Raw genomic sequence first — 144,179 nt, forward strand, 5'->3', positions numbered from 1 at the left:
GGTTGGAGAAATTATAAGCCGTAAAGAGCCTTTTTGTAACCCCTTCACACACTGTTTTCAAAGTTGAATAGCAAGATATTAGAAAGAAAGAAAGAAAAGAAAGAAAGAAAGAAAGAAAGAAAGAAAGAAAACACTACTGCAAAATAAGAGTCTTTTAAATGTGAGAAATTTGCATCTATACTCCTTTCTAGTCAAATTTCCCTTTGAATGATTTTTAAACTCATAACAAACAGGTCATTCTGCCTCTGGTGTCATCACTCCCTCCCGGTACAGGGTACAGCGTCGGCGCCGCGCGCTGGTCTCTCTCCTCCGACGGCGCTTCCAGCGCGGAGATGCTGCCATCAGTCCCGGCAAAGAGGGGGGTCTACCCATCGGAATATCTCCCTAGTTTGAGAAGGTTGTGAGATTTTTCCTAGGTAAAATATGGCAGGGAAAGAGGAGAGAGGGAGAGAGGGAGCGAGGGGGGAAGGGGGGGAGAGAGAGAGAAGAGAAGGGAGAGAGAGAGAGACTGGTGCATTCCGCCCGCTCCAGTAGTAACCTGCGTGGCTGTTCCCTGCTGGGCTGGATGCCCCCTCCCCTCTTTCGGTGCCCGAATCCTCTGGGCCCCTCTTCGGGAGCCCGCAGTTAGCTCTCCGGGGAAGGGGTGCCAGGCCCCGGGCGGCACTTTTATTTTGGCTAAGAGGAGGGAACGCTGCTCCCAGGCCCGAGGGAGGCGAACTGAGCCCTTCTGTTTGGATTTCCCTTCTCGCTATAGCAACCAGCAGCATCCGGACAAAAATGCGCCCTCCCTGGACAATGGCCCGGCCTCCCGCTTCTCGCCCTCTCCTTCCTCCCCCGGATCGCAGCCAGAACCTGCCTAGGAGCTCAGTGGCTCGGTGGCAGGGAACGCCCCCTCCCAGCCCGCCGCGTTCCCTAGCAGTCCCCCCTGGAGGTCAGGCCGGGGCGCCCGGACGCCGCCGCCCGTTCTCCCCACCCGGGCTGATGCCCCACGCAGGCCCGGGCCGGGAAACGCAGCCTCCCGGCGGAGCACGCGGGCTCCCACCGCGGACTTCTCCGAGGGATTGTGTGGGTGGTTGGCGGGCCCTGAGTAGCACAAACTCCAGCTTTTTTCAGGGTTAAAAAAAAAAAAAAGGAAAAAAAAAGGTTAGTATAATGCACGAAGGAGACTACTCCCCCATCCCCTGCACATTCACATAAATGTAAGTAAGCCTCCTAAACCACGGTCCGAGGCTTGGTCTCTGACTTTCTTTCACTCTCACAAGGTTCATTACGTTCCCTTCCGCGCCTATTCATTATTCTCTCCCTCTGACCTAGGGCGTTAATATGATCAGGCCTGTGACTGCCGTGTCCTGTTTTCCTATTTTTGCTTTTAATGCTGGGACCCGGCTGCCCTAGATTACCATCGAAACCTCGCAGGAAAGACTTAGAGGGGTTAGCTGGTCTCGCTGCGCCAACCTGACTAAGGCTCCCTTTTTCTGAGTCTTCTTCCAGACAGTGCCAGCCTCTACTCTCCCAGGACCCACATTGTGGAAACCTGTCTTTTAAAAAATAGCCCTCTCTAACTTCATTAAGTCCAAAAGTGCCTAGAATGACAGCTCTGAATCTCAGAGACCTAGAAGAAGGTCCCGGCCCACAGCTATTACCGCTGTGGTCAACTGTACACAAGAAAAACTTCGCTCCGTGCACCCGGACACTAGCAAGAGACTATTAAGTGCACTCTTAACACTTATTAGGGATTTGCATTCGTGCTCTGTTGAACCAGAATAAGAAAAATGAAGTCCGACCTCAACTAAATGCATCTTTGTTTCCCCCAGTGATGGAAACCCAGCCCTAGACCTTGGACAGAGTACTCGGGAAATACGCCCTCCCCCACCAACCCCGCGCCTGTGCGCAAGTTGTGTGTGAGTCCTCTTGCCCCTTGCCTTCCGATTCTCAGATTGTCCCAGAGGATAAGAAAGGGAAGGGATAGTGGCAAGAACTTCATCTCGGTACATCTCCAAAAGCTTTAGAGCTGAGGAGGTTTCTGCTGAAATCACTTTTATTTATCAAAGAGTTGTCATTTCCTCCTGGTGGCCATCCATCTGCTTTAGGGCAAGGGATGGGGGTGGGAAACACCTTCTTCGGGCTCCACTGTTAGGAAGTCATTTAACTGACAGTCCTTTGAAAACGAAATTTCCGAAAGGGAACTAGGAGCCACCAATCCCCTCGTGTTCTGTTCCTGATATTTCAACATAAACAAGCTGCATTAACTCCAAATAGAATTTGTCTTGCACACTGAAGGAATGTGTCCTTTATGCTTTCTCCCCCGTAAGGCCTCAAATTCACCACTCAGAATTTAGCAGGCTTCCTTTGGTAAATTACCCAAAGTAACCCCTGAAACAGCTAGACTGCCAGGGTAATGTGGTTTTAGAAGTCTTTAAGCCATGCCTGTCTATAAAATATTCACTTGTGGACTACCGAGGGGGTATCATTTTTAATGATGAGATTCAGAACTGGAAGAAAAGGAGAAAGAGGTTAATATCCATGAATTCAAGTAATTTCATTTCAAAACACTGAACTTAGAACATTACATCTCACTGGTTTACACAGTAGTGAAGATAAAATAGAATCATCCGTATGTGAGGCATGGACAAACACGGAGTTGCCAAGAATATGAAGAATGGGAGTTTCAACTTTCAGAAAACTTTTCCTTCTTCAAGACCGTTTATGACATGGAGACAGATGCACATTTAGAAACTTGTAAAATGTATGTATAGATAGTAACATATAAATCTATGTGAGATTTTTTTAATTGAGGAGACATTGTGCTCCTACATAATTAAAGATATTAATTTCTGTCCTTTTTTTAAGGTAAATGTTTACTGCTTCTCTCACGAGAACTGGCACCTTGGAAATGCGTTTTCCTCGCTCCTTATAAATGCATCCCCAAGCCTGCAATTCTTTGAGCTTTAAGGAGGTTTTCATTAAAGGAGCTAGCTGCCTCTTTGTGTGGACTGTATAAAGCTGCAGCTCTGACGTGGGAACCTCAGTTTTGACATTCTGTAGGCCCTTAGCAAAGAAGTTCCATTACGTGCGAAGCTCAAACAGCTCCTGGGGACTAGCAGAAGAGCAGAAAGCACAGGAATGAATGACTGAGACAAGGGAGGAAGAAGAGGAGAGGAAAAGGAAGAGAAAGAGAATGGATTCACAGAATCCTCCTCCAAGGTGGATACGTTAAAAAGGAAGTCCCAGTAGGCAATTTTACCCAAGTTTAAACCAGCTGCCACCTCCTAAGAAAATGTCCTTCGTTTCCTGATTTCTGTTATCATAAAACTACATCAATAAGAAATAAATTAAGATCAAACGAATACCATCTCACCTCTATTTTAATAACTGTGTCCTTTCAGCTCCATGTATGGGAGTGATTATGGTGGTTTTTCTGCCAAGTCCTGGTATAGAGAAACACAATAAATGATATTTTACATACGGTGTGAGTGTTTACCAGATGAACCAAGTTAATAGAGTTCAGGTTACGGTGCATAGGGTGATACCATTACTGTTACTCAGGTGAAGACTTTGGGGGCCTCAGGTCAAGGTGCTGGGCACTACCAAGACGCAGGCCCGGCTCACTCTTTCGAGAGGTGTGACAATGTGGGGATAAATATCGGTCTTTGGGGTTTAGCTCGGATTCGCTGAGTCGTTTCTCTCCAGGCAGTACAGGAGGGAGTCCGCACCAATTCCTTAGACTCGTCCAGGTCAGGGTACCGACTCAGTAGAGCACTTGCTGGGACATAGGGCAAGGGGATGGGCTGGCGCACTTGCCAGGATCTCCTCTCAGGGCGCCTGGAGCTTGTTCTCGAGGAGGGGGCCCAGGGGACCCCGCAGTCGGCCCCGGAGGCTGCGAGGCCCGCGTGAACCGCCTGCTCAGCCTTTGTCCTAGCCAATGATCTCGGGGAGCTGTACTGGAGTGAGGTAGATATCAAGACACCTTGTCAGTTCAAAGCATTTTTAGGGTTGTTTGAAATCCTCTGCTCGTCAACGTAAGCAGCCTCTGTATTTGAACAGTTGCTTTGAACAGTGAAAGGGAATGAGCTGAATCGAAACCTGGAGGTGTCTCCCCGAGACACCTTCAACATGCTTTTATGAGGGTGGAGAAAGGCAGGCAGACGTGCGGACTCTGCTCCAGCGGGGTCAGCTGCAAAGAAAGGCGCCCACGATGGGGGGAGAAAGGTAAGGGAGGACCGAGAAGCCCCCATCTGGGGCTGAAACCTCAAAGAGCCCAGGTTCTCGGAGCCCCGGGGAGGGGCACCGCCGGAAGGCAGACTGGAAGCCGAGGCTACTCAGGACCCGGCGTTCGCGCCAACCGGGCCTCCGGCGACAGCCGGGGAGGCGGGAGTGGCGCGGGGGGGGCTGGGTACCCAGAGCTACTGTGAGCGCCCAGCCCAGCCCAGCCGGCCCGGCGATTGGCCCGGCTCCGGGGGTGGGGGTGAGATGCAGAGGCTGAGGCCCAGGAGTAGGGCATTGCTTTGTGTACTCCCCGGGATTTACTGGGTGTATTAATCCGGTAGAACCACCCGGCTTACCCTGTTGGGAACGTTTCGGCTCCGTCGCCTGCCAGCGAAATGAGGCGGGGGTGGGGGTGGAGTGGAGACCCGGGACGTCAGCGTGGCATGGATCTCCGAGCAGTAATCGCCAGTGAAGTCCCATTGCAGACAGGAAGTTGGGATGTACACGTGCAGCCTATTCTTGCTCCCCTACCCAACACCCCAGCGCCCAAAGCCCGAGACTGGGGAAAGGGAGGCAGAAGGAGAGGAGGGAGGGGGACTTTTAAACTGTCTCTGAGTCAGGCCGCCTCGGTTCCCTCGGAGATTGGAAACCTTTTTCTTCCCTCGAGTGTTTCACCCCACCGGCTGCAAAGGGCCTTGTCCCTTGAGAAATGAGAAATCAAATCCAGAGAAAAGCAGACACCTGCCCCGGAAGGGGGAGGGTGGCGAGCTGTTCAGCGCCCGGACGCGGCCCTTCCCGGCGGCTGGATCCTTCCATCTGTGGGAGCTCTGAGTTCTCCCAGCCGGGAGGCGGGGAAGGAGGGCCGCCGGGGGCAGGGGGTGAGAAGAGGCGCGGCGGGCCGGGCGGGACGCGGCTGGCGAGCGGCCTGTGCGCTCCCAAAGCCCCGGGAGAGCCAAGCGCCCAGCGCTGGGGACTCGGAACTGCTGCGGAGGGAGGCGGTCCTGCCCTCCGCCCATCCCCTTCACTCTCAGCCGGAAAGCCGCGGGCGCCAGCCGCCGAGTCTGCGCGCTCCGAGGCTTGGACTTTTTCATTTTTTCGTAGCCCTGCAAAGTTACGGGATTCCTAGCAGCCCCCAGGCGAGCGGCCGGAGTGGCTCCGCGCTTGCGCGGGAACCCAGCGCCACAAGGTGTGTGTCCTCGCCTCGCCGCGCGGGTGCGCGCGTGGGGGGATGCAGGTCCGTTCCGTTGGCCGCCTGTGGGCTCGCCCCTCCCCTAACGATTTCTCTCTCTTCCACACACACGCTCGTAAACAGAGGGCACGTGGAAATTCTCAGCCAAAGCGCCTTGCCCGGGCGGGTGCTCAACGTGGTGATTTATAAACAGCTCAGCCACTCCCCAAAGACCTCCGCTCCTCGTTAGTCATGATGAATTCTCTGGCCCGTTCCACTTTGCTGTCTAGATTAAGATGCTCGGAGGCCCCAAACTGCTCCCCTTGAGCGTTGATTTGGCTTCCCTCACAAACTCACGACCACCGGCAGCGCCAGCGCTAGGGCTACAACGCGCGAGGCCGAGGGTGAGAGGTGGGGACGCAACTCACTTTCCCTGTGGTTTTTTGTTTGTTTCCCTTCCCGGCAGCAACTTCTGATTCGTTTTGCAGTATCCGTCCGGTACACTCGGGCCTGCGTGGTGGTTCCGCTGCTCCAGCATGGGTCCGCGCCCGGGTCTCTGCTACCCGGCTAGCAGGCTCCGAAACCCGCGGCAGGCACCTGCTCCCGGCGGCTACGGCACTGACGGCGCGACGCGCTCGCGCTGGGAAGAGCTGGGCAGCCAGGGCAGGGTCCCGCAATCTCGCTCTGGAGTTCACGGCTGAAGGCTAAGCACGGAGCTTCGCCAGTGAGCGCCTGGGAGCTGAGTTAGACCAACCCACCAGCTGGCGTCCGCCGAAGTTTAGGATCAGGAAGTTTCCCCTAGTACTGCCCATTTTTCTTCACACGCTCTTCCTCCCTTTCGAAGCAGCTAACGGAAAAGTTGCATCCAAAAGCTCCAGGAGCACGAGGAAGCGCTCACGCAGTCCCCGCGGTTCCGCTTCCTGGAGCCGCCCTTGGTGCCTCCCCCGCACCCGGAGGCCGAACACCCCCTTGCCAGGCACTCCTGTAGCCTGGCACAGGGCGAAGGTCTACCGGCTCAGGGTCCTAGTTTCCTAAACCAAAAACTGTGCGCGCGCCCCAGTGTTTGAATGTGTCAGAGACTTTCAGAGTTTTGTTTTCAGTCCAGACCGCTGCGCTGTCAGAGCAGGCAACTCCTCTCCTGGACAGGAGTCTCTTACAAGCCGAGGCACGGGCTGAGCCTGCCTCTCGTGGGGTACTCATCCCGAGGGGCTGGAAGACATTTGGGCCTGGAACCTAAAAGGAAGACATCCTACGCTAGCGGCGGGGTGGAGGGGAAGAAGAGGACCTTTATTGGGGCAAAAGTGTCCGCACACCCTGGAGCAAGAAGCTCATGGGCACTGAAATTCTAACTGTGGGGGAAAGGAGACTTCAACAGTGGGTCTAGTCTGACTTCTGGCTCTAGATATGAGACGTTGGCATGTGTGTGTGTGTGTGTGTGTGTGTGTGTGTGTGTGTCCCAAGGTGAAAAAAAATCGGACTCCCCATGGCTTGTTGGGACTCAGCCTTTCTCTTCCTCCTTCTTCACCCCCCTCTCCCGCCCTATTGGGAGGAGAAGGTGGACAGACACCCCCCTCCCCTTCGCCACCCAAGTCTTGCAAGTGTCTGTGGTCGATAGATGGCTGGGGCGCCCCCCTCCTCCACCGGGACCGCCCGGCGCGTCTGCTTGGGAGACAGATGGGGGGCGGGCCCATCCGAGGGGCGGAGGAGGCCGGGGGTGGGGGAGAAGGGGAGGTGAGAACTCTGAGATTCTGAATTGGGTGGAGAGGGGGGACCAGAGGAGGGCTAAGAGGACTCCGCGCCCGAGGGGGAGGAGGAGGGGACAGCTCTGCGCCAATCAGTGGCGCCGGCCTGGGAGGTTGCTAGCGGTATCCACGTAAATCAAAGGGCGCGGAGCCAATGGGAGGGGGCGGAGGGGGCGGGGCCCAGGCGCGTGCCGCTGCGAGCTGGCGCTGCCAAGAGAGCGGGAGAGAGCTGGAGAGAGCAGGGAGAGGGGGGGAGCGCGGAGCTAGTCAGAGAGTGAGAGAGAGCAAGGAGGGAGAGGAGGAGAAAGAGAGCGAGGGCGGGCGGGAGGCGGCGGCGGCGGCGGCGGCGGCGGCAGCAGTAATAGCAGGAGCAGCAACAGAAGGCGTCGGAGCGGGCGTCGGAGCTGCCCGCTGGGGAGAGAGGAGAGAGACAGAGAGCTAGCGAGGAGAGGAGCCCGAGGCGAAAAAGTAACTGTCAAATGCGCGGCTCCTTTAACCAGAGCGCTCAGTCCGGCTCTGAGAGTCATGGCGACCGCAGCGTCTAACCACTACAGCCTGCTCACCTCCAGCGCCTCCATCGTGCACGCCGAGCCGCCGGGCGGCATGCAGCAGGGCGCGGGGGGCTACCGCGAGGCGCAGAGCCTGGTGCAGGGCGACTACGGCGCGCTGCAGAGCAACGGGCACCCGCTCAGCCACGCTCACCAGTGGATCACCGCGCTGTCCCACGGCGGCGGCGGCGGGGGCGGTGGCGGCGGCGGCGGGGGCGGGGGTGGCGGCGGGGGCGGCGGCGACGGCTCCCCGTGGTCCACCAGCCCCTTGGGCCAGCCGGACATCAAGCCCTCGGTGGTGGTACAGCAGGGCGGCCGCGGCGACGAGCTGCACGGGCCGGGCGCCCTGCAGCAGCAGCAACAGCAGCAGCAGCAGCAGCAGCAGCAACAGCAGCAGCAGCAGCAGCGGCCGCCGCATCTGGTGCACCACGCTGCCAACCACCACCCGGGGCCCGGGGCATGGCGGAGCGCGGCGGCTGCGGCGCACCTCCCGCCCTCCATGGGAGCGTCCAACGGCGGCTTGCTCTACTCGCAGCCCAGCTTCACGGTGAACGGTATGCTGGGCGCCGGCGGGCAGCCGGCCGGGCTGCACCACCACGGCCTGCGGGACGCGCACGACGAGCCGCACCACGCTGATCACCACCCGCACCCGCACTCGCACCCGCACCAGCAGCCGCCGCCCCCGCCGCCCCCGCAGGGCCCTCCGGGCCACCCCGGCGCGCACCATGACCCGCACTCGGATGAGGACACGCCGACCTCGGACGACCTGGAGCAGTTCGCCAAGCAGTTCAAGCAGCGGCGGATCAAACTGGGATTTACCCAAGCGGACGTGGGGCTGGCGCTGGGCACCCTGTACGGCAACGTGTTCTCGCAGACCACCATCTGCAGGTTTGAGGCCCTGCAGCTGAGCTTCAAGAACATGTGCAAGCTGAAGCCTTTGTTGAACAAGTGGTTGGAGGAGGCGGACTCGTCCTCGGGCAGCCCCACGAGCATAGACAAGATCGCAGCGCAGGGGCGCAAGAGGAAAAAGCGGACCTCCATCGAGGTGAGCGTCAAGGGGGCTCTGGAGAGCCATTTCCTCAAATGCCCCAAGCCCTCGGCCCAGGAGATCACCTCCCTCGCGGACAGCTTACAGCTGGAGAAGGAGGTGGTGAGAGTTTGGTTTTGTAACAGGAGACAGAAAGAGAAAAGGATGACCCCTCCCGGAGGGACTCTGCCGGGCGCCGAGGATGTGTACGGGGGGAGTAGGGACACGCCACCACACCACGGGGTACAAACACCCGTCCAGTGAACTCGAGCGGGGGGGAGGGGCAGAGCGCGGGGCTCCCCTCCCCTTCGGTCCGCGACCCTTTCCCGGCCCCCTTGTTCCCTCTCTAACTTCTGATTGTTCTTTTCTTTTTAATTATTATTTCCCCGTACCTTAAAAAAAAAAATAAGGAAAACAACTAAGGCACTGGACTATCCTTTAAACGGTAGCAGGTGTAATGATATGTTTTGACCTTTACAGGCTAGTACCCAGTCAATGGAGTGGAGTGTCTCATAGAGAGAGTGAGAAGAGAATGTGTGTGTGTGTGTGTGTGTGTGTGTGTGTGTGTGTGTGTGAGAGAGAGAGAGAGAGAGAGAGAGAGAGAGAGAGAGAGAGAGATGGCTAGCACTGAGTTAAATACCTGGCAAAACTAAATAAATTACCAAAAAGACAAAAAAATCTACCAAACCGTGATAAACACAAAACACAGCTCCTGACGCTTGGAGTTGGCACATGCTGCAGTGTTTATTTAATGTGGATCCCCATCAGGAAAGAGGGAAAAATACACACGTCCTTTGATGTAGGCAAAACTTAACCACATAAATTTGCACTGCAAGAAAATTGAAGTTTACATGAACAAATTCACAAACATGTTTTTCTTTCTCCCAGCGTTAATTTTGAAGTTGCCGGGTTTGGTTTGGTTGTTTGGTTTGGTTTGGTTTGGTTTGGTTTTTATTCCTCGGAGAGAGTTGAAGCCAGCTTTTGGCCACGCTCCATCTCTAATGTTCTTGTGTTGCCCCTCTCGTTATTCTTACTGTTTGTGAACTTTGATTACCTTCAGATTCCCCCCTCCTTACATTGGTATAACGTTTATTTGCTCCTTTTACCAAAGCAAACCGATTGACTTCATACAAAATAAATAATTCTCTGCTTTCAGGAAATGTGCATGGTCTACCCGCTTTATCCAAGGCAAGAATTCTGTTTGGAATACAAAAATGAAAGTGAAGCATTGGTTTTTTTTACCAGCCACAAAGTAAACTTCATTTTCAGGCAGTGTTTCTGGGGCAGGTTGAGGAGGGAAGAAAAAGAAAAATCGATAGTGAGTGACTGATTGCTTCATTTTATCAGGCGGGCCCATTGTGAAAGAGCTCAGAGGAGATGTGGAGGTTAAATATATTTCCAGAGTTGTCCAACAGAAGGACAGTGGCACTTCGAAGAGAACTAGGGAAATATATATCGTCAGACACCCCTGTACAGTTCTCTGCCTTCGGTTTTAATAACTTAATTATGAGGAATTATTTGTGCTGACAGCAGCAGTTAAACTTTGTTCCTCTAATAGCTTTTGTTTTTTAACATAAAGAAAATAATCTGGGAACTTAATGGTGTATCCATAGACTGTGATTCTTAGCACACAGATACCCATATGCATACAGAGAATATCTCCACTCTAGGCTGACTTTGTCTTCACTAGCTCATTTGTTTATCAAATCATATATAAGGTCCCACACCCTCTTCTTCTGTAATTTATGACAGAAAAATACCAGTTTGACTTGGAGAGTTTTCCCACCTCTTTTACTAAAGCCACATGAAGTAGAAAAAAATGTTATTTTCAATCCTTCCTTTTCTCCCTTTGTTAACAGTTTTAAGTGCGTTTTTTGACCTTATCTTGATGGAAAACGATTAACTCTCATAACAAAAGACTCTACCGGGAAGAGAAGGTGGGAAAAAAAAACTTGTAACTTTATTGAAAATAAATACCATTAAACTGTGATCAGTTAAAATATTAAATAATAATCAGCACAAAAGGGCGCTAAAAGGGAAAACACTTTTTATTCATCTTAAAAGTTTGGGGCTTTTTTTTCTGGTTAGTTATTAGACACATTTTTATTTTAAGAAATTAAATTCTCACTACCAGAAAATTATTGTTTGGCATCAGATTAGCACTGCAATCAGTAGTTAATGTTTTAGGAACTATGCTTTATATTGTCTTTTCAAACACCTGTGATTGTTTCATTTTCAATGTTTTTGCAAGATAAATGATGGCTTATAATGGGCATATTTATTTGCCTGTATTTCATTTCCCCCAATGACTGTCACAAGGAGATGGGCATGGAGCTGCTTCGGGGAGTGCATCCTGCCGCCTGTTCCTAAGGTGTGGGAACTGGCCTTTAGTGAAGCAATCCAGAGCAGGGCATAGAGCCAATGGTAAAGCGAGGAAATGAATTTTCACATTCTTATTACCAAGTGGATAAGGTCAGAAGCTGGAGTTCAGGGGACGTGTCTATAGCTCCTCTAACTCTCATAGGTTTACTAAGATGAAAGTTACCACTGAACCTTACCACTATGTATATATGTTTAATATCTGTCTTTTGAAATGCAGAAATAGTTTAAACGTTTCTTTGTCTATTTTCTTTTTTTTTAATGCTACCCAGGGAAATATTTTCATATCATTTTTAAGTGGCCTGCCTCAATGTATATTTATTTCTTTTAAAGCAAAAAGGTTCTGGAAACTGTTTTTCTGTAGCTTTAAATGAGTAGGTGAGCAAAATCTATATGGGATGTAATTTTTTTTGTTCAGTCTCTTTAAAAATACTTTGTTTTGGTACATTTGGTTGTGCTTGTGGGGAAAATAAAAACGCAGAGATCCTTATATATTTATGTTAAAGTAATATTTTATTATCTACATAAAACAGAAATGCACAATACCTTCATAGTTTGTTCTAATTATTGAAATATCTTTATTTTATTTTAAAAATAGTGCCAAGTTTTAAGGGGGGAAAACCCTAGACCTTATACTGACTGAGTTGATTTGTGTGTAAAACACTTCCCTTCCTTTATACTTCGTAAAGTTTTGGAATAAATTTTTTACATAGACTGCCAGGTTTCATGTTTATAACTTTCAGGAACTTTTTTTTTTTTAAGAGAGAATACTCTTCTGATTCACTTTTCTTTGCAAAAACTATCAGTCCCAAACCTTGCAGTCACTAAGCCTGTAGTATTCCATTGAAATGGTCATTGGGTTTGAACTTCAGTTTGTTTGCCATTTCATGGTCTGACAAAGAGGTGTTTGTCCCCTGAAATATCTGCAGTGCCCCTGCATCATCTTTCCAGGTTAGCTTTACCTTATCTGATTGTGCTTTTTTGGAGAGCATCCCTGGAACTAGGTGGACTTTGATCTTCACCCACATGTCCTCACATAATTTGGGACCTACAGAAGAGCAAGGCTCAGTAAAGAGGATTATTCCTTTTCATAATTAACAAATATCTTTCAACAAAGAATGATTCTGACAATACGCACTATGTGTGTTTACAAAGTGATTAGAGGTAGGTCCTCTATATTGTTCCTGTTAGGCTTACAGAAAAAGATGGAATTTGCAATGGTTTATACCAGAGTGTCTATTTCTCATCAGGCAAGCAAACAGGATCTGAAACAAGAAGTGAAAAAAAGAAAATAACATAGGGGAAAGACTCAAGACCGGGATGCTAATAACAAATTGTTTCAGATAGTCTTAGGTGGAACATCACAAGGTTCAAGGTTAGTGAGACATCCAAGCAGTGTTGCATTAGTTTACAAGTTTGCTGATCTATTTAAAGTCCTGCCTGGAACAGTGGTTTAAGTATATATATGCCCATTCTGAAAGGTAGTTTCTGGGCTTATTACATCTGATCATCTTTTCTAACTCCTAGTCAATATTACACAGGTCCCAAACAGATTCAGCCAAATGATCTTATCAATAGTCTGAACAAGAAGTGACAGAAAGAAGAAGTGTTTTGTGACTGCAGTCATGCTGATGGGTAAAATGTTTAAGCTGGCTATAGATTTGAGTTCTGCGTCAATATCCCCCTCCGTTGTAAGCAGAAAACAAGCAGCATATGCCCTCTGCAGGGCATTTGAGTGGACCTTGAGAAGGCTTTTTTTGTTCTTAGCCACAGGGGCTACTGACTGGAAACCATCACGTGTTAAACGGACACGCCACGGTTTTGACCCATGCTTGCCGTTCAGACTCTAGAGCTACTTGGGCAGTTTTGATGCCCGTTTGGGGAGTGTATGGCATGCCAAGGTGAAAAACTCCATGGCTGCCAGTGGGAGAAATTTGTGGGGCAGTCTTCCCTAAAATGTTGACTAGCCACAACGACAAACCCTTCCGTTTCCCTAAAGACAATAATGCAGAACACGGCCATCCTGAAAGAGCTCCTGTGTTTCCTCAAGACAGGTCACTTTTAAATTTTATGGGTAAGATGGGGAAGAAATGATCGTGTGGGAGAGTTATGCGAAGGTCAGATGGAGGGAGTGACCATAAATAATATTACGCTTGGCACTTCTAAACATTCTCAGTTCCCATGAAGTTACCTCCCTTATATTTCAGATTCAACAACAAAAGCACTCTTCTCCTTCCCCTCCCGCTTCTGCCAGTGGGAACCACACACTGGTGGGCAAAATTTTCTGGTGAAATAAAGGCGTTAATCTTTCTATCTTCTTATGTCTTCAAAAGCAACTAATAAAGAGATGCAACAGCAACAATGGGGAAAAAATGTCATGTGAGCACATTGGTACCTGCCCTTGTGTGTCTATATGCTGCATTCATTTGCCTTTCATTTGCCTTACTGTGGAAGCAGCTTGCATAGTGCTGGGTTGCAGGGTGAGAGAAATGATCTTTTTATCACTGGTCTCTGTGATTTGTCTTTGTTGATTTTTCAATCAGTTTATAGAACTCTGTTCTAGATTCTATTGAATTCCTAGACAAGTTAAAGAATGAGGTAAAGAACGGAGCTTGTACAGAAAAAGGAAGAAGGATGGTGAAGTGAGGGTCAAAGGTAAAAGTGTTTCTTCGGGTCTGTTTGTGTATTTCAGTGAGGCAAAAGGGACAGTGTTTATTTAAAATGAAAGAAAAAGATGCATCTTTGAAGTTACTATGAATGAATCTTGACAATATGACTAAATGGGATGTACAGCTAAATTTATACAAACGTTTCCCTGTTCAGGAAAGTTTACTTTTTCAGTGGTGCATAGTCTCTTAACAGGGGGCAGATGGTGTTAGGAGAGAACCAGGGCTCCTGGTACATATTGCCCCTACTTGATTCAGGATGGGAAATAATGCAAAAGTGGCAGGGGCTTGCCACTCAGCTAGCAAATCATGGAATAAACTTGCTCACCTTTGTAGAACTTGGGCCAGAGTTATTTCAATGACCCTTATGTAGATGTGGGTACAGAAGGGCCAGAAAATGGCTTTTTAGTTTTCTTTAAGGCTTTGCTTGGTTGTGGAGATAAAGAAAAATCAGAATATTTTCACATTGTTCTTGTGTTTGGTGGGAAGCTAGGAAATTTGTTTCCTCCTTTTTTTTTTTAAGAAAAAAAGTTAATTAACTTTATCATGTAGTACTTTCCCTTTACCATACCAACAACTCTGCTTGGCCTAGCTATTAGAGGTTTTAGACGCAATATCATATCCCATCAAAACAACCCTGGCCTCTCTTATTGTTCCTAGAATTCTGGTTGTTGATAACATTAAGATGTATTTCTTTTTTTTTTAATGTCTGAAATGTTATTTAATACACCAGTAAAAGTGCATCTATATCTTAAAGTTCATTTCTTCCACGTCTTTCTGAGTTTTTATAGCTCTTTGTCTGGGATTTGGAGGCGGGGGGTCGGGGGGACTTCCTTACGCGGATCGCAGATGAAGAGCCTGGGCTCTGGAGTGGCCTGTGGCTGGCGGCAAACAGCTCTCTGCTCTCAGAATGGGGAGCTGTCATCTAGAAAAAAGAAGAAAATAAATGCCCCACAAAGACTCACTTGTCACTGATTTTAGAAAGACAGGGGAGCACTTGGACCCCATCTGAGCAATATGGAGGGGATTTTGATTGTTATAAATTGTATACGATTAACTCTCGGTGTGCAGAACGACGGCGATAGGAAACCTCGCTGTGGAGTAAATTTGAATCTGCGTCCATTTTGATTTGGAGCATATATTTTTCCTCCCACCAGTGTTTCCTCTGGGTTTGTTGTTTAAAAAGAAGGAAAGAAGAAAGCCACACACAACTAAATATGGCCAAAGTTTGGCAGCAGAGTGGGAAAAAGAAAAAGTTTCTTGCGGGTTTGTAACACAAATTAGCCATTGTGAATCACTGGGCTTTACGGTTCCGGCAAAAAATCCTCGTGGAAAGTGTTGGGAGTTCTTTCCCTCCTCCTATTAAGAAATCTCATCCCGTCCGAGGATTTTTATGTTCCACAGCACAGAATTCTGAAGAGAATGATTTGACTTTAACAACTTTGGGTCGTTTGTTTGCTACCCTAACAATATTCCTTCCAAGTTGTGACAGCGCCTGGGCCAGGCAGGCTAGTGTGCTGCGCGCGGGCGTCGGCCCGGCACACGGCGCACGGGAGACGCCCCAGCCCCGCTGCGCGCCCCCCACCTCGGGGAGCCCGGCCGCCGAGAGAAAGGCCCAGGCACCTCGGCCAGCCGGCACGGTGGGGGGGGGGGGGGGACCGAAGGAAGACGAGCCCGGCTCTTCCCTGACTCCAGCCCCGGCCCTCGCTCCGGGACGCTGAACTGCCCCTGAGTGTGGGCCAGAGATGGAGATTCTCTGCGGCTCCCGCTGCTCGGGCGCCCCGACCCCTAGGGGGAGGGTGGACAGCCCGGACCTCCTGGGCTGTTCCAGAACTCTCCCTTTCCAGGCAGACCCTGGGAGGCGGAGGGGGGTCGGCGATTGGTGGGTTCGCCCACCCCAGGCTGAGGGTAGAGCTGGTGGTCAGAAGAAGGAGGGCAGATGCCCTGGGTGCGGCCACCGCCCCCGGGGAAGTTGTTCCTAGTCGCGGTGAGTTGGCGGTGCCTCTCTGGGGGCGCGCGTGGCCGGGGCAGAGATGCAATGGGGCACAGAGGCAACTAAGTGTCGAGGGTCCAGGGGCGAGTGACTCTCCTAGCTTTCTGCCTGCGCGGCTTTTCCGCTTGACTCTGCAAAGTTGGGCCCAGGACATGGCTTTGTGCTTGAGAGAGGCAATTGTGGGAGAAGGAGCCACAAGAGAAGAGGGCAGAGGAGGCGACTGCAGGAAAACTGGGGAGGAAAAACGCTGCCTGCGAAGTAGATAATTTGGCCTTGTCCCGTTTGTCTATTTTGGGGGGAGAGGGGGTGGGGAGATGGGGAGGGTCAAGGAATGGAGCAAGGGAGCCGAGAGCTGGTGAGCGAAGTTCTGAGCGTGTTCGCTTCAGCCCACACCCATCAGACTTGTGGCTGCCCCCGACCTCAGCTGCCTGCCTCCAGTGGAGCGGAACCGAGTCTCCCAGCGCTGAAACTGGGAGGAAAACGAACCTCTAAACCCTCGGACACCGATCTCTCCCTGCTGGGCCTAAAGTCGCTCTTACGTCTACACAGGAGGAAAGTCAGTTCCCCAGCGAAGGGAACCTGGGAGCCCCTCTGGGCACCCCATCGTCCCAAGTCAGAGCTGAGGACAGCGAGCAGGGAGGGGCCGCGCCGCACCACGCGAGGCCTGGGGTTCTCCTCTGGGGTCTGGGTACCCGAAGCCCAGGCGGATGCCCGCCTTGGTCCCCCCAAGGCCCCTGGGAAGGGTCGCTTGGTGGGAGGAAATCACTCAATTCTTAAAACCCTTGTCGACGGGCGCTGGGAGTTCTAGCAAGGCCTTCCGCCTCCGGAGGAGGGCAGGCCCAGCGGGGCACTGGGGCTCTTACGGCCTGGGGTGCGCGGCGGGGCCACTGAGGTGGGAAGCTGGCCGAGGAGGGGTGGGAAGGCGGCCAGGGCAGAAGCAGGGATTCCGGCGCGGCGCAGGTCTGGGCTGGCGCCCGGCCCGGCCTCCGCCCCGCGCGCCGGGCCTCCTGCTCTCTCCCGCCGCGCCCGCCCGCGGCCACTCACCGGGCCCCAGAGCCAGCCCGGGCGGGGACGCACGCAAACAAGGATGCTTCTATTTACTCGCCTCTGCCTGTGGATTTCTAAGACATTCAGCAGGCACAATCATTAAACTAATTTGTATTTGATTGTTTGGGCGGACGGAGGGTAGTTTTATTGCGCTGAGCATTCAAGCAGGCACGCATCGCTGATTACCAGTATACATTAAATAAAGTTGTTTGTACACATTGTCTTACCACATATAGGCAGAGGCTTATTATTCTAATTACTCTAATTAGTGCATTGAAATGTTTTCTACTTGATTTGAGGAGACAGTGATTAGTTCTATTACTTCTTTTAACTCGTATTTTATGGAAAACTGTTGGTGCATGTTCAAATTACTTTATTTGCCCCTGGAATATAACGCTGACCCAAACGCAGTGAACTGCACGGCCCTTGCGGGGCCCCAACTTTGATGTGGGCCTCGGCTTGGAAGAGGCGTCTGTTATTTATTATTTCCCTCCCACCCGCGCGGCCGCGTCTCCCAGAGCTGGGCCCGCCGCCCCCGCCCCATCCTGCGTCCCAGATGCGCGCCCCGCACTGGCCGACGGACCCGCGTCCCTGGCCCGCTGCCCCGCTAGTTCCCCGGTTGCGATTACTTTTAAGAGACGCCCTTAAGCATATTTCCCGTGAATCTGTTTCTTGAGCTTTAATGTTACTATTAATTGATAAGATCAGCTCATCAAACATACTATTTCGGTAGGGAATTGTAATTAAAACCTTAATCCTGTTTGAGACTTTTTTTCCTTTAAATTCCTTTTTTCTTATGGAAGGGGTGCAAAGTTCACTATAAAAAGTATTATAACAGGGAGATTAATTCGTTATCTAAATAACAATCTTTGCTATTGATCCAACGTACTTTCGCCACCTTTTGTTGGTCGGGGAGGCCCTTAGAAAGGAGAATATGACAAAGCAGAAGATTTGGAGCGAGCCCCACACACTGCGATCCACTTGGCAAAGCCAGGGGGTCTGCGGCCCTCCCCGCTTAACCACAATCCGAGGAAGCTCCCGAGGTGGGTCTTGGGCGGCTTCGGCGAAGCCACGGGGAAGCGCCGGGTCAGAGCCGCAGGCCTGGGAGCGGGGCCTCCTCGGTGATCCTCTCCCCTGGCAGAAGGAGATGTGCTCAGTTTCTAGGTAAATATTCCACCGGTTCTGCTTTTACTGTTAATATTTAAACTCGGATTATCCCATCTCTAAATGCGCGTTCCTAACCTTTGCCGGTGGCGGGGATGTAATAAACCCTGGCGGGGCCGGGGCGTTCAGTCTAGCCCGGTCTCTGCCGCCGCCTCCCGCCTCCCGCCCCCACCCCCGCCCCGTCGGCCCCCCCCGCCCCCCCGGCCCCCGCCCTCCGCCCCCCGCCGCCCTCAGCGAAAGCCGCGCGGGAATGAAATCAGCGCCTCCCGGCAGCTGACGGCTGAGCATCCTGGGCGCTCGCAGGCTGGGGGAGGCCGCCCTTTATCCCGGCCGAGGAGTCCTCCCGGGCTGCAGATGGACTGGGGCAACCCCGCGGCGTCCCGGAGGAGAAAGCGCTCGGCTTCCCGGATGCGGCAGCCCCCAAATGGCGGGTGGGAGGCGGGGAGGTTGGGCGGGGTAGCTGGTGTGATGGTGGGGATCGGAGCCTCTCCAAATCTCTCTCCCCTCCTCGCTCGCCCTCTTTAAAAGAGGTCGTGGCCCCAGTTTGAGAAGAAACCCAAGAATTTCTGAAGCGAAGAGGAGCGTCTGTGCTCCTTGGTCAGCTCAGTGGTCCGAGAGTTTCTTCTTTTCTAAGAGCTTCCCCCCACTCACACCCTCCTTCTTTCCTTCTAACAAAGTCCTCTTCCCGCACTCACAGACTTGTTATGTAACAGTCTCCCAGGCGGGTTTAACGAGAATAAAGGACACCCCAGCCCCACCCCTCTTTCCTTCCCCTTCCCTCCTTCCTCCCCCCTCTCTTCCCCCGGTGCATCTGTTCTCCAGGACTTTCTGTCCTCGCACCCAAGACGGCCGCAGGCCTTAGCCGAGTAGAACTTTGGCGCCCCACAGTGGCATCGGCTCAGAATTACTCTGGGTTTTACAGCCTCCTAATCTGTTCAAATGTTTTGTTGAAGATCCAGTTCTCCTTCCCTATCCTCCTCCTCTGCCTCCTCACTCTGCGTTCTTTCCCTCAACTACTAACCAAACGCTTGTGAAGGTGACTCTATGCATCTGACTCATACAAAGGTTTCTAAACATCCAGTTCTAGAAACTAAGTAGTTTCTAAACCCTTCGGTTCCCAAAACTGCGTCTGCGAAGACCATACCTGCAACACCAGAAAAGTTCCCAAACAAAGTTAAGAGGAAAGCGTGCCCCCCCCCCCCAGTCCTTGATTCCTGCACGTTTGGACTGTGGTGGGCAAGTCTTCAGTCTCTCAGAGAAGCCCCAGCTTTTCAGGGCCATCAAGACCAGAATACCAGGCTAGAAGCAATGGTTAATATCAGGAAAAAGGGTGTCCAGTAAACGCTATTTTAACTCAACCTAGGTTTCACCTGTGATTTTTTCCTATCTAGTAGGTTTGTTCAGTTTTAGGGTTCAAAAGAGAGTTTCCATCTGTAACTTGAATAGAGACCCATGCATGAAAGAACTTTCCAAAATAGGGAAAACATCTCCCCCACTCCCTCAACACCTACCAGGGGTGTCAATTCAGCATGCAGAGCTGAGCTTTGCTTTCTTCAGAGCCCAGTGAATTAGTCCCTCTTTCACTCTATAGGCCATTTTCACCATGGATGGCGATTTTCCCCTCTGCCTTCTCCCAAGTAACATGACAAGGAGGGAGAAGAGGAGAACAAGGGTCTGGAGGTACTGGAACTGGGCCTGCAGTCAGAACACCTGCATTTGTGCACCAGCTCTGCACTTCTCTGTGAGCAACCTGAGGGAGTCAGTTGATCTCTGAATCTCAGTTTCTTGCTGTGCAGAATGTGGTTAATACCACTTCTTTCTTTCCAACAGGATTTAAGTAAGGCTCAAATGAAATAATGTCCAGGAATGCATATAAAATGTGAGTCTAATGAAAAGGGCTCTTGTTGCCAACTCCAGTGGAGGCTTCTGCTGTGACTGTCCAGCAAGAAAGGTTTTTAACTTAAAAACAGTGGTGCAGTCTTATGTCTACCAGAGTGGGGAAAGAGAAATGCAGGGACGGCCATCTCAATTGCATTATCCAGGAAAGGCATCACCAATTCTGATTAGCTTTAAAACCGGGCTGCCGCTGCATGAGATTTTTTGTATTTAGGATGTTCAGGCCCTGGCTTGTAGCTAAAACCGTCATGAGGGCCTCCAGCGCCACATCCCAGGACTCCTGCAAACCACTCCATGTCTTTGACATCTTACAACCTCTTGACGTTTATTGCATCCTTCTCCGGGAGTCATTTATAGCTGCCCGCCTTAGCCAGGAAGGGAATACTGGGATCATACACTTAAAAACCAATCACACACGCACGTAAATTAGCAGCAGCAACAAGAGCACTAACCACCGGCAGCTCATCGTGAATAGAAACAGGCCTCCCACCTGTGGAAAGCTCCAGCGCTCCAGGGCCACGTCCAGCCACTGGGCTTGCAAATAAAGGCAGTTTGGATCCAACAGGCGCTCTGCGACACTCTGGAGTCGCCCGGAGAGGCGCTGTGGCGGAAGTCTGTCCCCCACTCCGGGTTACCCTTCGCCGCTCAAGGGCCCCATCCCACTCAGAGAGTCCTTCCACCACCGTAAGTTCCCTTCCACCACCCTAAGGAGTGGCCCGGCCAGTGCCTCCTTTCGCTGGCCCCGGGAGGCCCCCCTTGGGGCGCACAGCCGGGAGGGGCCGCGCCGGAGCTGGGGTCCCACGTGCGCGTCGGGTGCGGGCGAGGCGGAGTCTGCGCTCTAGTCCCGCGGGAGCCCCGAAGGTGCGGGCAGGCCCGGGGCGCCCAATGTGCAGGCGGAGCGAGGCTCGCCCAGGGCCGCTCAGAGCTGCACTCCCTCTTCCTGTTGGTAACGTGGGGCGGCCGGGGCTGGGCCAGGGCCAAGTTTTACAAACACTGTCTCCCCAGGAGTTCAAGTGGGGAGGCGAGAGGCGATCGGTCGGGGCTCGGAGCCGCCACGCCGAGCGGAGTATCGGGGGCCCCAGCATCCCGCATCCCCGGGACCCGGAGAAGCCGCCCCGCGCAGACGAGGAGGTGGCCCGGCCGGGAGATGACCTGAGGTCCCGCGATCCGCTCCCCGGCGGCCCCAGCCGCGATCCAAAGGCTCTCCCCTAGCTGTTTTCCTTCTGAACGCCTGGAGGCCCCTGAAGCTTCCCTGGTCCCGCCGCGCCACGATGGGGGCAGAGGGGCTGCGGAGGCTGCCGAAGGCCCCGAGGGCAGCGCGCCTTGTGCGCGGGGAAGGGAAGCGAGAGGGCACCCGGACGGCCTCTGGGCGGGAGCCAAGGACTGCACACTAGATGCACTGTCACCTGTTTGCAGGAAAAGCCAAAACACTAGCCCCAGGACCGCAGGACTTCTACCAAGTGCATGGAGTCCTGAACCAAGATGTGTGGGCGCTGCTTCCCGCAACAAGGCGTTGCTAATGCCTGGACGTGAACCCACACGCGTTTCCCAAAGGACACACCCAAGTTCCATTGATTAGGATCCTTAGGTGGAATAATCAAATTTGGAAGGGAAAGGTAATTTAGCACTCTTTTTGTTAAAAAGAGAGAGAGTGTTTTGACAGAAAAAAGAAACTGGAGTGGGCCCTCTAGTAGGAGGCGACTGGCACAAGGGGAGGCGGGGAAGCAGGAAAAACAGGTGATCTGGTTTGGTCCCTGGGCCAGAGCAATGGAGCCGTCACCTGGCTTGAGAAGGCTGCTAAGGGAGCCTCCTATGGAGTTAATTAGTAGAGGGTGTTGAAGAAGTTTTAATTAGATTCGAAAGGCAATTAAGAGCCATTGTAGAGGAGTGATCCGATGAATATCAGGCTTCAGGAAGGAAGACAGTCGGCGCAGTGCATTGGGTAGGTCTGGGAGGCCAGAAGGCAAGAAGGTTAGCTGGGGACCTGCGGGAGGGCCTGGACTCCACAGTGGTTGGAGAAGTCTGAAAGAGACAGCGGCTGATGGAAAGGAGGAAGAGAATGGTGAGGCCATGATTACACCTGGGGGGAATCAGTTGGCCCAGGATAGAGAATGGGAAGCAAGGAGAACTCCCCCCCACCCCCGCCTCTCTCTGTCTCTCTGTCTCTCTGTCTCTCTGTCTCTCTGTCTCTCTGTCTCTCTGTCTCTCTCTGTCTCTCTGTCTCTCTCTCTCTCTCTCTCTGTCTCTCTCTCATACACACACACACACACACACACACACACACGAGTCTCACAAAGCCATCAGGATAGCAGCTTTCTCAGCAAGATTTGTCTGTTTATTGAACCTACCTCTAAGGCAGACCTTAGTAAAATCAACTTAATTTCAATTCAAGAAATTTTTATTAAGCACCTACCTACCATATGCGAGGCTCTTTCTTAAATGGTGTTTCTGTAACTGAGCTGGAGAGAACAGGAAGGAAGAGAAAATGAACATAAATCAGAGGCCACACATTTTTCATAGGAGGCGGGATCCACGGGCTGCGAAACCTTTACAGAAGGACCACAGCCAGGCTTCCTGTGACTTCCCAGAAGGAGGCCTGCTTGAGCCATATCACTTCTTTTTTTCATGTATCTTCTACCATATATTTTCATCCAAATCTTTGCTTCCAAGGAAGTTAAAGAAAGGAGCCTATTTTTAAGAAATTTAGACATCCGTTAAATTTCCTTCCTTAACGCGTCAAGTCATCTAAAACTGGGAGGGGTTAGATTTGGGGATATTTGTTCACATTTAATACTACTTCCCAGTTAAAGTGCAGAAACCCCTTTCTAAGATTTCCTAGCCTTCAAAAGATAGGAATGGTATACTGGATTACTTTTTGTTAGGAGGAAAGGCAGGCAATTTGAATAGAGGCCAATGGAATACAAATATGTCAATATTCTCTTGAATATAGTATAAAGGAACTGAGACTGCCTGACTTAAACGACAGAGCACAAACTGTTCCACATCATATCTTTTCCTCTTTTGTGTGCCACTGATAGTCAACCTTACAGTGGTTCTTTTTTTTTTTTTTTGGCCCTGACCAGGGATTGAACCTGGGGTCACGACCACTGGACCACCAGGGAATTCCCTGGTGGTTCTATTTGCTATTTCCCATTTAAAACCAAGCTAAGCAGAGGATCTTGATTTTTTTTTTTCTTAGAAGCTTCCTAAGTAGTATTCAGAAAAGAACTTTTCACCTGAAAAATTTGTTAGAAATTAATATTTGGGGGCTCTTGGGAGAAAAATGAGAAACTATTTTCTGCAATATTTGTCAGAATAAGATGTAGTCCTAATATGTTAAGAGAAGGTTTTCTGGAGTACTTTCACAAGCACTTTTTTTAGATGTAGACATACTACTCCAAGACCACCCCACCCCCTGCAATGTTTTACAAATACGCCATATAAAAAAACCTCTCAGGTGCAAATAAGTGGATGGGACAGGCTTTTGGCTCTGAGTTGGAAGATGTACGTGTACAGTGGAGCCTCTCTTCTTGTCATTACCATAATTAATTTGGAAAGAAGAGAAAAGGGTATTGTGAAATGATAGTGCATGGGGGCTGCATCATCAGAATAATCTGTATAGTGAGGCAACATTTTAGAAACCAATTTAAAAGATATTTCTGAAAGAATTTCAGGTAGCACAGATTTGAATGCTATCTTAATCAGATGATAACTCTAATGGATACCATTCTCTTTATAATTTTGCAGTATTTCATACAGAAAGATCAAAAGAAAAATATAACAAATACCTGCACACCTACCACACCATTTAAGAAATAAAACATTGCCAATGTTATTCACCCCTCAGTTATGGCTCCGTGATGGCCTTCTCCTCTCTTCCCCACCAGAGGTGACTGCTATCCTGAATACAGTTTTGCCATCCATGAATTTTAAAATATTTTTCTACATATTTTTTACACATGCATTTCTATTTTTTTATGTTTTAAAACTTCATATAAATGATATAAAACTTTTGAATAAACCACACTTCATAGAAACAATATTAAATATCTCAGATGCAAAAGGCACCTTGGGTACACTGCTATACTTTTCAGACTTACATAATGCAACATATTGGTTCAAAGGCCTGTATGGTTCTTCCAAACCAGTTATGTTTTCAAAAATTGAAGCTCTGCAGAGCAGAGTAAAAGGCAGAATTAGTAATTACAATGTGTTTTTGCATTTTTCAATAGGAGCAAAATCTCTATATTTTACGAATTACCAGCTTGGTTGTGTATATAAGACAAAGAAAATAGACTGGAATGTATGTGTACTTATAAATAACTGTATATACTAATACTTGGCCCTTCAGAAATATGTACTTTCAAATAGAAAGCATTATTTTTCATTTGGAGTACTTTTATAAGTATTACATGGTTCAGGAATGATGCTACTATATATATCAAGACAATTTGGAAATTAAAAGTGTACTCGTTTCTTTCTCCATTATAAATAAAAACAAGAGGGAGGTAGATTGTTCCCAAAGCTCGTCACACAGTAGCTCCCATCCGACACCCTTTCCGCAATGTGATTTTGCCATTCCTCCCATCAGGTGGTAGAGTTATTCCCCCACCACCATTCCTACCTAAGCTGGGTTGGTCCCTGCTGTTACCAAGAAAACGCGGCCATAGACATGACTCTACATGGCTTACAAGGTAAGTTTTAAAAGACCTTGTCACTTCTATTTTTGCACTTGGAACCTCTGAGGGGAGAGGAGAGATGAGATGTCTCAGCCAACAACCTGGCTGAGCCCAAGCCCGGCCAGCTAGCCGAATGCAGCCACACCGGCGCTCACACAAGATCAGAACTGCCCAGACCATCCACAGAATCAAGAGGAATAATAAGTCATCACTGTTTTAAGCCAGACATTGTGACGTGGTTACAACGCAGGAATAACTAACTGAAACAAGGTAATATGAGAATGGGCTTGTGTTACAGCTCAGGCACATTTGCGCGGTAAGGTGAAGTCGTAGGAAAATGTCCACAGAGGGAAGTCTTACCAGTTCTGCATCATAGTAAAACCAAATATTTTTTAAGTTCTTGGGGTGCCATTCCTGCCCAACTCACAGTCCTCCAAGGTATGTCTAATATGAACAGAGACTTTACACTAGATGAAATTTTTCACACAACCAGTCCAAATGACGCAACCAGTCCAAGTGACTCCCTAAGCGTGTGGGGAGCCCTGAACTCCTCTGATATCAGTATTATTTATATTTGCCGTGAGGAGTTTATAATCCAAGTACACAAACACATACCAATTTCCAGAACAACAGAAACAGATAGGTATTATGTGTCAGCTGACTCAATTAGAATCCTTAGTTGGAGGAGAATTCAAAGCTGGGAAGAGTAGGGTAAGAAAATGATTTAGCAGTGTTTAATAAAATGAGGAAACAGGGGCCTTCCCTGGTGCTGCAGTGGTAGAGAGTCCGCCTGCCGATGCAGGGGACACGGGTTCGTGCCCCGATCCGGGAAGATCCCACATGCCGCGGAGCGGCTGGGCCCGTGAGCCATGGCCGCTGAGCCTGCGCGTCCGGAGCCTGTGCTCCGCAACGGGAGAGGCCACAACATTGAGAGGCCCGCGTACCGCAAAAAAAAAAAAAAAAAAAGTGAGAAGACGGGATCTGGCAGGAAGTGAGATTGTACTCTACCGAGGGGATGAATGGAAAAGACAAAGAGGACTTGCCGTTTATAGGAAATGGCTGGGAGGAGGAGTTGCTTATTTCTTCAAAATAGTAGGATCTGACTATTAGGGTGCTCCCATTTGCAGCTACTGAAATTCAATCAAACAGGCTTCTAAACCCTCAAAATCAAACAAAACCCAAAAGTAAGCAAAAATGGGAATTTATTGGATCAGACAGCATAACCCTTCTGAAATGACTCAATCCCGGGGGACAAAAAGCATCAGCAGGACTGAGTCTGGCTCACTTCATCTCCTGGCGGCTGAATGCACTCTGGTGACTGGAACTGCTGGCTTGAATGTGTAAGTCTGTATTCTGTACAGTGAGGAGCCCTAGCTTGAAGAGTTCCACCTGAGGCCCAGAACTAGTGCCCATCACTAGTGCCCATCACACACACTTACTGTTTAAAATGCCCATCATTTTAAACAGTAAGTGTGTGTGTGTGTGTGTGTGTGTGTGTACAGGAGGGTTGCAATGCTCTAGTCAGTCGTGAGTTCACATGCCAACTTCTAAAACCAAGGAATCAGCTGCATCCAAACCATATGTCCTGAGAGTCTGAGAGTTGAGTGTTCCTAAAGAAAATCAGGGTGGTGGGTCAGGAAGCGGTAATACGTGGCTTGAATAGACAAAATAAATGGAATAAAATAAAGTGTCTACTATAATCAATGTACTTTTAACACAGTAATACTTGTATTTTAATCATCTGTTGGCTATGACTTAAAGTAAGGATACTTGGAGAGCTCTTTCTCTCTTCTATCTTGACTTAGCAACTTAAAGAAATAGGTTGTATCAATATTTGAGTTACAAAAGAGAAGGTTATTTGTCTCTTACCCTACTGTTTCCTTATTTCTTACTATAGAGGTAATAGACCTTTCTAGGAAACTACCCTTAGAAGATTAAAAGATTTCATCTAAAAAATGTACTTATTTGAAATTCCACAACATTCTTAACGAAAAAATATTATCTGCATAATTACATTAAATGGCTTCTGGAATACATTACCACTAATGATGCTAATAGAGTTAGTCCAGATGCAAACTATAAAAACATCCATTATCTTTTGTCCTTGAAGGAACTTCAAAAATTGCTTTTTTTCTTGTAGGAAGCTTACAAATGTTATACTCTAATTTCTTGTATGTTGTTTTGTAAACTGTTCTACAGAGCCCCGATAACTCACAGAAGTTTCTGAAATGATTCTGAAAATATATCCCATAATTTTGTACTTTTTTCTGTGGTCCAATTTCATGTGTAATTGATTTAATGTCTGTAGTCACCAACATATTTAAATATGATTTTTATTTTCCTTCCTAGCTTGTATTCAGCCTACAGATATTAGCACTATATACAACAGAAACATTTTCTACTATTTTGTAAGAAATAAATTGTTACCATTATTGGTAATACGCAAAGTTGAAAATGGGTTTCATTGTGCATCAGTGTTATGTTAACTTATAGAATTGACAAAAAATGTCTGTAGTGATAAAGTAACTTGAATATTCTGGGTCTCAAGTTCATAAAAAAGCAAATGTCCAACAAAAATGATGTTTATTAAAAAGTAAAGTAGATGTTTGTAAGGTAGGCAAGAGCATGGCGATAGAAGAGTATATGTAATGTAAACTTCTGCTAGCCTTGAGTGATTGTATGATGTCATTATTACCTACACAATATTCTGAATCTAGTTAATAAAATGTTTTTATTTTCTTGTATATAATATGTAGGTCATAAGCTTTTTTGGATTAGGCAGTGTTCTCCAGAGAAAGGATATATATGTATGTATGAATTGGCTCATGGGATTATGGAGGCTGGGAAGTCCAAAATCTGTAGGGTGGGCTGACAGGCTGGAGACCCAGGAGGACCAGTGTTGAAGCCCAAAGGTAGTCTGCAGTAGGAAGAGGAAGAGCCAGTGTTGCAAAAGAAATCTGAAGGCAGTATGCTGGAGAAATTCTCTCTTGCTTGGGAGAAACCAAGCTTTTTGTTTGATTCAGACATTCGACTGATTGGGTAAGGCCCACCTACCTTAGGGAGGGCATTATGCTTTACTTGAAGTCCATCAATTTAAATGTTAATCTCACCCAAACACAAAGAATACACCCGGAATAATGTTTGACCCAAAAGCTGGGCACTCCATAGTGTCAAGTTGACATGTACAATTAACCATTCCAAATGCACTCCTTGTCAACTTGGCATCCATACATATCTCCTGAAACCATACTTATCTCCAAATAAAGACAATAAGAAGGTCACAATTCCACCTAACATGACACAATTATTCTGCATACAACCAAAAGTGCACTAACCCTTTCCTGAGGAGAGGATGCAAAGTCCTTAGAGACATTTACTCTTCTTGATATCCTTAACTTAAATACTACAATGGAAAGTTAACAATACTTAAATATTATGATATAAAGAGAGTACCTCATATTACCTGATAAGGAGATAGGAGAAGGAAGAAACAAAGATATTTGCTATACAAACACACACACAAACATATTCATAGTAAAATAAGGAAGAAATATGACAATTTCTATAACTGGTCACATGGTCCTGGCTGGTGTTCCTGACTACTTCCTTCCACTACCCATTCCGTATTCCCTTTGCCTTTAGCAAGCACCTCTGCTGGTCCTGGTTCTTTACCTTGTGAGGTGACCCAAACCTTCATACCTGACAGTGTACTGTCATATAGGGAATACTGAGGCACCAGGCCAGGCAGTAAGTGACAAGTAGGGAAGTCTAGTCTTGGGTGGGGAAAATGTCCAAATAAGTGGACTGTTTTAATGTGTTTTAATCTTATTTTACTAAAAATGTTGTAAACTTTTCAACAGCTACTTGTTTCCTTCAGTTTTCCTAGTGCTTTGGACCTGTTGTCTGAATAACCTCAGTTCTGTTCCAGGCGGCTTATTTTTATGGCAGAAAAGCCTCTACCAGTATATGTGTTGGTTTTAGTGGGCATGTATCAGAGGATGCTGAGGAATAAATTATCCTCTTAGTTTGTTTTTTAATCAAGAAGGTTTCTAGTTTTCAGAGGAAATCCTGAATGCTATTACCCGTTCATATACTATCCTGTATGTGCTTCACATGAAGATAAGTGCTCATTTTATGGGAATGTAAATCTCGTGCCTTTCACCAACACTGAATTCATAGTTGGAGTTTCATATTCAATTAAGTAATTAAAACTTGTTGAAATGAAATATCCACTTTAAATTGCCACCATTTAAAATAAAGTATCACACATAATTAAAAAATAGACAAGAAAAAGATGGAAAGAAGAGAGTTTGCAAAAGAGATGATAAATCTGAAAGTAATAAATTAAAATGACTTTCAAAATAGATGGGAAATTAAGAAAAAGTAAAACTGCCTTTTAAAATATTGCCTATTTTATAAAACTTGGATCTTAATAGTCTTGCCTTATACTAGAGACAAGGCCAAGCTGTGGATAATCTCCAAAATGTTTTTCAATAAATATTTATTGAGTACCTACTATGTATCAGGTACTATTCTAAGCCCTGGAGACTTAGCAATGAACAAAGCAGTCTTTGTGCTTATAGAGCTAAAAATGAAAGAGGGGTGGATATAAATCCATCCATAGTTTGTCGAATAGTCATAAGTACCATAGTCATAATAGTCCTTTTATGAACAAAAATATAGCAATGTATGGAGCCCAGAGAAGAGACTATGCTACTTTATTTTGGATGGTCAATAAGGGCCTCTCTGTGTAGACAATATCTGAGCAGAGATCTAAGGAAAGTGAGAGCTGGCGTGGTGAAGATACATGGGGCAGAGCATTTCATTAGGGAGCGAGATGCTGAGGGTGAGGGGACTGTTGAGGAACTAAGATCTCATAGGATAAGGGCTCTGGTTTTTGTTTGTTTGTTTTTTTGTTTTTTGCGGTACGCGGGTCTCTCACTGCTGTGGCCTCTCTCGTTGCGGAGCACAGGCTCTGGACGCGCAGGTTCAGCGGCCATGGCTCACGGGCCCAGCCGCTCCACGGCATGTAGGATCTTCCTGGACCGGGGCACAAACCCGTGTCCCCTGCATCAGCAAGCCCCTCTGGGTTTTATTCTGGATGATTTTAAGCAGAGAAATGACATGATGTGAGTACATGTTAAAAGGAGTATATGGATATGGAAATTAGATTGAAAGGAAACAAGGGAAGAAGCAGGAGACTGGATGTAATAATCCAACAGTAGTTGTAAGTTTGTAGTATTTCATTTTCATTTCATTCTGAGATGGATCTGCCCTGTATGCATTTGGAGAAGGCTAACACTAATCAAAGCACTTTTACTTCAAAGGAATATTAAGATATTTTAGTTTCCACATTTCTAAAATTTATATATGAAATAATTCCATCACTTACAGAGGTCCCATGCACTAAATGTGGTGATGAAAGAACTAAATTCACAAAGACAAAATACAAACACCAAATAACGAATGTATAGCTGAGAAGCACGGTATTAATAACTAATTTTAAATTATTATGCTAAGTGTATAGTATCCCAGTATGTGGGTTTTTAAAAAAATTATTATTACCAAAATAATTTATAGGATTTGTACTGCTTAGACTAGTTTGGACAACTGGGGTGCTTGTTAAAAAATGTAGTTTTCTGGGTTCTATCTAGTCTCAGAATCTCCATGGGTTTGGGGACAGGAAATTTACATTTTAAACAAGCTTCCAGATGATTCTTATATATAATGATGTTTAAACCAGTAAATCTCAGAGTAATAGAAGAATAGTAGTTTAAATATAAAGATAAAAACAAGTAGGATTGCGTTCTATTACCTGGTCTCAAATCTATTTTTTAATCGGGCACAATATGAATAAAAGAAAATTAAAATTCTATCGCTCTGCCATAATTTAAAAAAAAACAGTGAGTTAAACTATAATAAAAATTGCAGAAGGATATGCTTTGTTAATTAGATGATGATAAGAAAGCATTAGAATGAGAGCTTTACAGTAAGAATGACCTTAGGAAACTTGTGGAACAACTTTCTTATTTCACAGATGAGAAAATTGAGACTCAGAAAAGTTGAATTAACAGCCAAAAAGAAGCACAGTACAGACTGTGGTCTCATGACTCTCGTTTCCCCTCTGTTATTTCCATGACTACACCATCACTTATCTAGGAATATTTCTGTGAGTTTATCTTGTGGAACGCGGGCCTCTCACTGCTGTGGCCTCTCCCATTGCGGAGCGCAGGCTCAGTGGCCCCGGCTCATGGGCCTAGCCGCTCCGCGGCATGTGGGATCCTCCCGGACCGGGGCACGAACCCGTGTCCCCTGCATCAGCAGGCGGACTCTCAACCACTGTGCCACCAGGGAAGCCCCGAGTTTATCATATTTTTAATTTCCTACAAAATTAAGTGACAGTGATATTTGGGGAAAATTTATTTTATTTTCCAAAACATGAAATACAAAGAGTGAGGATCCTTCTAAAAATCCTGAACCTAAGCCAATGTAATCAGTAATAGATTTTTTTTAAACATTAAGATGTTATTTCCTTTCATATTATTTTGACGTCCTCTGGCTACTCATAGTGAGTACAAATAATATGTGGTACATTGTGGTATCACTGTTCAGAATCATCTGTTCCCCACACTGTGGGCTATGACTTAACCATAGCTCCAACAGGATGAGTAGCCTTGTTGTCTAGTGACTGGGCTTGGTCACATGACTTGCTCTGTCCAACAGAATATGAACAGACTTGATGAACAGTATATCCACTGAGACGCTTTCATTTTTTATTTTTATTTTTAACTTTTTATTTTATGTTGGGGTATAGCCAATTAACAATGTTGTGATAGTTTCAGGTGCACAGCAAAGGCACTCAGCCATACATATACGTGTATCCATTCTCCCCCAGACTCCTGTCCCATCCAGGCTGCCACATCACACTGAGCAGGGTTCCCTGTAACCAACAGGGACCTACTGTAGAGCACTTAAGACACTTTTAGATGCATTTCCCGTTGCTGCCAGTTCTCCCGCATCCGCGCCCTCTGCCACCACAGGGCGTACCCCAGGTAAGGCCTTCTCTGTCAGCCTGGGTCCTGGTGGGGCAGACCTGAACCTGAACCACATCTTGAAGGACAGCCACAGCCAACAGCCCACAGAGGCCAACTTACCACATGACTGAGAAATAAACGTTATTGAAAGCCACTGACATTTTTGAGGTTGTTATTCATTGCAACCTGATAAAGCTAGCACACAAATGCTCCCATATCCAGGACAAAAATCTGGTACCTGAGGCAGAAAAATATCAAAAGTGAAAATGTTGAGGGTCCCAAGCCAAGAGTCTTTGTTATAACAAAACTGTGTAAATATCTTATCAATGCGCCTGCATATATGTTAGTGATGTTTTTTATGTAGTTTAGAGGTTGATATACGATAGGTGCATATTTGAGTTACAGTCATTTGTGTCTGGAAAATAGGTGTAATGAATCTACATGACAATTTCATAATGTAAAATTGCACCAACATGCGGAAAGGAAGTGTCACAATTTATCTGGGGATATAATGTTCAGTCCATGGAAATATAGGGAAATGGTTTTTAAAATTATAATCCCACAAACACACAATGCTCTCTATCAGCGTACATGACCAGTGTCGGTTTTACATTAGTGAAAACAACTTGCTTCTCCTTGTGAGTTTTTTCAAAATTTTTCTTCTTAGTATTCTTAATTCTCCTACTGATTACTGAATATTAATTTAGAAAAAAATGCTTTTGAATTTTCTTCTTTCAACGTATTCAATGGCAAGGAAGAATTTCATAGATTTTGAAGGACCACCTGATTACACCTCTGGGGGAAAACTAGCAATAGCTTATTACGCCTATTTCTCAGAAATTATGAGATCAACGTTTAATAACGTCATCCGGCAGTGGTGAACTACAGCCAGTTCATAACAACACAAAAGAGCAAACTGTGCATCTCATCCCAACTCAGGCTTGAGGGACTTCACATTGATAGCTTGAAATCAGTCACAGTGGGAGAATTTATAAGACAAAAATTGGAAAGCACTACAAATCAGGGCACTACAAATTTTCCCCCTCTGCCAGAGAGTTGGTTTTTAAACACTTATCAGTGTACCACTGGGCTTAAAAATTCACCTTCTTTAACATTTGGTATTTTAATGTTCAAAATATTAAAAAATAGATGGCCTAATTTGATTTGTGAGGGAGGATGTAAGGCTACAGTTACAATGGAAGCTAGTGGCTTGTTACAGAGGTTTCAGAAGGACAGAAGGCACTGAGGCATGAGACTAGATGATGCGCCAGGAGCCCTGTGCCACTCAGACTTGAGACTGGTAAAACTGATGCACCCAGCTTAAGAAATGAGACCCTTGATTTTGGCAAGGAGTGCCCATAGATGGGAAATCAGAAGATATTTTAAAAGACAGAAGCTGAACAGTCATCTAATAGTCTAATAGTGTTTCTCTTTTCTGGGTAGATACACATGGTCAGACGCTGCTGACAAACCGTAAGGATGAAGTATGCTAAAAACACACATTTAAAGGTCTTTCAACTTTACAAATACTTCTGATTATAAAAATGTATAAATATTTATTTTAGGTTTTACTGGGTGCAATTATTTTTAAGACTTTTAAACAAGTTAGCAGGGCTTCAACACTATCAGTTCTTTATTTGGGGTGTCTGTCAGCAAAAACATCTCAAGTAAGAAGAATGGTATGCCAGAATGTGTGTCAGTATTAACAGTTCTCTAGCTTGTGTTGTTGTAATCTTAGCAGCAATTCATAAATATTCTATAGAACACATTGCTGAAATATAACTTCCCACTTAAAAAAAAGTTTAACAAAATAAACACATATTTTTTTTGTGAGACAAATAAACGCATGTATATATATGTAACTAACATCTAATAGAGTTCATATAAAAGTATCTATTAGGGAAGAAACAATTCTCATAATAAATTACCACATTCCTTTATTAAAAGACTTTAGCAACAGATGATAGTAGTGAATTGTTATTACTATACCTTTAAAAAATATATTACATATTAAATATTTTTAAAATAGTCACTGATCAGAAGTTAATCTAACATTTCTACTTTTTTCTATTACTACACAATTGATGATTAGTATATGGGCTAGCACAAATATTAAATAAAGCAACTTGACAGTGAAATTCTACTGCCATTCAGTGTTATTAATACTGAATTAAATATAAAAAATATTAAAAATAATCAGATGGTACAGCAGTTCCTTTAGGCATTTCCAGTGACTAGATCATGATTCATATTTCACAGGATTTTAGGAAACCAATAGTAAACACATTCTAAAAACCTAATATATGAATAAAAATTGAGTGAGAAATTTTGGGCCAAAATATAAGGTAATCATGCTCAGAAATATTATTTTAAAATTCATATTATCAAAGTATTTAGTCAACTTCCTAATCTTCTTAAAAATTAAAAATATTTTTATTAGAAACAAATTATAATGTATCATCTTAAGCAAATATATTAAAAATTATTGTAGTGAATACTTTTGATAATACACCATATAATGCTGCTTAGCAGCATTTTCCAAACTGTGCTCTGAGAAACTAAAGTTTCCAAGAAATGTTTACAGGTATTCTGCAGAAAATTAGCAAACACTACAAATCTTCACTCTATCCCCACCTTCACAGTGTCCATTAGATATTAAAGGTTCTGAAGTTCAGTAGTGAAGAAACCTAACTTTGTTGAATCCATCGTATCCTATGCTTATTCACCATAAAATTTACTTTGCACAAACCATTTTTGAAAATTGCTCCCTGGTTGTTTATATACATTCTGTAACCACCCGCCGCATCTTTGCCTAGCACACAGATGTCAGTACATTTTTGTTGTCAGTATATACTGCTGACTAAATGAATAGATGAATGTGTTTTATCTTGTGTCATTTATTCCATTCTAGCTCACTAAAAGTAGTTTGGGTGTGACCAAGAACTGTGGAACAACTTAGGAGTTTATTGGTAATGAAGGAATTGGCTTCTACAAAAAACAAATAAGGTACATGACACCTTATAAGTAAAAGTAGGAAAATACTGTACCAAACTTCGTTTTGTTTTATTTTATTATTATTACTATTTTGGCCGTACTGCATGGCAGGTGGGACCTTAGTTCCCTGACCCGGGCCCTCAGCGGTGAAAGTGTGGAGTCCTAACCACTGGACCTCCAGGGAATTCCGTGGTTTGTTTTAAATAACAAACTAAACAAACTTTAAGTAAATAAATCTTATTTGGGGTAACTACTGAGAAAGTATAAAGGAAAAGTAAATAACAGAATGCAGTTTACAGTTTAATTGCAGACGCAAGCAATTTTAGAGTTTACAACGGACCCGAGCGGATGTCATTTCATAGCATGAGGATGGATTGTTAGCGTTCAACACATAGATGATAGCTTATCTTCCAGGCTTATTTTCATCTAATTTCATAGAGGCTGTGACACAAACCTATTTACCCAAACCTTCCATTATATTCAGCAGTGTCCTGAAATGATCAGTTTTGAAAGTGAACTAATGTGAACTAATTAGTGAACTAATCAGTTTTGAAAGTGAACTCAAGCTTATCTTATTACTCTAAAGTACAGGATAATATGAACAATAAAAATCATTAGACACTGAACAGCATTTTTTTTTTTTTTTTTTTTTTTTGCGGTACGCGGCCCTCTTACTGTTGTGGCCTCTCCCATTGCGGAGCACAGGCTACGGACGCGCAGGCTCAGCGGCCATGGCTTATGGGCCCAGCCACTCCGCGGCATGTGGGATCTTCCCGGACCGGGGCACGAACCCGTGTCCCCTGCATCGGCAGGTGGACTCTCAACCACTGCCCCGCCAGGGAAGCCCCATGAACAGCATTTTTATACAAATAAAATTTAAAAACATCTCAGTCAGTTGTCTGCACAGATTCTCATTTGTAACGGAGCTGTTTTATCTTTGGCATAATTTACTCAATTTATCTGATCATATGACTGCTTTGCTTTAAAATTTTTCCTTAAAAATTTTACAGCTAAGACTGCACTAATTTACTTTACCAAATACATTGATAAAAAATCTTCCTTCCTCTGAAAAATGTCGATTTTGACGTAACAGCCTTTTTCCTTTCAAAATCGAATAGACAATTAAATGGTATTCATATGCACAAAAATTTAAGCCAAAAATTCAGACTCATAGGCAAAAACATTAAATACACTCTGCTCTGCCAAAGGAAAAATCTTGGCCTCTATCCACATTTATAAAGCAACATATAAAATATATATACTAAATCATCTCTGATTAATTTCTCTCTTCCCTTTTGACTTGTAGCTATAGCTGCCAATCATCACCTCATTTGCTTATTGACATTAATGTACTGCTAGAGAACTAGGCTGCAAGTATAAAACCATAGCTGCAAGAAGTAGTGTTTTGGCAACAGCTAACATTTTGTTAAGGGTCATTGACAAAATTTTTGGAGTGGCTAAAAAAAGTTCTGAAGTAGCAATATTAAATGTGCTAAATGGGGGGAAACTAACATGCAACACTAATAAACGTGTGATAAATGGCTTTGAAAATGAAAATTACTCTGTTAGTAATAGACATCCTTTTATACCTTAAAGTAAAAAATGAAAAGCCAAACATTCATTAATAATATATATGGTAACCAAATGTATTTTTTATTGACTCTCCTTGGTTAGTATTATTACACTAGCAAATATGAGTTTTCAGTCTCTAATTCCTAGGAAACACCAAAAAATAGAAATATTTCTGAAAAGAAGTGTTTTTCTTTGCTACATGTTGGTTCAAAATTAATCACTCCGAAGGAGAGGAAGAATATTAACTGTCTAAACGTTTTGCTACATGTTGTCTATTTTTAGGGTCTTATTTCAGAGCCATTTAAATTGAGAGGATCCTTTAATTATGCTCCCAGAGTCAGGAACATACCTTTTATCTATTATGAGCCACTGGGAAGATAATTTGTCTTACCAAAATTCTAAGATAATTATAAAAAATTTAAAAGTCAGTTGACAATGCTAGTAACAATGGGTCATCTGGCTTCAAATTTTAATGGATAGTCTATATAGTCTCTCTTATTAAGGGAACCCTTGTACACTGTTGGTAGAAATATAAATTGGTATGGCCTTTATGAAAAGCAGTATGGAAGTTCCTCAAAAAATTAAACATAGAACTTACCATACGATGCAGCAGTCCCATTTCTGGGTATACATCCAAAGGAAGTGAAACCAGGATCTGTAGGGTGCACCCCTACATTCATTTCAGCATTATTCACAGATTCACAATAGCCAAGTTGGAAACAACCTAGATGTCTGTCAATAGATGAATGGATGAAGGAAATATGGTGTTTGTGTGTTGGTGGGGGGGGATATGTATAAAATGGAATATTGTTCATCCTTAAAAAAAAAAAAAAGGAAATCCTGCAATTTGCAGACCACATGGATGAACCTGGAGGACATTGTGCTAAGTGAAATAAACCAGACAGAAAGAAAAATACTACATGATGCCTGTCCAAACACCTAGGGCTTGTCTCTGATTGGTTCCCCCCCATCCCCTTCATCCTCCAGACAAATTGCAAACTGTTCGAAACAGGATGTTGAAGGTGCGGATTCCCCAAGGGAGGAGATTGTTAGGAAAGAGGCCGGTGGGGAGAACCCGAGCACCAGGAGATGAGGGGATGAAGGGCGTTTTCCAAACTCTTCCCGATCAGACGATGTACCATCCTCTTTGTGTCCCATGCATGTTTCAGCTGTAGGAAGGTTCCCCTGCACCTGGAGTTTTGGGATCCATGGAATTGGGGGCCAGGAAGTATTACTCTAAAGGGGCTGCATTTGCTGACCCATCCTCACCAATTCTCTCAGCCCCACGAGTGTCCAGTCTTAGGTCTCATGCAGCTGTGGGTCTAGTGCGGTCAGTCCACATTGCATTACAGCCCCTGAACGTAATTTGTAAGTGTTTTCACTGTCTCACTGTCTTTGTATTTCTTTTTTATAATTTACTTTATAATGGTGTATAGCTGATTTTCAATGCTGTGTTTCTTGCTGCTGTACATCCACTTGATTCATTTCCAGAGATACATCAATACATGTTTTTTCAGATTAAAAAAAAAATACTACATGATTTCACTTACATGTGGAATCTAAAATTGTCAAATTCATAGAAGCAGAGAGTATAATGGTGGTTACCAGGGACTTGGGAGGGAGAAATGGGGAGAGGCTGGTCAAAAGGTACCAAGTTTCAGTTATGCTGATGAATAAGTTCTGGTGATCTATTGTACAACAATGTGACTAGAGTTAACAATACTTTTTACTTGAAATGTGCTAAGAGGGTAGATCTTAATGTCACCACCCAAAAAATGTGTTAACTATCTGAATAGACAGATAGGTTAATTAGCTTGGATGTGATTTTTTTTTCACAATGTATATGTATATCGAATTATCAATTGAATAATTGTATACCTTAAATATATACAATTCTAAATTGTCAAATATACCTCAATAAAAAAGAAAAAATCCAAAATTCTTGTTATGGTAAAACAGTTTTGTTTTCTCTGAGTCAGTAAAATACTGTCCTTAATTTTAAAATCCAAATGGTAAAATGAGAAAGATTATAAGCTGAGGACAGGTTTGAATGTGGTTTATAAAATTAGGAATGGGCAAACCTGGGTTAACTAACTGATTTGAGAATCTCCTCAGAGGTCGCACATTCGGTCCACAAGCCAAATCCAGACTGCAACTTAAAAATGGTTTTTACATTTTCTAATGGCTAATAATAAATAACTCAAAAGAATATTTTGTGACACATGAAAATTACATGAAATTCAACTTTCAGTGTCCAGAAATAAGAGTTTTATGGGAACGTGGCTACACGTATTCACTTATTTGTCTATGGTGCCTTCCACATTACAATGGCAGAGTTGAGCTGTAGCAGCAGCAGAGACCTATGCAGTGCTCTCATAATTTTGCACTACTGCTCAGCGCGTTACAAACTGTAGTGATAGTTATTACTACCAACATTTTGAATGCCACACATACTGTCATTCCACAGTATTTCAAATTTTTTTATTACCAGTGCATACCGATAATGTCGGAACAACAAAAAAGTAGACTTCAAGTGTCATGTGTTTAAGGCACGGAGGAGTATGGATTATTTTGTTATCGAATTAGATGGCAAAGCATGGTGTCTAAAATGCAAAGACCCTGTAGCTGCTCTGAAAGAATATTATACGCGGTGGAATTACCACACTAAGCACTCACCACAATATTTTCAATTCATAGGAATGTAGTGGCCAGAAAAGTTAGAAAATTTAAAACAAGGTATCTCATCACAGCAGAATTTCTTTACAAAAATTAAAAAATGAAAATAAAGCTACAGCCAAGGTAAGTTTCTGAGTGGCTCATTTGTTAGCCAAGCAAGGAAAGCCACTTACCAATGGTGAGTTAATTAAATTGTTTTTGATTCATCAGCTAAAGAAATGTGTCCAAAGTAAACTTGCTTAAGACTATTAAATTAGCCTTTTGGCAAGAACAGTTGCTCAAAGAATTGAGAACATTGAGAACAACATCATTAGTCAATAAAAAACCAAGGCAAATGATTCTGAGTTGTTCTCCTTGGCTCTTGATGTGTCAAAAGGTGTTATTGATACTGCTTAGTCATTATGATTTATTTGATGAGTCAATGCCAAGGTTGAAGGGACTGAAGAGTTGGTTTCTATGAGTCGTCTGCATAGGACAATTATGGACAAGAATATTTTCTAAGAAGTTAAGAAAACATGAGCTCAGTATAACCTGAAGTAGAATCTGCTAAGATGTGTTACAATTTGTGGTGGTAAAAATATGTGTGGGGTAAACAAGGGCTTAGTTGGTCAAATTTACAAAGTTTGTGAAAATGCAATGTTTAAAACCTACGGTTATGTACTGTATTATTCATCTGCAGGTACTCTGTGGAATATGTATGACTCGATCTTATGTTACTGAACTAGCAGTGTCAATGGTGAACTTCATCTTACCGTCATCAGCTGTTATTTTTCATCAGATGTAGAAGCTGAATATCCTCCCACACAACAGTCTGTTGGCTGAGCAGTGGTAGTTTCATTGTTGAGTTTTTGAGATCAGAGCTGATAACTGAGATTTTTCGGAACCAGAAGAAATGCACTCAACCAATATTACAGAATACTGAACGGCTTTGTAATTTAGCTTCTGTTGCAGCCTTGATAATGTTTTGTAATGAATGCAACCAAAAACGGAAACAGTGCGCAACAGTGAGAATAGCTACTCGCACTGTAGGTGGGATTCACTGGGATTCAGAGAAAAGCTTCCAACTCAAGGAGAACTGTAGAGTGGTGCTTCTCAAAGGGTGGCCCTCAGACCAGCAGCATGAGCATCACCTGACTATCATTAGAAACGCAAATTCTACTGAATCAGAAGCTCTGGAGGTGAAGCCAGCAAAACAGTGCTTAGATGTGAAACGGACTACCGTAAAGTAATTTTGACGACAACTAACAGTGTTTGAATCATGAAGTCATGTCAAGCTGCTTTATATACTTCCTGTGCTATCAAAGGTAAGATAAGCGGCAGGAGCTCTATTCTCACATGAACTGGCAGCAGATATACTTTCTGAGCTCAAAGGATATGTCCGGGACCTCAATGCAAGTGTAAAGGAAATACCCATTTGTCAAAATCCATTCAATTATGCAATTGAGGAGCTTCCACCTAACCTTCAACCAGGAAGTGAGTCGGGGAGTGAGTAATCTGCAATGTAATAACATTCTAAAAGAAAAATATCAAGAGAAGAAAGAACCTAATGGAATTCTTTCAATGCCTTCCAAGTGATAATTATGCTCCATGAAAATCATCTTCTCGTGGATTAATGTAAGTATCTGGCAATACTTATCTGTATGAAAAGATATTTTCAAAAACAAAATATGTAAAATCTTACTATCGATCAACATTAACAGATGAATATGTACAATCAATTTTGATGACAAGAAATATTAACATTGAATCCCAATTAAGTGAAATGTCCTCCCCCAAAGTATTTCTTTCTTCTTCTTAGTAGAACTGTAATACAAAAAACTGTTCTCAATTATTCTTATGTTTTGAATTCTGTCAATAAAAATGTTGTGGAAATTCATTTTCTCTTTAGTTACATAAGTACTTACATAGTGATTTCCATTTTGCCTCTTAGCCCACAAAGCCTAAAATATTTACTATCTGGTCCTTTACAGAAAATTTTTTGCTGACCTCTGCTCTAGAGCCAGATACTACCTGGACACTTTTAGAAGCATGGACTGAATGAACTGTCTCTACAGCTGGATGGCTTGAGTCTGTATGCTGCTGGCTCTGCCATTAGCAGCTATGGAATCATGAGTAAGTTCTTCAATCTTTCTCTGCCTCACCTGTAAATGGGAGTACGCAATGGTATCTATTTTACAGGGTTGTTAAGAGGACTGAGTTAGTAAATGCAAAACACAGGAAAGAGTGCCCGGCACAAAGTAAGTATTAACTCAACGGCAGCTGTTAGCTTAAGACAAAAGCACTGCTTCACCCAGTTGGTAGTCCAATTATAAATCTCATCCTCCTAAAACGTCCACTGAATAAAATATTCATTCCTGGGTGAAAAGAAAATCCAAATGCATGAAGCTAATAATAGAGGATAACCAAGCCCTTTTCCAACTGCCCTTTGCTTCTGCCATCAAATAGAAGACATCGTGGGGCATACCAACAAGACAGCAGCTCTCATACAATGGTTTCTTACGTGGAGGAGACTGGATTACTATTTTAATATTTTAAATGTCACGTATTACATTCTTTATATTCTATAAAAGAATAAACACAGTACTACTAGTAATTTATAACACTTATAATTTTAAAATTTGACATATGGCTTAATTCAATAATATATTCTTATTCATTATTTACTGAATGCCTACTATTTTCCATATGTATAAATCCACTAGCTTTACTTTGGGGGTAAAATGCTTTCAGATATGTACTATTGAGAGTATCCTCAAAAATTTCCTAGAGATATATATTAACTGTGCTAATTTTTAAACTAAATATGCTTTTTCTTAAATGACTACACCTTATAGCAAGAAATTCTAGACTAGTGCTGTCCAATATGATAACCACTAGCTTCAGGTAACTACCGAGTACTTGAAATGTGGCTAGTACAACTGAGGGATGGAATTTTTAATTAAATTTAACTAAAATTAAATAAAATAGCCACATGTGGCTAGTGGCTGCTGTATTGGACAGCAGAGTTCTACGGGATCACTCTAGGATGTGTGGATATTGGAAATTAACATTTTGCCCTGTGTGGGAAAACAAATTTTGTTACACTATATATTTAGTATTAGTTTGCTATTCAAAACAGCCCTGCCTTTTCATTCCAGAAAATATTTTCTGTCTACTTTCTTAGCAGCAGAACTAAATCAATTTACTATTTGACAAAACAATGTTTGTTTGCTTTGTTTTCTCCACTGTCCCTGATTTCTAATTATTTAAGGTGCTGGGGCAGAGAAAATAAAATAAAATAAAATCCACATATAATTCAGAAGTCTTAAACCTTTCCCTCTGGCAAATTTTTAAGGCATCTGCTGAACAGCTGGAAAACTATTTCATTTAATAGTTTACCTCGTGTTCTTGATTATGCCCATATTTTACTACTGTTATTATCCAGTAGTAAAATAGATAAATATATCAGAAGAAAACTGGAAAAACTGAAAACTTTCAAGTTGAAGAATTAGTGTATCAACGTAAAATATAATCTTAACAGATAAAAAGTAAGATTCTTTCTCCAACCAACTCTGACAATTTTGTACATACCAAAAGAAATACTGGCCAGGTCATAAGGCTTATAATTAATAAGGCATCTTTACATGGAAGTGTGAAAAATTAACTTTATTCTTGCATAAATATCATGATATTTTATTGTTCAAAGTGCTCCTTTCAAAATAAGTTAAAATATTTCCATATTACTCTTTTATTAAACATCTAGTTATTGACTAAAGCACAATATCACTGATTAACATAAGACAAAAATAATATGAGCCACTCACATATTCTTGAAGGAAAGTGCTTACAATATTTTGTGAAAACATTTGTTTACATCACTGATTTAATGATTTAATGGACATTTCCATATTTTTCTTTAAAATCCACAAATGTCTTAAGATATTCCCACCATTATAAAAACTAAACAAAACCAACCCCAAAACAAAACCCTACAAAAGCACATTAATTTTATTATAAGACATATATGAAGTCACTGAGTAAAGCTCTTTTTTATAAACACTTTTGGAAAGCTCACATTGAGTTCTAGCACAGCTCTATTATCAATCTGTGAACAGAAGGACACATCAAGTAAGGAAAGATCTTTACAAGATTCCAGGAGTTTTCTTAAAGATGCTGGACTTACCATTCTTGTTCCTGTTTAAAAAAAAACAAACAAAATATTATATAACACATATAATATCCTGATAAAAGTCCCTTTTTATTATTTAAAATACACTTAAAATAGACTTTTACAAATTAAAAACATTTCTTAAAACAAGACTTCATATTGAAATAGTCCTGTTAAAAAAAATAAATAAATTTCCCAGCCAAATTGGTATCTAGGACCTGAATTTTGTCAATCTCTACCCATTCTTATCTTCATTCCTACCTCCTACCCTTTCCAATCAGCTCCTCCAGACTTTCCTATTTCTGTTCACCCCAGTTCAAAACTGTTCGCACATCTCATTTTCCTGAACCCATGGGTCAAATCAGACAGCAATACTTAATGATTCAACCTCTAATTCCATGCAGTGCAATTACTGAGCAACTACCCTGTAGAAACTTGTTTCAGGCACTGGAGATACAAAGATGAGTAAGACACGTGTCTGCCTTAAGGAACTCATTGACTAGAGTTGAAAGCAAATAACTACAACACAATTTGATAAGTTCTACAGTAAGTGGTAGGTATAAAATGTCATTACTGGAAGACAAATGATGGAAGATGAGTACTATTTAGCCCATGTTAAATCTGAAGTGATTATGAGATATTCGGATGGGTTATAAATCATATAAATTATGTAAAGCACCTGATGCACGGCAGGCACTCAATAAGTACCAAATATCACTAGGCTCTAAGATGTCATCTGTTGTAACTATAGCTTTTCTAAGGAGAAAAAAAAATCATCACAATCGTATTACACATATATACCTGGGATGGGGATTAAATGTTCTGAAACACTAGTCTATGCCTTTTTCTCTGAGAAATCCTTTCTTCGCCCCTCCCGCCATGAGAAGGGAGAAGTAACTATACTTCTACCAGAAGCTGTAACTATACTGCTACCCTGGCTGCGATTGGCCCCATGATAAACCAATGCAGATTCTCCTGGGAATTTAGAATTGGGATTCAGTAAAGCCTCCAGTGCCCATTTGATCTCTTGAACTAAAGACATGGAAAACTGGGTCAGGGCTGCTATATTTAGCCATGTGTACCCAGAGGAACAGAGATGGCCAGCATGACAAGAAAAGAACAAAGCAAAACCAAAGGGAGAAGCAGACACAAACGTCTCTGTAAGTGTACAGCGGCAGAGGGTGTGGCTTAGGGACAGGGGCCTGAGTATGCAGGATAGGAGAAGGAACGAAAAAGAGAAAAAAGCTTCCTCGCCTTTTGATGGTTTTCCAGTCTCTCCTGAGGTCTGACCATACCCAGTTTCTACCCATGGGATCTGAGATGGACACCTGTATCTTCATAATAATCGCCTTTTTCGTATGCTTAAGTTATCTTGAGGGGGTTTCTGTTATATAAGATCAGAGAACCTCACCTAGGCCATTTGGCTCTGTGGAGATTTTCACCTAGGGCTGTGACTTTTTTCTATTTGCCAGTCTTGGTCATTAGAATCTGAGTTTCCTGATAAATTAGGAGTTCCTAAAGCCTAAGAGAATGCCAGGGAAGGAAGTCAGAGATTGAACATTTAACTGGGCTAGGGTCACCTGTCCTACGTTTCCAGGGTACTTTGTGCTGTTGTTTTGTTATCCACTTAGGACACAATTTTGTTTTCAGTCAGCTTGCTCCTTCAGGGCACTGAATATCTCCAGTGTTTAAAATAATGCCAAACATAGTATATGCTCAATAAGTGTGTAATGAATGAAAAAATGAAGGAATGGTGGTTAACTGTCCGATGCCATCACCCTGGTATAGACCCTCGTGAGATGGATTATTGAAGCTAATCTCTTTGATTTTGATTTCTTCCTTCTCCAATTCACCTACTACTCATTTCCAGATAAGTATTCCTAAAACACAGCTCTAAATAATATCACTCATATCCCTAATTAAAACCCAGTAAAACCTCTTCCTTGTTTAATTTTGTGCATACTTCTCATCCTGGTGCTCAAAACTCTCCAGGATACCCTCCATTATACCAACATTCTAGATCAAATTAGACTGCCTATTCTCTCAAGATATTCTGTACTTTTAACACCTTTGCTTTCGTTTCATGCTATTCATGCTGCCTAAAATGCCCTTCTCCCCCAATTTCCTGCTCACTTTTTAAGGATACCTTTCAAATATCTATTAATTAGCCTTTTAAATTAGGCTTTTCCTTATTTCTCTGATCATATATATACTCTCTTTTCTTTGAGCCCCATCAAAGTGGACTTGCTTCTGGCTTGCATTACAGTTACTTATATGCTTGTTTTATTCCTTCTTGCTAGGTTTTCAACTCCTGAAGAGAGGGACTGTGTCTTATTCGGCTTTGTACTGATCGATAAGTACGTTTAGTATGACGAAGATTTGCCACTTAACATTCATATGTGCTAATCACAAAATGACAAATAAAATAATGAATATCAGCATGGTTTAACTAAGAATCCTTTTTTTAAAAAAAAAATAAGGATTCTAACACTAAACGATGAAAGGAGACCAAAAACAACAATAAAAGTAAAGAAAATATAGCACAGTGGTTAGAAGCATAGACTCTGGTTCAAGTCCAGATTCCTTACTAGTTATGAGCCCTGGGCAAATCCCTTAACCTATTTCCACCCGTTTCCTCCTCTGTGGCTAATAATAATATCTACCTCATAAGGTTGTTGTGATGATTAAATCAGTTAATATATGCTCAGAACAGTATAAAGCACGCAGTCATGTTGTTGTTAACAATATTAATTATTGACTACTAGTGATATTACTTTTTATTGTGCTCTTTATATTTGAAATAAGATGTTCCAATATATTCGCATGACAGTCATCTTGCATCGGTAATTAGATTTGACATAATAAATAATGATACTGCCTTGCTCTTACGCTCATGAAAGTCACAAATGTCTTCAAAAAGAAGTCTTTATACTTCGTACCTGCTTTTCTTTTATGTCTCTGTCAAGTAATTCATACATTTATAGACCAAACTTAGGCCACCTGACAACGGAACCCACTGCTCATCACAACTGTGCTTTTGTTTTGGGATCAGTGTTACCGACTTCTCTGGTAGCATCTCTTTCAGATACTGGCTACTCTCCATCTCAAGTGTATGTTTTTGGGTTTATTTGAGGGTTTTTGGAGGGAGAATTGTAAACTAGATTTTAAACAACAATGGCACCATCCTCTGAAGTGAAGCCTGATGCAATTAGTGATCATTTTAAAAGGCCCTTGACTGCCTTTCCTCATTGTCCCTGTGAATTCATGACTTTTTCTTGAATGTTTCAAAATAATTACCTTATTAAAAAAAAGTCTAGGCTAATTCAAGCGGGAAGGTAGATAGGCAGGCAAAGAAACAAGCAAGGTAAGTGGTGTGGTGTTTTGAAAAGACAGTACTGACTGTGGAGACAAAACCCTTGTATGTGAACCCTTGCTCTGCCACATATTAATTGCTGGCTCCAGTATCCTCATCTATGAAAAGACAATGATACCCAGCTTCCTGAGCGATGAAGATTAAGGAGAATATAACACAGATGAAGTATCTAGCCTAAAGTGTACATATAATAGGCAAGAATTTCTCCCTAAGTTTTTTCAGTCAACTGTTTTTATTGATTTTTAAAATGTTATTTGTTTTTATTGAAGTACAGTTGACTTACAATATTGTGTTAGTTTCAGGTGTACAGCACAGTGATTCAGTAATTTTTGCAGATTATATTCCATTATAGGTTATTATAAGACACTTGATATAATTCCAGTGTATATATCCTTGTTGCTTATCTATTTTATATACAGTAGTTTGTATCTGTTAATCCCATATGCCTAGTTTCCCCTTCCTAAATTTCTAAGCAAGAATTTCTGCCTACAAGGAACTTGAATAAGTAACATGCAACTATATAAGCAACATCTACAAATGTACCATAAGCCTGGACTGTGGAGAGATTTTAACTGAAACTACAAACATAAGTGTTGAAAATCTTCAGGTTTCCCTTTGGTTGAATGTTGAATAAACAGTAAAGGATATAATTAGCACTTCAAGGACTAATCTGCTAGTATTAATAGATTACTAGCAACACAGCGCGAGTGCTATTCGGGTTCGCCACCGTGTGGGCAATTACAACCGTGGCGTTGCTAGCACTTCCGGCCAGTGTCAGAAGTAACAAAATATCACAGGGTTTCTGGCTGTAAATTGCAAAAAAGACACAAGGAATCCCAGCACTGGGAAGGATTTTCAATAGCTCTGCCTTAGGGCAGAACTATTCCTAAAAACTAGAATCATCAGGGATGGAAATTTCACAAGATTCCTTAATCAAGAATTTAACATCAAGAAGCCATATGTGTGTGTGTGTGTCCTGAATTCATTAAACAAACGGATTAACTTCTTATCTGTCAATAATAATAATAGAGAACACAGCTCACACAAATTCTCACTCTTCTTACTAGACCAAGAATTATGGTTATTTAGAGCTTTCTCATAGGTTCAACTATAAAATTCTGTTACTGCCCTCACTCTTTTACTTAAGTACAGTTATAATTATCAGGACAACATTTTTATTGTATCCAAGAACTTCTTTTCTCCCTATAAAAAGTCTGAGGTTAGTTTTTATGTCAAGGCTTTAAAAGAAATTTATAGATTGTATCCTTACCTAGTATGTCCAGTTGGCGTAATCTGGTACAATTACATGCTAGTTCTTCAATGTCTGTGTCACACACAGACCTGTTAGCTGTTAGAAAGAGTTTCTGCAAGTTTGGAAGCTGGCGTGCCAGTTTGGCAAAGCAGCCGGTGCTGCTCTGCAGAGTAGGGCACCATCCGAGGTCAAGTTCCTCCAGAAGTGGACACCCAGAAGCCAGCTCTGCTATCCCGTTCTCAGTAATGTTCTTACATCTCCACAGATCCAGAGTCCGGAGTTTTTTACACTTGGCTCCTATCATGCTAGCTATCACGTCATAGTCTTCAATCTGGAAATCAAATAATTTCAATCTTTCCCATATTATGCTCAGAAACACAAACTGTTTTGAGCACGTTAAAGCATTCTTAATCATCTCCTGTTGTTTGCTTCTGTGCAAACATACCCACACTGTCATTAACACAGATGTGCCCACTCATCTCACAGACCTGCCACCGTTTCGTAAAACAGCGAGAGTAATCACTTACTTAAAAATCCATTTAACAGAATTCCAGACAGAGGACGTTAATGAATGAAATCCCAAAGCAGTCTGAAATCCTCAGTCCCTCTTAAAGAATTTGAGGATTATGTATTGTCCTTGTATGCCTCCCATTTTGACGGTAGCTGTTGCTACGTTGATATGTAAGATCTCCCTGATAAAGGTATGCACTTAGCTAGGCTCTAAAATAGTAAGTGAATATGCTGATGGTACTAATAAGGATACTCGTTTTGGGTTAAAGGAGGCATTTGGGGACTGAAAATGCAACCTGAAAAATAATTTAGATTGTGATAAGTTAGCTGCTGTCAGTTATTGGAGGTGTCCAATGATTTACCTCATGATCGTGGGATAAGCTTCTACTATTCAAGAATTAAACATTTCAGTTCATGGGCTTTGAATGTTTTAATAATGTTTCTTTAAACAGATTCTTTTAGGAGTTTCATTTGATTTTGTTATAATCAGGTATCAGCATTATCATCAGAAGTCAAAAGGAAACGAAACAGCAAACATTTCCAATGATTACTTCCTTTTGTCCATTTGTTTATTCATATTTTCATCTCCGATGTGCTGGGAGCAACAGTGAATCAAAAAAAAAAAAAAGACTGTGTTCACATTTCTTGGAAAGACATACAGACAAATAAATGAGCAAAATAAATTCAAAGAGTGATAAGTAAAACAATAAAACAGGGTGACATGAGAGTGATCAGAGTGGCAGAGGTTGAGGGAGGGAGTGGTGGCTGCCGGGATCTCCGGGAATGAGCGTGGCTCATTCAAGGAACAGAAATATGATGGGTACACGGCCCAAGGGGAGTGAGAGAGAGGGCAGGCTGTGAAGCCAGAGAGCTACGCAGGGGCCAGGCCATCAGGCCGTGAAGGACTTTGAATTTTTATTTTAACTATAAGGAGATCAATGGAGGGTTTGAAACAAATATGATTCACATTAAAACAAAAACCCCTCGGGACTCTGGAGGATGGTCTAAGGTGGGTATGAATGGAGGAGGAAGCCCAGTGAAGAGGCCTGCACTAGCGCAGAGGAGAGGTGCTGGGTCTTGGATCAAGGTGAAGCAGTGGCATTGGAGAAGTGGACAGGTTGGGGGCTATATTTTGAGTCAGAACCAAAGAGCTGATAGATTAGATACAGTGGTGATGATTTCTAAGGTTCTGCAGGAACAATCATGCAGAAGACCACGAGAAATCGATTTGGGTAAATACAACTATCTTCTTAAGTGAGTGCACCCAAACAACACAAAACTGTAGCTTTGATCATTAGTGCAGCCAATTAGCTTCTTTAGGAAGAAGCAAATTAAAAACTTTCCAAAACCCATGATTCTGATTGCTATTATTTTGATAGTCAAAAATAAAATATCAAATGAATCATCCTGCCTTTTGGTCAGCTGACAGGAAAGAAACTGAAATAAACATGGTACTAAAGTATCAACCAAGAGCTGTCCGTGTTACTGTCCTGGTGAACCCAGACCTGCTGTGAAGAACAGTACCTCTGTGACAGTATGAAATGTTTCAATCATCACGTTAGTAGCAGTATCAGCAATATTAGCAGTATTTCTGAACTTCGAATGTCAAGTCCTTAAAACTTCATTTCCTGGCAAATAAATATCAATTGTAACAATACTGGTAACTACATACTTTAATTTAAAAATGGCCTATTTATCTGAAGTAGCATTTCCCATACCATATTACATAATAATAGATGTAACATGAAAAAATGGGCTCATTGGTCAGGTAAAGTTGGAAAACACTGGTTTAAGCAAAGGCAAACTGTTTCTTTATTGTAGGACATACCATTGAAAACTCCAGGGGGAGGATATAGGAGCATCGTTTCCTAATTTAGACCCAGAATTCCTATTCCCCCTTCTTTCCCCCTACAATACACAACTTTTTAACTTGAATATCTTTTAGGACTAATGTTCCATAGGTCAACTTAGGAAAATGCTGACTTCAACTACACCTAACTCCAACTATAAACATACATAATTCCAACTCGAAAGTGTCTGTGATTAGAGGCCTGCTTTTCTAGAGAATGCTGCTCTAGGTTATGCGGACGTAATTAACAGGCAGAATAAGATACCTCTGGCCAAAGTCAAAGCAGGGTCCTTACCAATCTAAAGAAGGCAGGCTAACAATAAGCAAAGTCCAAGTGACAGTAACTGGTTCGTATGTTGTCACAGAAAGTGCCATGGAGTGTCACTGAGCCCATCTAGAAGAGCCACTAGAAGGACCCAACAGAAGCCCATGAAATGCCTTACTAACGTAAAAAGTTGACCAGAAGGGAAACCTAATGCTGAGTTAGTGGGCTCTCAGATTGTTTCCAGAGACCGGGATGGGCCTGAGCCCATACATGGGGTTTAATAAGGCCTAAAAACTTCTCCGATATTGCAACCATCCTGCTTATTCAGGTCTTCCTAATAAGTGGATGCAAAACTGGAATGGTTTAGGATCTCCTGAATCTGCTTTGGGTATGGGGGGGCAGGTAAGAAAATAAAGAGGAATGGATCGCTCCACAGTCAGTTATATTGGGAGATGCATTTCCTGTGAGTGTGCATGCATGCACACACGCACACAGGCTCACACGTATGCACACACGCGCACACACAGAGTTCTCCTGTCCCTTGAGTGCCAGTCTTATTTATTAACCATGTAATTTAGTTGAAAAACATTTAATTCATCCCATGAACTCTTCCAATGACATATAAATTATAATTTTATATCTGAAAGGAGTTTCAAGATTATTTATTCCAACAGTCCCTACGTTTTTGGATTTCACAGACCAGTAACGTTTTAAAGAAATTAGTTCCAACATAGGTTGGTGTCCATCTTTTCATCTTACTCAGTAAGGACAGTGAAACAAACAAAATAAACCTATCTACTATCATCAGCATTTCCAGAAAATAATCTCTGAACTCAAAAACTAAAATTAGCTTTGTGAAAAACTTACCAGACTACTGGCATTTGGGTATGATTGATATATTATTTTGTAAAGAAGCCCAGAGAGCTAAATAGCTTGTCTGAGATAACATCTGGCTTGAGGCAGAACCACACTCTTTGCACCACACTATACTCCTTTCCTTGTTCTCACAGATAAATACTGTCAAAGACAAATTCTCCCATTTAAGAAAAATGTTTTAAAGCGGGTTGCACATAGTTATCCATAAATCTGAAAAGCTGTGGGTGGGTGTGGGGAGGGTCAGGATAAAAGTCACCCATGGGAAGAAAAAGAGAAGCAGCAATTGAGAATAAAGAATTTTCCAATACTTACCATGACACAACTACCCAAACTGAGGTGCTGAAGCTCTGAACAGAAGTTCAAAACGCTGAGCAGGGCTGTTTGCTGCCATCAGGAACCACATCAGAGGCAAATAAGGAAAGGACAAGAAAGTGAAACAAAGAGAAGAGGTCAATTAGACATTAAAGGCTGTCACTGCTTTTCCTGAAATAGAGCTCAAAACCTTGGTTACAAACACCACAAATGCCATTTAATGAGTCCCCAGGTGTTCACACCATTGATTGGCTTGGAGTCAAGGTAATCATTACTTGTCTCCACGTAGTAAGTCCTCACTCTGTATATGATTTTGCGTGCCCTAAAGACACCTATATTCCCTATGACCTCTCAGTGCATTTTCCAAACGTAAGCAATTTGAAAGCCTGGTGAAGACTGAACAAGACAAGCTAAACCAACCCTCCCTCGCTCCAAAAAAAAAAAAAAAGCACCAAGGGTTGGTGACAACTGTAGAACAGCGGCAGCTCTGACATTCACTGATCAGCTGCAGGCTGATGGAACTGCCAATAGCCACCCCAAATCAGGACTGAGCCCGTGACTTTAATGTCAAAGAATTCTCTTTGTTGACAAGGATCCCAACAGCCATCGAGCACCTGTCACTAGCACCATGCTAACTGAAACGTGCACTTTCTAGTCGTGTTCCTGCCATTTCAGCCCATCCATCCTGTGCAATGGAAACGGTCTCACCACTAAAGAAACCCAAAGGTGTCCGAGACTGCTACATAATCATGGTTCCTGAAATATCTCTGAACAGTCAAAATTTCACTTGATGACATGCCTGCCATGAAAAATTTAAAAACGAGCAATGCAAAGCATTCAGATTTTTAGTTTTTCCTTTTATAAATTAAAAAAAAATACTACACAAACATGTGGCAAACTTTCTAAACATCTGAACTAAATAAATCATATCTAACAAAATTAAGATGATATTATACAGCCTCTGTTTAATCTATTCCCAGTGTTCAGAAGTGAAAAAATTATCAGTTGGGGAGGGATTGAAGAATGTGCCAATGACAACACAAAACATTTATTCAGATTCTTATTGAGAAAATAAAGTAACAAAGTACTTCATTTAAAATAAACTTAGGGCAAAAATAAAATAATAGTAGTTATAATAGGCCCTAGATTGGTACCAAACTTAAGACTAATTGTTTCACTGTTGTGCATTTTTTAAAATTTAAGCAAAAAAAAAAAGTTTATATTGATTTTATGCTTAAGTTTCAACACAACTTATAACATTTATAAGACAATGCCATGTAGCTCTCAGAATGTTGACATCAGAAGAGGTATATGAAGATAAGTTTCAGATTCTCCATAATACTTAGCTATTTTAACATACTGATGGGAAAATGACATTAGGTTTGTTTTTATTAAAGTACCAGATCTTATCACAAAGTTGTTTTATAAGATTTTCCCAGAGCAAGATCCAGAACATAGTAGAGAATTTTTAGAGAGGATTCCACATACTCTTGTGGATAAGAAATTTTAAATTAAAAAAATACATATACATATACCTCATTCATGATTCATGGAAATTGTTTGGTCATTTATATTTAAATTCCTTACAATGAAGAACCTCAAATATGTGACAAGTACAAAAGTCCAAGACAACAAACACCCATGTAGTCACAACTCAGATTTATCAAATCTTAACATTTTGCCTTCTTTGCTTATCTACTCTATTTGTGTATCCCTCCATCCATTCACATACTTTCTCAGAAGTGACCTTTATCATGACTCAGGGTTTAAAAACATGCTTGAAAATTACATAACTTTACTATACATTATGATCACTTTTGAATTAATATTCTCATAATTATGTATCTAAAAAACACCTATGTAAGGGTAGATGCATTTCAAGTCGTAGAAGAGGAATTAATGGCCTATTATACTTATTCAGGCAAATATTTTACAATAACTTATACAGTCTGCATATTAAATTGAGAATTAAAAATACATTTAGGGCTTCACCGGTGGTGCAGTGGTTGGGAGTCCGCCTGCCAATGCAGGAGACACGGGTTCGAGCCCTGGTCCGGGAGGATCCCACATGCCACAGAGCGGCAGGGCCCGTGCACCACAACTACTGAGCCTGCACGCCACAACTGCTGAGACTGCATGCCACAACTGCTGAGCCTGCATGCCTGGAGCCCATGCTCCGCAGCAGGAGAGGCCACCGCAATGAGAAGCCCATGCACTGCAACGAAGAGTAGCCCCCGCTCACTGAAACTAAGGAAGGCCCGAGCGCAGCAACGAAGACCAAACGCAGCCAAAAAGAGAAAAACAAATACCGCATGCAGCCAAAAATAAAATTTAAAAAATAAACAAATTTATTAAAAAAAAATTCATTTAGTAGTAGAATTATCATTTTTCATTCCTACCTTAAAAAAGGAATTAACATAGAACGTAAGAGATTCATATTGAATATCACACATCTTTGCTAAATAAGAGATGTGAGATCAAATGCTGAGACCAAGCTATAAGGGGATAAGGATGACCTTGGAAGGGATGCTGTGAGGAATGTAACAAGAAGTCAAATAGAGATAAATAAAAGGGTTGACTGGTAGCAATGAGGTGAGAAAGCACAAGTTAACGGTTTCCTGACTTTCTCCAGCAGAGCTCAAGATAAGCCAGAGACGGTGGGAGTACCCAGGTATAGAGCACACATCTATAGATCAGCTTGCAATCTCTCCAAATCCAGCTAACCGATTTCCTCCTAGAATATCTTTAGTATCTTCTTTCTCTATTCTATTACTATTCAGAATTAAAGTACTACTATTGATGCTAAAGCAAAAAGGAGAAACTACCTCTTCACTTCCAGACATAAAATGACCTGATTTTAGAGAGACCACAGTCTCAGTGATTTAAAGCAGTTGAGAAAATACTGCTCATGGGCCAAATTCAGCCCATTGGTTGTTTTTGTAAATAAAGTTTTATTGGAACATGGCACACCCATTCATTTATGTATTGTTTATAGCTGTTTTCACACTACAACAGCAGGGCTGAATAGTTATGACAGAGACCATATGGCCTGCAAGGCCCAAAATATTTGCTATCCAGCCCTTTGCAGAAAGAATTCGCCCACCCCCAATTTAAGAAAACAATTCTACCTTAACGAGTACTTGCATCACTTTTACCCTTTTAGAACACACAAATAGATGGATTAAACCTATATTAAGCATACTACAAAAAAAGGTATTCAGAAATAAAAACTGAACAATTTTATGAACCTTTTACTTAAGACTTAAGATATCTTTTAGCTTCCCAAATTGACAAATTCTGCTGGTTAGACCTGTAAAATTCAATATAAGCACAAGAGTAGCTCTATAAAATTAAAACACAATTTAAATAGTTAGCAGCTTTAATAATGCAATGCAGCAGATTCATTTTCAAATGAGTTTGCAATTTTTAAACAAAGGCCAACCTTATTTAAATCACTGTGGAACCGGAGTCACTAAGAAGTGACTGGCTCCATGTTAATTTCTTTTACAAAATTTTCAAAACATACTCTAGGTGAAGCTGGCACCTGGTAGTAGGATTTATGTTCATAAAGAAAGAATCCTTTGGGGACTTCCCTGGTGGTCCAGTGATTAAAAATCCATCTTGCAATACAGGGGATGCTGGTTTGATCCCTGGTTGGGGAACTAAGGTCCCACATGCTGCCGGGCAACTGAGCCTGTGAGCCACAACTAGAGAGCCTGCGTGCCACAACTACTGAGCCCGCACACCACAACTAGAGAGAAGCCTGCGCATCAAAATGAAGAGCCTGTGTGCTGTAACTAAGACCTGACACAGCCAAAATATAAATAAATATTTTTTAAAAAAAGAAATAAAGAACCCTTTTATATTCAACCTAAAATTTACCTTACTAACTCTGTTCAGCAGCCTCAAAATCCAATGGATAACTATTAAGTTATAGAGAATTATTATTGCCTCTACTTGTTACAAGGAAATTTATTAAGAGGTAAAAGAAGGCAGGAATTCAAATTTTCATTGACAGCTTTTTAAGAGATGCTACCCATAAAGTTCAAAATCTCCTATGCTCTACACTACTAAAGTGCTAAGCAAAAATACTTAATAAAGTGATAACTGATACTTATTATACTCACATAAATGGTTTAGATATTCCAGATTTGTAACTTAGTAGAGTTATAATTATGCATACCATAAACATTTTATAATGAGACCTTACATAAACCACATATGCAATGCTGTGTTCATATTTTATATTAATGCAGGTTTATAATTATTATAACTAATTAATAATTTTTGCAATTAAAAATTTTTGCAGTTAAAAATTAACTGTTGCTTATCTTTAATAAAGAATACAACCCTTACTTGTAACACTCAGTATAGGAAGATAGGATCCCAAGTCTGTATTTCTCTAAGTCCTGATTCCTAAGGACTTCCCTGGCAGTCCAGTGGTTAAGACTCCGTGTCCCTGGTGGCTGAGTGGTTAAGAATCCGCTTGCCAATGCAGGGGACACCGGTTCGAGCCCTGGTCTGGGAAGATCCCACATGGGGCGGAGCAACTACGCCCATGCGCCACAAATACTGAAGCCCTCACCCCTAGAGCCCGTGCTCCACAACGAAAGAAGCCACTGCAATAAGCCCGCACACGGCAACAAAGAGTAGCCCCCTCTCCCCGCAACTAGAGAAAGCCCGCACGCAGCAACGAAGACCCAACACAGCCAAAAATAAATAAATAAATAAATAAATAAATTTATTAAAAAAGACTCCGTGCTCCCAATGCAGGGGGCACAGGTTCCATCCCTGGTCGGGGACTAGGATCCCGTATGTTGCATGGCACGGCAAAAAACAAACAAATAAACAAACCATGATTCCTAGAAAGCATCTTAAAGAAACAGATGTTTATATATCACAGACATGCACCAGCTAAAACAGAGAGACTAGTGACATCACCTGATCACAAGTATACTTTCACTGATGATATATTTCAAACATATCACAGCAATAACTACAAGTAATGAGATAGGATTTTATAAAAGTATGCTGATTAAATGAAAATTTATAAATTTACAGAAGAAATACCACCAAAGAAATCCTAAGAACACAATCACTCAATTATTGTAATTGAAGATCCAGCTACATATATGTATGAATTTCTCTTTCTCTAATTTAATTTTTTTTTGCCCCCGTGTTCCAATCTCTAAATTTGGGGAAGGGAAATATAGAGTAAAAGTTGAAGTATTTTAAGACCTATTTAAAGTAGTTGAAACTAACTATATTTAGAATATTTCAATTCAATTACCTTATAGATATTTGCTATAAACCAAATTGTCCTTTTATACAGTTTAAATATATAATACAGTATAGTTTATATACTGATACATAATCACAACTTGAAAATAATATTGTCTTTTATAGGTTAAACCTGAAGATCAGCATTGTGGTAGAAAAGTAAGACTTCTGATTGTTCTCTAAAAAGAGAATGTTCAAGATCATAAATGACATAAATTAATAAACTCTTACACATGCCTTTGAGGAAAAAAAAAGGGAAGTTCTCTAAACCTAACTGTAGACCTACCCTAAAGCACAGTCTCAGAAATTTTAGTATAAGGTTCAAATAATGTGTTAAATTCCAAAAAGCCGTATGTGTGAAAGAACAAAACCTAAGACTAAATCACACACATTTGCCTTGCCCTGTAGTCTCCTTTCAGAGCCTATTTTTACCACTGTAGTGGATCTCTCCTATAATAATACAGTTGAAGACATCTTTGCTCACAGATGACTAAACTGATCAATTTCCATATCAACCCATGATGGATGATGGCAGAGATGTGCAGTCAAAAAGTCATGGCAGTTTGCACACCGGCTGGACTTGACTGTAACCTTACTGCCTATATAAAAGAAAGAATATTTTGATCAGAGGGGTAAGGGTTGGACCACCAAGGGAGCATAGGAATCTGAAGCACACATTGGTTGATTGACACTGTTCATCTAAACGATGCTCAGCTGAAGAGGGTGCACTGGTCCAAAGACTTTATCTATTTTCTTCCAAAAGCATGTCTTTCCTTCCTGTTAAGAGGATGGTATCAATCTGTTTTGTGTTGATGCCTTTAAGCATTTAAGTCACATAACTAATGCTCACTGTTCTCATTCTGAACTCACCAGACAGGTCTTATAACTGTAATTTGGTTTCCCCTGTGACATGCCAACAGTGAGAGAATGTGTTAATCAGCTATCTCTAATGAATGTGTCCTTACCAGGTAGATTTCTTATACCCGGTATACTGGTTACTGTCATGAATGTGGATGATAATGAATCTGACCCCCAAGAAGCTTCTCAACTGTGACTGAATCATAGCCCATCATGCAGGTCACACACACTCAATCCCACCAAAAGGCCTGGTACTTCCCACTGGCACTTCTATAAAGCAATCCAGGATAGAAAAGAAGTAGAGACATATTCTTGCCTGGAGACATAAAGACTTTTAAAAGTTTGTTAGTTTTAGAATATAATATAGTAAAAGTTATTAAAATCTTAATTCTTGATTCTGTTTAAGAACAAAGTAATTATTAATATCTTTTGTTTTATATGTTGTCTAGCTAAACAAATCTGTCTGAAATGGACTGCCTTTCAGGTGACAGCTAATGACAGCCTGCATTAGTCAATTTAGGTGACCAAAGTAGGATCTTCCTGCTTCAATTGTTCCATCTTAGTTAATAATAAGCAGTGGCTCTGGTGAGAGGCCACTCCTTTCCTTAAGTCTGTTAAATGCACTTGCTCTACTAAAAGAAAGACCATCCCTGCTTCTACTTACCAATATACAGGAATGTGTTCTCTAAATCAAATAAGAACGCAGTCAGGAGAATACCATTATCTATGTGTCAGAAAGCAAATTCGTGGCACTAAATCAAATCATGCTGTTTGCAAAAGACAGTTTATGTATCTTTTGTGGGAAAGCTCAGGTGCTTTCATTAACAGACAGGGTGGTATGCATTTTTACTTATATATTCACTCTGCTGGATAAACTGGCACAGAAAAAAGAAACTAGGAGGAGAGTGTTGATATCCAACAGAAGTAGAGATCAGCTACTTTTGTTTGTCTTCTAGCTCCTGAAGATGAAGGCAGTGGGGTCCTTGAAACTGTCATCCCTGCCTAGCAGGTCAAGTAAACAGTTGCTGAACCACATTTATGGATTACTGTCATATACTAGTCCCCTACAATACCTATAATCAGTTTTTGCACTACTTCAGATCCTTTCAATTTATGCTCTATCATTCTTGAAGTGAGGCAATCAAAATTGGATGCAGGTGTTCCATTTATAACTCCAAATTTTAAAAAAACACTCTTGGTTTTCTTGTCTGCTGCTAAGCAACAGAATGACATTCTTACTGAGCTACCTATCATGCCCCATCTCACCCCCAACTTCAGACGTTTTTTCTAAGCAACAGAATGACATTCTTGCTGAGCTACCTATCATGCCCCATCTCACCCCCAACTTCAGATATTTTTTCCCAAACAAAGAAAAGGTAAATAAGCTCAAATTCCTAACACTAATCCAGATTGTTTTAGACAATGCAAAGGACTTCTCTTGAAGTCACTTTTTATGCAATATGTTAAAAAGTTATCCTTATGCTATCCTTTGTAAGTTGTATTAGTTTGCTAGAACTGCCATGACAAAGTACCATAGACTGGGTGGCTTAAACAACAGAAATTAATTTTTACAATTCTGGAGGCTAGAAGTCTGAGATCAAGGTGTCAGCAGGGTTAGTTTCTTCTAAGGCTTCTCCTCTTGGCTTGAAACTGGCCATCTCCTTCCGGTGTTTTCATATGGTCTTCCCTCTGTGTGTGTCTGTGTCCTAATCTCCTCTTCTTATAAGGACACCGCTCATATTGGATTTGGCCCCATCCTAATGACCTCATTTAACTTAATTACCTCTTTAAAGGCCCTATCTCCAAATACAGTCACATTATGTGGTACTGGGGGTTATGACTTCAACATATGAATTTTGGGGAGACACAGTTCAGCCCATGGCACAAGTGTTTACGAATAGGTTGCAGGTATATGTCCCTTCAGGGGTAAAAGAGAATTATATCTTCTACCTTATTTTCAAATGGTTCAGGAAAAATATATGCATATAGTAGGCAAACCTACTTTTTATGCCACTTTTTGTAAGTCTAAAATTATTTCAAAATAAAAGCTTTTTCCTTTTAAGTATTTAAAAGTCTATTTAATGAGTTAAATTTCTATAGCCCTCCTCTCATGAGCATACATCATCATGTATGGCTAAAGAAGTACTTGCAGTTAATGTTTATCATAAATAATAAGAATCTTGTGAATAGAGATGAAAAGGACTAAAGGTACTTAAAGTCTTTCCAATCATTATATACCTCACTGTAGTATAATTACTTCTTTGTCACGAATGGCAGAAGAAACTAAGTACAACTAAAGTTCTCCTTCCTGTTTGTTCTAAGTTCCCATCTTTTGCCTAAAAGTCTTGCCTACACAATTCTAAAAGATCTACCAAATTCAGTAAAAAGAAAATTACTGCATTTAACCACTCATTTCACTAGTTATGCTGGGATCACGCAATAAACAGGGTCTAAATCTCAGCTTGAGGGTCATTTCTGTCTCTCCATCACCTAGTACTATCTTGTTTTTCACCAGGCATACATTTACTGCTCCGCAACTGCTGAAATCCAACAAATGTATACCCCTAACTCTGAAAAGAGGTTATTTAATGATTTTCTTTTTTTGGTTGATGTTATAAGAAGACATTTGCTATTTCTCTGATGAAGCGATTTTTCATCACAATCCTAAACATACCTAAAGAAAGAAAAAGATCTCATGAAATAAACTAACCAAACAAATAGAACTATATTTCACTATTTTTTAGAGCTAAAAATTCTGGACAAATACAGTTCAAATATTTTCTTACAAGTTTTCCAAGTTGTAGATCCACCCACCCCTCTGCTTAGTTGATGTGGTTATTCTGTAGAAAGACAAACTTACGCTTACTAACTTAGCAAATAAAGAAAAAATGAATTGACAAGCGAGAGTTATCACTCATTCATTCAACACAAGTTTACTGAATATCTACTAGACATATTCACTATAGTGAATACCAGACACTGTTCTACGTACTGGTTGTAAAAAGTAAACAGTCAAACATGGTCCCTCCCATTAGGGAGTTTATAAGTTAGGAATGAACATCCCTTTTACCAGAAACAGATCATAAGTGTGAAAGCAGTAATTCGGCCTAAATCTCTCTTAGCACATGATGGAAAAGATATTCCTATTTAGGAAGACCTAAAAGAATACTTCACAAAGTTGGGAATGATTGTGTAGGACTATGCTGAGTAAACCTACACTATCATTTTCACATTTACACAAGTCCATCTAATTTATAAAGTGTGTTGTTGTTAACATGTACGACCTAATTTGGTCTTCTCAATAGCCTATGTGATAGGCTAAGTTTTTTTTTAACAGATAAACTTTTAGCTTAGTATAAGTGACTTACCCAAGCACGTAAATCTTTCAAGTGGGAAAGTCAAGAGAAGGACTGAGTTTTTTCATTCTGTCCCATCTGCCACAGATTGGTCGCTTCACCCTCCTCTGATAGCCTCAAATGCTTCCCTCTGTCCCAACCGATTTCCCCATCAGTGAGGGGGCTTCCCTGGATGTGGGAATCTCTCCCCTGCTTCAGCTTCCCACCCCTCCACCCCCCGGCGTGCAGGTCCCATCCCGCTTCCTCTCCTCCTCCTTCTCCCTTCTTTCTTTCATCACACCCAGTTATACGGGGATCTTTACAGTCTTTCCCAGTGTCCAAGGTCTTCTGCTAGTGTGTAGCTGGTGTTCTGTGAGAACTGTTGCATCTGTAGATGTACTCCTGATGCATCCGTAGACAGAGATGAACTCCACGCCCTCTTACTCCTCCATCACCTTGGAACTCTCTAGGACTGAGGTTTTTGACACTGATCTCTGATACAGACGAAATAACAAATATCTTCCCAGCTTTTAAATTATCAAATAATGTCTGAATCAACACCCAGACCTACTGCTAAGCAGTTTTAACCATACCTAAAGTCTGAACAAGATCCTACTGCTGCTTCCTCTCACTGTAGGGTACTAGCTATGGTATTAGCCAAAGCAGTGGAGCTGGGGAGAAAAATCTTAATGAGCTAGGCCAGGTCATAAAAGGCTGTGCTCAAAAATTGGTGACAATGACACTTGGGGCTTGTTTTAAGGTTGCTCTCACACAGTTGACTACCAAAGCAGCAATTAAGCAGTACAAATGAAATGCACTGGGATAGAGCCCCAGTGTCTGACAAGGTTACACATGAGGCTCAGTGGTCAATGCAGCAGGCCTTGTTGGTAAAATGTCAGGTACAGAGAAGACCAGTGCTCTGGGCCCACTGCCTGTTTCACCATTGGCTCAGGGAGGTGCTACATCAGCACACCAGGATCCACCTACCTGCATACGAGGCAATTCTGACCCTACTACAGTTTTGTTCTCCTGCATTCTCATTCTTATTGAGTAACCAGACCTGCAATAGGTCTGGCTCTACCTAACCACTTAAGAACACACTACCTGGACATCAACAATGCACTCCTTTACATGCTAAAATATTTGGGGAAATTATATGTTCCAATGCTGCTCCCCACTATAGTGTAATATTGAGAGTTGGCCTATATATATATATGTATATACCATGTGCTTGAGGTAGTTCATTAAGTATGGACTCTACAAACTATTACTTAAATTATACTAAATGTAATTTGAATAACTAACTGTTATTATAAATTCAGAACTAAGACTTCAAACTAAGTTTGTTCATAATAAAAATAAAAGGCAAAAGTCCATTTGTCTATAGTAGATATTTTAGACTAGAAAATGTTTACAGACTATAACTTAATAGTTTGCATTTTACACGGGATCAAAATGTTGTGTATCTTATTTACAATGTTATATTTCCTTACCAATTATGGATTAGAAAAGGATTAAGCAGTAAAGAGAAAAGCTCTATTTTAGATAGACAGCCAAGCTATTAGAATAACTACTATTCTATGCTCTTATGTATCTTACAATTTTCACTGTAACTCTGAGGCCACCAAATCTGGGTTCAAATCCTGACTTTAACTTATTGCTCTGTGCCACTGGGAAACATTAATCTTTTGGGACCTTCATTTCATCATCTGTACGATTTAAGAGTAACACTCTTAGACTCAATAGACTAGTGTAAAGGATTAAATAATATGCAGAATGTCTAGGACAGCAAACAACATATTCAGTTAAGTTTTCCCAAACTTTGGGACTAAAACCCAGGTCTCCAATATCCTCTAAAGCTATATTCACTATGCACACAGATTTGCTTCAATCTTATAAAATGGCATAAATACATTACATTTATTAATGTAAATTATATATAGGCACATAAATATAACTCTACTACATCATAAATCTGACCTCTCTGAAGATTATACACTATAATAGAGTCAATATTTTGAAATACTAATTTTTTCTTATTTTATAATTATGTAGTGTTTAGAAAAACAAGGGTAAAAGTGGCACTGGATAATATGTATTCCTTTAAAAAAAAAACCTCTCCCAGGAAGTTCAAATTCATATCTTCTTTTTCTCCTCATATATTTCCTTAGAGCCATCACAGGCATCTGAAGTCAACTGCTATTCCTTCTTTCCAAGACAGTTTATAACACCTGAATGTACTGCCAGCGATTACGTGGAAGGTTTAGAGAGAAGCCAATCCCCTAAATCTTGTCTTCTCACTCTGTTTTCTCCCATCCACCAACATCATTGAGTGCAGGACTGAAGCAGTGAACATATGGAAGGGAAAAGGGGGTGACATAATGCTTTGCCTAAGTGACAAGGGAGGTGCTTATGCTGTGGCTTCTGTTTGTTTTAAAAGAGACCAGCTGATTGTGTTGTCTTTTCCCTTTATTCCTCTGAGTTACTTGGTGCCCGTGGGGGAGTCTGATGCAGATCCCAAGAATGACAAGATAACAGAAGTGAATAAAGTATAGGCAGAGAGACCTGGGAAGCTGTAAAAGTAAACACTGCCTGGGTAGGTTTTTCTTAATTTTGAATTTTGCCATTTATATCACTAAGATGACACTATTTTTTATTTTATTGTGAGTCAACTGTAGATCAATGAAAATCAATTTTATAATTTTTTCTATGTACTAAATGTCAGAAAAATTGTGTAGGGTAAGTTTATAAATGATTTTATGGTATTTTAGCAGATAGACTAATAAAAACAAACTTTAACAGGTAGTAACATATGGTACAAACCAAATTTTACTTAATGCAGTCATACAGTGATTTCACATCTATGTTTAAGTAACTGAGGGAAGCTGAGCTGATGCTATTTAGACTTGGATGCATATGTATAGGTCTCCACTCGAGATGAAATCTCAATTCCTATAAATCACACTTTTAAAAAAATATGTAGTCATATTCTATCAGTTTCTTGGGGTAAATGGAAGAAAACTGTGGACTATGTAATGATTCCCTGACACTTAGATCATGTTAATTTATGACATTTCAAAAGCATCACATGGAATACATTTTTACAAATCATCACAGATGTAAGATGCCTAGCAAGTTGATATAATTTCTTGGTTTTTACCCGATTTTTCTTCCTGAAGGTTCACTTATTAATGAACTATGCTACATTTCTTCTTAAAGTTAAATTTAATCAGAATATTTTAAAATGAGGCATCATCTTGCTCAGAGGATATCAGACACACAGAGCAATATAAAACAGTAAATACACCAGTAAAAAGCAGGTGTGGCATAATTTCAGAATAGATAGGTCTACCCAAGAAAAGATAGCTGACAATTTTACACCCACATAAATGACGAGTCATTTCACCACAGACCAGTGAAAACATGGGCTAACACTATCTTTAAACTGGCATTCAGGGACAATAGTCCTCTCATTTTACAAAGAAAGAATCTTGGAATTTGAGAGACTATGTGAGTTAAGTTTGTCACTGGTAGGGCCAGAACTAGAATCAAAGTCTTCTTTCCAACAAAGCAGGTCACCAGTTAAACTTTAGGTAAAAATTTTGCCCCAAACCAGGAATACTATATTCAGACTTCCACAGATTAGTTTAAAAACTACGTCAAGCTAAAGATATCTACTCTGATCTACCAATAAAAAATGCTACACACCCAGATGGTTTTATAGATAAATTCTATCTAACAGATAATTCTCATTTGTTAAAGTTATTCCAGATCAAAGAAAATGATGTCAATGTCACAAATCATTTTGCTAAGGTGTCATAATCCCAGCTCCAAACCTGACAAAATGGCATGAAAAGGAAAAACATAGCTCAATTTCATTGAAGAAAGCAGATGTAAAAACTATTGATAAGTCTTAACTCTTAAAGAATATTTACAATGAACCAGGTACTGTTGTAGACACTTTATATATATTAAATCAGTTAATCCTCATAACAACTCTTTGAAAGGCATACTATCATTATCTCCACTTTACTGAAGCACAAGGGGTCAAGAAACTTTCTCAAGGTAACATAATTCGTAAGTGATAAAGCTCGAATCCAAAATATTGGATTCTAAGTGATAAAGCTTGGCTCCAAAACATTAGGAAAATAACCCAGCTGTGTATTAAGTTAAAACATGTAGGACAGGGCTTCCCTGGTGGCGCAGTAGTTGAGAGTCCGCCTGCCGCTGCAGGGGACACGGGTTTGTGCCCTGGTCCGGGAAGATCCCACATGCCGCGGAGCGGCTGGGCCCGTGGGCCATGGCCGCTGAGCCTGTGCATCCGGAGCCTGTGCTCCGCAACGGGAGAGGCCACAATAGTGAGAGGCCTGCGTACCGCAAAAAAAAAAAAAAAAAAAAACATGTAGGACAATTATACTGCAATAAAGATGTTAAAAAAAAAAAATGTAGGAATTACCGCAAGAATGTAAGGATAGTTCAACATGTCATTATATTAATAAATAAAAGAAGAAAAAAGATCAGTGTGGTAATGGAGGCTTTAAAATTTTTAAATACAATATACATTTTTGATAAAAATATTCTTAATCAAATGAGAATGATAAAGACTACTTATCAGAAAGAAACATCAAACAATATATAAAATTAGTAAGCTACATGAGGAATTTCTATTTAGTTCACTAATGAAGTTCCAGTGCCTACAGCAGTGCCCGGCACGTAACAGGCATGCAAATATTTGTTACATAAATATTAAAAAAAGAAAAAAAATTCCCTCTATATTAGAAATACAACTGGTATACCTATTGTGACTCTATTATTCTACACTATTTATGAAGTTCTACTAAATGTAGCAACACTTTAAATACTGGAACAGAGAGAAAAAGTATATTAATTTCCAGATTATATAACTGTACCATTAGAAAACCCAAAAGATATAAGTTATTAGAACAATTATAAGCATTCAGTAAGGTGAGCAGATACAAGATAGATATACAAAAACCCAATTTTTCTTTATATTAACAATAACCAATTAAAATTAAATAAAATAGTATCTGAGACTAAAAAATAGAAGGGTTAAATTTAACCAGAAAGATATAAAACCTAAGTGAAGAAAACTATAACATGTTCTTGGATGTAAAACAAGACCTATATGGACAGATAGGAAGCCTTATTACAGAGCAAAATGAAATATAATAAAGGCACTGCTAATAAAATCCTTGCTGAAAGATATATCTGAAAGAATAATACACAAGGATATTTTTTTTAAGTTTAAAAAGAATAGAGAGGAGACTTTCCTAACACATAGTAAAACATACTACAAAACTGCCACACTCTTACTACTGTTATTAGTAGCTAATATTTATTGAGAGTTTACTATGTGTTCAGCACCCTCTAAGTACATCACAGGTAATTAATTCTCACAATGACCCTGTGAGATCTGTATTTTTATTATCTCCACTTTAGATATGGGGAAACAGAGAGATTGAATACTTGGCCAAGGCAACATTCAAGACAGGCAAGGGGTCACTAGAGTGGGGTACACCATTTTGGAAAAGTAATTTGGCTATTTAAATCTTTACTGAATGGCCAATCTTTACCAAGTATGATACTAGATACCAGGAACACGGCAATGAAAGAGACAGACAAGGGTCCTACCTTCATGAAACTTATATCCCAATGTGAGGAGACAGGTGATAGTATGAAAACCAATAAGATAATCTCATAGAGATAAAGTTGCTAAAAAGAAAATACACTGTGGGTGATATGACAGAAGCAAACTAGAAGGAGGGGGGAGGGTTACCTTTTATCAATGTCTAAGAAGCCATCTCTGAAAAAAAAAAATTTAAGTTGGACATTGAGTTGAGAAGAGGGCAGCCATGTAATGAGCTGGAAGGATATTCCAGACAGGCAGAGGAGAAAAAGCTGTGAGCTGGGACTGGATCAGAATGTTCAAGGAATAGAAAGAAGGCCAACATTACTGGAGTAGAGGAAACAAGTATATGGCAGTAAGTGGATGTTTACCACAGGGGCTCAGGCACATACTGTGACCAGATATACCACTTACAGAACTCTATCCAATAGCAATAGTAACCGGTACATATAAATCTCTGTGCAAAATAATGTTATCACTAGATGGTTTGTAAAAGAAAAACAGCTGGAAAAACCGACATGTTGACCATTTGGGGAACAGTTGAGTAGATTATGGTAAAATGTAATATGTATACATATAGCTGATCCACTTTGTTCCACAGTAGAAACTAACACAACATTGTAAAGCAATTATACTCCAATAAAAAAATAAAATGAAAACAGTCAGGTGGTAGTATATGTAATGACCTGGTAAGATGTCCTAGAGCTATGTGAAAAAAAGCAAGCAGATCAATAAATATTTTTCTTTAATGAGACTCCTAAACTATGTATTAGGGATCTTAACTCCAACGTCTGGTCCTGGATAAACTCCACTTTGCTTCCTCCCACTCCAAGCAAATGTTCTCCTACATACTTTCCTCCCACCTCTTTCTCTAATTCATTCCCTGCCAGCATTTCGGCTCACCTCAGCCCATTGCTTGTTTCTTTACCTACAAACATGAACAGCATGACAAAAATTCTAAGAGCACAGAGGATAACGTTTTCTTAAAATGAGAAAAACCCACAACACAACAGACTAATTCTGAAATGACTGAATCAGCCAGCTCTAGTGATTTTAGAATAGTCTGGTTGCATCATATACTTAAACTATTTGAAAATCAGAAATCACATTATTATGAGCAATTACAGGTAACTAAATATTCGGTTGGCTATTAACACTAGCAGAGGTGTAAATCTTACCTCTACTTTTGTTCGATAGAGAACGAGTCGTTTCAGGCCACATAATTTGGCAATGTGGTTGAAAGCTTGAGGCGGCAGTTTATCACAGGATGAGAGATTGAGGTCCTGTAGATTTAGACACATCTCAGAAATAATCTCCATGCAAGTTTCATTAAGGAAGTGGCTGCAAGATAATTCAAGACGCACTAATTCAGATCCACAGACCTTCAGAAACCTGTAAAAACAATGTTCCATGTGAACTTCATAAAACTAAAAGATATTTTTTGCAAGTACTTTGGAATTATATCGACTCTAAGCAGTCATCTTCAGAAGAATAGATTTCTATTAGGGAAAATTAAAAACTTGTTTCACTTAAATTCTCATTTACTGCATGCCAAAACAGGCACGGGTAGGCTAACATATATCAACCTAAGAAGATAAAATGGATTCACATCACATAAAAAGTCAGCTACTGCTAAGTGGGAAATTAAGAAAGCAGAGGGTGTTTTTCGTCTACTTACCTGTAATTCACATCTGAGCTGGGAGAGCCAATAAACAAAACGTAACAAAACTCTAAACTCTTGGAAGTTATGTCTCCCTTAACAGTACCCATTCAGGACTGGATAATTTATTTGGAATGTGGCACACAAAGTGTCATCTCTAAATGACCTGAAAACAAATCAGACTAGCCTCCTCTCAACTAAGAAAATTTCTGGGTTGGCTTCACTCTACTGTTGAGATATGTTCCTTGTAACTGATACTATTTAATGCCTAGACTGATGTTGAAATTATTACAAGATATTCAATTGCAGCTTCACACAAAATACACAGAAATAACTTCATGTGGAGGACACAAAACCCTTTATCAGAGTAGTAATAACAATATTTATCTTCATTACGTTACAGATGGGGGGAAAACAGGCCTTTCCATAATCATCATCTGATAATAAAAGTAAAATGTGAGCCTACAAGTATTCATATCCCTGAAACTTTATCAACAAGCGGTGCGCCTGTTTATCCCTTAAACAAGCGCACCACTCATCCCCGTCCAGGTCTCTTGACGTCTTCTTGCCCATCTCAGTGTCACATCAGTCACATCCTGTTATTTTATTTATGCTGCATCTTTTTGCTACATGATTTAATTATTAGCTTACAAATACACATGCAAAATAAAACTGACAATCAATCACTTATGAAAGTAAAGGAAGTAACACTGGACTTCTAAGTCAAAAGATGGATATTTTGCCCTGTTCCACCATTTCCTAGCATGTGACCTTGGCAAAGGCATTTACCCAAGTCTCAGCATTTCCTCAGATGTAGAAGGCAGACTAGAAATATGTTAACAGCATTCACCACACTGTGGTTTTGAACATCCCACAATGTGAAAGCAGTTTGCAAAGACCAAAGTACCCCACGAACTTTAAAATAAAAGTGAAATCTTGGCCAACACACGTTCAAACAACAATTAAAAAATGTAATTGCTACAAATTTATTTTAAATGTTGCAAATAACTCAGTAGCCCACACATCTTATTTACACCCAAACATCCAAGAACATCCCTTTATTCTTAATCCATTGCAGCGTATGTTCTGCTCTCCCTAAATTCATCCTTTCCTTTTAAATGCCAAATTAAACGGCCTTTCTTTCCAGTCCTTGTATTACCTGATTTATTGTGGCATTTCACACAACCGCCCTCACCTTCCTTCAAATTCTCAGACAGTACTCTCGCTATTCCCTCCTTAAATTCCTCCGACCTGTCTCACTGCTGTGTCCTTTGTATTATAGTAGCTAAATTGCCAGTTTGCATCAAGCACCTTAATTCATTCACTCAACAAATGTTTATTGAGCTCCAACTATTACCCAGGTATTACTCTAGGCACTTGGAAGATGGCAGTGGGCAAAGCAAAGTTCCTGCTCTCATGGGGCTTACTTACATTTTGGTAGGAGAGGTAGATCATAAACAAATCAATTACATGAGTAAAATTAATAGTATATTAGAGAGTGAAAAGTGCCAAAGAGAAAATAAAAGCAGAGAAGGACAACAGGAAGTGTCAAAGGTAGACAGGGTGGTAAGGGAAGCCCCATTGAGAAGGTGAATCAAGACCCAAAGGAAGTGAGGGGGTGAGCAAAGCAGTTCCCTGGAGAAGCAGCACTCCAGGCGAAGGGAGGGGCAAGCGCAACAGCTCTGAGGCAGGACAGCTCAGACGATGCCTAGGGTACGGAAGTGTCAGGAGGCTCAAAGTGAGAGGGACATGGGGAGCAGATCAGAGAGGTAAGGGGCAGTTCAGAGTGTGTGTCCTATAGGGACTGGCTTTTATTTTGAGGGAGATGGGATCCTCACTCATCAGAGGGTGCTGAGCAGAGGTGTGGCACAACCTGCTTGTCTTTTAACAGAGTCACTCCGGTTTCTGTGCGGAGAACAGACTGAAAGAGAACAGGGGTAAAAACAGGGGGACCCTCAGGACACCACGACCACATTCAGGGAAGAGAGGATGGTGCACTGGATCCGGTGGTGGCACTGAATGTTGTGCTCAATATTCAGACTCAGGATCTATTTCAAAGGGAGGCAGCGTGTACCACATTATGACATACCTTCTTCATACTGAACTGAACTCAGGCTCACCTATTTCTCAACCATAATTTATTTTTCTGTTAACCAGTTTCCTTACTTACTGATTCGTTTACATTGAGTTTTATAAGGTGCCTCAAATCCTTCGGCAATTGAAACAGATTCTTGGTGTACCCAGTACTTAGCATGATGTCAGGCACGTAAAAAACACTGGATGACTTTGTTGAATAAATCTTCCAATGGTGAAAATTCATTTGAAGAATTTCAATTTCCTCTACTCTGGAACAAACTAAGTTTTATGGACTCAGAGAATTTTTCCCTTAAGAGGGTCAAACTCCTAAGAAATATGACAAAATTAACATTTTTACCTTACTCTGAGTATACATCATAGTTATGACTAGTTCTTCACTATTTATAAGCTAGCAATCTAGAAATGAATGTAGGGTGTCAGAGATCTGGAGTATCCTATTTTGATTTGATACTTCTAAAATTATTTGCAGATTACAAAAGTTAACTGAGTATATTAACTCTTAAACTTAAAATTTTGAGGCATCTTATCTCCTGAAGGTCTTCATTATTTGGCAAAGCACTTTGTTCTACAATTCTTTTTGGTATTGGACTTGGAATACTTTGACATTTCTTTTCTCTTTGCTCTCATTAATGAACTTTTCCCTTCTAAAGATAGAAAGTAAATCACCAGAAAGCCAACTGTTAATAGATTAGAAAACATCCCAAACTGATTGAATGAATGAAAAAATTTGGAAGCACAATAAAGATAATGATCATGCTTATCTACCTTTATGACTCTCTCTCTTCTTTTTTATATATTGCATATTTTTACTGAGATTATTTGGTCAATATCCCCATAGTCTCTCTTCCTAAACTTACAAGATCTACAGTACCTACTTTTTCATATTTCCATTCCAAGAAGGCAGAATTAGCAGCAGAATCAATTAATTAGCTGAACACAACTCTGGTTTCTTTCCTTAATGCTCCTCATAAAGTTTTATTTTAACGCATAATTACATACATGTTTTTGTCTTGGTCATCTATTTATTCATTTCAATTGTGATACTGGTCACTTGAAAGGAGAATTATAGCTTGTATACTTCCTGCAGCCTGTTCATACCATGTTATGAATTCTCATCAAGTATTTCTTGATATTGAGGGTATTAAGAGAAGACCTAAGTTCAGATAAACAATCCCAAACGAGGTCTCTTGCTACGAGAAATGGAGTCTCTGGAGAGAGAAATAAATTGCTTATCTTTATGAGGTGAATTCATTTGTCCAGATTAATATAAGTACATAAAAAGTAATTTACTAAATGGTAACTTGCACCCTAAAATAATTAACATCACATGAATGAATGATTTAATCTGAGTTTATTCATCACAAAATAAAAGGCACTAATCCTTACAAGCTGCCTGAAGTATCAAGGTAAAGGGGAGAATTAGGTATAAACATCCACGGCTTCTGATTGCTAATCTCATGTTTTGTTAGCTGACCCTCACTTGAGTTTTATAAGACAGTATATTTAAGATAATTTTAATCCCAAATAGCTGGAGCATTATTTACTATAGCCGATCCAAAATAAAGTCATTAAAAACAAAACTTCTTGCTTAACTGTGTATGGTACTATCTAGCAATGGTAGAAGGAAGTGGAAAAGAAAGTCTTAAATTGTCTTTAATCTCTAGGAATTGACCATCTAAAAGAGACAACAGTGTAAAACACAGGCAGGCAACTGAATAAACACATATATGAATAAGCAAAAAGCTCTCTATTCCATAAAACTGTAGCTCTGTGTCAAAACATCAAGTTCTTAAATCTAGAAAGCATCCAATAATGTTTTCTGAAGGGAACAAGTAGAAGGGTGAGGGATAGAAATCTCTACATAACTGAGGTGGAGCTCAAGGTGATTATTTTGAGCAACTACCTGAAGAAAAACGATAGAGGAAAAATAAATAGAACCTAAGACTTTTTGAACAGCAGAATGATATAATTAAGCCAACAGGCAGGGAGGCAAAGGCATATCCAAGACTTTAGGGAAGTGTATTATAAGAGAAAAGTGGAATTACAGTAGATGTGACTTTAATGAGTAATGATATAAACGAGCAGTACTTGAAGTTACAAATCACAAATCTGTAGATAGAATAGGATTTTAATAACTGATTAAAAGTTTTAAGTTCTTATTATTCCAATTTCCCTGTTATTTTGAATAAAATAAATTCCTAAGTTCTTTAAGATCCAGTGAAACAATTCCAGCTTGTGAAGATAAGGTTTTTAGGTAACAAAAATAAACGATATCAAACTTTTCCCAAAGACTTACTCAAAAAGCAAGCTCGGGCTTCCCTGGTGGCGCAGTGGTTGAGAATCTGCCTGCCAATGCAGGAGACACGGGTTCGAGCCCTGGTCTGGGAGGATCCCATATGCCACGGAGCAACTAGGCCCGTGAGCCTCAACTACTGAGCCTGCGCGTCTGGAGCCTGTGCTCCGCAACAAGAGAGGCCGCCATAGTGAGGGGCCTGCGCACCGCGATGAAGAGTGGCCCCCGCTTGCCACAACTAGAGAAAGCCCTCGCACAGAAACGAAGACCCAACACAGCCAAAAATAGATTAATTAATTAATAAACCCCTACCCCTAACATCTTCTTTAAAAAAAAAAAAAAGCAAGCTCATCATCATTGGTCTCTATTTTAAAAATGTACTTTTTTTCTTTAAAGTATTACAAGTAAGTCTTCTTCACAGTAATGAGCATAAATAGACCACACTTACTCATAGATTATTCATTAATAATCAAGCCATGAATATTTATCGTTTATTCTGGGAATGCTGCCTGTAAGCCATAATGACTATCAATTCAACAGTCGGGTCAAGGGGGCCAACGGCAATCAGGAGGCAAAACTCCAGTATCTCCCACCCAGAAAAGATTCCCTCTCCCTGTTATTTAACCTTTTTATTTTCTTAATGAGAACAATGACTATACTTAAAGGAATGCTATCAAGATTTATTTATGGTTTTACTGGCTGAAATACTCCTGTGAAATATGGAAAACTTAAATTCATGTATGTACTTTTGTGATTATTTAAACAGCCCCATGGCAACTAAATGGCTGAACTGAAAATGGAAGAGAAATTGCTGGTGAGAAAGTAGATTGGAGCTTTAACCTCATAAAAGAAGATCTTTATCCATCACATGTCTAAAATGCTAACAATAGCATTGCGAAGTTTTCTTCTCACAACTTATGTTTCTGCTCATGCACCCGAAGAAGCTACATAAAGTTTTTAAAAACTGATTTAATACTATCTCTACATTTTATTCATTATACCATGGTTATATGCAACATTTTGGCAAAGAAGCTGGACTTCAGTCATTCATTACCAATATTTTCTTTAACTCATTAGTTGCCTCCCTGTTATTTTATTTATAAAATATAGGAAGGATATGTTTAAATGTTTATTCTTATATCTTTATCTTTTCTGTAGCAGGAACTATATTATCTATCTCTTTACATGGTCCACGACACTCACCATAATGCCTTACACACCAAGAGTGAAAACAAACAGTAAGTTCCTAATGGTGGGAAACATTGAAAAAAGAGCTATGAGGGATTAAAACACCCAAAAGTCCTTATAATGTAAAATAATGCTTACTGATACCAATGATTCTATCTGCTCTCAGAGTCAGTTAGTCTTGGTTTATGATCTATAGTGTATGCTCTCAATACCCACAGTCATCATTAGCTTCAGTTCTTCTTGGTCCCATTAATAGCGAGGAAAATTAGCCAATGAAGTGTGTGTGTCTGCAGCAAAAGGAAGTAGAAAGGACTAAGCTTGTGTTCCACTGGAGAGCTGTCAAAGATCCAGCAATTTTCAAAATGTGGATTCTGTAAAAATTTACCAAAATCACACTGCCAAAAAGAAATGCCTAATTTTTCTACTATATATATATAATATATATATCCCCTTTTAAGCAAATTTACATAATAAAAAAAGAATTTTGTATACATAGCCTGTTGTAAAATCTTTAGACTCTGACCCACAATCCCATCATGTTTTATCTAAGAACCCCTTCCCCTGGCTCTATTTCTGGCAGAAAAGAAAGAAACTCAGTGCATCCATGGTTTCAACATGTGCTATAAGCCATTACTGCTTGTGTTTATTTTTTACTTTGATGCATAAACTATCAATATTAGCATTTTGAACACATTGGTGCTATTTCAAACATGACTTCATCTGAATCTAATGGTATCAAATATTTATTTCTGGAACTGCATCTTTATTTTTATACTTTAAGTCAAGGGGAACAAAGCTCAAAATACAGATTTCTAATTCATAAACCACTGTTCAGGAATGTATCCACTGGGGATATGTGCAGGGAGGGCTGTAGTTCATTTTAGCTTCTAAAAAACAGGATAGGAGATTATTTGTTAATCAAAAATAACAGGTAGGGCTTCCCTGGTGACGCAGTGGTTGAGAGTCCACCTGCCGATGCAGGGGACATGGGTTCGTGCCCTGGTCCAGGAAGATCCCACATGCCACAGAGTGGCTAGGCCCGTGAGCCATGGCCGCTGAGCCTGCGCGTCCGGAGCCTGTGCTCCGCAACGGGAGAGGCCACGAGAGTGAGAGGCCCGCGTACCGCAAAAAACAAGCAAACAAACAAACAAACAGGTAATTTCCCCAAAGCGTCTACTTCTTCGTTAATGAAACGGATTATACTGTAACATACAATGAGAATAACCATCAAGGTTAGGAGAAAAACACTTGTTTGTTTCACAAGAAAAATGACTATGGCATTACTAAATGAATATGTACTCGTGCAAGCTTTCAAATGTTTAACAGGTGACGTTTAATAGTAAGGAAACTAAATGCTTAAATAGAAAGGAGCAGAAACACCTGGGCAGGTCTGCAAGTGTGGTCGCCTATTTAACATGCAATTGCATTTTCAACATAATTAGTTTAAATGAGCTTCTAAATTTGGGTGATGTATTGCACATGTAATTAAGATTTAATTAAAAATGTTCTATAATAAATTGTTTTCCATTTCTGACAAATCACATTAGGGAGGTAGATTTTGATTTGGAAATAGTTTTTAGAATGTGTTAATCATCTGTGCTGAAAATATGAGAAAGAAAAAAAGGAGCTCTGTTGAAATTTCCTTGGGATTTAAAAATATGAGGTAAAGGGCATAATTTCCTTCCATCTTGTGAAGTCTAGCTGAAGAGGGTGGTGAAACTAACTCATCCACTTTTGTCAGCAGAAGCACTCTGAACATGATCTAAAGTACATGATATATAATTTCAAACTTTTATTATCGAAACTACTACATAGTAAGTATAGCCTGCTGATTTAAATAACCTCAACAAGGCTTGGCACTGACCTGCTAAATCCTGAAACAGAGATGAAGCCCCTATTGCCAGTCCAAGATAAATTAAGCCACTGGACGAGAGTACAGCGAGGCTGCAGAAATTCCAGAGAGGTGTCATTTAGTTTTGCCCAGTATGGTTGCAGATTGAGGTGGATGTACTGCAGAGGATCACAGCAATGCTGGTTCAGTAGTTTGCAAGTCTGTGCTAATCTACACAGGTCTGGTAGTGTCAGATGATTCAGAATCAGTTGAATGAGCTACATAAAACAGAGAAACCAAGATCACCCAGACTGAAAAAACAATATCACTTTTTGAAGCATATAATATGATCTAATAAAGAATAACAGTATCATACATTTTATAACAATACTTTCACATACTAAATAATTCAACAGAATTATCCAAATCAGTAGTAACCATACATACATAAGGCTATATATATTACATTTCAAGAGCATTCAAAGTATATTCAATTCCTGTCGACTATTTTTTTTTTTTACAGTGCAAAGGTATATTTTGGTAATCTATTGAATAATACAATTTTTCACATACTTAACATTTACTAAACATCGACTACACGTCAAACACTGGTGAGAAGAGCTCCCACTTTCAGGGTTTCCAGAGTCCAGTGGGGACTGGTAAGTACGATGATATGTTTTAATAGCTTGGATAGACGCATAGACTGCTACTAGAGCCTGACACAAGACACAGGCCTAACCTCAGTGAAAGCGGACTTGGACCAGCAAGGCTCAGCTTTAAAGAGTGAGAGGCAAAACTGGGGAGAGGAAAGATTAGTTAGTGGTAAGGACTGGATCACAGAGAGCCTCACCGAGGAGCCTGGATTTATTCTGAAAGCAATAAGGAGTCTTGAAGGGATTTATGTAACTGCAGAGTGACAGAGTCATATTTATGGTTTAGAAAGATCATTGCAGGGGGCACTACCGGAGGCAGGAAGGGAAACCCGCCTGGCGGCTACTGTAGATTCCAAGAAAGAGGAATCAGGGGCCTGCTTAAGGCAACTGGCAGTGACTAGGGAGTAGCTAACAGATACAAAAAAGTATTAAGGAGGAGGAATCAAAAAGATTTTTATCTCTAATTAAAATAGTTTCTTTGAACTAGTTCAAGATTTGTTTTTTCTTAATGGTGAACAGTCGGGGGCTCCTAAACTAATTTTCAAAGAATCACTGCTAAATAGCCTATTCTGAACTAAGAAATACTAAGAAAAAAAAATCAAATATTTGCTAAATGGTAAAAAAATCTTTAGATGAGAGAGAAGGTTGAGTTTCTTTTCTTTTCTTTTTTTTTTTTTTTGCGGTACGCGGGCCTCTCACTGTTGTGGCCTCTCCCATTGCGGAGCACAGGCTCCGGACGCTCTGGCTCAGCGGCCATGGCTCACGGGCCCAGCCGCTCCACGGCATGTGGGATCCTCCCGGACCGGGGCACAAACCCGTGTCCCCTGCATCAGCAGGCGGACTCTCAACCACTGCGCCACCAGGGAAGCCCCTGTATTATATTTTTAAATAATTCTATTCACTATATTTTGTTTGCAGAAGTAAAATTGGTCTGTAATTTTATTTTTATATGCTAGAGTATTATAACAGCTTCACTAAGAAGTTAAAAACTTTCCCTTTTCTTTATGCTATGAAAGAGTTTAAATAATACAGGATTTGATCACTTCTTAAATGTCTGAAAGAACCTATGAATCTGGGCTTGGCAACTGTAGGACCTTAAATATGTGTAGAATGAATTAAAAATTTGTTGTTTTAACTACAATATTAAAAGCTATTTCAGTAAAATTTTTAAGCAGTTAGTGCAAAGAGACATTAAAAGTTAAATATATCCATGTATCAGAGGATAAATAATTTACTTTTTTCCAGATGATTTATAATTTAAATAACTCCCAGCAATTGCTGGCATCATTCCAAAGTCACCATTATTAAAAGATGTATATTGTGTGAAAACATTTTCTGATCCTTAATATTATATTTTCAGCAAATATCCAGGTAGAAGAAGAATAATGAAGTTATTGAGACCATGACATTGGCATGTGAAAAAGCACTTTTGGATTCTGATTAAGCAAAAGATAACAGGTTTTAGGCCCACAAGATAATACCCATTAATTATTACTCATCTAGTATCTAGTGTCTGTCAGAAGATGTTTTTATATGGGGGTATCCTAGCCTAAAGTACCATTTGACACCATGTTGTATGTAGGATGTTGTATGTCTCAAAACACAGCTGATCTGCCCTCAAAACACACTCCACTCATAATACAATTATTTTCAACTAAGGAAACATTATGTCACTTGACATATTTAAATGTGGGGTTTTTTTTTCCTTTAAATAACTTGGATTATATAATTTAGGCAACTTTTAAAAAAAGAGTTTCTCTTTTTACTCACTGTGAGATCATTCAGTGTTTTGCAGCATCAACTCTTTATGCATTGTACTGCTTTCATCATGACTAATTAATGTCCTTCAGGACGACTGATTCTATCTCTCGGTTTCATCTATGTGATTTTGTTGTATTGATTAAACCCCTTGCATGTACTGGAAGCCTTTACTCTTTATTGGCTCCTTCCCTACAGCATAAAAGCATAGTGAAATCTCTCCCAGCTTGCATCACAAACAGAAACCTTCCCACCCTGCTACATCTTCTGCCACTCGTCTTTTCTCCTTTTAAAAGATAAATTAGAGCAAATAATATCTATAATAATTTCATACTCTTCCTCATTTTGATATGCCTTATTGAGTGTGACACGAAGGGGTGGAGTGTTAGGATGCCAAGTATTATTCACTATTGGTGGACAGTCTTGCCCATGATTGGTGGATATTAATAGAAATATTTTTCTGCTTATGCTCAGAGAGCACTTTTTGTCTCTGCTTCTTCCCCGCTCCTTGATGCCTTAACCAGATATGGTAAGGTTTTTCTCATCTCTCACCCTATGGTCATAGTTCCATTGAACTGATACTGGTAAAGGATTATCAGAGATCTCCCGATGACCAAAACCAGTGGGCACTTGTCACTGAGCTCTCTGCAGCGGTATGGCCGACCACACCCATTTTCTGTTCTCTATACCTCTTTAGCTTCCTATCGTTTTTAAGACAATCTCATTCTTGTCCCAAGTGCCTTTTCTGACTTGTCTTCCTCTCCTGGACTCTTAGATGTTAGTAATCCCAGAATTCTATTCTTGGCCCTTTATTCACACCCTCAGTTTTCCTGGTCAGTTTCATCTACCATGGTAGCCCTCTCCTCTTCTGAGATGACTCACACAAATGTAAACTCAGACCTTCCTCCTGCGTTTCAAACTCAAAGAGCAACTGCCTACTGTCAACTTCTCAATCAGAGAAGTTGGCTTTGATGAATCACAGGCACCTCCAAGTCAATGCACCCTTCCACCTTCACCCACTGGTTTATGATTAATGGCATATCCATCCACCAGGTCATTTCAACCAGAAGCCTAAAAGTCCTTGTGATGCTCTGCTTCATGTCCACATTCAATAGTTACTTTGATTTCTACCTTCTGCATCTCTAGAATACTTCTCCGGCTTACCTCCTTTCCAAACTTTCCAGTACCCAGAGCTTCATAACTTCTTGCCTACATTTCTGCAGTAGCTCCTCGACTGGTATCCCTGCTTCCCACCTTGACCTCCTTTTGGTCTATTCTTCATTTACCAACAGAATAATCTAAGAAAGAAATCTCATTTTGTTATTCTTCTTTTAAAGTAAATAAAACTTTCAATGTTTCCCTACTGACTACAGAAAAGGTTCACAATCTTCTTCATACCATGACACATACGAAAAACAAGCTTTACATGAGGCCAAACACCTGGGCAATCATTCTCACTGTGGGACAAAGCATGTGCAAAAATGCCTGCATATTATGGATAATTTCTGGAATGCTATTATTCCACGTCTTTTTCTCCCACTAAAAAAAGCATATGAAGAATTCAGAGAACACAAGAAAGTGAGTGTGAAATTATTATAGGTATTATCTTGGATTTGTTCTAATTTTTTAGAACAAATTTTTTAGAGACACAGCAGCCTGAAGACCACTGGCTGAAGAGAGAAAATGCAAACCTCTCGGTAAAACCCACAGAGCCCTCTACAACGTGGCAGGGTGGGCTGTGCACTGCCAGGGCTGGGATGTCCCAATCACTGTCATCTGTGTGGATGGTGGCCTATGGAGTGATGCACCGAGGCAGCCCTGAGCCTGTGTCCAAGTTCATCTCTTGCAGCTTCTGCTATCAAATCCTATTCCAGCCACAGTGAAATACTGGAGTTCCCAAACAGGTCACACAGTTTCACTTCTTCTCACCTTTGGACACTCTCTTCCCTTTGCCTGAAGTTCCCGTTATTCATTTGAATGTGACATGTTAAGCATTTTACCAGGTCTGGATAAAATTCAACAAACTCTTTAAAATACATTTGCTGAATTTAAATCTCTATACTGTAGTTTTAGGAAACGGGTAAGAATCAAGGAAGTGAGCTTTCTCCAGATGAGCTGCTGCCATTGCTGCCAGGACAGACCCTCCTTGAAGCCCCAGGGAACAACATTGTCAACATCCCACGCTCCTCTCTCCCAGCTCAGCTGTTCCTCCATCTTTCCTCCCTCCTCCCTCTAAGGGCCAGGGTGTCTTGTCCACCTATGAAGCTTCCTTCCGTAACACAAGACTTGACCTAGAAGGCCTGGGCTGGATCCTGGTTCCATGGCTTACTGACTGAATTACCTTAGATCCTTAAATTTATCTTTATGTGGCAACTTTAGCTACTTCACAGGATGTACCATAGCATTAGAATTGTGAAATGTTGAACAGGCATTATAGCTCCTGTTAGGCACTCAAGAGGCTACCTTATTGTTCCATGCAAGTTAAGCTACTTGTATTATTACAATGAAACCTGAAATACCCACCAGTGTGGAAGGGGGATAGTTGAACTGGTTAAAGTTTAAATTTATAAAATTTTTCTTTAAAAGATCTGATTATATTATTTTTAACCACACACAGCTCTTCTCAGCAGGGGAAGGAATGCCTGGCCCTACTCCCACCCCAGGGGGTGTGCTAATGGCATTCGATGCCTGGGAGCCAGGAGTGCTAAATATACCCTGGAAACACCCCTGCAGTGACACACTGAAAACAAGACTTTAGGTGAAAGGCACTCTATACCTGCCTAGACCAAAAATCATAGCTAGTTAGAATATAGAATAGAGTTAGTATAGAAGAGTATATGACACTTGGAGAAACTGCGCACTATTAAACAGAATAAGCATTTCTCTCACAGTCTTAATACTCTTATTTTTCATAGCAAATCATCTTTAATATAACCAGTATCAAGTTAAGCACATATTGCCCATATTAACACTGTGTAATTATGAATTAAAGTGGAGTGTAATTTATCATTGCTTTATGTATTTTGGTTATTGTTAATCAGTGATAAAATAACCTATATTTAATAGTTTATCCAGAATCACTAAAGTCAAATCCAAAACAAAGGTGGCGAAGTTACTGAACACAATTTTGTCTAGTCTTTCCAAAATCAAGATACACAATACATCAGATTATGTATACCTTGCTAATGCTCCGATTTCTCTGACATCTAGCAAAATAAACATTAACATCTAAACATTTTAAAATGATAGTAGGTCCAATATTGCTACTGAATATCTTTGGCTTACCTCATAAGGTAGTTTATCAAAATATCCATTACTTGTCCCTTCCCTGAGGGCAATACTGCTAAACTTTTTGTTCAGATTGTCCATTCCACATCCATTCTTTTCTTCATAGTCATCTTCTAGATCATTCATATCAATAAGTGAAGTCTTGAGAGAAAGCACTGGCTTGTCCTTTGTACCATGTAATACAACGGCATCTAATTCAGTGTAATAATCCAGAAGAGAACTATTTACTTCCAGCCGTATAAGATTTGTGGGAAAATTTATCTGCTTAATACAAGGTTTAAACTGGCGAGCCTGGGAAGCATTCACCTTCGTAGGTTTCTCTGACCAAAGAATCTCCCATCTGCCAAAGAAAGAAACTTCCCTATAATACAGTTTAGAATGAGATTTACTGTTACCTTAACGTTAGGGGCCCAGCCCAATACGTTACAGTGTGAAGCAAAAGCATTCAACAAGGTGGATAGGATCAAACCAAGAATTGTTTCCAGGACATGAAAATAATTTTAAACCTAAATGCCATAGACCTTATTACTTAAGATATTTTTACTAAATTATTTTTACAACTCCCTAGAAAGTCGTTTTTGGCAGATTTCACTTTGGTAAGTTCAAAATTGGAATAGGTAGTCAGCGGTACATGAACAACACTCAGTTTTACAGATAAAGTAATAAACACGAAGTATTAACGCACACAGTAGAAAGCACTCCTGTGTGCATACCCTAAACCAACTGTGGAAACTAAACTTCTCACCTTGCCTCACGAAGGTCTCCTTCTCTGTTTCTGTTACTGGTGCCATACAAATTCAAAACTTTCATTATATTTTTCTTTGGCCACAGCACACGGCATGTGGAATCTTAGATCCCCCCACCAGGGATCAAACCCGTGTCCCTTGCGCTGGAAGCGTGCGGAGTCTTAACCACTGGACCACCAGGGAAGTCCCAAAACTATCATTTTCTTTGATTTTCTTTTATCCAGTCATTAAATTTTATCAGAGTTTTCATGAAATTGTCTCATATATGCCCTTCTCCTAAGTTTCCATTATTGTCATCTTTTAGTCATCCTTGTATCCTCAGTACCTAGCAAGTAGCTAACACGTAACAGGTGAATAACATTTTCTCCTATTCCTTCAAAATGAACTTCTACTTTTCAGCCAGGTTAATCATTACTTTCCAGATAATAAACTTATTTCCACACGAAGGTGTTTGCTCATGTTGTCTTCCCCTCCCAATGAAATGCCTAACCTACAATTATCTGCCCATCTTTTCTTCAAGGCCTAACGCATATTCCATGTCTTTATATAGGTCTTCTTAAAAAATTAGTTTCCAAAATTATTTAAAGATTCTTTGTAACATAGCATCATTAGATATATAATATTCTCCAATATATGGCATAAATAACCATTTCTCTAATATTGTTTTCTAATATAACAGAGAAAATTAAAAACACAGACAAAAATACTTCAATAAATACTTCTATTTCTATTTATTTACTTTAGCTAGCAGAACTTTTACATAAAGATTTTATGTCAGAGATTAAGAACAGTTTTAAGTCTCCCAATACATACTACAAACTGCTTTCAAAGAAGCTTATGCCAACAATATATAAGAATGACCACTGAAAGCACTCTTTATTTTTAAAAATAATCTCTAATTTCACAGTGACCCAGGTCTCTGTGACATAATTTATAATTCACTGACTACTAATAACACTTAAAATGTTTTCATATGCTTATTAATCATATCAAACTTTTTCCCCTCCAATATATTGTCAGTTCATTTCATTGCCCAAATGGCCTATTTACTTTTTATGAATTTTATTTTTTTGATACAGCAGGTTCTTATTAGTTATCTACTTTATACATATTAGTGTATATATGTCAATCCCAATCGCCCAATTCATACCACCACCACCACCCCCTCTCCTCCCCGCTTCTCCCCCTTGGTGTCCATATGTTTGTTCTCTATGTCTGTGTCTCTATTTCTGCCTTGCAAACCGGTTCATCTGTACCATTTTCCTAGATTCCACATATATGCGTTAATATACATTTGTTTTTCTCTTTCTAACTTACTTCACTCTGTATGACAGTCTCTAGGTCCATCCACGTCTCTACAAATGACCCAATTTCATTCCTTTTTATGGCTGAGTAATATTCCGTTGTATATATGCAACACATCTTCTTTATCCGTTCATCTGTCGATGGGCATTTAGGTTGCTTCCCTGTCCTGGCTATTGTAAATAGTGCTGCAATGAACATTGTGGTACATGTCTCTTTCTGAATTATGGTTTTCTCTGGGTATATGCCCAATAGTGGGATTGCTGAGTCATATCGTAATTCTGTTTTCAGTTTCTTAAGGAACCTCCATACTGTTCGCCACAGTGGCTGTATCAATTTACATTCCCACCAACAGTGTAAGAGGGTTCCCTTTTCTCCACACCCTCTCCAGCATTTGTTGTTTGAAGATTTTCTGATGATGCCCATACTAATCGGTGTGAGGTGATAACCTCATTGTAGTTTTGATTTGCATTTCTCCAATAATTAATGATGTTGAGTAGCTTTTCATATGCTTCTTGGCCATCTGTATGTCTTCTTTGGAGAAATGTCTATTTAGGTCTTCTGCCCATTTTTGGATTGGGTTGTTTGTTTTTTTAATATTGAGCTGCATGAGCTGTTTAGATATTTTGGAGATTAATCCTTTGTCTGTTGATTCCTTTGCAAATATTTTCTCCCATTCTGAGGGCTGTCTTCTGGTCTTGTTTGTAGTTTCCTTTGCTTTACAGGTTTTAAGTTTCATTAGGTCCCATTTGTTTATTTTTGTTTTTATTTCCATTACTCTAGGAGGTGGATCAAAAAAGATCTTGCTGTGATTTATGACAAAGAGTGTTCTTCCTATGTTTTCCTCTAAGAGTTTTATAGTGTCCAGTCTTACATTCAGGTCTTTAATCCATTTTGAGTTTATTTTTGTGTATGGTGTTAGGGAGCGTTCTAATTTCATTCTTTTACATGTAGCTGTCCACAGTTTTCCCAGCACCACTTACTGAAGAGGCTGTCTTTTCTCCATTGTATATCCCTGCCTCCTTTGTCATAGATTAGTTGACCATAGCTGTGTGGGTTTATCTCTGGGCTTTCTATCCTGTTCCATTGATCTATATTTCTGTTTTTGTGCCAGTACCATATTGTCTTGATTACTGTAGCTTTGTAGTATAATCTGAAGTCAGGGAGTCTGATTCCTCCAGCTCCATTTTTTTCCCTCAAGATTGCTTTCGCTATTCAGCGTCTTCTGTGTCTCCATACAAATTTTAAGATTTTTTTGTTCTAGTTCTGTAAAAAATGCCATTGGTAATTTGATAGGGATTGCACTGAATCTGTAGATTGCTTTGGGTACTATAGTCATTTTCACAATACTGATTCTTCCAATCCAAGAACAAGGTATATCTCTCCATTTGTGTCATCTTTGATTTCTTTCATCAGTGTCTTATAGTTTTCTGAGTACAGGTCTTCTCCCTCCTTAGGTAGGTTTATTCCTAGGTATTTTATTCTTTTCATTGCAATGGTGAATGGGATTGTTTCCTTCATTTCTCTTTCTGATATTTCGTTGTTAGTGTATAGGAATGCAAGAGATTTCTGTGCATTAATTTTGTATCCTGCTACTTTACCAAATTCATTTATTAGCTCTAGTAGTTTTCTGGTGGCATCTTTAGGATTATCTGTGTATACTATCATGTCATCTGCAAACAGTGACAGTTTTACTTCTTCTTTTCCAATTTGTATTCCTATTATTTCTTTTTCTTCTCTGACTGCCGTGGCTAGGACTTCCCAAACTATGTTTAATAACAGTGGCGAGAGTGGACATCCTTGACTTGATCCTGATCTTAGAGGAAAGCTTTCAGTTTTTCACCATTGAGAATGATGTTTGCTGGGGGTTTGTCGTATATGGCCTTTATTATGTTGAGGTAGGTTCCCTCTGTGCCCACTTTCTGGAGAGTTTTTGTCATAAATGGCTATTGAATTTTGTCAAAAGCTTTTTCTGCATCTATTGAGATGATCATATGGTTTTTATTCTTCAATTTGTTAATATTGTGTATCACATTGACTGATTTGCGTATATTGAAGAATCCTTGCATCCCTGGGATAAATCCCACTTGATCATGGTGTATTATCCTTTTAATGTGTTGTTGGATTCTCTTTGTTAGTATTTGTTGAGGATTTTTGCATCTATATTCATCAGTGATATTGGTCTGTAATTTTGTTTTTTTGTACCATCTTTGCCTGGTTTTGGTATCAGGGTGATGGTGGCCTCATAGAATGAGTTTGGGAGTGTTCCTTCCTCCACAATTTTTTGGAAGACTTTGAGAAGGATGGGTGTTAGCTCTTCTCTAAATGTTTGATAGAATTAGCCGGTGAAGCCATCTGGTCCTGATCTTTTGTTTGTTGTAATATTTTTAATCACAGTTTCAATTTCATTACTTGTGATTGGTCTGTTCATATTTTCTATTTCTTCCTGGTTCAGTCTTGGAAGGTTATACTTTTCTAAGAATTTGTCCATTTCTTTCAGGTTGTCCATTTGATTGGCATACAATTGCTTGTAGTAGTCTCTTATGATGCTTTTTATTTCTGCAGTGTCCATTGTAACTTCTTCATTTTCATTTCTAATTTTATTGATTTGAGTCCTCTCCCTCTTTTTCTTGATAAGCCAATGGCCTATTGAGATCCAGGTAAAAACTGATTACAGCAAGGCATTTAGGGAACTGAAATAGACAAAAGAGTATGAAACTCAGGGGAGAAATCTGAGCTGAGACTATAGAAGTCATCGACATACAAGTACCATAATGGTCTTTAGGCCAAGATGGGGGCAAGAAAGGCATATAGCACCACTCTCAGGAGAAGGGAAGTTTGGTTAATTTCTACGTTTAGGAATAAAAGCATAAGGCAGAAACTCAACGGGATTCCAGTAAACATCATTAACCATAACAGCAGGACTTTTGCAGTTAACAGAACCCTTATAGTCACCCCATATTTGTTAGATTTGCTACTTCTCTCCTGAAAACTAGGAATAAAACCCATCAAACATATAAAGAACCTGTGAGTATTTGTATTCAGAGACAACCTGAAAGTAGGAATGGAGAGACTGGTCCCTCTCTACATCCAATCTTGGGAGGCAGGGGAAGAGTTCTAAGGAACAGAGCAGGTTGCGGCAGAGTTGAGGAGGAAAGGAAAGCTAGCTGGGCATCTTCTCACTTTCTGTGACAAGGCAGAAAAGCAAATTTGGAATGCCAGCCTAGACCTAAGAAGTGCCCCTAAAGCCTAAATGCAAAAATCTTTAGGGTTTCTAACAATGGAATTGATTTGAACACTGTACTGAAAATCCACAGTTAAATAGAGCTATAGCCATACAGGAACAGAAGTACGAAACATTTAAAACAATGTTCGTGGGAAAACGCATTCCTAGTTTTGGACAGTACATTTCCAAGAATGCTGGGGTAAATGGTGGAAGGTATTAGAAAATTCAAACTGTGGTTTTCCTCATCCTTTTGTTGCTGCTGGAAAATGACATGAAATGATGCTGGAGGAATGTCTCATGTCCACGAAACAAGGACCACTCAGGACCCTGTGAAATAACTGCCTGTACTGGTTCACAACACATGTGGACTAAACCAGCCTATCTTATTGTTTAGCTTCAATTAGAAGTTTTTATGAGCCTTAACAGAAACACTGAAAATGTAATATAGGAATCACCTCTGCCAGGTCCCTTGCCAAGCACTGATTAGAGCAGAAATATTCTACCGTAATAATGTATTAATCCACTAAAGTCCTCTCTCTCTCTCTACCTTGCAGAAAGGACAAGGTTAAGATGATGCTTTAAAACGACTTCCTTAACATTTCTAGCATGTTTAAATGTTTAATGCTATGTTAGCATCATTTTTGCTTCTGACTTTATATAGCATAAACTTTATATATTTAGTTATACATATATGTTTAAATATGATAGCATACTTAAAGTTGAAAAATATCAAACCTTATCAGTTATTAAAAATAGTTTTAAATGTCTAAACATAAAAAAATTCAAGTATCATTAGTTTATTTATATTTTATTTTGATTTTTCTTGATAGCCTAAGAAGTAATAAAGAAAAGTGGTAAAAAGATGGAAAAATTATTTTATAGATCTGTGGCCAGTTGAATTAAATTAACTCTGAGACCAAAACAAATTGATTTGGGGGTATCTGTATTTAGGTGTTTTTGTTTAAAATTCTAATAGAACTAGAATATATTATTTTAAAGTTAGAAAGAGAAAGATATCTACTTTACCCAACAACAGAATATGTCAATCTTTTTTTTTAATTATAGTATGGTTGATTTACAATATTAGAATAGTTTCAGGTGTGTGACATAGTGATTCAATATTTTTACATATTCCACTTAAGTTTATTATAAAATAATGGCTATATTTCCTATGCCAATCTCTTTTTATTCTAGAAAATTAATGCCAGAATTTAAAAGCTAGTCAGTGAAAATAAGCAAATACAAGCAAATGCACGTGTGCGTGCATGTGTGTACACACACACACACACACACACACACAATTTTCCATGAGATAGCCCTGACTCTTAATCCTCTAGACCCAGAACAGTGTTGATGAGATTAAACTGCTTTAAGTCATGGCCTTTGTAGTCTGCACATTTATGTGCTGACTATACATGCCCACACACCGTATTCATCTACTGGACAAATCTGACAAACACTAATGTCCTTTGTAAGTATTTTAAATCTACAGTATCATGCGCAAAATTCGGCATGGAATCCCTATCAGGCTGCACTTTGTCTGCACTTGGAGCCCTTAATTCTGGGTTAGTAACCAGCATTCTCTTTACCAGCCCACTTATTTCTCCTTCTGTTGATTGCACTGAATGCCTACTATATGTCCAGTGCTTGGACACAAAGCACTCTGTCTCTGTAACTGTTGACCTGTTGTTACTCACTGAGAACATCTCTCTAGGGCTCCCAGGAAGCAGCAGGTAGACAAGAGAGGAAGAGAGATGTTCATCGATAGAAACCGGAAAAAGCAAGTTTTCTAACATATTCAGGTTGGAAGCCAGGCACATGGATGCAAAGAGCTTCCCTATAACCAAAATTCCTCCTGGTTAGTAAGCACAACTAGTAACCAGCAAAAAGAAAGTTCTCTTGCCAACACTGTTCCATTTTACCTGCTGAAAGTGAAGGGATAGAATAGGAAAACAAACTAGAATAAAATTAAGTACTCTAATAGGTATACCTACTCACTCCCTGCTTCCCAGCCTGTCTCTAATTGTAACTAACAAAGTGGCATCTGCTTTAAAAAGAACTAACCGATAAAGGGTCTGATCATTTCTGACTTAAATGAAAAAATCATGCTTCTTGACTCACAAAGTCAAGGGGACCAGACTATGACCAATTCGTGAAATCATTGCTTAAGCAACTTCCTTTGGCAACAAATTCTTTCTGTGACGGCCACTTTCTTCCTCCCTGCCTTCTTAACTTCAATATTCTGTAGTGAAAATGCTTTCAACACTCAAAAAAAAAAAATATCCATACCACTAAATTTTATCCCCAAATAGCTTCATTCCAGTCAGCTTCCTTAATATGACCTCAATTTGTCATTCTCTTCCTCCTCTTTTCTGTCTCTCTTTCCCATGTGTAACCCTGCACTAGCCTTTTTTCTGACTCTTACACGAGCATCTGTTAAGATCTTATACTCAGAACCATGACACTCTATACTACCGTTTTTCTTTTCTCCTAGTAGAGCACTAGGCCCGAAGTCAGACGACTTTGAGATCTTACAGAACTACCTGTAGCTTTCCTACCTCACTCACTGAACAAAGAAATGCAATCAGACAAAATGGAGAAAGATTGCTTTTAAATTTTAAATGTTCTGGGACAAGTTCATTTCCCATAAATTCCTGAGCTACTCCAACACACTCTCTTATTTGCTAACTCCTAAGGGAGAAATAAAACAGTATGCAATTAATTAAAGTAATAGGCAGTACAGTCCAGTGGTTCCTAAACCACAGTGTGTGATAGAGCTTTCCATGATTAAATGTGAAAAATAAAGAATACATTGGTACATATAAAGATATGCACACATATACACGTAAGTTGCCAACCGCTCTTTATTCGAGATTCTGAGCATGCTAATTTCTCAGTATAAACTGGGGTTTCTTTTATGAAATGATAGTGATGAAAAATGATGTTGGTAGCAAAGTAACTAATCTGAGAACCCTATATCAGTTCTCTTTTATTATCAATACCATTATGTTTATACCATTATGTTTACCAGTTTATTGGAGTTGACTTTCTCTACCTGTGCTCTGCTTAGATCTCCTGGTAAGTCTGGTGCCCATGTCCCAGTTGTGCGGGCTTGCTCCTAAGGGCTCCCACCTGCAGCCTTCTACAGAGAACTACATAGGCTCCCAGAGCCTCCTCTTCATCCTGAGAGTGGCATGTGCCTGGAAGACTTCCATCTCCCCTTCCTACTCCCCCAGCCCACAGCCCAAGACAGACAGGTAGGAACATCAGAGCCCAGCTCCCGGGCAACTGTGCCTCCAGGCTGACTGGGATTTCACAGGACTTTGCATCCTTGCCTGATTTCTTCCCTTCCCTACAGTGCTTTCCCCACTCCCTTATCTTCCCCACTCCTTACCAGTTTCTTCAGGAGCACTTCCTTAACAAACCTTTGGTAGAGGAACAGTCCTCTCAAGGTCTGCTTCTGAGAAATCTAAGAGCTCTATGAAATCCCAAAGCTTGTGGCCCTTCAACAGCTTGTTCTCTCCACTCCGGGGCTTTTCTCACTTCTTAGAACACCAAGATCTCACCTCATGGTTTCACCTTTGCACGTAGTACTCTCTCTCCACCATTCCTACCCAAACTAAAGCTTCACTCAAACCTCAGGTCCCAGTTAAGTCACTTCCTCTGGGAGGACTTCTCGGAGCCCCACAGGTTAGGTGTTCCCCTCTGCCAGCACATGCAACCTGCAATCTCACGGCCCTCTTCCAGGCTTGCCTGTAAAACTCAAAGAACAAGACCCACATCTGTCTGGCTCTGTTTTGTTCCTGGCAGTGAGTGAGCAGAGAAGGTGTTCAATCAATGTTTCTGATTGTCTAAAGAAATTCACCAAAACGTTAACAGTTACTGAATCTGGGCAGAAGAACTGTGGGGTTTTTTTATATATATTTTCTTTTTTGGTATTTCCTAACAAGTTTTTTTAAACACTGAAACTGATTTCATAATCAGTAAAATTTAAAAGGCCCTTTTTTATTCTGCAATAATATATATTGGTTAGCTTCTTTTTCTCTTAAAAGTTAATGGTATTTTCTGTGGAATAAGGCTAAAAATCAGTTAGGCAAAGTAGAGATACATCTATAAATAAAGCTGTCACTTTGATCACAATCACGCACTACAGCTCTCAGCTAGGAACCCAAGAGCATGATTCATACTCCAAATCAGTTATGCAGACATTAAGTTTTAGATCAGAGGAAAGACATTACATGTTGCATAGATTTTATCCCCATATTGGTTCATCTTTTTAGAAAAAAAACTAGATAGCTTTGTAGGAAAGAGGCAAAAAATGACAGAGTCCAACGAAACAATTCTCACATAAGAAAGGATCCTACTCAAAGTACTTTTTTTTCCTCTCAGGAAAAAAAGCCTGTATATTAAAGGATGCTGGTTTCCTGTTTTTTAAAAAAACTGACCCATTAACAATATTGTTCACAATGAATTATCAAAATCGTTCTGATAAGAACACATAAAGATTATACCAGCAGTCTCCAGCTTGAGTTGAGCTGTACTCTGCATTTGCTTCCTGGTAGACTGGTAGGTGCTCCCTGGGAGTTGAGGGGACAGGGACTTCAAGGAAGCAGTGTGTTAGAAGCAACGTGCAATGTGATCTGCGCCCTCACTCCTCCTCCACAGGCAGCTGGGCTCCTACAGTTTAACAGGTGTCACAGACTGCCCTTGGGCTAGAATACGCTCATAAGGGCAGAGATTTTTGTCTATTTCGTTCATTGTTCACTAATGTATCCTCAATACCCAGAACAATGCTTTAGCACACAGTAGACACTCAAATACTTAATGAATGAATCAAGCAATATAAAGGTTAAAAACTGATAAGATCAATAAGTACTCGAAAAATGGACAAATAACATGACAGACAGTTCAAGGAGAAGGAAATATAAATGGCTCTGAAACATGAGAAGATATTCAACCTCAGAGATGATAAAAGCATTTCAAATGAAAGTTAACATGAGATAACATTTATCCCCTAACAAATTGACAAAAATGCTAAAATTTATTAAAACACTCTGTAGGTGAGGCTTCGGGAAAACATGCATGCATATACATTGCTGGTGGGAACAGAAATAGGAGAGCCTCTTGGGAGGGAAGTTTGGCACTACGTATTAAAATTACAAATACATAGACCCTTGGCCCAGCAATCTTTCTGGCAACTTATCCCACAGATATACTTGCACACATGCGAAGTGACTCATGGCAAGGTTATTCACTGCATTAATATTAATAATAGCAAAAGTATCGAAACAACTAAGAACCCATCAATAGGGGAGTTGTTAATAAGTTGGGGTACACATACACTGCATTACTTGCAACTGCAGAAAAGAATAATGAAGCTCTCTTTGCACTTACATGAAAAGATACAGTATACACCAGTAAGTGAAACAAGTGAGGTACAGAACAATGCAAATAGTGTGCTTATTTTTGTGTATAAAGAAAAATAAAATAAATACATTTGTATTTGCTTATATTTGCATAAAGAAACTCTGGAACAATGCCAAGAAGTGGATAAAAGTGGTTTCTTTGAGGGAGGGGTGGATCCTAGGCACATGGGGAACAGGGTACATGCAAGACTGCATTATGTAATTTTTAGATTTTTGAACCATGTGAATATATTACCTAGTCAAATAATTATATTTTAAAAAATCAGGAGGCTGAACTACAGAAACGAGAGAGAGAGAAAGAGAGAGAGAGAGAGCGCGCCTTTAGGGAGAATGCATGAATACTTAAGGCAACATGTATTTATTTTAATTAATTAATTTATTTATTTTTGGCTGCACTGGGTCTCCATTGCTGCACGCGGGCTTTCTCTAGTTACGGCGAGCAGGGGCTACTCTTCCTTGCGGTGCGCGGTCTTCTCATTGCAGTGGCTTCTCTTGTTGCGGAGCACAGGCTCTCGGCACACGGGCTCAGTAACTGTAGCACGTGGGCTTCAACAGGTGTGGCTTGTGGGCTCTAGAGCGCAGGCTCAGTAGTTGTGGCGCACAGGCTTAGTTGCTCCGTGGCATGTGAGATCTTCCTGGACCAGGGCTTGAACCCGTGTCCCCTGCGTTGGCAGGCAGATTCTTAACCACTGCGCCACCAGGGAAGTCCCCAGCATTTATTTTTAAATGAATATACTTGTTACGAAAACATCCACCTAAGATTAAAACTAATCCCCTACGGACTTCCTCTAAAGTGTCACTCTGTAGGTCGACTTTGAGTTACTCAAAGTATTTAAAAGCAGTAATATGATGTCTGTTTGAAAATCTGTTAGAAATCATATTTCCAACTAACTTCTCAGATTGGTCCATGTCCCAATTAGTTCAAATCGTGCTTTTCATTTATAGTAAATTCACACACAAATCTCACAATCCATGATTATTATGGTGTGAGGTTTTATAGGTATAAAGAATGCATTGCATTTCATATGTCTGATCTTTCTTTCCCTATCAGAAAACTAAGGAAAATTTTAAAAATCGAATTTGTTTAAATGACTTAAGAGAATGCTTCCAGTGAAAAAAGACCTCCAGTATTAAAACTACCACAACCTTTCAGCCATAGAACATGGTCATTAAAAAATGAGTCTTACCTGACTTCAGCTGGTGGACTTGGGGAATAGGGATTTGCAGAACAAGCTAGAATTCTAATGACTGCTCCAGGATGATAGGTTTCTAGAACGTGAACGGCTGTAGGATACACCTGTTGTTCAAAAGCAAGTTCCACATAGTCTTGGCTCTGGAAATTAGGCGGCGTCCTCTTAAATGGCACAGGAGCGCTGGGACACTGATCCCACCATGTTCCGTAAGTTCGAAACACAGCTGTCTGAGTGAAGTCACCAGAACTCGGGAATACATTTGGTACACCTGCTAAGTTCCACATGGTATAGGACATGCTATTCTCACTCCCATAATGGGAGCTGAAATCCACTACTTCTTTGGCATACTGGACCACCTCTGCATTGAGAGGGGAAGTCCGGCTGTTTGCTTCTATAGTTCTATGGCTGTTCATCATTTCTCCTCTTGTAGCTGTCCTGGCTCGGCGCCGAAGGCACATATAATAAAACATAGTCAGAACTGTTAACATGGGAAAGACTGGTGGCATCTAGGTGTGAATTATGAAGCTTCAAAAGGTCAGGTGTCCTCGGTAAGACGCGCGAACTCTTTGAAGGATGTTCTAAAAAAATGAATGGCTTGTTGAAGTAAAATAATTTAAATAAACAGAAAAATGCATGGATAAGGTAATAAATGGCTTTTTACCCAATGTAATTTCCCAGAATGAAACTGAAAAAAACAACATTCACGTAAATGAGACTCTCTGGTATAATTTATCTAATGTACTTTTAAGAAAACTGAATACTGAAAATGTATACAATTTTATGCTATATGGGAAGCAAAACTGACATTGTAAGGCAATGGCAGATGTATGACCCCAAAAAAACCCTATTTTATGCAAAATTATAACTATCCTTCAAGAAATACTAAGTCCTTGAACTTTTAAAATTAAAATTATTTAAAATATATGGGGAACCACTAAAATACTGCTGTAAATCCAAAAGGACCTTAGGCATTTTATAACTTCACATTTAAACAAATGATTCCCTATTGTTAATTATGACTCACTTCCGAACATGCTAAGTACAGATTTCACATTATGGGAATACAGATTTCTGGAGCTGACAGTTAATCCAGACCAACTATATTAACTGCCTTACACGTCACAGATCACCAGACAGTGTTTAATTTATAACCCCTAGCATCATTTGTGAGGGTAGTCCATGGCTGGCTGGCATCTGGTTTGTTGCCAGCTACTCTTAGAAATCACTCACCCCAGATAGAATGGTCACAGGATACACACCAGAAATGCAAAGGTTGGCACTCATCCATGTGGCCTGGCAATGACACTCTGATTTCAGGTACCAATGTTGAAATACGACATTCTTTTACCTGTAAGACAAGAGTTTTAGAAAATATTTTTATTTCTGACTTAGGAAGTCAAATATCCCAACAAGTTTATTATCATAGATAAATAGCTACTTACTAGATACAGAACGTTCAAATTGAACACATCTTTCCGAATTGTGTGGACAATTTTGAATAATTAATATATTTTTAAAATTTTATGACAGAATGTAATAAAAATATTATTAATGAACCCTTTTTATATAGAGGTTGCAAACCCATAGCTTATGGGTCAAACCATGCCAGCAGATATATTAGGACCAAATATATTTGGTGATTTTTAAAATTTGGATGAGTTTGGATGAGTTTAACAATCCAGAAAACCCTGTTGAGAAGAGGCCTGGTGGCCGCTCCTGTTCCCAGCCAGCTCTACTAGTTTACAACACAGGCCTGGCCCCTGTCTGCACTGACTAGTAATCTCTTGTCTACACAAACAGGGAAATCGAGCATACTAATTTTTCTACCTGTAAAGTCTTGAGTTTAATTTCTCCTAAGTAAAAGAAGGAAAATAAAACAACTTTTCTTTAGTAGAGCAAAACGTTAACACTAAGATTATAAAACATTAAACGCCTCTCCAACCCAAAACCTCTAACAGCTTTTTGTTCTTACGTACAAGATAGAATCTAAATCCCTTGGTTTGACATTTCAAGGCTCTCCTCAAGCTAGACCCATTTCTTTTTGTCTAATGCAGTAAACTCTTTCACTTTCTAAACACCCTTCCTATTTTACTTTAACTCTACCTCGACATTCCTTTTCCAGCCACTTTATTCCATAAGTAGGCTTATTATCTGGTACCACCTTTGTATCAGACATATACCCTTGTTCCACAAGGGCCTACATTAGGACCAAGTTTCTTGAAGGAAGGAATCTAGCCAAAGATTTCATTTATCAAAGTACTCAGTACATAGCAGGCACAAAATATGTCACGTGTTGACAGAAAGATGATGAGCAAACAAAAAAATTATACAAATCTAAAATAATTTAAAATTAGATAACAGCATCCTCTTCCTCTCAATCCCAGCCAGATCCACACTGAAACGTCTGACAAAAATATAACCGGCAAAACAGTAAATGAAGAGCTGAGTTAGAAACACGTGAGGAAAACCCACGGTTGTGAGAAACAGAGAGGAAAGTCAAAGGGCGGAGAGCAGGAGCTGAAGCTAGTATGAGTCAGGGAACCAATTATGGGTCTTAGTGGTTGTAATAAGGGGACTTTCTAACACACATGCAGAGAGGTTATTTCAAGCCACGGGTCACATTTGGAAGAAACTTCATAAAGCCAAATTCAGGAAAAATCACCCTATCTGTAAAGCCAGGAACGCGAAAACTTAGCTCACTGGCCAGGAAGCCAAAGTACACTTGACATCAACCTAGGCAGTGGCGGAAAGTCACCGGAGGGAAATCAGAACCCTGTTAGGCGTGTACCACGCAGAGTGTGGGCCTAAATTCACACCGTCTTCATGGCTGAGAATCCCTACACCATCCCTAAGCCAAAAGATCTAAAAAGAAAGAGTGGTCCTGAACTGGTAGGAGCAGATGTGAACCTCTTTGCAGGGATGCTTCCACAACACGAGACTGACTAAACCCTTACTAAAGATGCATCACAGTACAAACTTGCAGACCGCAAAAGAAAATGAACCACAGGGACGGACAGTCAGCAGGCAGACACACTAAATGGAAGAACTTGCACCCTAAAAACAAGAAATAATAGAACACTCTGAACAAGACTTTTCCTGAAAAGACTAACAAAGCATGTATTAAAATAAATAAGGAGTTTCTGCAGCACATGCTCTAATGCTGACATATCATGAGTTGACAAATCAGATTCACCTCAGGACATACAACACCAAGTGCTGAAGTATAGGACAGGTTGTAAATGTGGGGAAAATAATTATCTAGAATATCACCTCTTTATTCAAACATTTCACCTACCACAAGTATAAATATGTCAAATTAAAAAATTTACAAATGCACAAATATCAAATCTTTAACACCAAAACCTGAAATGAAATAGCTCTTTCTTTTACCACATACACTTTATTTCAAAATAGGCCCCCAGGTAAATTAAGAAGTGTAATTTTCTAAAGAAGTTACTTGGCCCATCTCTTTCTTAAAAGAAAATTAATGAAACAAATTTAAACTGCAAAAATGAAATTTATGAAATAAAGAATAGTGTACAAGTATCCAACTCAATTGACAGCTCAGCTAATTTGGAAGACTGTGGAGCTCAGCTAATTTGGAAGATTGTGGATGTTTTATTCCTGGAAATCTTCAAGGGAAGGACAGAAACCCATCTGCCAAGGTGGATGGATGGGTCTGACTGTATAATCTATGGACATCACCTCTCTCTCCACAGTCTATAAATTGCTGCAACTGAGCTCCTTTTACTTTCTTTATAAAACTGCATTTATCAGAAAGTAATAGTTTTATAAAACCAAAGAAACACCTGCAAAATAAGATATCATCATTCATGTGAACATTCACAATCATTCCTGGCAAAAAGGTTGAGACAAATTGTGAAAGACAAATTCTATTTGACCTACCAAGCCATGAACTTCACAACTGTTTCCCAGCTAGCTTTTACCATCATAGATTATGGGATAATATCAAAAACAGCAAGACTATCGTGTGGGCAATATCATTTTTAAGCTGTTGTTAAGTAAAATTCTGCACTGAAGTAACATATGTACAAGTGAGTTATAACTTTATAACATATAAAGAAGTTTACATTTACACATGAAGTTTACATTTTCACATTTACATATGAAGAAGTTCAAACTTCTCAGCGAGAAATGTAAATGGATGCTTGATTTTTTCCAACTATGGATAACAATAATCTTTAGAGTTAATTTTTTGTAAGATAAAGCTAAAATGACAAAAAATTTTAAAAGAAGGAAAAGCAGTGTAAAAAAAAAAAGCACTGGAAATAAAGCACTGGAAAAGCAAATATATTTATTCTTTTTCCAGCCATACTATTTGGAAAAATGTAATGAAGTTAAAACCTGTTTTTGAAAACAAACACGGCATGGAAGTAAAAAAGGGAAATGTGTAAACCCATTGTTAACACCCTTCTTGATTCTAAACTCCTTTCCAGTCAACTAAGATGATACATCGAAGTATTTGGGGGCTTGGGGACGAACATATGGAGAAGAAAGGATAGCTCACTCTACTTTTCCCTGGGAAATGAAGCTGAAAAAGGGAAGAGAGCCGCAGTTTCAGGACTCATGTGGGCAGCAACGACCATGCAGAAGTTTAAATTGTCCATGTACTATCTGGACTTTTGCCAAGGCATTGAGGCAATTTGTGATAACCAGTGAATATCCCAATGGGCACTGAACCAAATGCAAAAGATACAATAACTCCCCTTTAGGAGGAGAATGGAATTCAAAGACAAAATGATTTTTCCCACCTGGTGCAAAGAAACAGATATTAGTCTGGTACACTAAATTTGTCCAAGAGGGTGACTATAAGATATACCTTTTGGGAGGTATATACATTTCTTTTCCAGTTCATTCAAAAAGCTACATTATACAAGGATCATTTTTACAGTGAAATGTCTGTAATATATTAAATGTGCTTTTCAAATAATTTTGACTATAATAAAACATTTGAGCAAAACAAAGCTACATTAATTTTAAGGATTCTCACAATACATAAAAATATTATTTTCCGTTTAACAAAAAGTCTGAAATAGAAATAGGGTGATCTTTATTTTACAAGTTATTTTATCTAATCAATTGTCAACAATGATTACAAAGTAAGAAATTCCCCACAACTCACTGAAATTTTATACTAGCACAATCAAGGAATACAAAACAACAGCCGTTTTAACCTGCATCAGGAGACTTTCATACACCTTGGGAAACAACTTGCTTTGTGCGACATGATATCATTTTAATACAAGTTTATTTTCAACCACATCTTTCATATTATAAAATGCTTAACGAAGTTAAACAATACAATTACAGAGAAACCAATAACAGTGGAAAAGAGAAATTAAGAGGTATAGACAAGGGAGAACATATGTTTACTACTGAGATTTGAAGTGAGATGGGGAGTCGATGAGGCGGAGAGAAGCAGGATGGCAGGAACTGCAGAGAAGATGGCAGAGGAAAGTGGAGGAAGGAAAAGGGCTTTTCAGGAAATCAACGAAAGGAGGCAGTTGGGATGAACTCGAAAGCCTAGGTTCATGGTGTGATGGAATAACCTGGAAAACAAGTTTAAAACTCCAAAGAGGATTCTCAACTTATATTAAAGTCAAAAGATATGGGAAAGATAAAAAGGCCAGGCAAAAAGGCAGAGCTCTACACTGAAGGCAAGTCATAACACAATACTTACTTGTAAAATAACACAATACGTACTTGTAAAATAGCCCACAAAGATGTGTCAATGAAGTGACAGAAAAAAACGAGGGTTTCGGCAGCCTTGCAGGATGTTAACAAAATGTCACAGAAGGCGTAATGTGGTAACAGATCAAGAAAAAATGGCTGAACTTTAAATGCTGTCATTTCTGAATCCTGATGAAACTGATCAAGAGACACTGCTTTAAGGAAAGGACTTTTCTGGTTGAGTCTAGACATCAAGACACGAGGGAATGGAGGAAAATATCAATCAAGAAAAGAATGGAATTACACTTGAACTTGGTGCAGCAGCGGACATAACCAGCCCCCTTCCCTGGCCTGCCTCCTGTAGGCTTCTACGCCACCACATGCTCTCCTATCTCCTCCCACCCCTCTGGTAACTTCTCAGTCTCCTCTCTGGGCCTTCTCCCTCCTCATTCTTCTAAAATATACAGAGGTCCCATTAAAGGAAGGCTGTCTTCTTGATAACATGATACATGAGAACCTCCCACCTACCTTGGACCAGTCTTCTCCCTGTCCCTTCCACTTCCACACACCCCACCCTTCCTGCAGACCCACCAGAACCTCTACCACGGCCTCAGCTGCACTTGTGCTTTCACACCTCAGCATCTTCAAGTCTCCCACTGAGGCTGCGTGGCTCTGGAATTCCCTTGCTCCTCCTCTGCTTGGCACCCTCTTACTCATCTTTAAGGTTCAGACCTTATCCACTACCCGCTTTTTCCTTGCTCTTACATTTCGTGTGCCATTTCTTACATGCTGAGATATTTTTTCTACCTTAATAGACTACGAACCCCTCAAGTTCTAAGAATGTGTCTTAATTAGAACTACATCTTTAGGGCTTAGCACATGCCAATATATACTCAATAAACATTTATTCATCTTTTTTGGAGACTGGCAGAGTAGATGGCAGAAGAGAATTAAATAAGTTTAAAATAGACACAGAAATAAAACCCTTCAATACAAGGCACATGTAGACCAAAAAATGACGTAAAAAAAGTTCCATATCTGGATATAGAGAAAAAGAGGGGGGAAGTGGATAAGGAAAACGGAAACACAATAGGTAAGAATCAAATGTATGACTTTCCTTGAAACACTCCAATAAGGAATAGTATATATATTGAAATTTTACTGTTCAATGAGAATGTGAAACAGTGGTAACTTTTTGTACTAATTCTATTAGTACAAAAGCAGCCTTGAATACGTAAAAAGACCTGACCTTGGCCACAAAGAAACTCTGATTGAAATTAAAGAAAGATTCATGAAAGAGATGATTAGAGAGGTAAAAGAAAGCTATTCTCTCAAATATGGTGATTTTTTTTAACACTCCAAATCTATGTTAAGACCATACGGTGATTATGGAGAACTGGAAAAACTGTGGATGAAAAAGAAGTTCTTAAACAAAAAAGGGATAACCTCAAGCAAAAGAAAAGAGACAGGCCAAGAGAGGCAATAATATAAGAGTAAGGGTAAAAAGACAGGTTCATATTGTTCAGGTATTAGATATGCTATAGGGAGGAGCAAAGTCTTAACAATAGCATCCCTTAATTACTTACAATGTACTATATTGAAAAAATATGACAGTGTCAGGAAGGAGACTATGGGGGGTTGAATATTATAACTTCACGTTTCTCTCTCTTCCTCTAAGTAAATTCTCCTCCAGTTGAAACATTTTTATTATGACTATAGTTTGTAATCAACAAGGCCCCAATATAGAATAAACAGGTTGAGTTCTTAACTGAACCATGTGGACGAACAGAGAGAAGAGAGCCTCCTATCCAGCTTCAAGGCTTTTTGAAAATCCAGGCATATAAAGCAGAAGGAGAAGGCAAGGGAACCAACCAGGAAGAAAAACCTAAAGGCCAGGGAAAAATCTTGAAAACCAAAGAGGTAAACAGTATCCACTTCTCTTCCAGGAATCAAGGTCAGCTTTGAAAATACAAAAAGTATGGAACACAGTGGGCTCTTCAAAATTTCTGCTGAGTTAATGAGCAAATGGCCAGGACTAAGCAGGAAGTGCCTAACCAGTGAAACTAGGAATACACTTGTCAGAAAACAAAGGAGGTTTAGAATCAATTTAAACTAGGAATTGACAATGGTTAGTTCTACAGAATGTTTTATTTCTCCTCTTTCTTTCCTAGACTTTAACAAGCATATCTAAACTTACGAAATATTTCATAAGCAATCTTTAGTAGCACGAAAAAGGAATTAAGGACTCAATGTTAAAAACACACACACACACAACTGTAGGATAAATGAATGGTGATTTTCTGATACAATAGATCTGGAAACCCTCTTCCTACCCAAGATACTATCTCACAAGTGACAAAGAGGGACATATTTCTAATTACACAGGTATGACACTATAAAGTACCTTACTTACAAATGTCACTAATGCTATATTATCTCCATTTTACATGTTTCTTAATTGTTTAATGATGAATAAGAATAAACCATCTGAATGGGAAGAACTATAATAACCCTAAACCTCTAGCTGACACACAATGTATATTTAACTAAAACCTACAGTATTAAAAATTAGGAATATCTGGTGGCAGATAATTTTAATGGACACACTAAAGAGAGAAAAAAATCTCTCTCTAGCTATTAAAACCACAAAGTAAATGTGAATTTATTTTAGCCAAATACTAACTATACATTTGTACATTAAAATAAAGAGCATTTTACCTAATAAAAATATACTGAATTTATTTGGCCTTCCTAACAAAAATCCAAGTACAAGATCACTGCTAGCCATTCAAGCTAAAAGAGCCATTAGTTAAAATGGTGTAATACTGTTAAATTAACTTTGGGGTATAACTTACATTCCAAAACATGTACTCCATTTTAAGTGTACAGTTCAACGAGTTTTGACAAAGACATATACCAGTGCAACCACCACCAGGACCGAGATATAGAATATCTCTATTCTCCCAATCACCCATCCACTCCCTGTGCCAGGAAAAAACTGATCTTCTTGCTGTCACTATAAATCATATTGTCCTTTATTCTAGAGTTAACATATAAGTGAAATATGTATGTATTTTTGTGTCTAATTTATTTTGCTCAGCATAACTGAGATTTTTCCCTGTTGTTACATGTAACAGTTTGTTCCTTTCTTGCTAAATCATATCTATTATACAGACATATTCATTCACCTGCTCATAGACATTTGGGTTGTTTCTAGGACCAAAATGTTTCCAAAATGGCTGTAACATTTTACATTCCCACCAGCAACAAGTGAGAGTTCTAGCTGCTCCACATCTTCATCAACAGTTAATATTGTCAGTCTTTGGACATTCCAGTGGGTGGGTGGCGATACCCTACGGTTTTAGTCTGCATTTCTCAATGGACTAGTAATGATGTGGAGCATCTTTTCATGTTCTTATTTCCCATACGTATCTTCTTCAGTGAAATGTCTATTTTGCCCATTTTCATTGTTTTTTTGTTTTCTTATTATTTATTGAGTTGTAAGAGTTCTTTATACATTCTAGATACAATCTTTATCAGATATATCTTTTGCAAATAGTTTCTCCCAGTCTGTGCTTCCCTTTTTTTTTCTTTTTTTCCTATAAATTTATTTTATTTATTTATTTTTGACTGCATTGGGTCTTTGTTGCTGTGAGCGGGCTTTCTCTAGTTGTGGCGAGCAGGGGCTACTCTTCATTGCGGTGTGCAGACTTCTCATTGTGGTGGCTTCTCTTATTGCGGAGCACGGGCTCTAGGCTCGTGGGCTTCAGTTTGTGGCACACGTGTTCAGTAGTTGTGGCTCATGGGCTTAGCTGCTCCACGGCATGTGGGATCTTGCCAGAGCAGGGCTTGAACCTGTGTCCCCTGCATTGGCAGGCGGATTCTTAACCACTGTGCCACCAGGGAAGCCCTTGCCTTTTCATCTATTTGATAATATCTTTTAAAGAGAAAAGTTTTCAATTTTTAAGGGCAATTTATCATTTGTCTTTTATGACATATTTTTGTGTGTCCTAGCAAATGCTTTACTTAAGAGCAGTTTCAAGTTTCAAGTTTCAAACACTAAGACAGATAGTGTTTAATATCTTAAATCTGGGAACAGTTAAATACAGATCATTCAAATTTTAAGATATCAAACTGGATGCTACAAACACTTCCAGTGGGAATACAAAATGGTACAGCCACTATGGGAAAGTCTGACAGTTTATTATAAAGTTTACATACTCTTACCAAACCATCCAGCAATCCCACTCTTAGGTATTTACCCAAGTGTATTAAAACCTACATTTAAACAAAAACCTGTACACAAATGTTTAAAGCAGATATATTCATCATTATTCCAATCTGGAAATATCCAAGATGTCCTTCAACAGGCAAATGGATAAACAGTGGTACACCTATCCAATGAAATACTACTCAGTAATAGCAAGGAATGAGTCACGGATTCAGGCAATAGGAGAGATGACTCTTAAAATGCATTTTTTGACTGAAAGAAGACACACAAAGGCTACCTAATTGTTTAATTTCATGTACATGATACTCTGGAAAAGGCAAAATTATAGGGAAGGAAAGCAGATCAGTGGTCACCAGGGAGTTAGGGGAGAAGACAGGGTTGCTTCCAATGACTACAAAGGGGCCACGCAAAAGAATTTTTACAGCAATGAAACCTTTCTGTATGCTTCTGTTTTCAGTCTTTGCTGTGGACCAAGACAGTCAAGTTGGAGATTTGGTATCCCAGAATCAGCTTGTTTATGGGCATCCTAGCTTATTAGTCTGTTTTTGACCAGCACACCCTGAAAGATATCTACTAGTTGGCATGTCCTGCCCATTCATTATGCGCAGGGCAAAGCCTGATCTCAGAGCCCCAGCCACTCACCTGGCCTTTGGGGACCACCTGCCCAGAAAAGAGACCTTCATGACTTCTGAGAGATTCCCGACCAGGAACAAATCAGTCACTACAAATCTGAATTTATATATATGAGTAGAATTAGCCATCTTAAAGACATAGAAATAACTTGGGTAATTAGAGCAAGTGGTCTCCAACAAAAGTTAATGCAAAAAATAGAAGAGTTTTAAAATAATAACTAGTATCTTTAGTGTGAATTAATAGGGCATAGGATCCATAAAATAAGTACAAGCGAATTTAGAAAAAAAATTTTTTTAAGTTCGTGGAAATTAAAGTCATGGTGTTCAAAATAAATTGAAAATCTAAATGAAAAAAATAATAAGTAACCTGGAACACAGATGCAAGAAACCTAATATCTATATAAAGTGAATTCAAGAAGAGATTGAAGCTGATGAAAATTCAAAAAAATGCTAGAAGATACTGTAATATTTTAGAAATTCTTAAGGAAAAAGAACTGACTCAAACTCTTATTCACATAGATAAACAAACAACAAACAGAAAACTGTTTCTGGACATGCAAGTATACTTCCCATAACTCTTCTTAAAAACATTACTCAAGAAAGTATTCCAGTCAAAAAACAAATGAACTAAAGTAAATAATTTTTAAAAAGGGAAGACATAATATTCAAGTAACCAGTGACCTTATAGTTAAGTCTAAGTCATTATAGATGCAGTAGTGGTAAAGTTGAAAAGGATGGTTAGGGAAAAAAAAACAGAAGATAAGTGATTTAAAAAGGAAATCAAATCAATTGAATCAAGAATGTGGGGAAGGCAAGGAGTCAAGGTCTCACCTTATTAAATGGAGGTGTGAGGGCAACAGAAAGTCAATTCTACATGGTTTTAGAATTTCCAAACTTGCAGGGGAGAAAAAAAGTAAATATGAATAGGTTAAATTTTCCTATTAAGAAGTAAGCCCTTTAGCAAGCGATCCTTGTAATGGAGTGATTCTGTATTTTGACTATGGTGGTGGTGACAAGACCTACATAAAATGTCAGAGAACACACATACACACACAAATGCCTGTAGTGATAAAACTGATGAAATCTGAGTAAAGTGTGCAGATTGTGTCAATGTCAATTTCCTGCATGTACTATTGTGCTATAGCACAATGTTACCACAGGAAGAAACTGGGTGAAGTATATACACAAGATCTTCCTGTATAATTTCTTTTAAGTGCTTGTGAATCTGTATCTTTTTAAAAAGTTTTCTAACATTGCAAAATAAATAATAAATAAAGACAAATTTTCAAGTTGGGAGGGGGGAAGGTTTTAAGGAAAAATGAAAGTCTAGCTAGATGATGTTTTACATTTAAAGAGAGGCAAGTAAAGCAAAATGATGCAGAATAACTGAAAGAAACATATGGGCAATAAAGATCTATCCAGTATACACAAAACTGACAGAGATGGCAACAGTAATATCAGAAATCATTAAACAGAACAAAAAAATTTATATTTTATAAGATTAAAATCCACTAAGAACAAACATCTTTAAGGATGAATCCAACCAAATTCACAGTCACAGTAAGAGACTAATATATTTTGCTTACTGATTTGTCAGTTTTGAGAAAACAGTAAATAAGGATATAGTACAATGAATGTGTCAAACCAAAAACAGGGAAAGGACGGCTTATCAAAAATGCTTTGGGAAAATGTCCATACATTTAGAAAAGTAAATTTAGAATACAGTTGATCCTTGAACAACGCAGGGGTTAGGTGCATGGGACCTCTGTGCAGTTGAAAATCCATGTATAACTTATAGTTGGCCCTGCATATACACAGTTCCTCCTCATCCTCAGTTTTGCATCTGCAGATTCAACCAACAGTGGACTGTGTAGTACTGAGCATTTACTATTGAAAAAAATCCACGTCATACCAGCAAATGCCATTCAAACCCACGTTATTCACTGGTCAACTATATTATCAAAGCAACCTTTTTTTTTTGCGGTACGCGGGCCTCTCACTGTTGTGGCCTCTCCCTTTGCGGAGCACAGGCTCCGGATGCACAGGCTCAGCGGCCATGGCTCACGGGCCCAGCCGCTCCGCAGCATGTGGGATCTTCCCCGACCGGGGCACGAACCCGTGTCCCCTGCATCGGCAGGTGGACTCTCAACCACTGAGCCACCAGGGAAGCACCAAAGCAACCATGTTTTAAAAATCTAAATATATAATACAAAATATCCAATAAAAGAATATGTACAAAGAGTATTTTAAAAACCTTGGAACGGAAACTCAGGAGGCCATAAAGGAAGAGAACACAGAACTGACAACATACATATTAAAGATTTCTACATGGCAAAAGATCCCAGAAACAGCATTTAAAGAATAAACTATGAAAAAATACTAGAAATGGTGTACCAGGTCATTGATAGCATGGCATGTAAAGAGCTATTACAAATCAGTAAGAAAAAGAGGAACACTTCAACAGAAAACTAAGCAAAGAATATGAACAGGTAAGTAACAAAACATTTACAGATATTCGACTTCATCAATAAGCTGACAAATGCAAAATTGAAACAGTAAAAATATACTTTTCATCCATAAAATTACTAAAATGTAAAAAATGGTATCATTTTAGCAGTGATTTTTTTTTCAGGAAAATTCTTCACGTCTCTCACATTTCTGCATATCCTATAAGCAGAGTCACTGATAATCTGTTCCAAACTATCCTTTCAAGGGTATTTATACAGCAAACGTTGTTGGCAGATAAAGAGAGGTCTCCCTCTGGAGTAGAGGGAAGGTTTTTTTTTTTTTTTTTTTTTTACTATCCAGCATAATAAAGATAATGTCTCTCTCTAGGGCAAAGGTTAGGCAGGTTTACTTGCAGCCTATTATGAATGGGTCAGGTTCCCTAAGCTCAGGGTTCCTCTCTTGTAATGCAATCTACTGCATGTGCTAGAATCATCTGACCCTCATCACATCACCCTGTGGAAATTAGGGTTCAAGGAAATGGCACAAGACAATGATGATCCTCTGGCTACTGTAATTACTGTGCTTTGTCTCTGACCCAGGATCTCATGTCTTCTACCAGCAACCATGAAACTATGAGCTTGCAAGTAGGGTAAAACTCAGCCTTGACAATTCCTGGCAATGATACAGCAACAGCGGGCAGCATTCTCAGAAATTGTATAAATTTACTCTTATGGCAACCTTTTGAAGAGAAATATGGAACAATCTATCATAATTTCAAAACGTATACAGCCTTTGACCCAGCAATTCCACGTCTAAACATTCACACTAAGGAACTAAGTAAATGTGCAAATATGTGCACATAAAAGTAATCCCTGAGGCTTTGTTTCTACCAGAAATAAATTTGGAATAGCCTAAATATCACCAGAGGATTGGTTAAATAAATTTTGGGTTATTCCTACAATGAAATACCAAAATACTTTAAAAAGATAATGTTATATGCACTGACACAGAAAGATTTTCATCAATTATTACCAACTGGCAGTTACTGAAAATTATACGTAGTATACTGCCAGTTATTAAACACACATAGGCTTATACACATGTATTTTTAATGTCTGGAAGGAAAGAGAACAAGTGATTAAACAGTGATGATCTCTGGGGAATGGGGTTACCAGATAGGTGGGCACACCACACTTCTACTTTCCCCTTTGGCTATTTCTGTATTACTTGACTTTTTTTTAAAGAACGTATACATTTATTTTATGATCTAATAATATTTGTAAGTATCTATTATAGCAACACTTGAAAATCATTACATTTAAGATGTTCAACTGGGATAGTAAAATACAAATGGGCATGGTGCAGTCCCAGGGATCACTTCTATAGGCATTTATCCCTTAGAGCTACTGAAACCAGGTACAGAACATCCTGAGTCACAGCTGATGAGGAGAGACACACTCCACTTACTAGTACACAATGCAAAGTCAAAAGACATGCAGATTTTGAATCAAGCTGCTTTTCTAGGTACATCTATAAGGAGCAACTCTAACATGGCAAGTTGTGAGTTAGCAAGAGAAGGGATTTATTTAATGATTCAACTGACCATGAGAAAGGCAAGCTAAAAAATAATTTCAACAAGAGGCAAGAAACTTTAAGGAGGGGGTGGAGTAGGGAGGAAGGGATAAAAAAGGAAATCAACTTACCCTCACTAAATGTGTCCATTCCAAAAATATTTAGGCACTGTTTGAATCACTAGACACTAAAACACATTATAAAGCTAAAGTAATAAGACCAGTATGGTATCAGTACAGGAAGCCAGAGATTGCTAAACATTAATTCAGAAAAAGTTCCAAGAATATACAAGAATTAGGGCCTCAGATAAATACAGTACTTGCCATCAGTAGGGAAAAACAGAATTCAACAAATGATGATGGGGACAATGACTAACAACTACGAGAGAGGAAATAAAGGGCCTTAATTCCATCCTTATACTAAAATATAATTGAGGTAGGTTAAAGATTTCAATATGAAGAATAAGACCATTAAAAGTACTAGAAGAAAAGAGAGGAGGACACTTATATACAATTCACGTGGCAAAAGGTCTTTCTTCAGAGGATACCAGAGTTAGATCTATGAAGTTAAAACCGATTATGTTGATCACAGCAAAATTTAAGAGGATGAGGCAATGAGACTAACCCAGTAAAGAAAGAAAGGGCGGTTTTTGTTAACTGGCCATATTTAGAAGTAAAAGATAACAGCAACATTTTACGATGTCACTGTACAGAGGACTATTATTGCATTACTGGATCACGGCGCTAGTAAAAAGGAATTAACCATCTTACATTGAGCTGATGACCTCTCTGATTTTCAAGTCCATAACAGAAGGGAAGAGTATGAAAATGCAGGACTCAGAGAAGCCAAAATTTGGGACAGTAGTAAAAAGAAAAAAGAGAGAAAGAAAAGAAAAGATATGGTACTCAGAAAGGAAGTGTGGAAAGAAGGATCCAATTCAATGAACGAGTAGAGCACCTACTACGGGGCGATGCATACTGTCACTAGAAAAATAAGTACATGTCCCTTTCCCCCAAGAACTTAGTATCTAATAAAGGGCTAGAGAAGCATTGATGTCTCAGGAAAATCTCCCTCTACTCAACCAACAGGTACAATATGTAATATAGGACAACAGAAGCAATGAAGTGAGATTTAAGTGGAAAAAACTGTACTTATATTCTGAACTTAAGAATACCAAGAAGCAGTAAAGGCAGCTTGTGTCCTCTAACAGATAAAAGCAAGCAAGATCCCACACCTGCCGTGAGTCCTCCGGGGCATAAAGCCAGACACAGCATCCTTGCCAACGCAACTACCTGACCACAGGTTTATAGCATCTTGACTTTCTAGTTATTTGTATATTTTAATTAGTGACTGCAAGCGAGGCTCTGTGGCAACGAGCATTTGGGAAACCATCAAGGAAATCCAAAACCACTCCCATTGCAAACATGCTGACAAGGAGGCCAAGTGGATGTTCATCATCACACTGTATTCTAAGGATATCCCTAAAACACAGAAACTGGGCTGCTGCCGGGTATCTCGTGGCAGTCCTGAATTAAGACATGGGCCTGGTTAGGTAAAAACCATCGGGTGCCAAAAAGAAATCAAGGAAGCACGCGCAGGAGGCAGCAAGTACACAGGCGGGCAGGTGGCCGACTCAGGGCTGCAGGGTCAGCACTACCCGCCAACCCCGCGGTGTAAACAACCCTGCGCCGCGCGCACTGGGCGACGCCTCACGCCCGGCAGACAGTCGAGCAGAGAAGCAGCGCCCGAGGCAAGTAAGCTGTTTGCAGGGTCACCAGCAAGCCCCGCAAGCGCAGGCGGGCGGCGGGGCCGGTAAGGCCGGGAAGGGGACCTCTGCCGGACGCCCGGGCTCCCCGAAGCGCGGCTCCGCCCGGGCCCGGCCCAGCCCCAGCGCCGAAAGAGGAAGACGGAGACCCGCAGGAGGGAGAAGTAATGGAAGGGCCGTACCCTGCAGGGTCCGGTAGTGGCGTGCGCCGTAGGCTCCACCAGCGGCCAGCCGGCGCAGGGAGGCCGGGGCGCGGGGGCAACTCCCAGGCTCCGCTCAGCGGCGCGCCCGGCCGAATACGACCCGGAAGGAAGAGGCGCAGGCTTCGCGGAGGGGCGTGGCCAGGGACGGGGCGGGGCCACGGCGGCGTCTGGACCGGCCCTCCTAGGCCGAGGGGAGGAGCTTCCTACCGCTTTCCTTGCCGGAGTCGTACCCTACAAATTGCCTGTTAACTCCCCAGAAGGCAGCGGTTGCAAATGTACTGCGTAAATAATCTCTTCTTCTCATCAGCCTGCTAGGACTTCTCCAGTCTAGAATTGTTGGGTTAGGGGATGCACAGGGATTACTGATGTTAAGGTTCTCAGAGGAAAAGTGGAACAAAAGTTATAGGCGCTCCTAAAGGCATAATTCACCAAGTTTGCAAACCTCTTCTGTCCCAGATACAAGTCCTTCCTGCAGGCTCATCTCCCTCCCAACATTCCGAAGGCCGTGATCATTACCTCTGTCGAAGAAGATGCTCTCACGGTCTCCCTTAATCATTTTAATGTGTTTTGAATAGATACAATATTACCCTTTTTTTAGTTTGCATATTTATCTTGCATATTGCAAGGTTTCCATTAGGATGGAAAACGTTTAATAATGAAGAAAGGTTGACCTACACATTACTTGCTATCTAATTGCTCCTAAAGAGGCAAAATAATAAGGATATTTATTTATAAATTATATACATGAACTGAGCTAATACATGATGTGCAGTATAAATTGTATATAAAAATGGAAAATTTTTAACAGAATTGAAGCTTAATCCCCATTCCACCCTCAACTCTCCTTGAGTGTGGCCAGCACTTGGTGACTTGCTTGCAAAGAATATGGAAAGGAGGGGAAAGTAGCTTCATTGTGGAGAAAGCTGGGAAACACTTCCTTAGCCAGATGGAAGTTAACACGGTTAGTGATAAGCCAAGTTGATAGCATGTGCCTTGATATGGTGAGAAGAAAACGGTACTTCATCTCTGTGATAGTCTTCCTCAAAACAAAAAAAAAGAAAAACTGAGAAATTGTCACAGACCGGAGCCCTCTCCCTTAGGAGACAGGACCACTAAATGTAACATGGTATTTCGAATGGGATCCTGGAACATGAAAAGAACATTAGTGGGAAATCTAGTTCTACTAGAATAAAGAATGGAATTTAGTAGTGATGTGCCAGTGCTGGTTTCTTAGTTGTAACAAACGTATTATTATAACATAAAGTATTAACAATAAAAGGAAAATGGATGAGTGATGTAAGGGAACTCTCTGTATCATCTTTGCGACTTTTCTGTAAATTTCTATTTATTCTAAAATAAAGAGTGGATTACAAATAATAAATTAATTGTAAGTAAATGAAACTGACTGTTTATGGTTGCCAGCTAGACTTAATTGAGCTGATGTCCATAGAGCACTCAGACTCAGTCTTACTAAAACAGTTTCTCATTTCTCATATAATTTCTAAATAAACTTTTCATTGAAGTAAAAAATGTCTTTAGAAAAAGACAAAATACAATGCAGAGTTTGATGAAAAGTGAACATACACATGTATTCATCACTCAGGTAAAAAAAAATAATTACTAGTACTCAGAAGCCTCTCTTTGCTCTTCTAAATCTCTACCCTTTACTCCTCTTCAAAGGTAACGATTATCCTGGGCTTCCCTGGTGGCGCAGTGGTTGAGAGTCCGCCTGCCGATGTAGAGGACGCGGGTTCGTTCCCCGGTCCGGAGAGATCCCACATGCCGCGGAGCGGCTGGGCCCGTGAGCCATTGCCGCGGAGCCTGTGCTCCGCAACGGGAGAGGCCACAGCGGTGAGAGGCCCGCGTACCGCAAAAAAAAAAAAAAAAAAAAAAAAAAAAATAAGTAACCATTATCCTGACTTCGAATACCAGAGATTCATTTTGCTAACTTTTGCCTTTATGTAGATGGATTCATACATTATGTGTACACTCTTTTGAATCTGGTTTCTTTCTCTCAAAATTCGGTTTGTGAGAGTTATTCATATTATTGAGTGTAGTGGTAGTTTCTCGAGTTTCTGTGGTACAAACATACCAAAAGTTATTTATCTATTCTACTCCTGATGGACTTTTAGTTTTGATTATTACAAGTGATGCTGCTATGAACATTCTTACTCATATTTGTCAGTGCACATCCTTTGCATGCCCTTCCATACATTTCCTATTGTGTGCGTGTGTGTGTGTGTGTGTGTGTGTGTGTGTGTGTGTGTGTAAGAGATGTAGTAGTTGGTGCTGTTGTTTTTAAAGGCACTTGAAGTGCTGCTTGGAACGTATATAAGGTTCTGTTTAAGGAAAGGAAAAGACCACGGCAAAGTTCCGTTTCTGTGAGTAGATGGAATTTCGATCATCGTTGTTCAATCTATCCTCCCTCCATCCTTCTCATCTCAAGGGTCATGCCATTGCCGTGCTTTGTTTGCTGGGCAGAAGAGCTAAGTGAGGCCAAGGAAAAGGGTGATACTTATCAGTTCATGATGGCACTGATTTAATGGGTGAACTAATGCCTTGTTATTAAATGGAATGTTGTTTAGAGCTGAATAGCATCCCACGCCGTAACAGCGCTATTACAAATAAAGAAAGTCCCAACAAAGCTTAATTGTGCATAAAGTCACCAGCTCAGCAAGTTGCTTATGATCCATTCTATGTTAGCTTCAAAAGTTACAATGTTCTGCTCAGAAGGGGAGGCGGGCAAAGAAGCAGCAGGTTCAAAACTCTTCTTTGTCTCTAACTCTTGAAACACTCACCGTCATACCCTCTGCTATTTTCAAGTGATTTTTCTTCATCTTTTTATTTACTTATTTTACTTTTTGGCTGCATTGGGTCTTAGCTGCTGCGCGCAGGCTTTCTCTAGTTGTGGCGAGCAGGAGCTACTTTTTGTTGTGGTGCACGGGCTTCTCATTGCGGTGGCTTCTCTTGTTGTGGAGCTCAGGCTCTAGGCGCGCGGGCTTCAGTAGTTGTAGCACACGTGCTCAGTAGTTGTGACTCGCGGGGTCTAGAGCGCAGGCTCAGTAGTTGTGGCGCACGGGCTTAGTTGCTCCGCGGCATGTGGGATCTTCCCGGACCAGGGCTCAAACCCATGTCCCCTGCATTGGCAGGTGGATTCTTAACCACTGCGCCACCAGGGAAGTTCCTTTTCTTCATCTTAAAAAGAAATTTCTACCAGTTATAAACTTTCAGTGCAATGAGTAAGCATGGCAATAAGATACTACACCAGAGAGGCAGAGATGTCATTCAATACGCTGCCAAGAGGACCCAAAATGTCTTCATAGTGAGCTCCCTTAGGTGTTCTGCCATTGGTTCCCAAATAAGTTCTTCTGTCAAGACCTCTTAGAAAATGCAACTCCATACATTTCCTACATAACTCAGCCAAAATAATTTACCCCTCTGTGAAATCTTAAGTTAACTAGTTTGTTGGAAAATGGCATTCAGTCAGTAATATTAGTCCAAGGTGTTTAATTTGCAGGTGGCCAAAGAGCATGAATAATAGTGAAAGTGGTCTATCTGTGTACTTTTTTAAACCTCTTACAGTCTAGAAAAGAGTTTCACTTTAATATTAATCTATCACAAAATTAGTCTAGAAATCGTCACAGCCGTTAAGAAGAAAATAAGAATTTTAAGCCAGAAGTAAGCCCAAAAGTTATGTAGTCCAAACCTTCTTTTTTTTTAAATTTATTTATTATTATTATTTTTTTTTTTTGCGGTACGCGGGCCTCTCACTGTTGTGGCTTCTCCCGTTGCGGAGCACAGGCTCCGGATGCGCAGGCCCAGCGGCCATGGCTCACGGGCCCAGCCGCTCCGCGGCATGTGGGATCTTCCCGGACAGGAGCACGAACCCACGTCCTCTGCATTGGCAGGCAGACCCTCAACCACTGTGCCACCAGGGAAGCCCCAAACCCCTTTTTTTACAGATGAGGAAACTGGGGCTCAGAGAGGTTAGGTGACTTCCCCAAATCAAAGTGTCAGAACTGTCCATGAAACTTAGTTCTCTGACTTTAAATCCAGAGGCTTTGGGGTTCTTGTTTTTTGTTTGTTAATGATACCACATTTTCATGTTATTATTTAACAAAAACTAAACTAATCATGCTTCTATATTACCATAACCTTGAAAGAGCTGAATACAATAGAAAGAAAATTGAACTTGGGAGTAGGAAGACCTGTCTATCTAGCTCTGCTATGTAAGTAACTCTGTGATCTTGGATAAGTTACAACTTCTCTGAGCTTGTTCTCAGGTCTATGAAATGTGCCTAACTCACAGGCACTGGAGAGATTTAAAAGAAATCATATATTTGAAAGTAATCTGTGAGCTATAAAGTACTATGCAGTGTATGAATATTATTAATATTTATTACAAGGTGTTGAAGATCAGAAATTGAGTCTTTCCAGTACAAAATGTCAGAACAGAACCTTCAAGTTCATTTTAGTCTAATCCTTCCCATTGTCACCAGAGGTGAGAAAAGCCCAGAAAATGTGAGTAATTTACCCAAAGACTTATGGTAAGTTGCTGGCAAAGCCAAGACTTGAATATAGGTCTCTTAACTTACAACTTCTAATATCTTTGAAGAGTGACTACTAATTACAAACCAGTAAGATGGTTTAAAATAACCAGATAAAACTTTAGACAATCTACACAGGCCTCAAAGGGATATCTTGAAATATTTTTTTAAATATTTTAAAAATATATTTTTAAAATAACTTATCTAACTCACACTGTGCATGCTTTTTGAGTTGTATTGTTCTTTCTTCTGTAGCTTGAATCATTTACTTAAAATTTTAGCATTGATAAATGATTCTCACTGGTCAAGAATAACATAGGAGAAATACCACCTGGAGACAGTGGACAGAATAGATCTCTTCCTGAAGTAACTTCACACCTGTGGTTCTATGACGGCTAGAGCACACAGCTGTGAAAATGAAGCTTGTGGTCAGGACCTCCACTAAACCCATTTGAGGCTACAATCCCTCTCCTTCCTACTTTTCCTTTTTGAAGTGGAGATGCTTTTAAAAGAGCTCCTGTGTGTCTGCATTAGGCAGATCCCTATGGTCTATTCACAGAAGAAAAGCAAAGATTCTCTGTCCATACAGGTAAAGCAAAAATGATATGTGACTGAGAGTTTCAGTAGTAATGTTCCATGTAATTCAAAGTCTTTAATCCCTTACAACTATTTTGTCCTCAGTGGAAGATTTGAGGGGACTGGATTATCCAGATAAACACTCAGTATTCGTTCATTTATTTGTGCTCTGGCACAAGTGTGAATAGCCTGTCCCCACTGTAATATAATCTATGCAATTATTTAAAAGAAAATTATGAAAATATGATTTTCTAGGTTACGTATATCCATTGGAACATAAAGAAGTGTATCCTCTTTTTGTTATTGAGCCATAACTATTTTCCCCATCAAGTTAATATAAATAATATCACAGGGACTTCCCTGGTGGCACAGTGGTTAAGAATCTGCCTGCCAATGCAGGGGACACGGGTCCAAGCCCTGGTCCGGGAATATCCCACATGCTGCAGAGCAACTAAGCCCGTGCACCACAACTACTGAGCCTGCACTCTAGAGCCTGCGAGCCAAAACTACTGAAGCCTGCGCACTACAACTACTGAAGCCTGTGCACCTAGAGCCTGTGCTCCGCAACAAGAGAAGCCACCACAATGAGAAGCCCGCACACCGCAACAAAGACCCAATGCAGCCAAAAATAAATAAATAAAATAAATTTATTTATAAAAATAATATCACCTATATAGTAAATACAAATGAACCAAGAATAATTTATTATGCATAATTTAAAATGAAATCTTTACACTAATTGGTGAACCTTTATTTTAAAGCTTCCCCCAAACCCAGTACCCATTGACGACCTATTTCCTTCATCCAGCATTATCTCTTCTGGATAGCGTGTGAGCAGACAAAGATCATCTGGCAAGAAGCACCCTAAAAGTGTATCTGTAAGTATCATCCTTTGTGGTACTATAACTGTTTGGGATTTCTTGGTTAGAATCCTCAGTGCCTTATTGGGAAAAATTCCTCTATGTCAAAGAAACATAGAAAATAAATTTAAAAGTAGCTTTCTTTTTTTCTCTCTCTTTCTTCTGGTTATAAATTGGTAGAAGTTTTCCAAGTTTTGAGGAGAAATTGACTTTCCCCTTTAATGGGTTCCTCAAAACGTTACCAAGGATAAAGTTCCTATTATACACTATCCTTCTGCTATTTTTTTTCTTGCTTATCATTTCAGCCTTTAATGGTGACAGATCTGATTGCTTTAGAGTAGGGGGTCTTTCCTCCAAATCAAATGACTCACAAAGCAAGTCACTAAAAGAAGAGGGTGAGAATCCAGGATGGGTTGCTGGCAGCATTCCCCCTTCCGCTCGCTTCTTGGTCTCCTGCCCCCTGAGAACGCCTGCGGCTGCCAGGACCACATAAATGTCTCGGAGACGGGCCAGACGAGATTTAACAATGGTCAGCTTGGATCAATCAGTTATGGAACCGAGCACTTTATTTACTATTTCCTAAGTAGATTGCTATTCATATAATGTTGGACTATTTTATAGGATGAGAGGTCCTGAGCTAATTTCATATTTGTATGTCCTATTTCCCTAATAATGAATATTTTTCCATAGCCTTTAGTGCAGCTAGGAAGCAAGCTTAATGCAATCACTGAAAAGTACCTCTTTAGGGAAACAACACAAGTATTTGAAATTCAGAAGAGTGGGTTTTTGAGCTACTTTCTGTGAAGGTCATATTCTGAAGATGGGAGGGGCCGTTTTTGGTAAGGACAATATCACTATTTATTCTCCCATTAATAAGAATTTATGTTCATTTAGACAGAGTTGGACCTTACATACAAATTGTGTTTGGTGGTTTATTCTATTCCAGTTCTGTCTGTGCTTCTGACTGCAAGTAGGAATCTAAGTAGGCATTCTTTCACAAGGAATGCCTGACAAATACCATTTGTTGTAAAAATAGTAAAAGTCATATACGCCAGTACTTTAATGTGAATCTGGGTCTCCTGGGAATCACGTTAAAATACAGATTCTGATTTTGGGTGGAGCTTGAGTTCTGAACTTATAACAATTCCCAGGCTATGTGGATGCTACTAAGCCTTGAACTACACTTTGAATAGAAAGCTTTAGGCCATTTCACTTGCGAATATTGTATCTGACCTATGAAGATTTAGTTAGCATGACCAAACACCAATATTACAGAGCAATATCTCGACTTTAACTGGAGTCTTGAATAAGGTAGTAAGTGGATAGAATCTTGTTAGATATGTGTACCGCTCCTTTAGATGGTTTTACATTTCCTTGGGAATAGGGGGAGGTAATCTAGATTCTATTTTCATTTTACTGAAAAGGCCAATTCAAGAGAAAAATCTATGAGGCGATAGCCCAAGTGGGTATCCCTTTAGTCTCAGAAGACTGTAGCTGGCCCATCTTTCAAGGTAATTGAGGAAGCCAGCAGCCAGTATTAGCAGAGTTTTGGAGACCGAATTCTGGCATGTGCCAAGACTACATGAGCTGGATGAGTTTAGCTTTCTATGTGTCAAAGTTCTCAACCAGTAATGCCAATCTCTAGCTGCTATTCTGCTCTGGCCTGCTTTTGTTTTCACCAAGTGCAAGTGCAGCACAGAAACGGGGGCATAAGAAAAATATCAGATTTGTTATTCACAGCAACAGCTCCAAGCCCAGACAGCTGCAAAGTAAATCTGAACAAGGTCTTGCTGTGACTTTGTGACCAAAGACTTAATGCTCTCATACCATTAGTGGGCTCTAGCACTTTATCAAACCTGTGATATTCACTAGCTACCAGTAATTGTTGATTAATGAGCAAAGTTTTCTCTGCCTTGTTTTCTTCAGGATTCTAATATACCTTCATCTTGTGGAAATGTGTTGAATCAGTCAGTTGACATTCTCTGTGAGCTTTTTTTTTTTTTTTTTTTTTTTTTGCGGTACGCGGGCCTCTCACTGTTGTGGCCTCCCCCGTAGCGGAGCCCAGGCTCCGGACTCGCAGGCTCAGCTGCCACGGCACACGGACGCAGCCGCTCCGCGGCATATGGGATCTTCCCGGACCGGGGCACAAACCTGTGTCCCCTGCATCGACAGGCGGACTCAACCACTGTGCCACCAGGGAAGCCCTCTGTGAGCTTTTTTTAGATATTGCTGTATCTAAACAGAGGACATCTTGCTCTTTTACCTGTTCCGCTTGAGATGACCTTGTAGTGCTGTATCCGCATTAAGTTATACCTTTAAGAAAACAATCACACTTTCATGCATTCAGAGAGAGCAATTAACAGACTAGAGCATTTGGGAAAAAGTTTTTTTGTTCTGTAATTTTCAAAGGCTCTTTACTTAAGCAGGATACGAAAATGATATAACTAGAAGGATTTCTAAAGAGCATCTAGTCCAGGGTGACAAATGAGTTTCACTTCCAGTGCCGCAGGACAGAGGAACGAGGACAGATGTACCTTTTATTTTCCAATCCAGATCTAGTATCAACCTTAACTTCTAATCTGAGTTTTTCTTTTCTTTCCTTCTCTCTTTTTTTTTTTTAAACTATTTAACACAAGTACCAACCAGGCTGCAAAATTACATCTGAGGAAGGACTGGGGACATACCAAGAGCCTAGGACAACTCTGCCAATTTCACCTCCCTTTCAGATTTCCTCTACCCCTTATTCCATGATTGACCAGCATTTGGGGCTCCCCAGTACCACATACATGGCAAGCTTCATCCTCTAGCATTTTTAAAGGGGTCCATATTATGACTGGGTGCTTTGTGCCTGATTCCATGGTCACAAAGAATCACGTTACAGCACCCTTGAACCATACTATAGAATGTTTATGACCAAGCCACAGCTCAAAATAGTTGGGTACATAGATGTGTCTCTGGTTTCCATTTACATCCTTTTCCAGAATCAAGGCTTCAAAACTGCTGGCAGGTGCCTCCTTTGCTTTCCACACTTCCTCTCTCATTGCATATAGCACTGGGAGGGAGGCACAGGTGGGTGACAGTACCATTCGACACCTTATAATATGTTGGAAGCATCCAAGTATAGAAATATATTTTGTCTTGTTTATTTCTGGATTCAGGAGAGTGTTAATTGCAGCCAAGATGTCTAAGCTGATTTAGATGTCTCTCTGTCAGTGTGACCTTGGCTAAGTTACTTCACCTTTTTGATATTTTGTCAAGTGCGGATAGTGGCACTTGCTCTTAAATATGGTTAATCAAGATATGCAAAAGAACTTTGCTCTCTCCACAGGAAAGTTTCTCGTCTACATAAACACAAGGAATTATTAAGATACTGATATTTTCAGGCTGAGTTAAATGTGATTGAATTTGGCACCATTAAATGTGCATGTTCAGTGATTTCGTTATTGGTGGGCTGATTCTTGGTATGTTAATGAAGACCTATCTATAGTTTTCTTGATTAACTCATGGCTCAGGAATTGTTACTTCAAGCACCAAACAAGATTCAGTTTTTTGAGGCATTGCATCCAATATCTCAATTATTCATCTTAAGAATTAGTGTAAAATTAGCACAGATCCTGTTCATATGGAAATAGATGGGTATGTTAATTGAAATGCTGTAGCTGGAAAAAGTTTTGCATAAAGAAAGGATTGATATTAATATCTTTGAATGGAAGATGTATATCATATTGTTAATAAGGAACAATTCATTCATGTGTACTTTTTCTAAACAATTATTTTATGTAGTTTATCTCACTTCCAAAGTAGAAGCTATTCAGTCTAGCAAATATTTTGAAATAGAAATATGCTAATAACACTTTTTAACTTAAAGTAAAAGCTATGTTAAAACATTAACATTGGGCTTCTTTGGTGATGCAGTGGTTAAGAATCCACCGGCCAATGCAGGGAACACAAGTTCGATCCCTGAGTCATGCACCATGACTACTGAGCCTGCGCTCTAGAGCCCGCGAGCCACAACTACTGAAGCTCGCGCGCCTAGACCCCGTGCTCTGCAACAAGAGAAGCCACCGCAGTGAGAAGTCCACTCACCACAACGAAGAGTAGCCCCCGCTTACCGCAACTAGAGAAAGCCGGCGTGCAGCAATGAAGACCCAACGCAGCCAAAAATAAATTAATTAATATTTTTAAAAATTAACATTTTTTTCTTGCTCCTTCTTGTCATATTTTTTATCACTTTTCATGTTCAAATTTTCACATTCAGCTGCTGTAAGGGTTTATTAATTCTTAATCAGAACCAAATAATTAGGGTACACTTCTACCAACTATCCCGATTAAACACTAGGTGTGTATGATAACTTGCCATCACTAAAATTCCTTGGTTCTCCCAAGTAAGTCCCTTGAAGCCTTTTCTGAAATTAAATACAAAGTTAAGCCCAAATAGTGGGAACAATAATTTATAGAATTGTGAAGTAAATGAGACACTAATTTACATTGCATGTAAATATATATATACATTTTATACTTACGTATATATCTATATACACACGTACACATACACACCAGACTCAAAGACTCTAATCAGATTTAAATTTCTGAAGCTTATAATCATATATAATAAATACATATCATATAAACCTTATTATACTATTATAACCTTAGTATAATATTTCACCATTCCTTGTCATTCAGAAATTTAACTCAGAAATTTAACTCAACAAATTTGTGTTGTGGATCTCTTATGTGAAAGGTATTCTGCTAAGCGCAGAGGACATAAACACTAACAAAGACCTCACTACCTAGCCAAAGACATAATCCATATGTACAGATACGTTAATCACAAGAAGAGGATTTAAAAGCATTATAAACAAAATTCTGAAGGAGCATAAAGTTGGATAAGATGCCACCAAGCATGGCTACTTAAAGGAGTTGGCGTGTTGAACTGAGCTAAAAAAGATAGGTAAAATTCCGGGGATCTCCAGGCAAAGGCAAGGACATGAAGAAGAGCCTGCAGGGGGAAAAGAGGCAGGAAGAGTTTTTGGGGACTAGTGATAGGAGAGAGCTGCCAAGAGTAGCGAAATATCGCCAACCCTTTTTTTATCCACAGCATACTGTGATCATTTTGCCCCCTTTTGATCAATGTTGTGAAAATATTGTTATTGAACACAGATTGGTATGTGAAGAAATTCTAAAGCAGAAGTGATTTTCTAGGGAGCACATACACTATCATTTCACTTCTTCTGATGGCCTGAGATAACTGAGGTTGGCATTAACTGACAAAGTCAACGTTAATACTCCTTAAGCAAGAGCTTAAGGAGTTCGCAGAAGGAAAAAAGAATCATCCAGCGATACCGTGCTGGCAGCCATCTGACAAAATCGGAGCACAGGGAAGATGGCGGGGAGAGGCACTGGAGGCCCCTGGGCTGAGGCGCTGTTGGCTGAGACTGCAAGTCCAGGCCCCCAGTTCCACCTCATACTCCAGTGGAACCCGGTAGTAAAGGGCAGTAGGAGTTGGGGATAAAAACATTGAGCAAGTAGTCCTCAGAGAGAGGGGTTTCTCCAACCATTTCTAACTCAAAATTATGGGACGAGGGGCTTCCCTGGTGGCGCAGTGGTTGAGAGTCCGCCTGCCGATTCAGGGGACACGGGTTCGTGCCCCGGTCCGGGAAGATCCCACATGCCGCGGAGCGGCTGGGCGCGTGAGCCATGGCCACTGAGCCTGCGCGTCCGGAGCCTGTGCTCCGCAACGGGAGAGGCCACAACAGTGAGAGGCCCGCGTACCACAAAAACAAAAAAAAAGAATAGCAATAAATGGATCAACAGTCAGGAAAATGTTATGGCTATATCAAAAGGTGAGTGAGTGAGTGTATATTTATATGTTCACAAGGTATCTGAGTGTCATTATTTTTACAATTCCCTGCTTAAACAGACTTAAAAACGACATTGAAAGCCATTGGCCCCGACGATCTCAGATAAGAGAGCCTTATCTGAGGCTGGAGGGCTCGTGCCAGGTGGGTGACATTAGGGGTCTAGGGAAGGGGCAGGGAGAATGGAGAGTAAGGGTCAGAGAGGAGACACTTGAAGAGAATAGACTCAGCAGGAGAGGAAGGAATATGACCTGAAGGTTTGAGCCTAAGTGCTTGAAAAGATATTCATCAGAAGAGAGGACCGAATTTTGGGAGGGCGTGATGAAAACACTTTATTTAAATGTAATGGTTTTGGGACTTCTCTCATGGTGCAGTGGCTAAGAATCCGCCTGCCAGTGCAGGGGACACGGGTTCGATCCCTGGTCCGGGAAGATTCCACATGCCACAGAACAACTAAGCCCGTGTGCCACAACTACTGAGCCTGCGCTCTAGAGCCCCCAAGCCACAACTACTGAGCCCATGTGCCGCAACTACTGAAGCCCATGTGCCTAGAGCCTATGCTCTGCAACAAAGAGAAGCCACTGCAATGAGAAGCCCATGCACCACAGCAAAGAGTAGCCCCCGCTCGCTGCAACTAGAGAAAGCCTGCGTGCAGCAACGAAGACCCACACAGCCAAAAGTAAATAAATACGTAAATAAATACATAAATATTTTAAAATAAATAAATATAATGGTTTTTAAACTGTGGTATTTCCCAGGATTTGGTCCTGGCCCTCTTCATTCTTCCACAAAACACTCTCTAGGCAAATGCATCTCGTGCCTTTGGTTAGCGTATTCTAATCGTGCCAGAATTCATGATCCAGCTCAAACCTCTCTGCTGAATTTTAGACTAGTATATACAGCTGGCTCCCACACACAGCTCTTCTTGGATGTTCCATAGAACATTCATTGAACATTCAATGTGTGCAAAGCAATTTATCACCTTCCCACTAACACCTGTTCCTTTTCCAAATTACCTTAACAAATGATACCGTCATTCACCCAATCATTCTGGCCATGAGTGATCTGGAAACCAACCTAAATGTCTTCCTTTACCCCACCCTTCACATTTAATTGGTCTCTAAGACTTGCCATTTCACCTTTTAAATATTGTTTGAATCTATCCCTTCTGCCTCCTAAGTCATTTCCCTGACTTCTTAACTGGTCTCTGCCTTCATGCTTTCTTCCTTCTAATCCAGGCCTCACATTGACAGTTATATTTATAAAATGCAATATGATCACACTACACAAATGGTTAAAACTCTTCAATGACTCTCCATTGTTTATAAGGATCTATCCCCAAATTTTGTAGATGGTACATAACATACAGGACACATCGTGAACTGCTCTCTGCCTCTCTGTCCAGATTCATCTCTACCTCTTGTACCCTATGATCAGTCATATAGAATTATCATGAAAATAGCCCTGCCTGCCAGAATTTACCATTCAAAATCTCTGCACAGTGGATTTCTCAAGGCAGAAGATCTTACCTTGATCAATGAAGAGCATCTGTATTTGCTTCAAGGAATCTTTCAAGAAACAGAGAAAAACAATCTCAATCCAAACTTTCTGAATTCATTTAAAGAAATTCCACAGAGAAAAATCCTCAAAAGGGGATATTTACAATATATATTTTATTGTAAATATTTGTTTTATGAATTTATAAATATTTGCTTCTAATTAACTATATTTTCTAATTTCCTTGCATTTACTTTTATGATTAACATTGGTATTTTTATAGCATGATTAGGACCAGAGCTCCGATTCATAACACTGTATCTATAGGACTTTATCTAAAGAATTTATCTAAAAATGACTTGACTTCAACAATCATACAAAAAGCAATTATGCTGCCAGAAGTACCCTATACACAAAGACAGAAATGAAAAAGAGAACAGAAAGGATATTAAAAGAACTCCAAGAAAATGTTTTGCACATCTCTATAATAATAAAATCAGAAAGAAATGAACAGTAGTCTAAGAAAATATAAATTACCAAAATTGGCCCTTGACGAGGTAGAAAATCTAAATAAATCAATTTTCATGTAAAAAATAAAGTTGTCACAGAACTACTCCTCAAAAATGTGCAGGACGCAGATGGTTTTACAGATGAATTATTTCAAACTTTCCAGGAACAAATTTTTTCTATGTTATATAAACTGGTCCAGAACATAGATATAGAAGGAAACTGTTTCTCTCCCTTACATGAAGTTAGCATCCATTCTAACAAGGAGAATACAAACTTCAAACCAACTGCCCTGAAAAGAACTGACACAAAACTCCTAAGTAAAAGATGAGCCCATTTAGTTTGAATATTATTAAATGTTAAAGAATGACCTAGGGGCTTCCCTGGTGGCTCAGTGGTTAAGAGTCCACCTGCCAATGCAGGGGACACGGGTTTGAGCCCTGGTCTGGGAAGATCCCACATGCTGCCGAGCAGCTAAGCCTGCGTGCCACAACTACTGAGCCTGCAATGTAGAGCCCGTGAGCCACAACTGCTGAAGCCCACGCGCCTAGAGCCCATGCTCCTCAACAAGAGAAGCCACCGCTCGTCGCAACTAGAGAAAGCCCACGTGCAACAATGAAGACCCGATGCAGTCCAAAAATAAATAAAAAAGAAATACATTTTTTTTTAAAAAAAGAATGACCTAGCAAAGTTAATTTCAAAAATGCAAGGATAGTTCAATAGTAGAAAACGTATTAATAAATCAAAAGAGGAAAACCATATTATCATCCTGTAATAAAAAAAAGGCATTTAATTTATTTTGATAAACTTGAACTAGGAAAATGCAGACAGTCCGTGTTTGGCATAATCATCACCTACTCTTAAAATGGGTATGAAACGGTTAACCAATAAACCCCTGAGATGCCACAAGGTATCATAAACTCCATACGTTCTGTACAGTAGAAGAGCCTGTTTCAGTCCAGTTCTGTCTACTCCCTCCTCCCGGAAATGGAGCATGAGATGCAAAGTGCTTCCCATGGCACTGCCCTGGAGCAGAGTAGGTATAGACAGACCACAGGGAGACAAGGCAGAGAGCAGAGAGCACTGCACAGGTAAAATCCTCACTCCTAGAAAAGCAGGCAGCCATAGCAGGCATTTCAATGGCATGTTGTCAGGAAGAAATACAACTGATGAAGCAACTGCTAATGCAAAGGCTGTTCATTCTCTGGAATTGACATCACAGATCTGGTGTAGAGAAGTGATCATTTAACATAGATGACTGAAGACCTGATCAGTGGGGGACAGAGAAAAAAAAGGCAATGATCCAGCTCAATATAAAAAGAGCATCCAAACTGGGGCAGGATAGAAATTGTTACCTTCATCACACCTGGAACCACACTGCGGATGTGCCCTAGTTTGGGATATTTATTTATAGCTGAATTCATCATATAATTTGTAGGATGAAGAAAGAGGGAGGTACTACACAAGCCCACGCTACACAAGCCCATGAAGACCTAAGGGTCTGCAGTGTAAGCTGCTCTTTTCTAAGAAGAGTCTCCTGAACTGCTTTGTTTTGCTTTGGGTTTTTTTTTTGTTGTTTTTTTAAATAAATTTATTTATTTTATTATTTTATTTTATTTATTTATTGTTTCTGGATGCTTTGGGTCTTTGTTGCTGCTTCGTTGCTTTTCTCTAGTTGCAGTGAGCGGGGGCTACTCTTCGTTGCAGTGCGCAGGCTTCTCATTGCAGTGGCCTCTCTTGTTGCAGAGCACAGGCTCTAGGCACACGGGCTTCAGTAGTTGTGGCACGTGGGCTCAGTAGTTGTGGCTCGAGGGCGCTAGAGCACAGGCTCAGTAGTTGTGGCGCACGGGCTTAGTTGCTCCACAGCATGTGGGATCTTCCCGGGCCAGGGCCTGAACCCGTGTCCCCTGCATTGGCAGGCGGATTCTTAACCACTGAGCCACCAGGGAAGCCCTTTGCTTTGTTTTTCTCTCCCTTTAAAAGCTGGGGTGAGATGTGCCTCCAGCTTCAAGTGAAAACAAACTGCCACAATAGCCACTGCTGACTGGGGAAGAGATTGTATATGAAGCAAAGGCACCCTTAGAATGGAGCCAATGAACCAAGCATTAAACTAATAAAAGATGATGAAAATTGTTTACAGTGCAATAAATTTAAATTTAAGTAAAAAGATGATGTTTGAACTAAGTATATGATTACTTTCTAAAAATACACTTTGGTAGTTTGTATGCATAGGCAGCTATGTCAAGAGTTCCAAGACCACTGTCAGGCTGAATGATTTGCTGAAAGGACTCACAGGACTCAAGAAAGCTGTTGTACTCACAGTTATGATTTATTACAGGGAAAAGATACAGATGAAGATAAGAAAAGGGTAAAGGTACCTAGGGTGAAGTCCAGGAAACACCAGGCACAAGCTTCCAAATGTGTCATCCCAATGGAATTGCACAGGGACATACTTAATTCTCCCAGCAATGATATTTGACAACGCATACAAAATGTTCCCCCAAAAAGCAGCTCAACTGAGTCTTGGTGTCCAGGGTTTATAATGGACGCCAATCATGCAGGCATGCAGGGCTGTATGAATGCTCTCAACTACTCAGACTCTGCCCATATGCCCAGAGCAAAAACAGGCATTCACTGTAAGTCACGTTTTATTTGTTTTTTTTTTTAAATATATTTCACTTTTTAGAGCAGTTTTAGGTTCACAGCAATATTGAGCAGAAGGTACAGAGATTCCCCATATACCTCCTGCCCCTACACATGCATAGCCTCCCCATTATCAATATCACCCACCAGAATAGGTACATTTGCTACAATTGATTAACCTACATTGACAAACCGTAGTTTATATAGGCTTTATTCTTGGTGTTGTACCTTCTGTGGGTTGGGTTAAACTTGTAATAACATGTATCCACCATCATAGCATCACACAGAGTAGTTTTACCGCCCTAAATATTTTCTGTACTCAGCCTATTCATCCTTCCCTCCCCACTAACTGCTGGAAACTTCTGATCATTATACTGTCTCCATAGTTTTGCCTTTTCTACACATCATAAGGTTGGAATCATACAGTGTGTGGCCTTCCAGCATGGCTTTTTTCACATAGTAACATGCATTTCAGGTTCCCCCATGTCTTTTCATGGCTTGATAGCTCCGTTCTTTTTAGCACTGAATAATATTCCATTGCCTGGATATACCACATATATTTATCCATTCATCTACTGAAGGACATCTTGGTTACTTCCAAGTTTTGGAAATTATTAATTTAGCAGTAATAAACATTCGTCAGCAAGTTTTTATATGGACGTTAAGTTTTCAACTCATTTGGGTAATACCAAGGAGCACTATTGCTAGATCGCATGGTAAGAGTGTGGTTAGTTTTGTAAGAAACCACCAAACTAACTTCTCAACGGGCTGCATCACCAGTGGCGAATGAGAGTTCCTGTTGCTCCACACATAAATCATATTTTTAGGGTAAGTCTATCTGGTCAAACAGGTGTAGCCTGGCCCAAGACCTCAGGCACACAAAACACTCTTAGCTGGCAGAATACTCCAAGGTCTCAGAGGCTATCTCCCAGCAGTTAGTCAAGGGCCAGCTCTGAAGCCCCACTTTTATTTCGAAAGGACTGAACTTGAGCAACAAAGGCCTGCTGAGTTAACACTTTCCTGCCCCCCACAGCCCAGGTCGTGAGAGCCCAGCTGCTCCTAAAAAGAACCTGTTCTACACCCAATTAGCATGAGAAGAGGGTTTACCCTACGATTTTCTTCCAGGCAGCCTGAAGTAACAGGAAACACCCACTGGCTGAAACACAGATCCTTCTCTCCTCAACGGTGTTTTCATCATTCCTGGGGTGATACTACTCCAACCCCCAATTCTCTCCTTTACCTCTAGCTAGCACCGTACCCTGCCTAGAGAGACAAGAAATAAAGTTCTCTACTGTTCTCCGGGCTGGAAGTCCCTCCCTACCCATGTGGTCCGAGGGAGGCTGGAAGCAAGCATTGAAGGTTGCCTGGGTTTGTTGTGGCATTGGTGAGTTGCAGTTCTTAAAGAATCCATTTGGTTAGAGGAAAAGAACCTGCTCTCAGTTCCTTCTTTGGAATTCAGCAAAATAGTAACCTTTAACTAGACTACTTTAGAAAAATGACAATTCTTTGCGAGGCTGGGATGTGACCTTACAGAAGAAAGCATGTGCTCTGGATTGGCAATGCTCCATCTCTCTCTTAGCCAGAATGTTTGGGTCTGGGACACAAAGAGGAGGTGAGAATGATGCCCTTCATAACGACACCTAAGGACCCACCCTCAACGTTTCCGGTTAGACAAGACCAGATGGAGAAAAATAATGCATGCATGTTAAGAAAGCTGGATTTATCCTGGAGGTAATGGGAAGCCGTTGAAGGAATTTACATGGGCCATGACAGACTAAAATTTATATTTTTAAAATATTGCTCTGCACACAATGAGGATAGAGGAAAACGAGAATGGATGCCAATTTAGGAGATTAGTGCATTAATTAAGGCAAAACTGGATGGATTAAGATAGCATCCGTGGGAGTGGAGAGGACTTTGGATAAGAGATATTCAGAGAAAACTGACATGTGCTGGAAAGAAGCTGACATGATGCCCATATTCTGGGTTGGATGACAGAAGGATGGAGAATCCATTAGCCCAGGGTCTCTAGTAGGAAATAACAGAGGAAGGAGTAACACCTAGCATGATGGACTACACTTAGGAGGGGTTAACACATCTTTAAGTTGAATGTTGGAAGAGGAATTTTAGGAAGATTATTCTGAAAGCAGTAAGTCACAGGTCCTGATTAAGTGAGAAACAAAAGCCAGAGAGACTCCAATTAGGGTGTGGCAGTGATAATAGGAAACGAAAGGAAAATCACTAACTTGAAACCATAAAACTCCTAGAAGAAAACAGGCTGTAAGCTCCTTGGCATCAGTCTTTGCAATGAAAGAGCTATCAAGATTTCTGATATTTTTACCAGAAATAAACAAATGAGACTACATCAAACTAAAAAGCGTCCGCACAGTGAAGGAAACCATCAACAAAATAAAAAAGCAACCTACTCAATGGGAGAAAATATTTGCAAATCATATATCTGATAGGGGTTAATATCCAAAATATATGAAGTACTCATACAACTTAATAGCAAGAAAACCAAACAATACAATTAAAAAGTGGGCAGAAGATGTGAATAGACATTGTTCCAAAGGAGACATACAGGTGGCCAACAGGTATATGAAAAGGGGCCCAACATCATTAATCATCAGGAAATGCAAATCAAAAGGACAATGAGATATTACCTCACACCTGTTTGAATATTATCAAAAAGTCTACAAAGAACAAGCGTTGGAGAGAAGATAGAGAAAAGAGAACACTTGCGCTCTGTAGGTGGAAATGTAAATTGGTACAGCCTCTATGAAAAACAGTATAGAGATTCCTCAAAAATTAAAAATAGAACTACCATATCATCCAGCAACTCCACTTCTGGGTATCTATCTGAAGAAAAAAACACTAACTTGAAAAAATATGTGCACCCCCATGTTTATTGCAACATTATTTACAATAGCCAGGACATGGAAGCAACCTAAGTGTCCATAATTTATGGATGAATGGATAGAGCAAATGTGATTTTATATATATATATATATATATATATATATATATATATATATATATATATATGTGTGTGTGTGTGTGTGTGTGTGTGTGTGTGTGTGTGTGATTATATGTATACGTATTATATAATCATTATTATATGTAAAGATTATAATATATACATATATGTGTGTATATATATATATAATTCAGCCATAAAGAAGAATGAAATCTTGCCATTTGCAGCAACATGAATGGAACTTGAGGGCATTATGCTAAGTGAAATAAGTCAGACAGAGAAAGACAAATACTGTATGATCTCACTTATATGTGGAATCTAAAATTACAGACTTCCCTGGTGGCATAGTGGTTGGGAATCCGCCTGCCAATGCAGGACACAGGTTCGATCCCTGGTCCAGGAAGATCCCACATGCCATGGAGCAACTAAGCCCATGCGCCACAACTACTGAGCCTGCACTCTAGAGCCTGTGAGCCACAACTACTGAAGCCCATGTGCCTAGAGCCCATGCTCTGCAACAAGAGAAGCCACTGCAATGAGAAGCCCGCTCACCACAAGGAAGAGTAGCCCCAGCTCAATGCAACCAGAGAGAGCCCACGAGCAGCAACGAAGACCCAAAGCAGCCAAAAATAAATAAATAAACAAAAATTTTTAAAAAATAAAATAAAATAACAAACAAAAATTTATAAACTCTGATGATTGGTTAATAGAATACAATATATGATGGGGAAAAAAATAAAGATGATTCCTGTCTTCCAATTTTAATTCCTAGCTGAAGTACCAATGTCATATGGCAGGAATGCCATGGATAAATAATATTATTGGGCTTCTCTGGTGGCGCAGTGGTTGAGAGTCCACCTGCCGATGAAAGGGACACGGGTTCGTGCCCCGGTCCGGGAAGATCCCACATTGCCGCGGAGCGGCTGGGCCCGTGAGCCACGGCCGCTGAGCCTGCGCGTCCGGAGCCTCTGCTCCGCAGCGGGAGAGGCCACAACGGTGAGAGGCCCGCGTACCGCAAAAATAATAATAATAATAATAATATTAATTCTAATAAGAAACTTCAATTTGAATTTTTGTTATATGGCTAAATTATTTTTTCCATTTGGCACAGAAGTCTCATTATGCTTACAACCATTATCATTGGGAAAATAAGTTTTCTTATCCAGAACTGAGCTGATTTCCAAATTACCACTTGTGCTGGTAATGCTTAAGTGCCATAGCTGTTGTTTCTTCAGTACTCTTGCTCTCTGATGAATGGTGATTTAGTTAGTGTAACTGTTCAACCAAGTTTTAAAGCCTGATTGTAACTTTCAGTTCAAGGTGTTTGACATTTTATCCACATTTAAATATCTGAAAAACATTTGGAAACTTCAGCTGGGAGACCAAAAAATTCTGTCACAAAGGTTCCTGACCTTTTTACATTTCTGAGGAAAGGAATTAAGACTTCAGGTTTTCTTAATACACATTTGAAACAAAGTTCATTGATCGAAAGTTTTCTGTTCTGCATTTGTCTCTTTGGCTTCAGCTAATGTCAGTATGAAGTCTGTGGCTCTCCATCCATTACTTTCTCTTTTTCCCTCTAACCCCTATAAAGTTCAATTGACTTTCAGTAGAGTAAATACAGATCCAGGTTCTGTTTAGGTTTGAGTATGTACTACCAAAGTGGTCAGAATACTAAACTAAAACGTCAATAATCCTAACACTGGCTGGCAAAGGATTTGCTTAAATTTGAATCCTCAGTCTTGTTTTCATTTTAGTAAAATTGGATATTTTCCAATTCCTCATTTATTCAGTAAATGATTCCTTATTGGGGGTGTACCGTGTGCCAGACATTTGGGATACATCTGTAAAGCAAATGAAGACCTTTCACTCATAAAGCTTACACTTGAGAAAGGATATAAGACAATGAGCATAATAAATAAATAAATCTATGGTATGTGAGGAGGTGATTAGTGCTTTGAGAACAAGAAAATGTAGAGCAGAATGGGGAGGATTTAGGAAAGGGGGGTAGGGTGGAGCAGTTGCTGTATTAAATATGGAGATCAAGGTGGGCCTTAAGGAGGAGGTGAGACAGAAGCATAAACCTGAAGGATGTGAGGGAGAGAGCCAAAAAGATATCTGGGGAAAGAGCATTTCAGGTAAAGGAGACAGCAAAAGCAAAGAGCCTAAGGCAGGATAGTGCCTAGAATGTTCAAGAAACAGCAAGGACTGGGGTGTAAGGGGATTAGCAGAGGAAGTAAGCTATGGAAGCATAGGCATGGATAGGTATTCACAAACACCTGCTGGCAAGCTCAAGGTCTCATTTGATCTGAACATAACTATGCAACCTTTTTTCAGCCCCAAATAGATTTTCTGCTTGTTGATCTCCCATTGTCACCATTTCTCCAAGACATTTTGTCTATTTCTACCTCTACGCCTGTATGAATTCCTCTTGCACTACATTTCGTAGCTTTCACTTAGTAATAAAATCCTCTTCTTTGCACAGCAACGTGGATGGACTTGGAGGATATTATGCTAAGTGAAAAAAGTCAGACAAAGACAAATACTGCATGATATCACTTGTACATGGAATCTAAAAAATACAACAAACTAGTGAAGATAGTAAAAAATAAGCAGACTCACAGATATAGAGAACAAACTAGTGGTTACCAGTGGGGAGAGGGAAGGAGGGAGGGGCAAGATAAGGGTAGGGGACTGAGAGGTACAAACTATAATATGAGGTATAAAGCAAGCTACAAGGACATATTGTACAACATGGGAATATAGCCAATATTTTATAATAACTATAAATGGAGTATAACGTTTAAAAATTGTGAATCACTGTATTGTACACCTGTAACATAAAATATTGTATGGCAACTATACTTCAATTTTTTTTAAAAATTGGCCAAAATAATTCTCTTCTTTGCTAAGGTCTACCTCATGGTTCATTCATTCTCAATGATGCTTTCCCTAACTTCACTTACCCTTTTTTTTTTTTTTAATTTACTCAGTGCCACATATTTTATCCCTTAAATGTTTGCTGTCTGTGTCATTCCTTTATTCCATCATTCATGTTACTCTTTTTTTTTTATAGGGTATGTGCTTCCTGAAGTCCCAGATCACATGTCATACATACTTCATCTATATTTGACTAGCCTTGACTAGCAGAGTGTTTATATCTTATCAGGCTCTGGTCGAACAGAGACGAGTAACACTCCATCTCTATCCTGGAGGAGTACAAGCTGGAGAGAAAATGACTGGCAAATCAATAAAGATGATATTATACGATCAATGGACAGGTATAATTCTGAGAGTGACAGCACTCAGAACAGAGAGGAAAAGAGGAACAAATATGTATCAGATGCCACACGTTATCTCATTTAATTCCTACAATAGTCTAGCAGATGGAGGTTAGAAACCTCGTTTTAGAAGATGAGGAAATTGAGGTCCAGAGAGGTAAAGTTTCTTGACCGTGGTTACTCAGGTAGAGAAGATCAGTCCTGGGACAAGAACTGGGCCTTTGATTTTCATTTAAGTACACAGTTCTTCCACTTACCTATTATCCTTTATCAGTCCAAAGAACACAGCAACTGAGAAATATGTTTTATACCAGCCAAATAAAATAGCAATTTCTTTCATTTGCCTTATGTTGCCTTTCAAATATCAGAGGATGTCCATGGTAAACATACTTCTCTTTATTTTATAAACTTCAATCTTGTCTCTCCTCAGACTTTGATTTAAAAAAAAATAAAATCTAGTTCTAGCTATATTTTTCTCTTACAATCCCTATTATATGTTTGTTTAAAGATCAGTTGTGAAACGAAAATGTCAAGTTCAAATTCTAACTCTGCCTTTTATTTATTATAGGTTACTCAATTTAGTGGTTTTAGGTCACTCCATTTGTAAAATAGAGATACAAAGATGAGGACCCTTGTAGAATTAATTAATATTTTTAAAATCACTGATACTATGCAACTGAAAAATGTTATTTAAGTGGACAGAATTACAGTTTTCCTGGCATGCATAGGAAAGACTATTAGGATATGTGCATTAGATAATTACCTGACTTCTCAAATAACCATTGTGGAAAAATCTGAGACCATTCAAATGAGAACAAACAGAGGATAATTATTCAGAGCTTGCTATATAGCAAGCGAGTCAGCAGCCATCATTCACATTTGGGCAGAGACTCAAAGGCAGGCAGAGGAGTGGGAAAGCTTTAGAGTAGAAAAAAAGGATCCTTCAGGTATGCCTTGACTGAAGGCTGTTAGCATGGGAAGCTTTAGACAGGCTATCTAGAAGTGGGGCATCCTGTGTGATTGGTTAAGAGTATATATTTGGCTTTCTCTGGTTGGTCCTCAGTTGGGAGCAGGGACAACAATTAGGGAAGCTGTCTTATTAATCAAGTCCTGGCCATTTTGTTACAGAGGTTAGTGTTTGGCTTTCTGGGTTGGTTGCTAGAGATAGAGAGTCTGACTTACAGCAGGTTGGCTCCCTGGACTAGTTACTGCAGGTAATGGATTGGTTTCCTGGTCTGGTTGCTGCAGACTGGGGGTCAGAGTTTTATTTTCATTTATGACCTGGCCATTGTCTTGTTAGATATTCAGTCTCTCACTGTATATCTATCAACAGTTGATTTAGCAGGTCTCTATGATTTAAAGAACTCTATATGTGTTTTAATAAATCACTATTTTAAAATTTAGTTCCAGAATCATCTAGAGTACATATACCAATTTTTCTAAGCATTAATCTCACTCAATTCAGTATATTAGTAATTTGAGTGTTTCCTTCTCTTGTCAAAACTTTTAGCTAAATATTTCAAATGTGACCTAAAATTTCTATCATGATTTATTAGGCAATATATGTAGGGTGGAAAAGTCATTGTTGGATTCTATAGCGTTTATTGCCATTGTTAATTACCATGGTTATCATTGTTACTTAGCCCTCCAAAAAAAGTCAGGCTGATCACATATGTGTTCATATACTTCAAAGGCTAAGAGGAAATAAAAAACTATAACTGGAACTCAAGGTGCTATACACTAAACGATATGAAATTTCTGGAGAATGAAATCACTTTCAAAACTCTCCATGACAAAATAAATCTTTGTAGCCAGCAAAGCAAAGGTAATTCAGATCCATGCTGAGAGAGTCATAAAACTACTGTCAACATTGCGACTCTAGTAACTTTCTTTTGGTCACTTCCCATGAAGGTGGCCAGAAAGACAGAGTGGACATTTGTTTTTTCCCCGCCTGGATGATTTTTGATTAGCGATGTACCCCTTCTTCACACTCAGCTCTCACTGTCAGGGGTTAGAGGAGGCTCCTATGGGGTAGACCCTGGTGTAAGCCAATCAAAATGTCAGATTTCATGACCACCGTGATTGGTTCAAAGATGGGCTTATGATCTAAACTGGTCCAATCAAAATAAATGTCAAGAGTTTAAAGGAGAATGCTGGAACAAATACTCTCACACTTTCCAGGTGGGCCTGAGCCAGAAATCCTGCAGCCCAAGGACAATTGGCAGCCATCTTGCACCCACAAGAAGGGTCACAAGTTGGAAAATAAAATCAACAGAGACAAAATAGAGTCCAGCAGTAAAGGGAGGGAAACCAGAAAGCAACTGATGAGATTGTTCGAATCTGAGTATTTTCTATTTATAACTTTATAGTCTTTTCCTAAAAGACTATAAAACATGGCAAAGCAGAAAGACAACATAAACAAGGCTAAAGCAGCAAATAATCCCACTGTCCATAACCTTATCATCTAGAGATGACCATGCTACCATTTCAGAAGTCAGAATTTCAAAAGGCAGAGGCAAAAGCTTGTAGCTGGGGCTTCCCTGGTGGCGCAGTGGTTGAGAGTCTGCCTGCCGATGCTGGGGACGCAGGTTCGTGCACCGGTCAGGGAGAATCCCACATGCCGCGGTGCGGCTGGGCCCGTGAGCCATGGCCGCTGAGCCAGCGCGTCCGGAGCCTGTGCTCCGCAACGGGAGAGGCCACAGCGGTGAGAGGCCCGCGTACCGCAAAAAAAAAAAAAAAAAAAAGCTTGTAGCTGGAAAAAGAGGCATGTATCGGGGGAGCAAAGCAAAATGGCAAATATCATATAACACATATCATCAAGCAATCAACAGCAACTGCCATGCAAGATGGAACCATTTCTTTGGTGAAAGCCCTGTGGCAAAGTTTATGATTATTTCTTGCAAGCAGCAACTATAGCCCCAAATCAAAAGGCAGGATTTGACTAACCCAGGTTTGATTAGACAGATTCACACACGTCATCTCAGTGTCAAAGAACAGCTGCATTCATTAACTGAAGCCAAGCAAAAGTCATAGCTCTGGAAGGGAATATCTGTCTAAATGTCCCTAAGGCTTCCCTGTCCTCAGGAAGCTTTCCATCAAGAAAGCTTCCCTACAAGAAAGGAAATCACAGCCATGTACTTAACGTGATTTCAGGACTACAAGTCTTCATTTGAACAGAAAAGTGCCTTCACTTTGGGCCTTTTATATGTACTCCTACCTGAGCCCAAAACTCTTACCCCCAGAGACATTTTGGTGCATTAGAGAACAAAACCTAGTGCATTCGTCCTAAAGAGATAGTTTTTACCTCTAAAAGAAACAAAGATTGACTGAGCGAGAGTTCTGTAAATGAACCAGAGACAACCCCTGTGCATTCACCTAAAATGGCCCCAGAGTTACTGACTTCACAGCAGACTCAGACCGTCAGCCCAAAGCCAGCCGGAGCCAAACTCAAATTCTCACACATCCAGTTGCTTTAAATAGAGTCCAAATAAACGTATTTTTAGCCCTTTGGAGCCTACCTACTTTACACACTCCCTGAAACCGCACCCAGTATCTGCTAACCATGGATAAGATGAAGCCCGTAGCTATAAAAGACGTCAAGGCACTTTTGCCCTTCAGCACTCTCGGACCCAGAAACTCCCTACCTCCAGCTGAGCAACATCCTAGACACAAAGCTCCCCACTCCAATCTCCCCTTCAGCCCTAGTGCCCTTTTAGGTGGTGGTTTCAGCGTGCTGTTGCCTCTGCAAGGTCTCCTGCTGGGAGGGGCTCCCCTGTCCCACCACCCTGTCCGAGCACCCCTCAATAAAGCTTTTTGTGTGCTCTTGCCTCTTGTGGTCCTGTCCTTTCTTTGTTCAACTCCAACTTCTCTCAACTTACCAGAGCCAGCTGAGTCCCAGGCTTTCCTAATGCATTTGTACCATTTCTTTCAGAAGAAACGTGTTCCCCAAATCTTATTAATGAAATGACTTTTACTGCATATTAATATTAATATATTTCCCCGGCTCACCCAAGTCCCAAACTAACTGAGAAATAAAGGAGTCAGGGGAAGGTGATCAAACTTCTGATAAAACTACTGAACTTTATGACATTCATGTGTGAATCCAGCAGTGGGCTTCCTCATGCTGCCGCGTGAATTATTAGGCAGATTTACTCACTCAGTCTCAGGAGGGGTTGGAGATCCAACCTGCCCACTCCAAGGGCACATCAGAGCTCGTGGACTCTCCAGGCAGCCGGGAAGATGCACCCCAAAATGATAGGCAGATAAAGAGGCTCAGTTTTTTCCTGAGTGCATCAGCCAGAGAGGCCCCTGAATGATGGGGAAGATATAGGTCAAGAGTTTCCCAATGGATGGCCATCCACATAGAAGGAAACAACAGCTTTGGGGAATACGTGTTCTCCTCTAATAATCATGTTTTCTTTTGTGATTGCTACTTACAAAGGTGGAAATGCTTCTGTAGAGAAAGTTTAGATCCAAGATGACATGAATGACTTTACAATCATATACTTAAAGGAGGAATATTACTATTTCTTTAGATAAAACGCTCATTAGGATGCTCAAATTATATCAATGAAAATGACTAAATTTATTTTTAGGTTTAAGGTAATAATAATATACAGGCCTAAAAATATGTCAGCTTACCTGACTGAAACACAATGGAATGAAAACAACTAACCAGTAGTTTAGTCTATAATGATAAATTAGCGCTGTATTCTGTGCAAGGAAAACATACCACTGCTTGGGGTGTGTTTAAAACCTCTTCTAGTGATTGTAGTTACTTTCTGGCTTTTCTTTCTTTCTTTCTTTGTTTATTTAATTTATTTATTTTTGGCTGCATTGGGTCTCCATTTCTGTGTGTGGGGTTTCTCTAGTTGCATCGAGCGTGGGCTACTCTTCGTTGCGGTGTGCGGGCTTCTCATTGCAGTGGCTTCTCTTGTTGCGGAGCATGGGCCTTAGGCCCACAGGCTCAGTAGTTGTGGTGCGCGGGCTCAGTAGTTGTGGCTCGCGGGCTCTAGAGCACAGGCTCAGTAGTTATGGTGCACGGGCTTAGTTGCTCCACAGCATGTGGGATCTTCCCAGACCAGGGCTCGAACCCATGTCCCCTGCATTGGCAGGAGGATTCTTAACCACTGGGCCACCAGGGAAGTCCCTAGCTTTTCAAGATGAACAGTTCCGTCTTGGTTCTAAGAGGAGGCACTAACCACCAGCAGTGGTGACAGCCTAGAACATAGCAACAAAGGAAGGAAAGCACTTGGGAGAACACGTCATCCTAAAAGTCTCCAAAGCAGGTTGTCTTGTGGTGTTTCTCAAGTCACAACCTTGATTACAAATACCATAAACTCACGTGTCCGCCTGGCAGGCTTCTGTATTTTGAGGTATACTTATAAATATCCACTGGGCCGAAATGTACACAAGACTTAAGTCCCAGGAAACAAGAAAGGAAAAGTTTTGAGCACATGAGAACGAGAGGTTATATGAGGGTACTGTGGCTTTAACTGTAAGCCCTGAAACCCTGAGTGTGTTGTGACATTGTTGTGACATTTAAGAAGAGTTACACCAGACAATTTAGATTTCACTGTGACATATGCTGTATAAATTCTTTAATGTTTAGCTTATCTTGCACTAAACAGCAGAAGAATACTTCGTAAGTGCAAGTAGGTCAACATCACTTTAATTTGCATTATCAGTTCAGAAGAACATTTTACACTATATGTGTTGTGATAAAACACTGTGTCATTTCTGTCACCCAATGCAGAGTATTTTTAGGTCTTTGCACATTATGTGTAGAGATATTTGGTATCGCCTTTAATGTAACTTGCCATCTGTGTTCTAGTTTCTAAGCTTTGGCAGAAGTGAGCTAAAAGCATTGGCCAAACTTCAAGGGGTTAAGATTTTTGCTAACAAATATGGACTATTTGATATGAAAACCATCATTGTTTGATATGTCAAATAAAACATTTGTCAATCAAAAGTCTTTAAGCACTGGGCTATGTGACATTTACTCTTTTATAAACCAACAAAGTCCCTGGTGGCATGCCTTTTTTCCTCTCATTTAAATAGTGGTAAGAGAACAAATCATACTTCAGGGCAAGTTGATAACTGCCGGTCACGATTCCTGCCTTGTTTACTATAATGAGGAGGGTAATAAATGCATCTGACCATTTCGGCTGGCATTTGCATAGATGAATGATTTGTCCAGTCAGTTGCTCTCCAGTGATTTGGGTCTTTTTGTCAGCACAAAGAGCATTCAGTCTCTCTGGAATTTCCAGCAGCCAAGCTCTCATTAGCAAACATCCTTTACCATGAATGATTCAAATAATTACCACTGAAATAATAAACTGTTTCACAAAAACATTTTATTTGATGGCTCCAAACATCAACTTTTCTGAATTGTTGACATTCAAATAAGCCAGAGAACTTCATTGTTAAGGAACAATGGTGCTCTTGTTAAAGGGTGGGCATTGTTTTACCTCCAGCAGACCTTTAAACTTGGCCCACTATCAAATGCGTCCCTCAAGCTGCCAGCCGACATTCTGGGTAATCAGAGGGCATGCACCAGATGGAGCTGTTAAAACTTTGCATATTCAAACTCCAGGAAATATTCTTTAGATTTTCTTTTGAGGTTGCAAACCTAGAACTCCAGATTAATTAGCAGTTGTTACTTTGTATCTTTTTTGCACCTACTGGAGCCAAATAATGTTAAATGTCCTCACTTACACTGAGCTATTCAAGCACAAGTTCTCTGCTGTAATGGTATTCTATGTGTATAATTAAGTGTTATTTGATATAGTTTTGGAGTTCAAGCAAATGAGCAGCAACAATTATACCTTATTATGATCTTCTCTAGTGCATAGCCATAGGGCTGCTCTCAGTGCATTACCAAGTTCATCGCACCAAGCAGACAGCAGTTCCTGTTATCAACTTTTTTCACCCTCTGCGCCATGCATAATTTAGAGAGTTTTATTAATTTTGAGCGGGTTTAATGTATGCGCATGTTCTCAAGATCTAGGTAGATTGTATGACTAAGTTTAGCTTTCACAGGGCAATTGTTTATGCATGTAAATGTCTGAAAAATATTTATCCTCAAAGCTTAAAAAGCTACGGTTTCATTTAAATAGATTAACTGGCACATTGCACCTTCTTCCTTACCTGCAAGAAAAAAATCAGGAAGGGAACAAGTGGAATGTATTTCTGTGCTTCGCAAATTTCCTCATTACTTTGCTTTCACTTTCAAATTTAGACATTTTATATAAGGCAAGAATGGAAAACCGTCAACAATACTGAAATACCTTGATGTTCATACAAAATTACAACTCGATACAAGAACATCTTGATCACCGTAAGTGAAATTTTTAAACGTTAGCTTTGCGGAATAGCTTAAGGATATTAATAATACCAGGTGGATTTTATAGACTATAGCCACACTCTCATATAAGTCAAGGACATCAAAATTACCCTCTGAGATGTGCCTAATATAGACGGCCACACAAAATGGAATACAATTCCTTAAGCTTCCATTTCTATCCCACAAAGATAGGTGCAAATTAGAAGCATAATTTGTCATACTTAAGATAATTTACTTTATTGGGACTTTGTATCCAAATCCTCAAGTTTCTCCTTTGCGGCTAGCTGGGAATCTTTTGTACCAAATGGTGTGGATTTCTGTTTCCCCTTCCTCGTGCTGCCTTGCTCTGGTTGCGATCATGGTCAACACTAGGGAGCCCATTTTTCATTTTGTTATTTGGCTTGTCAAATCAAAGGTCAAGAGATGATGAAGAAACTCCAAAATAGCCCAGGATTGGCAGGTTTCCCCCCCAAATTTTCTAACAGAATTTGGTGCTTATGAAAGTGAGGGAATAAAGAACTGGCTCTAGCCATAAATTATGCAGGCAAGAGCTTTCCAAGTTTTGCACGGTTTCACTGCCTAGTGCCTAGAGGCCCGGAAGAGAAAAGCAGGCGTCCTCCCATTAATAGTGCTATCTTCATGATCGCAGGGCTGGGGGCACAAGAAGACAGCTTTCTGACATCGGCTCATCATTTACGATTGGCGATGAGGACAAAGAGTAAATGCAGCCTTACCTCTTTATCTGTGATCCCTTTCAGACGTGACTTTATAGAGGAGGGATATAGAGCCATAGAATGTCCATGGCAGGAGCGACATCAGGATCATAGTAAGCAGCAAAACTTGTACGAATCCAGGGCTCTTGACAGCACAGGCAGAGGTCATTCTCTTAGAGTTAAACCATAGTGATGCACCCCTAAGGCTCGAACCTCACTCGTGAGGACCTTTCTCATGACAAATTTACGGCAGACAGATGCCCTAAACATGCATGAAATTTCTTTCATGTTAATAACAATGATTCCACACAGTGCTACCACCGGTCAACAGGTTTTTTAATGATAATGTCACTCCAGGTGCTGGGACAAGAATCAGTCACCGTTGTGTTGTTCTCTCCCAGTGACAGGAAGGAGAATTGTCTGGTATTGTGCTCATAGAATAAAGGGAACATGCTCTTTTTAAAAGGCAGGGATTTTTGTTTAACGAATTATTCCGGAGACTGCTACTATCAAGTTACTGAGATGTTTTTAAGCCCACAGCTTCCTGTGAGCAAAGTACTGTTTTCAGTTCCATTTGGAGGCAAGAAGAAAAAGCCCCACAGGGCCTTGAAACAATGCATTTTCTTGAGTTGTCCCAAAATACTGACGTATTTGATATTGTGGTTTGGTTGTAGAATTCAGGCAAGTATTTCCTCTTTAATAAATGCTCAAATGGCATTAACTTTTGCTTTAAGCTCTGTTATAGGCTGAATTGTGTCCCCCTCAAAATTCATATGTTGAAGCCAGAACTCCCAATATCTCAGAATGTGATTGTATTTGGAGATAGGGCCTTTAAAAAGGTGATTTTGTTAAAACGAGGCTGTTAGCGTGGTCCTAATCCAATCTGACCAGTGTCCTTACCAGAAGAGAAGGTTTGGACACAAAAAGAGACACCAGAGATGCTCCCACATGGAGAAAAGTCCACTTGAAGAGGCAGCAGGAGGGTCGCCGTCTGCAAGTCAAAGAGAGAGGCCTTAGAGGAAGCCAACATTGCCAGCACCTTGATCTTGAAATTCCAGCCTCCAGAATTGTGAGAAAATAAATTTCTGTTTTAAGCTACTCAGTCTGTCGTGCTTTGTTACGGCAGCCCTAGCAAATGAATACAAATTCCTTGAATGTATAACTTTATTTAACCTCTAAAATAGCCCTTGCCAAGCCCTCTGCCTGAAATGCATTTCCTCCCCTCTGTCTTTTGCCTGCCTAACTCCTACTCATCCTTCAGTTCTTGGCTTAGACAACACCTCCTCCAGGAAGACTTCCATCTGTGCAGCCCTGGTCCATACCCCTCTTTTGGGTTCAGTAGAGTGTCATGACACATCACATGACACTAAGGAGGAAACCTGAGTTCAAACTCTTGCAAGTAGCAGCCAAGGGCTAATAGGTTTGGCATTTGACCTTACTTTGCTCAATTTTAATTGAAAAATGTATTATGTTACAAATGGGAAGTCACCAACTTGTGAAATAGAATAGTTGAGTAAAAGTAGGATTGTTAAGGTCTTGGGCTTAGGCCCTCAGATTTGCAAAATCCCGTGCTGCGCTGACTGCTGGTCTAGTAGAGACACACATATACAGTTATGCATGCACCTGTGCCCACACGCATGTTCACATTTACACACTTGGGCTCCCCATATGCATGGACATGCACACACATGTGCACGTGCATTTGAGGGAGAGGCAAACCGGACAATCCCAGAAGGGAGTTGTCACTCATTAACACTTTACCTAACAATGTGTGTTTTTCCTGTTTAGCCTTTATAAACTGCGTTGAGACTGCTTTTCATATCCAGTCTGATGCGGAAAGTCTTCTGATTGGGCAGCACTTAACTAAAGTAAGAATTCACCTAATGGAACTAGCTCCCTTCCTTGAAGTTCCCTGAGAGCAGAAATGCTTCCATGGTAGCCTCGGTGCCTATGGGCACAGGACCTGAACTTAGAATAATGCCCAATAAATGTTGCTCTTAAAGTAGAAAGAACTGAGTGAGAAAGAGTGAAGTTAAGAAAGAGATGAAGTGAGGGGCAAGCTTTCTTATTCATTCATTGCTCAGCGACTTGCCTCAAACCCTACAGCCTCCAGTATTTGCATTCATCCTTTTTATACTTAAACTTCTCTTCAATGACCATGTTTCTATTTCTTTGTCATTTTGAAAGGGATGGATTTGAACCCACGTTTTCTGAGCCAGAATGACAAATCCTGCCTTTCCTGCCTTACTAGATAAATATTCAACCGCAAACCTCTGATAACTCCCCCAGTTTGACTCTAAATAGCTATCATGAAGTAATTACAGATGCTTTCTCCTGTTGTGTGGAATAATTGCCTCATCTGTCCCCACCCCTGAACTTATTCACTAAGCTTTAATCATCACAAAAAATGTATTTATGCAAGGAAATAGCAAGTTATTCACTCAGCTCATTTTACTCACCATTGTCTTCTGATTTCTTCACACTACTTAATTTAGCACGTCAAGGTGAAACGATTAGCTTATCTCCCCTTGACACGGCTAGAGTCCACTGACAAAACACATTTGTGACATTCTTGTTTGTCTTTTTCCTCTCTAGTAATAGCTATCTCCTGAATTACTTATTGTTCGTTGATATTTCCAAGCCAGAATAAGTATGTGACCAGCAGATAAATCTGGTTGATAATAAATCAGAACAAATAAGGGCATCAAAGAAAATGCCATCTCTCAGGACCACTAGCCACGATAAGTGATTGTTTCAGATCAACATCTGCTTTTAACTCCTCCCGGATGATAAGAAAAGCCCAATTAACACCCGCAGTTTAAAAAGCTGCAACTTTTTATTTATCTAAGACTCTACTGCTAAAAACCTTGCCAGATTTACAATTCTAAAGACAACAGCTTTTTGTAAATGTGTTTTATTTGCAGTTATAATATCTATAGTTAAATCAGTTCATTAAAAACAGAGTTGTAAACTATCTCCCAAACTGCCATGTTTGAGTGTTTAAAGCAAAAAAATGATTAAATCATAATCTTACACTGCATTTGGGTAGAACTGTGAAGTCGTCTAGTATACAAAATAATGTCCTTATATAGGAAATCCTTTGTTAATTAAGATAGAGGTTAGGACCGTGTAATCTTGTACTGCACATTCAGTCACTCGACCTAGAATTAAACGTGCATTGTCCCTAAGCACTTCACCAGGGGAGCATTCGCTACACTTAACTTCTTGAGTTGTTACCTACCCAGGTCTCAGAGAAAATGAGCAACAGTATAAAATCAGTGGAAAAAGTGACACCTTCTAAAACACAGAAACAATCATGGAACACGCTATAGGTGCAAAGCCGCCGGTCTGGGTGAAAGCAGGCTGCATTTTGCCTTTTGAATTGTATTATTTCTTACTTGGCGTCATTCTTTTCACAAGAAAGCTAGGGTTTTTTCTTTTTTTTTTTTTTTAATAAGAGCTGAAAAGATCCTAGAGTTTCCACGAGGCTCTGCTGTGGAAAGAGTCCTGTGAGTGAGGGCTCACGGGCGGAGAAGGAGCTCTGGACCCAGAGCCAGAGGCCTGGCTCCCAAGCGCAGCCCTGCTCCACGGATTGTGTGATTTGGGTTTGCCTCTTAACCACTCTCTACCTTTCTGTCTTCATTGTTAAAATCGGAATACTAAGAGCTGTCCTG

General features: G+C 40.4%; 2 protein-coding genes across 4 annotated transcripts; one reads left to right on the forward strand and one right to left on the reverse strand.

Moving 5' to 3' along the window:
- Window positions 1-7,641: 7,641 nt before the first annotated feature.
- Window positions 7,642-9,074, forward strand: POU3F2 (POU class 3 homeobox 2; the record flags this gene model as incomplete). The annotated part of the gene is made up of 1 exon (XM_079939375.1): window positions 7,642-9,074. One exon carries the CDS (start codon window positions 7,642-7,644, stop codon window positions 8,953-8,955), a length of 1,314 nt encoding a protein of 437 aa, XP_079795501.1. The 3' UTR covers window positions 8,956-9,074.
- A 33,458-nt stretch (window positions 9,075-42,532) lies between these two features.
- On the reverse strand, window positions 42,533-109,787 carry FBXL4 (F-box and leucine rich repeat protein 4). Of its 3 annotated transcripts, none has more exons than XM_079939250.1 (9): window positions 109,678-109,787; window positions 94,416-94,504; window positions 93,151-93,734; window positions 81,261-81,603; window positions 75,598-75,842; window positions 67,674-67,887; window positions 51,376-51,447; window positions 47,582-47,894; window positions 42,533-42,964 (listed from the first exon to the last, which is right to left on the reverse strand). In XM_079939250.1, the coding sequence occupies exons 3-9, from the start codon at window positions 93,660-93,662 to the stop codon at window positions 42,801-42,803; spliced, it is 1,863 nt and encodes a 620-aa protein (XP_079795376.1). In that variant the 5' UTR covers window positions 93,663-93,734; window positions 94,416-94,504; window positions 109,678-109,787; the 3' UTR covers window positions 42,533-42,800. The 3 variants fall into 3 exon arrangements, with proteins under 3 accessions (XP_079795376.1, XP_079795377.1, XP_079795375.1); XM_079939251.1 differs by having other exon boundaries at window positions 67,674-67,836; window positions 94,387-94,504; XM_079939249.1 differs by having other exon boundaries at window positions 94,387-94,504.
- Window positions 109,788-144,179: the final 34,392 nt, after the last annotated feature.

This window comes from Stenella coeruleoalba (assembly GCF_951394435.1).
Source record: "Stenella coeruleoalba genome assembly, chromosome: 12".
NCBI lineage: Eukaryota > Metazoa > Chordata > Mammalia > Artiodactyla > Delphinidae > Stenella > Stenella coeruleoalba.

Coding starts and splice junctions, on each gene's coding strand:
- FBXL4 (XM_079939250.1), bottom strand. CDS start 93,662: ATGCCACCAGTCTTTCCCATGTTAACAGTTCTGACTATGTTTTATTAT. Junction 81,604..93,150: donor AGTCCACCAGCTGAAGTCAG/GTAAGACTCATT, acceptor TTTCTTTGGCAG/ATGGGAGATTCTTTGGTCAG. Junction 67,888..75,597: donor TCTGTTTCAGGATTTAGCAG/GTCAGTGCCAAG, acceptor TTGTTTTTACAG/GTTTCTGAAGGTCTGTGGAT.